At 39.9% G+C, this 130,655-nt stretch overlaps 2 protein-coding genes across 2 annotated transcripts; both read right to left on the bottom strand.

The window, feature by feature from the left end:
- Nucleotides 1-4,862: 4,862 nt before the first annotated feature.
- On the bottom strand, nt 4,863-37,723 carry CNGA3 (cyclic nucleotide gated channel subunit alpha 3). The gene is made up of 8 exons (XM_005151389.3): nt 37,646-37,723; nt 29,165-29,195; nt 27,947-28,078; nt 20,980-21,096; nt 20,018-20,197; nt 13,210-13,317; nt 12,232-12,338; nt 4,863-9,249 (listed from the first exon to the last, which is right to left on the bottom strand). The coding sequence occupies exons 3-8, from the start codon at nt 28,045-28,047 to the stop codon at nt 7,844-7,846; spliced, it is 2,019 nt and encodes a 672-aa protein (XP_005151446.2). The 5' UTR covers nt 28,048-28,078; nt 29,165-29,195; nt 37,646-37,723; the 3' UTR covers nt 4,863-7,843.
- A 30,282-nt stretch (nt 37,724-68,005) lies between these two features.
- On the bottom strand, nt 68,006-128,015 carry VWA3B (von Willebrand factor A domain containing 3B). Its single transcript, XM_034059951.1, has 26 exons — nt 127,976-128,015; nt 123,596-123,817; nt 121,694-121,788; nt 119,043-119,293; nt 116,842-117,001; nt 115,082-115,251; nt 113,064-113,188; nt 106,231-106,347; nt 103,185-103,381; nt 102,410-102,564; nt 100,261-100,399; nt 98,716-98,847; nt 95,301-95,410; nt 93,225-93,408; nt 91,691-91,818; nt 90,066-90,172; nt 89,370-89,525; nt 88,205-88,244; nt 87,919-88,075; nt 84,857-84,975; nt 81,979-82,029; nt 79,630-79,849; nt 70,821-70,941; nt 69,943-70,067; nt 68,642-68,779; nt 68,006-68,107 (listed from the first exon to the last, which is right to left on the bottom strand). The coding sequence occupies exons 1-26, from the start codon at nt 128,013-128,015 to the stop codon at nt 68,006-68,008; spliced, it is 3,561 nt and encodes a 1,186-aa protein (XP_033915842.1).
- Nucleotides 128,016-130,655: the final 2,640 nt, after the last annotated feature.

Raw genomic sequence — 130,655 nt, 5'->3', positions numbered from 1 at the left:
GCCTCACCAACAGGGATGCCCTCTTCTCAAAACACAGCACAGGCTTCTTTACAAACATCTGATAGGGGTTGCTCTTGGGCCAGGGTTTTTCAGCTTGACTCTCTCCAGGGAGGGTCTCACATTCCCAAACTAAAATCCCCAATGGATATAACTTCTAACAAAATGGCTGTCATCTGCCTTGAAGCAGGGCTGCAGCCACTGGGCTCTGCCCTTGCCAGGCTCCAGCTCAATGGCCATCAGCCAGCCCAGGTGCAAGCACTCCTGGGCTGGAGCTCACTCCCAGTGGCAGTGCTTGGGCCTCTCAGGGGCAAACCTGTTCCAAACCTGCAGCTTTTTGGCCAAGCAGTTGGACTCATCCAAGCCTGTTCCTTGCTGGCTTTGCTTTTGGAGAAGAGAGGCCTTGGTGTTCCAGCCCTAGGAAGGCTTTCCTGGGTTTGGGACTCTGTTTCTAGGCCCACACACTACTGCTGTTACCACCTTTGGAGGGTGGGTTTAGTCCCTTCTCTCTTCTGTGCTCCTGGCTTCTCTCAAAGCGACGGTGGGTGGCTTGGAGCCAGCACGCAGCTGTACAGACCAGTAGCCGCAAAGGGAGAAGCTGGAGCTGCAGAAGCAACAGGGATCTGCCCCTGAGCCTCAGCCACTGCTGCAGAGCTGCAGTGGTAAAACTGAGCTGTGTTGGCAGCATATGCAAGGTGGGAGCCTCCTGCAGCCATATCCTGCTGTTTTCATGCTTCCTCTAGGCATGTCCCAAGAGTGGTTGCAGCCTCTCCCAGTGGCAGCACTGCTTGGTCCCATCGCCACCTGAGTTCCTTCTGCCAGTTTGTTTTCTTCCCTGCACAAGTGAGAATGGAGCCCTGTTGGACTGAAACCCACACAGAGCAGGTAACTCCTGCCCTTAGCACTGGAGATGGCTGAGGAGCGGGGACCATGCTCCACTGGAGACATTCCTGTTGCCCGTCAGCCGGGCACAGCCTCTTCTGGCCACCAGAGTGTGAATCAGTTGCCTGGTCAATACACAGGGACTTCCCTGGCTGCTTTCTCCAGGTCTCTGCATCTCTTCTGTAGCAGCTGCTCTTCCCCAGGCAGTGAGCTGAGCTGAGCTGCTTGATGCTTCTCCTTTGCCTGGGATGGGTTTGTCACCCCTGCTCTTGGCTCCAGATTTGAGCTGCCTCTGGCTGCCCTGAGGTGCTGCATGGTTCCTTCCTCACTCCTTCCTCATTGTGCTCATGCTCCTTTGGAGCCAGTGCTTGCAGCTGATGCAGTTAGGTTATGGCAGGTGAAAGCCTTTCAAAGTAATTGAAACCCTGAATTGACAGTGTTCTGCTTGGGGCAGCTCCTGTCAATCTACCCGGTCTGAACCATGCACGGAGAATCCCAGCCACAGCTGACAGGACAAATGAGCTGTGGCAGCAAGTGATGTGTTTGGAAAGGTGTGAGGTGCTTCCCTAGAAAAGCTCTGCAGCATTTTGTGGCTGTACCTGAGCTTTTTTCCAGCCTTCACGCAAGCGTGGTCAGAGGCAGCGGTGTTATTGCAGGGAGATGAGGCATTGGGGTTCAATAGTCAGAATCCATTTAAAAAACTCACTTCTGGATCATTTCCTTCACCACAGAGTGCCCAAAGTCGCTGCCGTTAAGAGGCTTCCTTGTGCCAAGCACCTGTGAACAAGCAGCCCTGAGGCTTGCTTTAAACAGCCTAAATCTGCAACTAAATATTGAAGATAGCAGGAATCCCACGGAAGCTGCTTGCATGAATTGCCTGCACTGCAGCTCTGCAGGTGATGGATCTGTACTGCAGCAGGCAACTGGCATTGATTCTCCTAAAAAGCACAGATTTCTGCAGCATGGTCCCTTCCATTCCTGGCCCTGGAGGTGAGCTGAGCCAAACCCAGCAATCCTTCAGTGCTGTTTCAGCTGCTGCTCTGGGAAGGCAGGCAATGCCCGCTGTTCTCACTGTGATACCCACCTGGAGGGGTTGCTCAGGTGCAGTGGCTGCTGTGGGGTGACCCCTTCCAATGTGATGTGGGAAACAGCTGTTGGCAATAAGAACAGAAAGGGAGAGGGGTGTTGAGTTTGGGGGGATTTTGGGGGTTTTGTGTTTTCTTGTTTACCCTTGTCAGGAGACTAAAGAAAGGACATGTCAAAAGAGCTGCAAAGCCGATAAATCATGAGCTATTCCTAAAGCTGTCCATCAGTCTGTAATGCGGTAGTCCTTTCCTGGTTTTCCATGCTACTGGTCTTCAGTTGCCTTGTTACAGAAAGGTTGATACCAGCCACTGTAAATGTTAAGGAAAATAAAATAGAACAGTAAGCATTAGTAGATTCCTTTCCCATTTCTGCACTTCTGGTTTTAGAAACCTACCCCCAGCTTACAGGTAAGACAGATCCCTGTCAGAGCTCGACTGTGTTGTCCTTTGCCTCTTGGGAGAACAGGACAAGGAATGGCATGGGAACTGTGGCCACTGGCACTGTACCCTGTGCTCTCCCAGCAGGAGCCAAGCAGTAATGGTAGAGCTGGTGAAGATGACCTCTTTGTGAGAACTGCTGCTGCTTCTGGACTAAAGCTGATCTTTGTGCTCATCCTTGGAGCTGAGGCCACCCCGTGTCCTGCTCCTGAGGCTGCAGAAACCACTTTTGCTTAAATAATGTGGGTCTTCCCCTCCTTGCTCACTGTGCCCGGGGCGCAGCGGGGTTGGGCTGCAAACACAGAGCAGCAGAATTGTGTTCTGCAGTGAAGCTGTGAGGGGCATTCATTTGTGAGCTGCAAACGGCTGCACAATCTGAATTTCAGAAACAAGGCCTGACCATTTTTAGCCACAGAGGTTGCTCCTCAGGGCTTCCATGTGTGTCCCTCCCCATCTGCCCAAGGCCGAGCAGAAGGGAGCGGGGCTTCCCATCCTCCCTGTAAAGGAGCATCCTTCTTGAGCTCTGGGCTGGGGCTGGAGGGAGAGGGGTGTTCCTGGATTGATGGCTTCCCCCAAGAAAGCTGCCACAGCTGGAATCTTGTGCTTCAGCTGCCTGTTGACTTGCCAGCTCTACTTAGTGCATAATTCATTTTGCTCTCAGGGATAGGTAAAGGGTTTTCCTGAAACTGTAAACAAGAGTTTGATTCTTTCTATGTGTTTCAGGATGGAAACATCGATGGAAGCGCTGCAGGACTTTGAAGCCAAGTAAAACGCTGTCATCTTGCAGTCTTCAGGATGAAGAAGAGCTCTCCCTTAGTCAGCCTGACTGTATTATCCTCTTGGACAACCTGGACTAGGTTAGGCCTGTGCAACGCTCATCCTTGCTGTCAGCAGTGATACAGGAACATGTCTTCCAAACCAACAACCTACAGATGGTCACAGAGAAAGCACTAAGGCAGCACTAGTGCTTTCTTGGGGGAAAGGAAAATGGCCAGTTTGTTCCTTAATGTAAAGCAGAGCCGTGTCTGGTTGTAAACATTTGGCAGGAATAAAACTATAAAGTGAATGCCTTAAGGTAAAAGAAATAAATCAGGGTTGTTCCTTCCCTGGGCTCTTTCTGCAGAATGAGCTGCAGTTAAGCTAACCCCAACCCTTGCCTGTATGTAAGGGAGTCTGTACAAAGGCATGTGATGTTTTGCTGTCACCACCATTTCTGTTGTCCAGCTCATTGAATTTTCCAGAGCTGAGCTTTCTACTGTAAAATCTGTTAAAAGTAAAATAATAGTAGGGAAAAAGGATGGGGTGCTATGGAGAGCACTTTGAAGAGCAGCACAGCTTGAATCGTTTGCTGTTAGGGAGCAGGGTTTATAACTCAAGGCCCTTAGAGCATCACAGAATGCTTTGGGTTGGAAAGGACCTTAAAGATCATCTGGTTCTAACCCCACTGCCATGGGCAGGGACACCTTCCACTAGACCAGGTTGCTTGAAGCCCCATCCTACCTGGCCTTGAACACTGCCAGGGATGGGGCAGCCACAGCTTCTGTGGGCAACCTGTGCCAGTGTCTCATCACCCTCACAGTGAAGAATTTCTTCCCTGGAAAAGCTTGCTCCAAGCAGCACCTGGAGCAGTGGTGCTGCTTCACCAGCTTTGCCCTTCTTTTGCACCTGCAGTAGATGTTCAAACACCTCTGGCCTTCCCCATCAGGTGTTTCACTCAGCACAGGCAGTTTGTACCAAGACTCCCACCCCATGGCCACCACTTTGGCACAGGTTGGCTCCTGTACCTGGGTGAAGTGGACACTGTGCCCATGAGACCCGTTTGCAAATTCAGGGCATGTGTTCAAATGCTCTCTAAGAGCTGTCTCCTTCCTGGCTTTCTCTTGTGATGGGTTGAAAGACCAGACAAGCCCATGCCAGGTACTGCCCAATGCTTTGGTCTAGGGGAAGGTGACCCTGCCCATGGCAGGGGTTGGAACCGGATGCTTTAAGGTCCTTCCAACCCAAACCATTCTCTGTTTTCTGGTAGGTGATATGTGTGTGTGCAAGTAGCAGAGTGCTGCCAACACATTTATTTCTGCTGGACAAGGTGCCATCCCTGCTCTGTCACCCTGCACGGGGAAAGGGAAGGCAGGAGCCAGGTGGTTCTGCCACCCATGAGGCCTGGTGCCGCTGTGGAAGCAGGGTGGTGGTCAAGAGTCTCGTGCCTGTGTTGTATCTGCAAACACAGTGATGGTGTCAAAACCGGGCATGGGACCAAAGCCGTGTTGTGCCAGCTGCCCCATGCTGCGGGGAGACCAGCGCCATTCCCACTTGGTTTTCTGTCACTTCAGATCTCTGTTCCAGCTAAAGCCTTCTGGGCAATGTAATACTGGCATGATGAAAGTCTGTCATGAAACACTAAAATCCAGAGGGATATGGGTAACAGAAACCACAGAGTTGCTTGAATGTAATTCAGAATATTTTAATGTACATGCTGCCACATTAAAGAAGCGGAAAAAGCATCTTACAGAGATGATAGATGTCCAAGGATGCAATTTCATCATGCCAGAAGCTATACGTTTCCAAGTGACTGAAGCCAATAACATCAAAATAGCTCTTTTTCTGGCATGTGAAAACCAGACAAGTACAGAAAAGGGAAGAGCAAACACATATTTAATGGATAGATTAAGCTGTTCTGATCCATCAGATGACAAAGCGTTTCTGTGTTTGTGGGGGTTTTTAACAGGTATAAATTTGGTGTAAGTAATACTTTAAACAGTTCTATCTCTATATTCCTAGCAGGCCGGAACAGCTGTAGGATGTTGGGTAGGTAGATATTTACAGAGAATGATGACTGATGTAGAACATGACAGTGAGTAGGAAACCCTACCAGACATGGCATTTGAGTAGCAAGACAGTGAACATCAGCCACGGGCGCATGTGGTACCTGCCTGTTACAAGGGGAGAGCTGCAAGTTCAGCAGCCTGTGACTATCTGTGCTTACAGTACCAACCCTGCCTTCCTCAGTGTGGGGTGAGGAAGGCACACAAACCCCTGCCAAAAGCACCTCTCTTACCTCTCCTACTTGTCTCAAGCCCCTGTGTTGTGGTTTAAGCCCAGCTGGCAACTCAGAACCATGCAGCCGTGATGAAAATAAGGACAAGATTCAGCTGAAGGACTCCCAGACTCCACTGGCCAGAGGTAGGTCTCAGCTACTTTCCAAAGCCCTTGTTGCAATCAGCAGAAACTTTGATAACAGAGGTTAAGCCCAGCCTGCAGTAGATCCCTAAGTCTAGTTGGCTTCTAGGCTGATGATAACAGTTTAGATATGGGCTGTGCATGGACATCTACTACCTGGTGGTCCCTTTGGCAGTGTCCAGTGTTCCTCAGTCATGTCAGATTTGTCTCTCACCAGGCCCAAAAGTATCAACAGGAGAGGGACAGCTGCCTGCCCAGAGACGAGTGCCTACTCTGAGCACCTGTACTCACCAGAGCAAGGTCTCTCTTCATTTCACTATCACCTGTGTAACCCACCCTTTTCTCTGGGGGTTTCTCACCAGTTTTCTAACAGACCACCTATTCCCATTTGCTGTTAGGGCTCCTAAGCCACTGATGACAACTAAAAGGCAGAGCACTGCCCATGGTAATCATAAAATCACAGAATGGTTTGGGTTGGACCTTAAAGCCCATCCAGTTTCAACCCCCTATCATGGGCAGGGACACTTTGCACTAGACCAGGTTGCTCCAAGCCTTGTCCAACCTGGCCTTGAACACTGGCAGTGATGGGGCAGCCACAGCTTCTGTGGGTGACCTGTGCCAGGGCCTCAGCACCCTCACAGTGAAAAATTAAGTAATACCTAATGGTGCTGGAGGATGCAGCCTCCGAGGCATAGATGCTGAACAGCCTCTGCTACTCCATACGTCTCTGAAGTCAGTGAGGTACCAGAGGATGAAAGTAACGCAGAGAAAGCTACACGGCAGAAAAATACCATACAGAAAAATGACAGCCAGTATCTTCCATGGAGAGAGTATTGAGAGAAATCCTCTCAGTGGGAGGGAGAGAAGCCTGGAAAGAAACTGGAAGTAGCAAGGTAGGAGAGGCTAAGAGGGATGTGTACGAGGTAAATCCTGAGGTTGCAATGGGATAGAGCGAGAAACCTCAGTCCTGTTCTGCCCTGCATGTCGCAGCAGGCTGAGTGGACTGGACCTATGTATTCACCTCAGATCCAGACTGTTGGCTGCTCTGCAGTGAGCACAAAAGCAACCAGCACAACTAGGCTCCTGTCAGCAAATGTGCCCTTCGTTCTCCCTAATGGAAGCATGGCAGTTCAGAGTATAGCTGGCAGTAAGTAGTGAAGGGAGCTGGAATAGGCATCCTTAAATGAAATAAAGAGGAAGAAAACCTAGACCTAGAGGCAAAAATGATTTTGGAACAGTGCGTTTGTTCTCCCTGTTCACAGAAACACTCCGGGGGAGGAAACTGGCTGGAGGCCAGAGAGAGACAGCCTGTCCTGCCAGCCCATGCAGGTTCTCAGCAGCCTCCCTCTGGGACCAACCCCTAGCTGAGACGGAATTCACTCAAGACCCTCCATACAGGAGCTGCACACACGTGGGCCCTCTGTTCTCTGCCCAGGTTTAGTGAAGCCATATTGTTACAGATGCCTCCCACCAGTGAGCTTTTGAGGACTCCCTTCCATGTGAGTTTTACCAGTGGAGAGGGGGCTGTGCTGAAAAAGGTGGAGGGGGAATCTTCCACTCTCTCCCCTTAGTAAAGCAGTTGCAGAGCAGCAAAGGCTGTCACAGACCATGCCAGAAAGGACATGAATGAGCACTGCTTACTCTGTCAGCATGGCCCTTTGTGCGGAGTCCAGCTCATTAGAAAGAACCAGACTAAAGCATCTGGGTGCACGGGTGTTTCATACACATGCACAGGCCAGGTACATGCTGCTGCTTAGCTGTAGTCCAACCACTTCTGCAGATGCTTTAGTGTGAGAGGCCAACGATTTTGAGCAGCCCAGGTGAGCATCCATGCATTTGATCAGCTATTAAGATAGCAAGGTACAGCTATTTATGTACCCTTTAAATATTTTTGAAGCCTGTAACAAAACCCAATCCCTTCTTGCTTTAAGTACAACGCCTGCTTAACACAACAGAGATGGGAAGAGACAATGCATCAAGACCTACACACACCACACACAGTAAACATTCTGAGCATGACTTCTAAGAAACCCACTCCCAGTACAAAAAAGTACCCAAATACCAGACCCAGTGTCCCCCTAAGAAGATGGCAGTGTTCTATTTACAAGAAAATACTGCTTTGGTTAAAAATGCTGAAACCCACTCTCTTGAGTTCATATAAAAATAATCAGGTCTGTGTATGCACACACATATTTACATACATTTATGGCTTTCACAGGCTCCAACTTTCTCCACTGAATAAATGAGGAAGTACAAATACTCCGTTACTGCTTTTTCTCCTCAGGTTTTTCATCCCCCACTTCTCCAACCGATAAGGTGCCACTACCGTATTTTTTCACTCGGGTTTCTACCCTGGCCAGTCTCTGCTTCACCTTTTGCTGAGATGAGGTGTATTCTGCTAAGAGCCTTGCAAACCTGGTCTGCAGTGTATCCAGAGCTGTTTCAAGTTTTTCTACTTTTTCTTCCAAGTCTTTTGGGTCAGCTCCTGCTTTTGCTGCTTCTTCATCTATTAAATTGTCTTTCATCAGGATCTGTCGCCCTTTCTCTTCCAGAGCCTTTTTGGCTTCTGGATATTCTGTGAGGGCTTCCATTAAATCGTCTTTAGACAAGCAGAACAAATCAGAATAACCAATACTCCTTATGTTGGCTGTCCTCCTGTTGCCAGATTTGCTACCTTTGATGTTTAGGATGCTGATTTCACCGAAGTAGCTGCCATCACTTAGGACTACAAACTGAGTTATGCCATCATCTGCCACCACAGCCAATTTTCCCTCTTTAATAATGTACATTTCTCTCCCAATATCTCCCTTTTTGCAAATGTAGTCCCCAGGACTGAAGACTGTAGGTTTCAATTTCAGCACCAGCTCAATGAGAAGTCCAGCTTCACAATCCTGGAATATACGCACTTTCTTCAGTGTATCCAAATGGACATTGATGGCGATTTCAGCCTTCAACTTGTCAGGCAGATTTTTGAGAACTTCCTTCTCATCCACTGTTTTCTTGTTGGTCCAGAGGTAATCGAACCACTTAATAACTCTGGCTTCCAAATCCTTCGTCACTTTTCGGAAATGCATGTACTGTTTAATGGAATCCACTTTGGCCTGGAACTCTGCTCTGGAGGCATTCATGTTGGAAATCATGGAGCCCACGTTACCGACAATGGTAGCAAAGATCAGGACACCCACCAGGAAGTCAATGACCACAAAGAGATACTCTTCATCTTTGACCGGGGGAGGTGTTTCTCCGATGGTTGTCAGCGTGAGTGTTGACCAGTACAGACTGTAAATGTACTTTCTAGACAGGCGCCCGTACTCTGGGATGGACACATTGGGGTAGACCCAAGAGTCAGTTCCAAATCCGATGAGCTTTGAAATTGCAAAGTATATACATGCATTCCAGTGGATGATGATAAGAATGTATAAGACAAGGTTTCCAATACGGAACATATTGGGATAATTTGTCCTGGTTTCAGTACGGTCAAAAAACTCAAAGAGCCGAGAAATCCTCAGCAAGCGGTTAAATCGCAGCTCAGGGTAGTTCAAACCAACCTTCAGGTATGCCACGTCTGTTGGCACAACAGACAGCACATCCAGTTTGAACTGCAAAGTTTTGGTATAGTGATCTCGCAATTTCTTTTCATCCTGAACTAGCAAGCCTTGTTCAAGGAAGCCTTCAAAGAATAAAAGTACACATTTTACTTGTTAGAACAAAAATGCCATCAACAGTACTGACTGACTTACATTGCAGACACCTGACAGGATCAACACCTGTACTGATCTGCACACAGATGCTGATACACTATGAATTCATTTAATGGAAAATATTTCACTGCAAATGCAGATATTTCAATGAAGTTTCAAAGCTGATACATAATGATGCAGAGCAATGACTCAATGATTACTATGCTCCCTGCAGGTTTCCACTCTGTTCTGGGACAGCTGTTATCTTTTTCTTTAAGGTATGTTTGCAGAAAGAAAGGGGAGATTTGAATGTGTCATTTTTTTTTTGTGAATCATTGGCATGAGTCATAACTAAAATTAAGCAAGTGCAAAGCAATTGTGTGTAAAATCAGAGTGGAATATTTTTAAATACATACCAAGAACAAGTAGGCATAATGGATTGTTGGAAACTTTTTTCCAAGCAATATAGATACCCTTGAGATAAAGAAATGCAGTTTCTGCCTCCCTGAGCCATACTTTTCCTCTTGTGTCCAATGTTACTAAGCAGAGGAAAACCAAACTGCATGTCTTCATGGCCTACACACCACAGCTGTGTTTCTGGAATGTGTGCCTATCTCTACAGTTGCCTCGTATATGTGTGTATCTGTCTTTCGCTGTCTGCAAACTAATGGTAACTACAAATGGAAGTAGTTCCTATGCCATGAATGTATTACCTCCCAGAAAGCTGCTGGAAAAGCTGCTCAAATATGTCTTTATTAACAGAATTATGCAACTAAACAGAAAAGTTGGCCAGGCAGATGAATTTTGGCTCACAATTAAATTTGAAAACACCTCCCTCATGAAGGGAAATAAAAGCCCTTAACTCTTTTTTGTCCCCTCACAGAACTAAAGTCCTATATTAAAACCTTTTGAAAGCACCAAAATGTGGAGTATGCTAAACTCGATCAGCTGCTGAGACATGAATCTTTTCTGCTTCACAGTGCACAGTCACCAAATAGGTGAAATGCAGCAAAACTAGCCCTGCAGCTAGACGGGACTGCACCACAGAGAAGCTGCAGGGATCATAGTAGTTGCAGGGTTACCTAGATCGCAGTTCAAAGCCAATCTCTGCCTTTAGGCAGCAGGGAGTAGCACTCTTTCCTAAAGGCTTCCATGACCTCTGTCCCTAGAGCAGATGGACGCTGCAGACTTACAGGAAAAGGCAGCAGGCACAGGGCCAGGTGGGGTTGTTCGGAGAGCTGACAAAGATTTCAGCACCTAAAAGAAGTGACTTCCTTATCTGAGTGCCTGAAACTGCAGCAGACACCTGCACTGAAGTGTTCAGGAGATCTCTGTGGCAATTCTGCAGTTCTAATCCAGGCCTGCAAAGCTGACCTCCTAACCACACTTTAATAGCCAATCATTGTCAGGACAGACTGTGGAAATGTGTGATTCGCATTGCCTGGATATGCCCAATTTCTGCTCAATTTTTCCCCATTGCAATAACAAATGTAACCGCAGAAGAGAAATCTAGTTGGCAGAGCTGATATTTCAGCTACACAAAGAAGATGAAACCCCTCCACCCCGCCACAAATACAGCAGTCCTGTGATTTAGGCTGCTGTCTGAAATAGACTTTCCTATTGAACAAGTACTTGCTAAGTTTAAGAATCTGGCTTGCCATGAGTTGTGCACTTCCTAGAGTGACAGCATTTTTAGCTTCTGTCTTATGTTTACAACTTGTCACAAACCATAATTAATGTCAAGCTGTCAGCGTGATTAAAAAAAGAAAAAAAAAGAAAGAAAGAAAAATGTAAAAACGGGAGATTTAAAGAACTCACATTTTTGTAAAGATCAGTGTGGTTCTGGACCTCTACAAGGGACTTTTTTGGGGCTGAGTCCATACCAGAAAGTAGAACAAGCCAGAAAACGTTTTCTGGCCCTGAAACCAGCTACCATGACAGCTTCAATTCACATGCAAGCTCTCACAGCTTCCTCCAACAGTAACACCATGAACAACACCCAACCTCTGCTGACCTTCCAGCTATGTCCAGACACTGCCCTGAGGGAGCGCTAGCTGTCATGGACCAAACTGCATGCACCAAAGTATATCAAGGGCTATTGTAGCAATTTAATGATATGGATCACTGTATGGCATTGTTTAGGCCTACGTTATGACCTTATTTAGTTTAAAACAGATATCCTTTTAGGGCTAAAATCTGTACCAACTGGGCTCTAATATGAAATCTTCTCAGCCTGTCTGGTCTACAGAAACAGGAACAGGAAGCTGAAGAGAACCACTTCACACATGACATGGCACAGACCTCACAGATCCTTTAGGTTCTCACTTTCTTCAGGAAGGCAGGACCTAAGCACAGGTGCCAGGGTTAATCCCATACCAAAACCTTCCTGGGTTAACCCTGTAACACCACGAGGCAGTGAAAGCCCCAGCCAGGACCTCACAGAGGCTGCAGGAAATACAGCTGGTGGCAGAAGGGCAGCACTCCTGGTTGCAGGCAGAAGACTGCAGACCAGCGCTGAGATGGGTGCCAAGTCTTGTGCTCAACTGACTCAATAATCACTTCTGAGCAAGATGCTGCATAACTTGGCTAGGAAAGCAGCACTTGCAGGGTAGAATTGGTTTCTGGCTCCATCTAATGAACACAAGCAATATATCACACAGAGAATGACTGTGACATGAAAAGTGCCTTATTTTCCCTTCCCCCAGGCAGCCTGTTACAGTGGCTGTTCAGTTAGTGTTTGGCATGCCTATCAAGCACTGACAGAACTGAATTTAGAGAAGTGAAGTGCAGGTATTGGGATGTCCAGCCTTAAAATAATCCAAGCTGGAGAGACACTTCGTCTTCCCAAAGCCTCCACTACTGAGTTCTGCTGCAGACAGAATATTACACTTGTCAGATCCTACAAGGAATTTCTGTTTCCAGCCTTTATATCCATGTTGTATCTGAAAACACTGTAAAACCCCAGGACTCACCTGTTCTGAATCTCACAAATGTGTCAAAAATATAAATTATATCAGAGCCATAATCCAAGAACAGCCATAATTTAATATGGTCCTCTTGTAGCTCATCAAAGCAGGCTCTAAAGAAACAAAGACACACATGCACACAAAAATTACACCAACTGCATAAGCAAAGTACTTGCAATGTGTTATTGCATATTACTGGCACTGAAAAATTACAGGCAGCATATCTCCATGCCCAGACACCTGCACACTAAAGCTATGTCTAAACAGACAGTACGATCTTCTAGAATTCAAAGGTGTTCAGGCCAGCAACAAAACTTGAACACATACATGCCACACAATTAAACATGCATCAGATTTCATTTCAGATTACAATTAAACATGCATCAGATTTCATGGGATACATATCTCCATTAAGATAATACCCAAATACAAGGTTTGTTTCTGAGTGGCAAGACATCTTCATCTCTCCTAGTCATCTGACACAGCCTAAGTTAACCATTTCCACAGGACTCCACTACTTTGACTCACACTGTTTTCCACATTTTACAATGGAAAATAAATATTCGAGTAAAATCTTCCTGCCCCTCAAGCATCTATAGGTGCCTGGTGTTCTTAGATGACCCAACACTGCCCAGACCTCTCCTGTCCTCTACTGGGTGACTAGAAGACCTATCTCTCTATCAGTGGCTGCTGAGCCCACAGTGACCAAAGTCCATCTCTGCATCTAGCCAGCAGGTGGCACACAGAGGCCACAGCCAGCACTCATGAGGATGCTCATTGCAGGTTACTACGCATTGATTGCGAGAAATTGCCACCCATTCCTAGTGGCATATATAGCGTATATTTCTAAGGGTATATGGCCTGTAACTCTTCTAGTTAAGGCACTCAAAAAATACCGCAGGAAGATAAGAGGATGATTTACATAGGAAACATAATGAGACACTACATTTGAAACCTAAAATTATTATTAACTTCAATCCATACCTGCACACCAGCATACACCAGTTATAGAACACGGGTGCTGCAATTATGGTCAGCCAGTTGTAGTAAATATTGCTTGAAGGATCTATCACAAAGATTTCTTTTTTCTTCCTGGAAAGTAAAACATGCAGGTTTACACTGGATATGTGATGAAGTGACCCTGCTGGACCTCCCTCTTCTGGAGGCTGCTCATCTCACAGTGAACTCGTAGCTGCCAAAACAAGAGAAGGTGTCCAGGCAGGCAGCTCCAGATGAGATTCTAAATATTAGCTTCATCCCATCTGACATGCTATATTTATTTGCTTGACCCAACTTTGGAAAAAGTAAGCATGAGTGGAAAGAAAACCACAGATATTCACACTGCCACAGCTGGAAAACAGAGGTTTTCTGCATATGACCCCCCACTGAAAAAGAGTAAAATGTTAAATGATTCTTATTACTATTCCAGCTAGAGGGCTATGGCTCATCGTTAGAAAAAAAGCCTTCCTTTGCAGATTAATTTTTATGTTTTTGGCAAATTCTGTTCTGGAAATGACTGCATGAGCACACACTTAAACAAGTGAAACACCTATGTACTGAAATACATGTTTATACAAGTAAGACTCCATGTGTGCATACATGCACAAAGTGTGTGATCAGAACTAAGACATGTTATTACATAAAAGAAAATTTCACATATTCACAGTCCTGGCTCTCTAGGCCTCACAACAATGAAGAGATGCTAAATGAAGCATACAGGCCTGGAATGTAAAGATTTAAAGAACAGCATGGCTAATGGCATATGCAGAGTATGCTCAGAAGTGGCCTTCCCCAGCACAAGAGAAGTTGATATGGAACAGACAGCAATTAGGCATGTTGTATGTAATCAAAGGAAATAGGTATTAGTGGATTGTGAGGTCCACAGCTGCAGAAGTTATTCCAACAGTAACATGTGATATCATGATCTGTGAACTCTATACTAGTGTGGGGACTGGGCAATGCTTCATATGTATTTGTGTGACTTTTCCTAATCCCCAAAAATGTAAATACATTAAAATGTAATGATAATTTCATATTTGTTTATATTTCTGGCATTAACCTTGCTGAATGTCCAGATGACAATGCTAGCCAAGGAAGCAGCTTTAATCTAAAAAGTATTTACTTTGTCATTTTCACAACAGATTTTGAGCCATTCCCTCTAGAAAACTGCTCACTGCCTCAAAACCGGTGACCATGAAATACGGTCTTCACATGAGAGTACAGTACCTTCCAGACATCAAATGTTTCTTTTCTTTGCCAAAATGTTCTAAAACCCTTTTGGCTCCTGCAAAGCTCAGGCTCTCGCTGTATAGTAATTGAAGCCGAAAGAGAATCCTTAAAGCAAAGGCTTTCTAAGCAAATGAAGCTTTGATTAAGAAAGTCAAGATCTTGAGACCAAGCAGATTCCATCTGGGAGCGATTCCCAACTGCATGTCCCCACGCTTACATAGCACATGCTACCATATACATACACATAAACTTGCAGTATAGTACCTTAACATACCCCTTAACTGTAACGTCCATTCAAATGCATATTTTTATGTTATCACTGATATTTTTAATGACTGGTAAGAACTAAATTGTACTATGTTTGGGTGAACTTTGGGGAAAAACAAAAGCAGGATCAATTTCTGTCCAAAGCATTCAAATAATCTTGTTTGGTCACTGAAAACAGAGCAGTTGCAAAAACACAGCATCTCCTAATCGGCAGAAGCAAACTTTAGTGATCACCAGTAATGAACTGCACAAATTAAGTAATTAAATATCCTAGTCAGTGTAATAACTAAACTTAATAGTAAATCTGTAATTCTCTACAGGTAAGTCTTTTCCTCTTTGTCCAAACCAGATTTTGGTTCATCTTTGAATTATTACGGATATTTTGGAAGAATTAGAAGTCTGTGCAGATCTGCAAAGCAGGCAGCTAACTTTAAATGCCCTCATAGTAAAAAGTGATCTTCAACAGCAAATCAAAGTGAGTAGAAGTAGATTAATTCCTTTTTACTGGCCTAGGAAGCTATTGATGACATGCCTAAACACAGGTCTTTGAGATGCAACAAGCTGGTTAGGCAGCTGCACCTTTCCAAAGGGAAAAAATCATTAAAAATTTGACAGGCTAACATTCTGTGGCCTACAGAACAAGAATTGTTACGGAAGTGTTGTGATGAAACGCCATACTGTGCCTTGTGCTGCAGGTGTATTACAAGCACACATTCATTCTTTATACTTACTCTTCTTTTTTTTTATCATCTTTTTTGTCATCTTTCTTTTCCTCTTTCTTTTCCTCTTTTTTCTCCTCTTTCTTTTCCTCTTTTTTCTCCTCCTTCTTTTCCTCTTTTTTGTCCTCTTTAACCTCCTTCTTTTCTTCCTTTTTGCTGTACAACATAATGTAAGGCTTAGCAATATTACTGATATTCTAGCAGCTAAGGGAGAGGGTGGATGCTGAGGTACAGGAAACTAGACAAGACTCCAGACAGAGCAGGACAGGGATCCAACTGGTAAAAGTGGTTTACTGGCTGAGGCCTCTCAAGCTGACACCACCACACTATCACATCAGGTAACCAGCTGGCTGATTCGGTACATTAGTTATCTGTGCTTTCTTGATCTCTTCACAGACATCAGTGTACCAGGCTGATTTTACTTACATGTTTCTAGTTTATTTCATTTGTTAGAACTCAGGCATTTAAAAAGATATCAAATGATAAAAGAACTTGAAATGGCTGACCAAACTGTCAGCATTCTTTGCAGATCCAAAACCCCACAGAGACTGTCTGAAGCTTTAATGGCAATTAAATGAAGCTGAATTTCCTCTCACATGTCTTTTAAACTAACATGGAGCATAGGCAGAAGAGAAAAGAACCTTTGGGTTGACTGATCTTCTATTTATACGTGCACCTCAAGTCAAAGAAACAGTTTTCGCTTACTAAGGCTGATTTCTACATGGCAGTGAGAACTGCAACTCAAGTATTTAGTTCTCTGCCATAGACATCCCTGAACTTTATGACTTCTTTTTTAAATCTGCCCCCTAAACTAATTCCTATTTAAAAAACATCAGGATTTCATTGCACATTACTATGCATGGTGCCTGATCTGAAGCCAAGTCACGGTTGCTGTTGTTAGCATTAACATAGCTCCTCAAGACTTCGAAAGTCTGGCATTCCTACTAGAAAGGAAGAAATATGAGTAAACATAATTTTCAAAGGGTAGGGCCACTGTACATTTGTGGATGTTGACATGCAGGGAAAAGTAGGCTGAGACAGAGAACTGATCTGGAAGTCTTAGTGGTGGTGAACTTTGGAGGGAATATTTTGACAATTCCAACTTCCTCCTCTGTTTTGTTTTTAAAAAGAGAAAACACTTTCTCACACAGCATCTAAGGCCAACACTTTTTTTCTCTGAGATCTACAAACTCATCTGTCAACTACAGGTATCTTTCATAAGTGAGCTTCTCCCATTTCTGTGGCCCACTATCCATCTCTTTATTGTGGTAACTCCACATTTACCATACTCCCACCTACTTATAGGCAGAAGTCACTCAGAGGAACAGGATGGCCATAATCAAAGACTGTGATCTGCAGTTCCCCAAATGTAGCACTTCTTTGGTCTTTAATGTAATGAAAAACTTCAAAAAAAACCTGCGCTTTTTTATCAGTGCTCTTGAATCCAGTAACTAATAAGGCACCTGTTTTGTGACTGTTCTCTTTAACAGCGGTACAGTAGCATCCATCCTGTGTTTCCCACACATTAAAAGGAGCATGCGACTTCAGACTTCAAACATGTCTTTGTCAGCCCCTATGAAAACCCTGTCATAGTCTTTGAATGAATCCAACATTTGCATTTCCCATCTGTCAAGTACTTTGCAAATCAGGTATGTTTCAGATTGTCAGGCAGGTAGACAGACAGGTGTTGTCTGCATTTAAATATAATGAAGCATTGGAAGGATGAAAGTTTTGCCCAAGGTACACGAGTCATTGTCAGAAACAGAGTAAAAAAGTAGTATTTCCATCCCCATCGGCTTTTTGGGCCCTGACTAGCAGGCTTGGCTCCAGGCTTCTTGCACTTTTTTATACCAGTCTAAATAAAATTCTGAACATTCTGTCACTGTTCACTGCACATTGATTTTCTTTTTGAATAGAAGTTATGCAAACCAAACCAAAAAGTTGCTTCAGGAGCAAGAAGACCTCTTGTTCAGGTATACGCACAACCATTTTTTGGATTTGCAGCATCATTTCAATGCACAGTTCGAACTAGCCTGTGATGGAACTATCTGTAGAGAAAACCAAGAGTTTCCTTTAAGTTTTTCTGACATAATCAGAAACTATCATGATTATTTTTAATTTTTGTTTTCATCTGGAAAGCAATAAAAAAAGAAAAAAACTATCATGACTGAGAACAGATCTGCTGCTGGATGCTACAGAGCAGATGAGTCCTCAGACAGCTGTGGTATAAGACATGCAACAAACATTGGTGTTGAGTGATGTTAAATTAGAGTTCTTCATTCAAGAGATTTCTCTTTGGTGTAACACAGTGAAATATCTTGTCAAATATATAAAATAAACTCCAAAGGATAGCAAGCTTCTGTCAGAGCTTCTGTTGCAATGCAAGCCTGGTTATGTTGCCTGTCAATCTCTTTACATCTACACCAACAACATCTGTTGAACTGAAACACACATTTTAAAAAGATGCTTAGTTTCCATTTAGACTGTACACATTGAGTGTTTTCTTGGTACCCCGATCAGTATCCACTTCTCATTTGACAACCTGAAATTTTTGGGGCACTTGATTTGCAAGAAGGGACTAGTATGTTAAAAGAGAAAATCCACTATTAGAAAACTAATACACGCATCTCATTTAAAAACTGAATAATTAATAAACCAATTGGCAATGCAGTAAAATCAGCCAGCTGAACTAGAGGAGGTAGGGACTAAATGCTTAATCAAATTCACTCCTTGAGAGGTAAGGGTAACTTCAGACAAAAAGAAGTTCACAGGGACACAAAGGATGCTTTTCATTCAAAGAAAACTAGGTCTTTCTTCATAATCAAACTATATTCTTAGGAAAGACTTAGGAAGAGATAAGGAATTTATACTACAAATGTTACTAGGCTGGAAAGGGAAAAAGAGAAGGAGCTAGTAGTCTAAAGGGGTTTGGAAGTTATCAGTACTTACTCTTCATTAGTGTTGTTGCTATAGTTGACATTAAACCTGGCCAAGGGCCAGCGGCTGCAGCAAGTTAAATAAAACACATTAAAGAGTGTAAAGACTATTGGTATTTCATACACGTGTTTCCTGACATGAGAGACTGACTTACTAGCTTCTCACATCTGCACTGATGAGATTAGAAAGGTCAACTTTGCCACGATAAGCCCCTTTGCATAAGTATTTCAAGGCACCAGTTTCTTTTTACCATGTGCTTGGCATACACATTTGTGACCACAAATGATGTCTGAAGCTTGTTCTCAGGCATACAAGTACATGGCAACATGTATTCTCACAATTTTTAGCCCTGTACTCATTTGGCCATTATTTTAAGCTTTCTTCAATCCTTTCAAGTCTTCCCCACAGATGCACTTTCAAGGCTCATGGATAAGTAACAAGCATACCTACCACTGCTGTGAAGTTACTGTCACTTGGCGACAGTGTAAAATGCAGAAGGCAAGGATGGATACTCTCAAATTCATTCCTCCTAACAGCCTTATGCAGAGGTTTGTTGGTCCATGATCAATGCTGTCATTTCTAACTACTCTGAATCTGCAGTTGCTACTGACCCAGACAACTGAAAAAATAAGACAACAATCTGGCTAATTCAATAAAATGTGCCTTTGGGCTAATTTTCTAAGGAGTAGATAAGTGAAGATAGTAAGGCTAAGCTGGGTGACAACAGATTAAGGTAACGTGTATCACGCAAAGCCCTTCAAAGGTTCTTGCTTTAATCTGAATTACTAGCTGAGATTTTGAAACAAATAAACTTATTACTTGCTTGCCTACCAATCTTCAGCTGTGCAAAAAAATATGGGAGTCTATGCCTCAAAGCATAATGCCAAACAGAAAGTCAGCTCTTGTCTTGGGACTTCATTTTCCCCTTTTAGTTGGAGTTAAATTTAAAACATATATTTATAAAGTAATGAGAATTCATCAAATCAGAAGATGGCAAACACAAAATTTTCTCTTCCAAGCCTCAGCTGCTTTACTGGAGAAATTTTAAGATTAAGACTGAACCTGCCTTCTATTCCAAGGACTATGTAAGTGCCAATGTGCTAATGAGTGTGTGCTAATTAGCACATACTAATGAGTATGTGCCACTATATTAAGTCGGCAGCCAGAAGATTTTCTCATTTCTGCATCAGAAGCCTTCTATAATGTTAACAGCTGAACTCCTGAGTAGGTGTTACAAAGCAATGGCACATTTTGCCAGCTGCTGGTTTGGAGCTTCCTAACACTTGAAGATAATGTCCTAAAAAGCCACAATTAGCATTCTTCAATTAGATTTATCAAATAGAAATGCATTCATCCTTAGTGGAGAGGAGTTTAGCAACATCAAGTTGCATAGATAGCATATCATTAAATTCCAGTTCTGAGAACCCATTCTTGCTACAGTGCATTTGAGGGGGGAAGAGAAAGTGTGCTGAAAGCCTTTATACTTGAGTTATGTGAAGATTCCTGGGCAGCATTAGATACTCTGTTAGCTCCCGTGCTAAGCTTCTTATCCTCTTCTTAAAATAAAACTTACATCCTAATCACCAAGAAAATACCATAACCTTGGATGTCTTTGTTTAAAGTATAAACCATCTTCTTACCCGTTTACTCCCCCAGGCTGTTCACGGATGCCCAGAAAGGCACGGATATTACTTTGCCGAGTGGACACCTCTATGAACTCTGGCCCTCGGATACGTTCTAAGAAAGCATCAGGTCTTTGGTCTTCATGGTGCATATGTCTTGTAGCCCATGACCTCACAGATACAACAAATCGTGATAGCCTGCATGGAACAGACATACAACATTGACTGAACCAGACAAGATCATCAGATGGCTTAAATTGTCCCCACAAAGAGTAGCACTGGAGGATTTTTCTCCAGTTCTCCACCTGCCACAAAATTAAACTTGGGGGATTAACTGCATGAAACCAGTCACTTCCAGCAATTTCACACATCACCTTTTCCAGTGGATCAGGAAAGTACCTCACACATCAGTGAGAAGCAGAAGCAACAGAATATTCTTTCCAAGTGGGGGCAAACAAAGTAGTTGGAGTAAGGTAGTTGACTTCTGACAAGCTTCTGACATTATGTGATAATAGGGGAATCCTAGACTGACAGAATTAGATTATATAACATAATTAATTTATCACTGTATCTTTATATAATCTTTTTCTCTAGCCACAAATTCACATTACATATCCCAACAATGTTTTCTGTCCAAGTTCAAAGGAAACCATACAGACCAGCCTCACATCATTCATTTCCTCAGCATTCAGTATATTTTAGATCTGATAATGTAAAAAATGCTTTACTTCTTTGCATTCAGACTCACCTGTGTGAGCTCATTCAGCATCTCAAGGATTCTAAGGTTTTTATTAGGAATGAGTAAGTGATGAGCTCAGAATCAAGGTCAAAAGCAGCTTCTGTTACTTTTTAGTCTTTCTTCAGATGGATTGCATCCACTTTCTTTGGAAAGTGATGGTTCTTCTTACTTTGCCTCCAAATTGTGATCAATCTCTTTCAACAAGTTACATTTAATGCTAGAAACTATATTAGCATATTACCTTGCCATTGCTCCCCTGCCTGCGAATGAGCTCGTCCGGGACTCAGATGCATGTCTTCCCCCCACAGAAATGACTCTCTGCAGTTCTGAAGACACATCCTCACACAGTGAATGGGTTCTGCAAAAGCAGATTATTATTTTTTTTATAATTTCAGCATAATAATACAGCAGACTGCCCCCCACCTGATTCTTTCCACCTCTACATCAGGAAGCAATGCAACAAAATATCCTCTTCCTAGTAATACAGCATACCTTTGACAAACATAGAGCTAAGCCTGTATTTCTACTTCCCTGGAGCCATCCAACATGAAATGAAGTCAGTGGAGGCTCTACCATCCATTCCAGCAAACTCATGGAGTTTATCCCTGGGGGCTTTAAAGTGACTGCCCACTGCTTTTTTTCAGTGTCGTTCTCCTAGACATTTTTGGGGATTAACATTCTGGAATTTGTACCAGTCCAGTTCCTATTTGTGAGTCAAAGCAAATGCACATCTCCTTTTGCTTTCACTCCAGCTTGGACTGTAAGGCAACATGGTGATTTTACAGTAGTTAGTCCTGAGCACCGCCACTGCTGTCCTTACCAGCCAGCTGCACAGCTGCAGGCCTAATGCTGCTCACTTCATTAACAGACACCTCACTTATGACATAGCAAAACAGGCTACAGAACCTCAGAGCAGCAATGACATGAGGCCATTTGCCACACATGAAAAACACTGTAAACAGCCCAGTTGCACTCAACTGCACAGTGATTTTAAAGTTAAGCTACTTGCAGTGTCATGCCACATGCAGTGTCATGCCAACTCCTGTGAGTTCCCATCATTGTAAGACTACTTATTGGCACCAAAATAATTAACATTTGAGAAAAGGACATTAGATTTTAGCCTTATCTTTCAATAACGGAGTTTTGAAATTTACTTCAATGGAACCTGGACATTACCAGGTATTTTTGTATAAGACCCTTGGGGTTTTCTCTGCCTTTTTAATTCTTCGGTATTTACTTTTATGAAACTTCATCACATCCATTAAGGATCACTTTTTCTGCCTTTGTAATGCAAACAAGAACTCTCACATGAGCCTGTTAATCTGTATGGCCAGGAAAACACTGACTATAATGATACTTTGCAGTATCTTCATAAGAACTGGCAACAACATTTTGAAGGCCCACAAAAGGATAATTAACAGCTGAGTTTTGTATGTACTCATGGCTGAGAAACTGACAGAGAATTAAAACTTTATTATTTCTACACAAAGAACCATGCTACAGGAGGTATATCATTGGAGTCTCAGAATTCTCAACTTGCCAACTGTTATCTTCTTCTATTCTAATAAGAAAACACAAATAGATACTGCTTAGTACTGACAATTTTATAACCTAGTTTATTTTGTGGGTGCTGAGAATATTGTGAATGTCAAAGTTAACATGGCTTCTAGGGGAGAATGAACAAACTGATGGAACAGAAATCCATTTGGATTACCAGATACACAGAGTCTGCATTCAGCTCAAGAAATCTCCTGAGCTGGATGCTGGAACAGTATTAGAGGGAAGCATGCTCCAGATACTTGCATTTTGCCCACTTGTTTTTTTCTTTTTCCTAAAGCATCTGCCTACAGCCCTGCTGAAGCAAGGATACTGAACTAGTCATTCTTGTAGACTGCACTGTTACAGCTGGTTTTAAGTGCTTCTATTCCTTTTTACAGAAAAATACACATTTTGTGTGATCTTAGCAGTAAATTCTAATATTGCTACTTCTGTGCTCACTTACCAATTATTACTGCTTTTGAGTCCTGAAAATATATTTTTAAAAGAAGATAGTTCAAGTTCTTTGAAAATAATTTTGAGTGTCACACTTCAGATGTGAAAAAAAAGAAAGTATTTTGCAGAAACAGACAGGCTTTCTTGGATACTTAAGCCAGAATTTTTTATTTCATATTTGAATGGATTCAAAGTCTGTGTTCAATCAGTGACTCCAATAATGAGGAGCACCTCAGATGCAGTAATTCAACTGCTTTTAGTGACTGTACATTAAATAGTTATAATTTACCCTAAATATAAGTTGTTAATTATAAGGGTCAGAAAATAAATAAGTGAACAATAATACTGAAAACAAAGTAAATATGCATTAAAGTACTCTAGTATTTTATTCAAGTATTCAAGTAGAACCTAAAATACAAAAAAAGATTATCAGAATGCATTCTTTATCAGTCTAAGAAAACTCTACACAGGAAATTAGTCCAATCTAAAGTCTCAGAGGGAGATTTATTTCATTTTTATTAGCCCGTATAGGCATATCGTAATAAAACGTACACCATGTGATGTTCTATTTTGATATGACTGTGCTGGTTACCCTCCAAGAAGCAGCTGAAAATTGCTATCCAAAATGCACTGTTAAATATCCTCATATTTCTTTCTGTAAACTTTTGTAAAAGAAAGCAGTGCCTGTCTCCTTTCTTACTGACTGTGCTGGGGCACCTGCTGACAATAAATAAAAGGCTAACAATTAAAAGCTCAGCTCATTTTGGGTAAATGCGCAGGAAGGCAATGCAGAATCATGCAGATAGCTGCGTGAGTTCTAAACAAGCTAGATCAGGTACCAAAAGTAATACTGTTCTACTAGCTCCACTTATCAGCACAGTCATACTTGCTAAGTACATCATCTGTTAAGAGCTTTGTGTGCATGATCATCAACTCTATAATCCTCAGCTGTGCTCCACTGTACCTACACAGGCTTATCATACTTTTTATGTCTGTAACCTTGAAAGTTTACCAACTCTCTGTCCTCCTGCTAGCTGTAACTACAAAGTTATACTACCATCTAAAACCCAATGTTTTCCATCCAGGGCATGGCCTTCGGTGTCCAGAGCTAGAAGTAAGTTGAAGAAATGTTTTCATCTAGGTGAAAGAAAACTGCATGCTTAATGTGACCTGATATGAACATCTTCCAATCTGATCTAGACTCCTATGAAACCAATTAAAAATTTCAAATTACTTAAATTACTCTCTGGTCACACACACTCACTGAAAAATTTATATTCTGTAGGAATTCTGTAGTGAAATCTTTATATTTTTATTTTGGTTGCTTGACTGTTTTTGAAAAGAATCTTCTGATTATTCTATATGTGCGCCAAGAATTTCTACAACTAGGCTTATGTTATAACTAAATATAACCATTTGTAATTAAATTCAGGTTTATCTCATAAAAAAAGTATATGAATAACATGCATATACCACTTGGTAAAACCAAAATCATTTTGTGGAAACAGTACTAAAGTGCTTGTATTTCACTTCTGCAAATACAGCTTATGTATATTTGCAACAGGACCAGAAAAAAATGCACACAGGACTCTGACAGGCAAGTCTTATGAAAGCTCCTGTTCAATATTATACAGCAGTTACGAACCCATTCCACTTCATTTCACACAAATGCAAATCAAAAAGTAAATCTAAAATGAACTCTTCCTTCCATTATAACTCCCTATTATAAAAGTCACACAGTCATGACTTTCCTGCACCCTGTTCAGATAATACAAGTGACTTTATTTGTCAGTTGGCTTTATATTGATGCAGAGGTACAGTTACAGATGGGGCTTTGAATGTAACACCCTCAGTGCATGTGGCATAGTGTTTACTTTATTTTCACAAAGACAGATGCATTCCCCTCTGGATTCCATTAGCATGTTTGCCAAACAGTAACCATTGCCATTACTACCCAAGGTTGTTACACAGTCTGAAATCAACATGAGAAGAGGAAATACAGTATGCCACAAAATAGAGAGCAGGTTACAAAGCAGAAACATGAGCAGACGATTGTGCTTCCTCCACTTATGCTGAAAAATATTTTAGTTCCCTGGGGGTAGCAACACCACCGTATCTTAGAGAAAACTCCCTAACACTGAGGTTCCTACTCTATGCCTCTTCAGCTCTCTAACGCCCAATTTATTCCTAGCTTTTGTAGCACTGAGAAGTAAGCTCTGGGAAGGATATTTAAACCAGCATCTATTCTGTACCCATCCCTTGCCTTGCCTTATTTACCTCTAGAAACACTAGAAGACTATTTTCACCTAAAATGCACTCAAATAATCCAGACTTTTCATTCAGTAGCAATTGCTTTGAAGTTCTGATCAGTTAAACAGGAAATGCTGAAGCCCTTTTGAATAACAACTATGAGCCAGAAGTGCAGGATTTGACTCCATTTGGCAGTGACGTTTATTAGGGTGTCTAATATAAGCTGAGCATCTAAGTTCCTATTATAGTCAATTGCCATCTTAGAGCTTGATTCAGTTGCCTCAATATAGGAGTCTAGTACCATTTGGAATACCTCAAAATACTTTATCTGACCCCTCCAGAACACACTGGTCTCACATCAAATCCACTAGCCCTAGCAAAATGCTTCAGGTACTCTATCATGTATCAAACAGTTTTAGATGCCTATTTTAGGCAACCAAATACTTCTCATAATCAACAGAGCCAAAAAGCCTGAAGAGCTATTGAGCTTCAGGGTAAGCTGAACAGTTCTCCAAGTGCCACTATTAGTACTGACTACATCTCCACTGATGACAGTAGGAACTTAAAACATCTGCTCACATTCAATTCATTCACACTGAAATACAGATGTCAACAAGGTACAGCTGAATCCTTCTTCTGATTTTTAGATAGATAACCTGTGTCTACAAGCTAATGGGCTGCCGGTCCTATTTGAGGTGTTGCTATACAAAGGCTGGATTTTAAAAACAAAGACTCACGAGATACCTTTTGTTATGCTGGGTTTTGTTTTAACAAAATGGACTAATTTTATAGCACACTGCACTGTAAAAATGTGGGCTAATGAATCACCTACTTCAGCCTAGTTGAGAATGACAGTTTAAAGAGCACTAGTAGTTTTATGTTAACTGTTGCAGTGAATGTTTTTCCTTGATAATACTTCATTCCGCAGATAATACTTAAGCATATACTTAGCATTAAGCATAAATTTAACATCCACTGACTTTAATGAGAACTAAGTAGTGTGCTTAATTGCTTTGTTGAACTATAGCCAACAAGAAGTTGGAGGAAGATAAAGGTAAAGGAGAAATGCTGCTACTCTAGAAAACTGGTTTGGTTTTTTTTTTCCCAATGTCTATATTTGTATCTCGTTACAAGTCAAAAAATAGCTAAAATTCTGGCTTTGATCTGTCTTTTGATACAGACATATTCTAAAACAAACCCAAATTAAAAAGATGTGTATCAAAATTCTTTGAGTGGTATTAAAAAGGTATTGTATACACTTACTAGAAACCACTTCAGCAATACAAAAAACTTTAAATATATCTCTTGCAGAGTAAGACTGTAGCTTTTTACTCATCTATGAACTGTAGTTAATACTGCTAACAGCAAACTTCCTTTTAAATAAATTACTCTTCAAGACCATCATCATGATGATAAAGTGTGATTCATATTTCATTCCCTCTATCTGTCATAAGCAAATCATTGCCTCTGAAACTGCAGATGACTGCAGTGATTTAATTCTACATTTAAACCTTTATTACCACACTCTCAGATCCCTGACAGTAATGCCATTCTGTGAGCTGCCGATCACTTATATCCTCTACAAAAAAAGACATTTAAAAAAGGATACAAAGAGGCTGTATTAACATTTTGATCTGCTTTTTCTGGTTCCTGAGATATGACTGTAAACAGAGACAAAGGGACACAAAGGGACACAGCTCTTACAAATCTCCCTAAGGAGACCATGGGGTGGTATAGCTAATTCAAGCAAGCCATACTGTGCAAGATAAAACCATTTTCACTAGTGTAGGTACACCTACATGACAGAAGCTATCTTGTAAGCAAAGTAGAAAGGAAAAAAAGGACCTTAAACAAGGACCTTTGAACTTACACAGGGAAATTTCAGGTTAGATATAAGGATGAATTTCTTCCCTGTGAGGGTGGTGAGGCGCTGGAACAGGTTGCCCAAAAAACTGGTAAATGCTCCATCCCTGGCAGTGTTCAAGGCCAGGCTGGACAGAGACTTGGGCAACATGATCTAGTGTGAGATGTCCCTGCTCATGGCAAGGAGTTGGAACTAGATGATCTTAAGGTCCTTTCCAACCCTAACTATTCTATGATTCCATGTCCAAACAAGACACGGATCCCACCTATATTATATGCTAGAGGCATGCAATACAAAATTATAATAACACAGGAACCGAGGCACTCCTATCAGTCCAGTGGGATTCTGAGTGCTCTAGTCTGGGTACACATTTGAACAGCAAGAGTCTGACAAGGTCCACACAGCAGAAGTGGTTGACCGTAACAAGCCAAAAGCAGAACACTTTTTCCAGTCTGTATAGGTGCTGTACACTTCCCTGCAGGCCCAACAAGGTTTGCTTAGACTAGACAAATGACTAGTACTACATAAAATCTAAGTGCAAGCTCAGTGGCATATTTTAAACAGCCACATTAAAACTATCAAAATAGAGGAAGATGAAGGTAAAAGAACTGTTACAGGTCCACCACACAGAGATACTCTGAAAATCCAGTAAGAAAATGTTATTCTTTATACACCACAGATGGTCCCTATCACAGGAATTAGGCAAACTGTAGAAGCTACCTTTAAAAAACAATTGAAGGCTTTTCACTGCATGGCACTGGGAGAATCCTTTTTTCTCCAAATTCCGGAGTCTCTGTGGGGAAGCACAGACCCTGCTTATCGGCATGGTGACTTCAGAAAGTTTTCTCCTTAATGAGTTGGTGTAATTTCCAATGCTGTAAAAATGGTCTTTATTCCTGAGGTAATACAGATTCCAAAACTGGAAGTCATGACAACCTTCCCATTGCTGTATCTTCTCTACTTTGGATATACACTGGTAAGTCAGTTAAGTGCACTGGGTCAACAATACCATGATGTAACACTCCCACAATGCAGAGCTAGTGCAACACCACAAACTATGCAGCAATCTGTCCTCTTGACTTTGATGAAAGGAATATATTACCTGATGCAGCCATTTTCAATCCTGGCAACATCCTCATCAGTAGTTCTGACAGACAGCCTGTGCATACCAGGGTAGGAGTGCTGGGTGTTGATTTTTGCCATTTTGCTTTACATATCAACATCCAAACGACAGCTGAAACAGGGAAGAAAAAAACATTTTGTGAAGTTTGCAAAAGAGATGTGCTCAGTACTTTAAAAGAGTGATTTATTAAAACAGTGGAACAGCAAAAAGCAATTTCAAGCATTTGAAGACTAGACAGTGATATTTACACACACAGTATGATACCTGCTCCTTGATGTATTTGCACTAGTAAGAAAAATGTGCTAGTAAAAGTATAACAAAATTCATCATGAACAAAGAAAAGGGTTGCATGACACTATTATTTTTAGTTTCTTGGCTTTCTGAATACCTGCACTATCATACCTATTATCCACAGTGCAATTGCATTTAAAATCTCATTAAAAGAAGGTTTCCATTAGAAAGCCAACTGAAAAAAAGTCAGGTAATACATGTGCTAGGACAACCAATTCCACTTTAAGTTGATCCCTTTGTGCTAATTTTACCTATTTTATGATTCCTTTTTTATTCAAAAAATACATATTAACTAAGCAGATAATTAATGAAATGTATCCGTCAGCTTAACATATGCCACTGATTAATTCTGTATTATCTAAGCTCTGCACAAAACACATACTAGGGTTTTTTTTCCCATTTATTTCCATATGTCATTTTTATTATGCTGCTTAAAGACAAGCTCTGTTAAGGTATTTAGTAGCCCATCTCCTATAAGATTTAGGAAGTTGACCCAAATTCCTTTCCAGATTTGGTCTGCAGTGGCTTACCAAATTCATTTCACATCTATCATCTGCAAAACAGGTTCTAAGACTCAAGACAAGCGTCTTAAAAACGAGAGACTGAAAGACTCAGTGAAAGCTTTGAATTTTGAAAAATGTTTTTAGGTTTTGAAACTCCATTCAGAAATCATTTTTGTTTGAGATACGACTAGAGTGAAATTCTCTTGGATCACTCAGTGACCTCACACCATCTGCTGTCCTGTTTTCACCTGTAATCCTCTGTCTCACTGACCATACAATATGTCTCGTTCAGCAAATGAAATGCAAACCTTACAGAAGTTAACATTCTGCTCTGAATTATTTCTGAAGCAAAGTTCATAATCCATGACTACGTTATGCATCCAGTTTCTTAAAAAACACATACCTGAATTACCCTCCATGCATTTCCCAGAGAACTAAAAGGAAGCATACACAACTTTTAAAATAATTTAACATATATCAAAATAGAAAATACATTAATTCATTTTTTCTTATCCTGAACAAATGAAATTAGTGTAGGAACAGCCCTTAGACATTTAACACCCAAATATCTGATTAGTATTTCCCATTATTATTTCCCATTTTGCCTTAGTGTAGGTCAACTGGTGTAGAATTATGTCTCACCTTAAGCTGCGCCCTGTACATACTGGTTAACTTATGTATTACTGGGGAAAAAGTGGGCATTTCTATTACACATTGACATAAAAAACCAAAGAGAGATCTTTCAAACAGCTCTCAGATTTGAGTGCTTACTCAGAACAATTAATTCTTAAAGTGCAGATGACATGCTAAAAACATAACTGAAAACATATGTATAAAATGTTAACAGTAGAACTTTGTTCAAAAAACATCTGCCAAATTATTTATATGTATCTTAATGTATATCCATTATAAATCAATGAGCATGTCTTTTAAAATTATTCAGCCTTTAAGAGACAAACGTTGCTATTAATAAACAGTCAAATGAATAGGTTTCAAAATAGGTATGTGCCAAAGGTATCTCATCTCTAGGAAAAATTGTCATCTTTTTTTTGTTATATTTAGTTATTATTTAGTTCTATTTAGTAATATTAGTTTTTATTACTGCTTCTGCTACATAGAGAGTTGTGCTTCTATACATACCGTAACACAGAATTAGATAGATGACATGCAATAGTGCTTTGGTGATTAGGACATTTATTTTGTTGTAATAGACAGTATTAAGGTAACTCCTGTTTCTCATATGGTAATTTGAACATAACTCAAGGTAAAAAGAAAACATGTTTTTCCTTCTGTTGTTACTGATTTCTTCAAAGTTCAGCTTACCAAAATCTGCAAAAGTAGCCTACAATTTACACTCTGTCTCTCTGCCCAGGTTCCAAGACGTGAACTGATAACAGAACTACAAGTAGCCCTGCTGTCACAGACACTTGAGTTAAAAACAGTGCAGCATGCTTCTTGGGGACAAACCGCTATGCATATACAGAAAGTAAGGCACAGCAGCAAATTGTTCCTTCCTACTGATTGTTGCTCTTGCTGCCTATTTAATTTCCACTGCTTTGAGCTATACCAAGTATCACAAAAGATAACTTTCAAGAGTATGGCATAAGCTGCTTGGATTTTACTGCTCTGTATAGAACCTGCTCTCCTTTAAAGCTCAACAAAATAATTTCATTGAGTTTTTCATAATCACAATACAATTCTCTACCACACTGCAGGAAGGTGAGAGGAGTTGCCATGTATTCCCCATGTATCCCTATTAAACTTCCACTTTATTCTAGTTCAAGGTTTCAAAAACTCGATGGTGGACAAAGAAGAATGATTCATAATAAGTTTTCCTAAATATGTATTTCCAGCACAGAGTTAGTACTGAGTTAAGATCTTGAGTAGTTCCACCATCTAACACAACAATAACCCTGTCATCAGTTCTGGTGATCCATAATCAGATTGATGTCTGTCTACTGCAGTTCTTAGACAAGGGTCACCTGGTTTATAACCTCCAAGAAAATCAAACACTGTTTAAACAATGAAAGCTTGAGATAATAAAAACCTTCTAAAACCTAGGGATGATGTAGATAACTAGCTACTAACAACATGTATTATCTCCCTGAAAAGACACATTGCTTCTGAACATGGAGAGTAATGAACGATGCCTGTCTATATTTCAAACACTGTAGGTGTGACATGAATTTCCAGGCCTGACAGTTCTCCAACCATTTCTGAAAGTTTGGTTAAAAAACGTGAAGTACAGTATTTCTTTAAACTTCAAAATGAAATAGGTTTTTTTTCACTGTTACTGACTTCCTGAAATTATACTAGTTTGGAATTAGACACTACTAATAGATACTAGAATTAGATAGCCCAAATCTCCTGGAATGGTTCAAGTATGCCACTGGAGCACTGAATACAGGAAACACTTGTATAACTTAAGTAGACTTCCAAAAGCTATGCCACTAAACAAATGAAACAAGTCATAGGATATGATACATAAAACCAAACACTATTTTGGATAAAAAAAAACTAGCTTCTTAGAAGGCAGAAAGCAAGAATGGAATTAAACCTTTACCGCTACAGAAGTTTAAGAACAATATTCCTCAGGGTTCCATAGAAAAACTTCTCATTAATGATGATGACAAAAAGAAAGAGCAGTGAAACAAGATCTCAGGATGGCAAAAGTACTATGGGCAGGACAAATAAAATGAGTGCAAGGAACTTTAGGGTGACCCACATCAACTAGATCAATCTCTCAGTTTGACGGCAAGCAACATGCAATGTAAGCAAATGGAAATCAGTGAATACAGGTGAAAAATATGTAACCTACTGCCTCATGTGCTTCCAAATTAACCATCTGAAGCTCTCAGAAAGGAAACCTGAACACTACATATGTATAGCTAAGTGAAATGCCCTGCTCAGTGCAGGGCAGGCTTGCTGACATAATAGCTAGCAACATATACATGGAAAGTGGTAATGACACAGCAAATTCTAAAACTGCTCCATGAAACAACAGTGAAAATTATCTGGAACACTATTAGTCCCTCTCTTAAGCAGAAAGATACTGCAGAATAAATGCATAAAAAGAATGATTAAGGACATAGAAAATGGGGCTTGCCCACCCTAGAAAGGCAAAGAATAAGAAGCTATACAGTAAGAATATGGAGGCAAAATTTGTGCTCATTTTAGAGCCCTTGCAATTATTTCAGCTCAAAATCAAAATTCAATCCACAGTGTGGTCTGAACTCTTGCTCTGCAGTAAACTGGAGGAAAGGAGGCTGTAAAAATCTCACAGAAATACAACTATACTATTAGCAATAAAATATACTAATATATGTTTGGAAAGAGGTAGGGAGAGTGGATGAAGGTTCACTGTTAAATTGTGCTGTGCATGCCCACCTGTGGTAGAAAGAGACAGAACACAGGACTGGTAGAAATAAATAAAGAGGTAATTTGGGTAACAGTGAAGGTGGTGAAACATTCTGAACACGGTTTGGCCCAGCATGAAGCACACAGAATTCTGACAAATTACTGGCTGATACAGAAGAAACACTTGTTCGTCCTAAGCCTCCAAGATTCCTAATGATAAATGTGTTTCCTGATCTAGTGAGGAGATCAGCATTTCAAAGCCTGATCCAAAATCTGGCAAGTGACTGACTATGGAGCAGCATTAAAAGAGCATGGGGCTGGCTATCAGGAGTCAACCAGCAGGAAAGTGCTGCAGTGGCACAGGTCTCCCAAAAAGTCTTTACAGGGCCACAAAGAAACAGCCCCAACTAGCTGGGATCTAGAATTCTAAAACTGCTATGGAGAGATGATGTTCAGAAAACAGTTTTAGGAACTGGGTATAGGCTCAGCTTTGTATTTAAACAGTTCTTACAGTAGTGTGGTGGGTTAGCCTTGGTTGGCTCCTTAGAAACCCACCTGGCTATTCTCTCACTCTCCCTCCTTAGCTGTCCAGCAGAGAAAGTAAGATGAGAAAGCTCATGGGTCAGATAAAGACATAAAGATCACTTACCAATTATCAACACAGGCAAAGCACATTCAAACTGGGGAAAATTAATTACATTTATCACCAATTAAAATAGAGTTGGAAGGTGAGAAACAAAGACAAAACACCTCCCTCCCTCTTTTTTTCCCTGGATCCAACTTCACTCCTACATTCCCAACTCCCCCACCCCACCCAGGATATCGAGGGTTGCAGTCAGTCCACAATGTTTCCTCTCTGCTGTTCCTTCCTCCCCACACCATTCCCCGGCTACAGTGCGGGTCCTTTGCACAAATTGCACTCTGTCACAAACTGCTTCAGTGTAAGTCCATTCCACGGGCTGAAGTCCTTCAGGATAAATCTGCTCCAGCGTGAGTCCTCCATGGGCCACAGTTCCTGTCAGGAAAACCTCTTTCTGCATGGTTTCTCTCCACTGTCTTGCAGTTTCCTTCAGAAAACAGCTACTTGCTGTACTGTGGGGTCCTCCACATTGGATATCTGCTCCAGCATGGTCCTCCCCATGGGTTACCCATTAGTCACTGCTCTGGCAGATGGTCCTCTGAGCCTGAATCCAGTTACCTGGTTTTAGGCAACCAAACTGGATCACTGAGGTATCCTTATAATTTTTTGTTTTCCAGAACTAAGCGACTTGTCTTTAAGTACAATAAGTTTGGTAACTTGCAACTATGGAAAACAAAAACTGCCTCAGGCTGAAGAATCTTCCAGTGCCAGACAGCAAAACAGAACTTATCTGAAACAATCCTAGCTCTTGAAAGACTGGCATCTTTACCAACGACTTAAGCAGAATTTTAACGTATTTTCTCACTGTTTATTTCCTGGCCACCAATGAAAGAGATGAATAATAATTCCACTCACAAGAAAATTGCCTTTCAGCGATTCTTTCAGAGACTGAAACTAGAGCTGAATGAGGGAGACGTAGTATCCTACCAAAAATATTACAAATTGTACATTAGTGATAGCTCTCCCTGCTCCAAATGCAAATAGTTTATGTCCTCTTTCATCTTCTTCTTTTTGGATTCAGTAGCAACTGACATTTTGTGCCATTATTTTATATGCACTGTATGGTATAAAAGACCTGTGTTACCAAGAGAGACAGTTGTTTGACAACAAATAAGAGTTCAAGTAACATACAAAAACATCAGTCTCACATAAGCATTTCTCAATTTTGAAAATCAGGTTCTACTTATCTCTTTGTAACTGTAATGTTAAAGACTGAGAACCAGACTTAACAAAGGCTCTAAATTTTAGGAGGCTGTAGCATCCAGTGGGTTTCCTGTAGAAAGCAGGCAGAAAACCAGGTATCTAGGAATAAGACACTGAGAAGGAAGCTACATACTCTAGCCAATATGAAATTACTGAAGCTAAAACCAGAGACTGAAAATAACCCAGTTATTTTCACAGGCATTAACTTGGTTTCTCAAGTCTATTTACCCATTTGCAGCAAACTGCATTGTGCTTTTGAGTTCCACCTCAAAAATGAGACACTTTTCAAGTCTGCTTCAAATTAAACATGCTAAAAACATTTTTTCCCCTTTCTCCAGAACCTCTTACCAACAGACCTGCTTTCTCATGGGTTTGCAGGGTTCTGGGAACATACACCTTCAGCAGCAGGAATAACTGTTTTCAGCACCCACTGCAGTCAAGGCCCCTCTGAGCAGCTTCCTTGGGCTGGCTTTCAGATGATCTGGCATGTGCTTGGTAGCAAAAAACTATGGTCTCCCTCTCAAGAGCATTGAGAGTTCACATTTGGGCTGCTCTAGCAATGTTGGGTAGAATGTGTTAACTCACCCTAACTTAATTCAAAATTGCTAACCAAACAAATATTAATATTTCTGATATGAAGTAAACATAGTTGTTGTCAAGTAATGATGGCAGAGCAAGCTCTTTATACCACCATTTAACAGTCTTAAAGCTTACTTATTTAGAATAAAAGGACTACAGACAGAAACTGTGACAGAATTCACAAAACAGCTTTTCAAGGTGAAATATGTATCACTGTCACAAAGTAAAATGTGACCTTACATATGATTTCATCATGGATCTTCTGTATTTGTGCGGTGGGTAATACACTGTTACTCTTGAGGCTTTCAACATCTTGCTACTTGCTGTGGAAGCAGTGATAAGCTGCATAGGATCATTTACATCATTTTAGTTAATACACATTCCAAATCCTCACAGAGCCTCTCAGGTTCAACCCTGGTAAGTCTCTGGGATTTATTTTAGGATTTGACCTCCACCTACATGATCCTTGTTACATCACCTCGTAAGAGTTGTGGTTCAGCTGCACCACTGCGTATGTTATGTGTTTCAGTCTACAGTTTCAATATATCAAGCAGTACAGGCAACAAACATACATCAAAGGTGGGATACTGGATCTTTAGGCAACTATGTGATTTGAAGATGAGGTACAACTTTCTTCTGCAGTGATCTGGAGGTTTATCAACTAACTTACAGAATTAACTCCAGCACATTCTCATGGGAATCAGCTTTGTATAAAAGCTACTGGATCGAGCCCAAGGGGTTGAAAACATAATAAGCAGGCTGCACCACCTTACCCTTCTGCATCATTACGCATAATAGTTTAAATCAACAACTCTTACATCCTATGACCACTTTTATAAGTAAACTTCTCAAATTTCATTTCTCACTGCTACATCTCTGCCCCATAGTCTGTGGGCATTGGTATCTCCTGAAAATGCACATAATTTACATGCATAGCTTAGTAAACACAGTACTAAAGATCTGTCAAAGAAATACACAAGGTGCCAGCTGGCGTTAATAACTGCTGCATATTCATATAGGTATCATTGATAGTTTTATAATGAAATGTGTATGATTATCTTTCATCCATTTGATGGTTGAGTCCCTGGCATTGTATAGCAGCAAAAGAAACTTTTAAATAAGTTGAATCATTTGTATTGAGTTTCCTTTCTGTATCTATGAACTATTGCTAACACAGTTCAAGGTTCTAAGTTTTTTTGTTTTCAGACCATTTTCTATGAATGTATCATTTTTAGACTGGAAACTTCAGGAGAATCTAGCTGTGTATACTGAACATAACATCGTAAATTAAAACACAGTAAAACTACAGATTACAGTTGAGTGCACAACCAAGTCACATCCGTAGTTTCTGTTGCTAGTATGGGTTAACATCATGCAGGTATCCATGTTTCTACACAGCAAATAAACACTGTGCAAGACTTCTGTCACCACTGTCTAAAATGATGTGCCACCCCTGGAGACATTCAAGGTCAGGCTGGATGTGGTTCTGCGCAACCTGATATAGTTGAAGATGTCTCTGCTCATCACATGGGGGTTGGACTAGATGACCTTTGAAGATCCCTTCCAACCCAAACTATTCTATGATTTTATAATTTGTCAGTGCATTCATGTGCCAGGAAAAATCTTAAAAATGAACATAACAAGGACATGAACACAGCTAAGAGACAGAAGGTTTACATTTCTGAATTACTATCTATAAAATATTCAGTATGTTTACATATATGCATGTGCATACATGTGAATGTTACCCATTTAAATTCACTCCCTACCCACTTAATGTAAACTATTATAGCCATCCCACGTGACTAGGGAAGGAACACATGAGAAGTAATTTATATCACATTTCACATGCAGTAACAAGGCATTCAATCAAAGAGGATTTAAGAGATGCTAATGAAAAGAGACGGCAACACTGTAGAAGACAGCAGGATAACGTGCTGAACTGAAATTGACAGAGCCTGGGCACAAATTGGATGACAACGGTTGGGATGCACAGAGATACAGAAGGCAAAGCTGAGAGATGCTGACATGGAACGATGGTGTATAATTTCTTTAAAGCTGATGTGCTCTTCCCTCAAGTTGCTCACTGCTTGTTTTCTGTGATTACCCTTGCTGATTAGACATCCTGACACTCCCATTATCATCTGCAGCATGTCTTTTTCTAACCAGCTGGTTTCAGCATGCGTATTCAAAGAAAACGACATAAAAATATCAGAGACAAAAAAACACAAATGTGCCAACTGAAGGCTAAGTCCTGATATTTCAAAGCCTGCAACATCGGAAACTACAATCTACTCACTTGTAACAATGAAAACTGCAGATTTAAATACAATATCCCCTTTACTACTTGCTTTGAATGTAACAACTCTGAATCTGGGAAACAAATTATAGTAAAAGTTGTCCACTACTAATAAGTACCAGCATTTACATTTACCATCATTTCTCCAGAGGCTTAAAGTAATATTCATGTCAATTTTCCTAGTCTTCTCTTGGCCTCTTAGCAAGTGAGTGGAGTGTGCATTAGAAAGAAACACTGATTATTATCATTATCGTATCTTGCACATTCTTAGGCACACCATGGCCTGGTTTCCACTACACTAGTTTTACAAAAGATGTCATATTGATACAAACAAGGTCAATTCAGCAGGAGCACCAGGAATCTCAGGAAAATTATTTCCTTTCACTGAGCTTGTACCATTTGCTAGCATTTTCTTTATGTAGGGTTTGACAACCTGATGCTCGTACAATGGACAGCAGAGAAGTTAAAGACAGGCAGATCAAACTGGTAAAGCTAAGCCTCAGTCAACAGGAGTGGGGTAACTCCCCTAGGCCCTGCTTCTGGACAGATTTGTGTCCTGATCCAACTTAACTGTGGATACACGGATGTCTGTGTCAATTAATCAAATTAACACTCTTAAAACACTAATAATGAAAAAACAAAAACAGAACTAAAAAAACAACGAAACCCCAAAACACAGAGCTCATAAGTTACGTTCCCATTTCAATCTTTTGAGTTAAGAACTTAAGTTTGATGCAGGACATGATCCCACTCTCACGGGAATAAGAGAAACAACGGCTTACTACTGCCTACTCCTTCAGACTCACCTTACCACGCTTTCCTCTTCAGCATCCCAGCTGACAAACTGCCTGTCTGTCCGGCGCTTCGGGGCCTTTATCCTCAAGCAACATAAAGAAGCAGCTCTGCCTTTCCCTGACGCTGCTCCGGCCCGGACGCTGCTCCCGGCCTGCGGCGGCCCTCACCGGCGTGGTGGCCCGGCCCGGCGTGGTCGGCGGGGCAGGGCCCGCAGGGCCGCCCCTCCGCGGGCGGATCCCGGCCGCGGCCCGCGCCCTAAGCCCGGCTCATCGGCGAAATCAGCTCGGAGGGCTTTGCGATCCTGTTAAGTTCTCTGGGAGGATCAAGACGTCAAAGCAGCTCGGCGGCGCCTCGGCACATTTCTTGCCACGCCGAGGAAAGTTGGGCAGGGCAGGGCCGGGCCGGGGCCGCTGCCGGAGCCGCTGCCGGAGCCAGGACCCGCCGCTCCGGGCGGCGACACCAAAAGAGATGTGACCCCCCCCCTCTGTCACACACGGCCCGGCCTCCGAGGCACTGGCTACCTGCTGGGCGGAGCTGCGCCCGCCCAGACGCTCATCCCTTCCTCGCAGCCGGGCTGGCGGGCCCGCTGCCTCAGTCCTGCTCGTCCGGCCGAGGTCCAACAGCGGCGGACATCCAGCTCCCGGCCGCACTCATCGCTCCCATTGGTGCCTGCGCCGCTCCGCGGTCCATGCCGCGGGGAGAGGCCGGCCGGAGGAGGGAGGAGAGCTCCGTGCCGCCGCTGACAGCCGGCTCCCCGCAGCCCACCGCTGCCGCCAGGTTCCCGGGCACGCCGCTCCCTGTGCCTTCGTGTGGCCGTTGGGGCTGAGGGAGCGGCTCTGGGCCGGCGGCGAGCGGCGAGCGGCGCCTCGTCAGGAGGGGAAGGCGGGCGGGGGACGTGCCGCTGGCAGCTGGGAGCGTGCCCCCTCCGGCAGCCCTCGGGCAGCAAGCCCTGCCTTACTTGAGGGGTACGGTCAGGAGATAGCCAGCAGCCGGTCACCGCACTAGTGCTGGGACCGACGGCTTCTCCTTCGTGAGGAGGCGTTTCCCGTCGGTGTACCGCTGAATAGGGTTCTTCTTGAGTACTCCGTCCCTGTCTCGCTGAGCTCCTGGAGAAGGCTCACCTTCATGCTGACGCTCAGCCTGGGCCGCGCAGCATGCTGCCCGCATCTTGTAATGAAGCTCCCCGCAGGCTTTAACTCTCCCCTGAACTTCACCTGCTCAATTCTGATTCTGCTTTTCAAAGGGTGCTGAAAAGCTGGGGGAAAAAGGACAGCAAATGAACGCGCCATAAAGTGATTCTTCAGATGGAAAAAGAGTCAGTAAAAGCTATGTTACCCCTAACTGAGAGGCCACTGCACTTTGCTGTACAGCATCAGTTCAGCTAGACTGAACACAACGTGATAGCAGAAATGCATTTAAGTGCCTGGGGTTATGGAGAGACAGAGCTACTTCTCTTCCCTTGCTAAGACCTATTTTACATAAGAAAGACGAACCAAATCACACAACAAGCACTAAGGAGAGGAAAAGAACACCTCTAAAACTTAAAATCCCATCAGAAACTCGAGGTCTGTTTCTCACATCAGTCATCATCATATCACATCATCATCACAGTCATCACCACATCGTATCACATCAGTCTTCAGAGTAAGAGGGTTTTGGGCAATCAGAACCGAAAAACCTGGGAAGGCAGAAAGCATTCAAAGAGCATGCTTTGTTACTTCCTAATCCTGCTGGATTGCTTCCCCGGGAGACTTCCTACTATGACAAGATCTAGTTCTACACCTTGCCCCCATGTTCTGATTACTGTATGAAGGAAGCTTTGGAAGAGAACCCAGGAAAAAGCTGTGGGTGTTTCCAAAGGTCAGCAACAAGGAATGTCCACATCTAGAATGCATTACTTTCCAAAGTCTGTCATAGTGTTCAGCGATACTGGTGAAAGAACATTTAGAGGAAAAACTATGTTAAAGTTACAGTATGTTTCACAGTACCTTAGTTTACCTCCCTTAACCAGGGGATCAACTCTCTTCAAATCTTTTATATTACAGAAGTAAATCTCTGGGGAAAAAAAAAAAGCTGTTTCATAAAGGAAAACAATGTTAAATAAATGTATCTAAGCATTTATCATAACACAATGTTTGTTTAAAAAGACTGTTTTCTATTCAAGGAAGTAACACATTGTCAATATGAAAACTTTTTACAAAATATAGGATTATTTTTCAAATTAGATTAATTTGAATTGCATACATTTTAGAAGAAGTAGTTGGTTTCTCAGTGTATAAATATATAGCCTGCACTGATTGTTTTTCCTTCCTCTCCCTTGGCTTCTTCCCAGAGTCGTCATTCTCTGTTAAGCTCCTTACAGCAAGAAATTGAAACACTTACAAAGCATCATTCAGGCATTGAAACCCCCTGAAATGGGCCACAGAAGGTTTAAACTTGCTGCAGTTTTAAGAAGGCTAATTATACATATGCCTGTTACATATGAAGTCAATCAAAAGAGCCTTTTTCCACTATACATACAAAGTGTGTGCCGGAGACACACATAGGGTGAGAGTGGACCAAACTGACTCCAGCGCTCTCTGTGCTCTGGCATGGTATAGCCAGTGGGCAGCAGGGACCTGCTGAACCAGTGGCCCCTCCTTCTGGTCCTCTTTCATCTTTTTCTTCTGCTGAGGGCTTTGTACAACTCCCGAGCACCACAACATTCAGCTTATTCACTAAAGATGTTGGATCAAAAACAAGTCTGATTTGCTACCTATGCTGCTTTTCTAACTATTGTTAACAGTTCCAAACATTGGTATCAGGACTATAACTCTTCAAAGGCAGCCTTAGTGATGTGGCTAATATTATATTCAATATAATATGTAATTATATTGAAATTGTATCCAAAATTAAATGTAACTAGTTGCAAAGCTCACAGATTTAATTCTGCTCAATAATCCCCCAAAGGGATTGAATAAATACATTCAAAATGTAGAGCTACACCAGTGAAATGAGCTGTTGAAACAGAACCACTCTGAACATACTTGCCTAATAGCATGAAGTACACACAGCAAACTGACAAAAAGGTTTGATTGCTGTTTAGTGTCATCAGTCACTGTCAAAGTAGTAAGCACTAAGAGGCAGAAGACCATCCTGAGTCCTAGTTAAATTTGGCAATATTTTTCCAGTTCTCATATCTATTCCTGTATGCTAATTATGTTCTTATTCAAACCTATTTCCTCTCAGCTTTCAATCTGCTGGTGGCAGAGTTTGGCCAGTTGCTTAAGTATTGAAGATGACAGAAAAAAAAGAAATACCTTTTTGCTTGTTCCATTTTGTGAATTGTTAGATATAACTGAAAACATGCTTATTCAGAAACAAACATTCCTTCTTTCCAACACTTGCATTTAGCTCTTGCTTTATTTGTACAATCATTAAACCAATCCTTTGAGAGCTATCAACAAGGAAGTTCAACATACTGACAGCTGCAAGACATCATCCATCAAAATAGTTACGTTCAGCGAGGCACTACTGATGATTTAACTTAGTGACCTCAAATTACTGGTCTCTGATAGATACCCCTTGAAACACAGCCATGAATTAACATGTCTGATTTTGACAGAGTATTTTGTAGTTTTGAATGTGAATTAAATATCAGTTTTGTTCTAATCTGTCTGCAATTAAGCAAAGCATCAGTGATAGTTTGCAGCTGGAAATTATAATTAATAACAAAGGGAAAAAATGGAGTTCCAGCACCTCAAAATAGAAAAGAGAAGGGGAAAAGAGAAAGAAAAAGCAACCGGTTACATTAGTCTTTCACACCTTGGTCCTCAGCTACCTAGTTATCAAACACAGTCTTCCCTCTCATAGCTTGCTTTCTCATTTTATTCTTTTTCCAGCCTACTTACAGCCACTTCCTGGGAAGCTGAGCTTCAGTATGGGTAGTGGCTGCTCTGGAAGGCAAATATCCTAATACAAAATTCTCTTACCTTTTCTTTGTGATCAGCCGTCATATGGTACAGAATATTCCTTTGACCAGTTTGGGTCAGCTGTCCTGGCTGGTGAGGGGGAATGTTATAGAGACAGCCTTGATGCTATGTGAGCACTGCTCAGCAGAAGCCAAAACAACCTTTTAGCTACCAGTATAAAAGCACAGCACTAGGATGGGCTGCTATGACAAAAATTATCTTCATCTCAGCCAGACCAAACACACAGTCTCTGGTCAAAAGACCTTGCTGAGATTTTTATCCTCTAATCAATCAGCAAAACAGACCCTGCAGGAACTTTCTGCACCAAGCCAAGAAATCTGATGAAGGATACACATTCCCTTGGCTTCCCCTGAAAAGTTTTGCTTCTTAGAGCTCTCCCATTCTGCTTTTGCAGTATCCCTTTCTTCCTTCAGAGCATAATATAAAAACTACAACATGTCTAACACCAATTAAGACTGAATGACTGTGCTTTAAAAATCCCATAGCTGCTAGAAAATAGCTGGTGAGGTGAGGTGATACATCTCAAAATATTTCCTGTTAATCCTTTTTTTCAAAGAAGACTTTTTAGGAGATCATTGTCTGCAGTAAGTTAGTTGCAGTGCATGGCTTAGACTATTTTCAGGGTAGAAAAGGGGAAAACAGACTTTTTCTGTGTTTTGTGACACTGCCTGTCGGGTTATTTGCCTGTCTTGTTATTAGTATTAGAGAAATACTGCCAATAACAAAATGGCTAAATGTCCATAAAGTTATACATAATAATATACATAAACAAAGAAACAAAATTGGGGGAGGGGGGAAAGTCACAATTATTGAGTCCATAAATAAATTGCACTTTTTTATAACATGCACTTTTGACAACCATCTTCTGAGAAAGAAAGATTTTCATACAGTTCTCCTTCTGAAGCTGCTTTCCATTTCTCCAGAGTTAGTCTGCCAAGTTGAAGCTCCCTTTAACTGCATGACCAGCTGGCTTGTGAGCTTTCAGATTAATCATCAGTAGTCTCTGAGAAATTAAGGAAAAAAATAAAGTCAGATAATGCATCAGTAACTTCTCCCAGATGCACCAGAAAAAAAATTAGTTAATTGCAACAGGAGTTTTTGGAGCCTTGACTTAGTATATCATAGAATTAAATCCTAAGCCCACGACAGCCTGGATGCATTTGAAACTCATCACTTGCTGGAAGATACACTGCAGTGTCTCTCTGCATCAGCAGCAATACAGCATTTTGAAGCATGTCTAATCTTGTGAGGCAGAGTAGATCTGAGGAGAGGATTAAGACAGCTGAGATTTGTGACCTTAGTTCTGTATATCTATCTGCTGTGCTCTCTGCCAGCTTGGGCTCCAAGCATTGATGTGGAGTTCAGTTTCACTGATTTCATGGAGTTGAATCAGGCCCCAAGCTGGAAGCAGACATTATATCAGAGCCATCCTTCAACATCTTGAGGCCAATTCCTGGCGTTAGCCATCTGATCATAAACCCCAGTTGTTCAGTCACCTGAGGCAGTACAGCTCACAGACCATGTGTTGTTATAATGCATAAACAAAACACTGAGAGTCAGGCCCTACAGGGAAGACAGTCAATAGCCAAAGCAGAATTCTGGTACATAATCATTCTTTGTTGTGAAAAAGGAGTAAGTGTTTAGTGGCACTGCTAGAAGTCCCTTTCTGAATCTGTTAGGTGATTCAAAAAGTGGTACCTCAACCTTTCACTCCAGTGAACTTCAAGTTCTCAGTTTCTCTAAACTGGTGGTGGTCCAGGGCAACTAACAGAGCTGAGCTGATTTACAGTATCTGAGGCTTTGACTATGTGGCTCTGTTGTGAGAGGCATTGACATTCTTGTAATAGTTCTCCAACACTGCTATGCTCTGCAGTAAAGTACCACCAGGATGCATTACAGAAGAATAAGGTTGTAAAAATGAATGAATGAATAAATGACTGACTGAATGAACGAATGACTGTGGTTTAAAATCTCATTTTCTTCAGGTTGAGAAGTCATCATTTCCTGTTTTGCACTGTAGGTCTGACCCATTTCTTGTGATTGTTCCAGTTCAGAGGAATTAAATGAACAAAGATCTGTACAGTAATTGGACTGAATTGCAAACCTGATGAAAGCTCATTTGATTTCGCTCCCAAGAGAAACACTGATTAGATATGTCTTAAAAAGCCATTTGTATTTTAGCGTTTTGAGTTATGACTTGGAGACAATATATAGAGTGGGAGCTCAGTTGAACAAACCCCTGCAATGCATATGTGCAAATTAAAAAAAAAAAATTAAAATACAGACGAAAAAGAAACAAGGAATAGAATCATTCAAATAGGGAATGTGAAATCCACATCACAAGTATTTTCACAGTCCTGAAACAGCCTAATTCTGTGAGGAACTGACTACTGCAGAAAATTGAACATGACCAAGTCAAACTCAGAAACTAGCCCCACTAAAGAGGGACATCTCTTGATAAACAAAAGCAAAAAAGCATACATACCTGTTTAATGTTCTCCCTGTAAGAACCATTTTACCCTAGTTATAAGTGAATAAACTCCATTTATTTTACCTTAACCTTCACCACTGGAGGGGAAGGTATAGTAAGGGAGAAGGATGTGACTGTACAATTCTTTTTTTAACCAAAATAAATGATTTTTTTTCTGGGTTTGAATAAAAACAAATGCTGAATACATAGCAGCTGCTGTGTTCCACTGAAATAAATGGAAAATATCCCACATATTTTGGTGTAACAGGATTGGATCCTTTATATATCTATGAAAGCCTTAGCATCCGCTTAAACCCAGTCGTTTTTTTATAAGCAAAATCACAACACGAGACATTAAAGGCTAAACTTCCCAAAGAAGAATCAGTAAACCTTTAATATTGTTTGGTGTTCCTTCAACAGCAAATAGATACATTTGCATGAGAATAGACCAGGGCACACGCAGATAAGGAACCTTCCTGCCCATTGCCCAAGCAAGCACTCAGCTGGATCCCTTATGTAGCACTGCCAGTTTGTAGAGCATTTCACAGAAGAGCAAGTACATGGAAGGAATTCCATTCAGAGGGACCTTGACACACTTGTGAGGTGGGCTGATGCCAACCTCATGAAGTTTAACCATGACAAGTGCAAGGTCCTACACCTGGGTCAGAGCAATCCCAGGCACAGCTACAGGTTGGGCAGAGAAGAGATTCAGAGCAGCCCTGCAGAGAAGGACTTGGGGGTGGTGGTCAATGAAAAAATGAACATGAGCCAGCTTCAGTGTGCACTCACAGCCCAGAAAGCCAACCGTATCCTGGGCTGCATCAAAAGGAGCGTGACCAGCAGGTTGAAGGAGGTGATCCTGCCCCTCTACTCTGCTCTCATGACACCTCACTTGGAGTATTGTGTGCAGTTCTGGTGTCCTCAACATAAAAAGGACATGGAACTGTTGCAACAAGTCCAGAGGAAGGCCATGAGGATGATCAGGGGACTGGAGCACCTCCTGTATGAAGACAGGCTGAGAAAGTTGGGGCTGTTCAGCCTGGAGAAGAAAAGGCTGTGTGGAGACCTCATAGCAGCCTTCCAGTATCTGAAGGGGGCCTATAGGGATGCTGGAGAGGGACTATTCATTAGGGACTGTAGTGACAGGACAAGGGGTAATGGGTTGAAACTTAAACAGCAGAGGTTTAGACTTGATATAAGGAATAAATTCTTTACTGTGAGGGTGGTGAGGTACTGGAATGGGTTTCCCAGGGAGGTTGTGAATGCTCCATCCCTGGCAGTGTTCAAGGCCAGGTTGGATGAAGCCTTGGGTGATATGGTTTAGTGTGAGGTGTCCCTGCCCATGGCAGGGGGGTTGGAACTAGATGATCTTAAGGTCCTTTCTATCCCTAACTATTCTATGATTCTATGATTCTGTGCCTCTGCCTGGCGGTTCTCTGCCAGAAAAGAGCCCAGAGGGATGGGGAGAAAATGGTCACTGATCAGCAGGGATCATCCTGAGAGAGGTGCGAAAATTCCTGCTGCATGTGAGCCTACCTGTGTCAAACCGCCTGAAGATACAGGCTCAATGAGCTGTGCAGGAGCACTACAGATGCTCAGGATATTTTTCATGCTGCTGCATTGAAACAAACGTAATTGCACATGCAGCCTTGTGAATGTTTCCCCAGGTGACTAGCTTGGGACAGTAAGTATACACAAGAATACTTATTTCTTAGATTGCTTCTCAGGACAATCCTATCTCTTGGTGAAAATAAAACTATCCTGCTGTCTCCAGCAGAATTTCAGCAAAATGCTAGTCAGGTCTGATACAGGCACAGCCAATAGGGATACAGCCCAACTCTTCCAGACAGTAAATTGCATTTTCAGTCACATAATGGTGGTTCATTAGAAGCAAGGACAAGGAAAGAGAGACACTTACATGAACTATAAAGTATGGCTTAAAACCTTTTCTCATTGTGCTCTATGAAGGCAGTTGCTGTCATTGCTGAGCCTCATGGATGCGTCTGAGCAAACAGCTGATGGTCTGCAGCCAAATGTTGGTAGTCACAGATTAAAGGTGTCTCTTTCATGAAGTCATAAATATCTCTACTTGGATTAGCAGCAGTCTGCCCAGACTCCAAGATGGACTGTGTCCTGAGATACATGAGACAGGTGATGAGTGGTAGGTCTCTAACTGCCTACTGTAACTCTCTAACTACTCTTTCCATAACCACTGTGCCAAGTTGTAAACTGAGAACTAAAGAAACTAAAGAAATTGTATGGGAAAGATACCACAGTAGCCTGTTAGCACAGCTCCAAATGTCCATGTGCTGACCGTCATTTCAGCAGCACTTTGAGCAGTTTGCTGCCTCCCATCAGAAAGCAATGACTTACCTCAACCACTGAGCAAAGAGGGGAATAAAAAAATCCTATCCTCTTTATTTTGCTTTGGAGTTATTTTAGCCAACACTATTGATTTCCATGTACTGTCTACAAGGCTCAAGGTGCAAAGTATGCCTTGCAAATACAGGTGTTAATAGCCATTAAAAGTAAACATTTGAAAATGCACCGGAAGTTCAGTATTTCATCAGAATGCTGAGTCCTGCTGAACCTTCATTGATCTGGCACTGCCAAATATCTTTCTGCTTACCAGAGAGTAAATCAGGACAGCAGCACTCCAACACGGTTCCGTACAAACTACCTGCAGCTATGGGCAGTTCCAGGTCACACAAATTAGATGAGGCAAAGGTGAAATGCTGAAGTAGGTGAAATGCTTTTAAGGAGAAAATATCACTGTTTGAGGTGGTGAAAACTGCTGTCTTATGGTATCAAGATTATCTACAGACAACAAAAGCAAAGACACCAGAAATCTTTGCAAGAGAGAACATATCGTATTCAAGCTTTGCATAAACAAACAAGGTCTGAGATCTTGGGTCAGTGATTAATGCACTCTCTCAGTGACTTACCTCAACAGAGCATTTTGCTGGCTCTCACTGCTCTCTTGGTGGGAGAGACAGGTTCTTGTTAGGTGGCTCTTCTGTCTCTCTCTGGCCAGGTTGGATGGGGTTTTGAGCAACCTGGTCTAGTGGAAGGGGGTTGGAACTAGATTATCTTAAGGTCCCTTCCAATCCAAATCATTCCATGATTTTATGATTACTATGAAATATCTTTTGTAGTGTGAGTATACTACACTAGGAGCAGTAGGTTACCTATGCCCTAACTCCCTTTAACTTAAACCCACGATTAAGGTATGCTAACTTACCACAGATTGGCATAGCCTATCAGAGTGCATATATTCATCAAGACAGTGAAATCATCCTAGCTTCCGGCCAGCTTGTCCTAGTTCCATAGCAGCAGGAGGTTTATTCCAGCAAACTAATAATATAATTACAAATCCTGAACAATGATCATAGACTTTCCAGAGCAATAACTATCAGCAAAACATAAATTTGCAAGTTTATGATGCCCATGAGCAAGGAATGAGGAAGGCCATGCCTCATCCTGTGCCCCTTGGCGTGAGTTAGACCTGTGGGTGACCTTGGGGGTTACAGCTATTTCAGCAGGATTCAAGGAAGGAGTATCAATATAATTTTGCTAATGTCACTGTAGCAACTGTGAACACTATTCTGCTTATTGTCTACCTAATACCATATTCAGAGGGCAGCAAGGCACTGTAGTACAGTGCTCTGGATTAGCCACCTGCAAAGAGATTGCAGCTAATCTTCTGATGCCTCTTGGAAAGTCAAATGAAAAATGGCAGCACAGCTGCTATGGGGAGAAGAGAATTCCCAGGATGGTGCCCCCCCCCCCTTTTTTTTTTCAGCAGAGGGGAAGCTCAGGGAAAACTTGTCAGGTCAGCAAACCTGAGGGCTGGAGACAGACCCAGGGATTTTTTTGAAACAGCTTCAGTGGCTGGCAGTAAGACAGAAGAACTCCTGAGATTAATCCTGCTAAAATCCTGTGGCTGATAAGAATTAACCATGCTTGCACCTGCTTACACACAGAACCACAAATACTGGCTGCTTTGATGCTGGTAATGGTGAGAGGGAATGTTTTGCTATATTCCTATTTATTGCCCCACGTATGGAGAGCAGCACTAAAGGATAAGTTTCATGCCACTTGAGAACAGCTTTCCTAAAGTTAGGTTATCCATAAAACACTTTTCTTGCCAAGGGAGATGGGCTTACTAGAAAGCATGATGAGCTAAGCGTCTTTATGCAGAAATAAAGAGACCAAAAATTAGCTTCAGAGATTTTTCTTACTACTGATAGACTGGGCAGGAGAGCTCAGCAGTTTCTTCTGCTTTTTCCATTGCCATGTAGCTGACTTTCACAGAGAAAATCTACAGGTTCCTTTTGGTTTTAGCAAGATACATTCACAAATAAATCCCCAAACTACAGAAAAGTGGCACTGCTGCATGTTACTTTGTCTGAAAACCATACAAGGTAGGTCGGGTGACTGAATCACTGCTGTGCTAGTTTCAAAGAATAATGTAAATGAAATTAGGACAGTACTCTAGAAATCACTGTACCACACAGAAGTGAGTAGTCACTCTAATTGTGGCTACGTTTTGTTTCTATATAGTATTCAGGAGTGAACAGTAGAGGGTGTTATTTTAAAGGAAAACTCGAGCTCACTTTCTGGAATATCTCCTGTTTGCTACAATTTTCAGCAAAAAAATCAGGTGCTGGGAAGCACAGCTGTGGCTCAGTGTAAATGGCACTGGGGAACCTGTCCACCACCTCATCTTAACAACCAAAGCAAATAAAAGAATTACAAACAAATCAATTTTTCCACCTCAAATATTACCTCACAAATTGTTTGTGTCCAAAGAGAATCCAACTGGGGATAGGTAGGGTGGGTGCTTTTTTGTCCCCTCATATTATAATGATTCAGCAGGCAAGCTCAGGCTTCAGCTGGGCTCAGGCAGACAGTGTGGTCCTGACTGGATCTCAGGGCTAAATCCTGTCAGGTGCTAGGTACTGTGTAAACATCATCAGCACCTTCAAGCCACACAACCCTGGAGTGAGCCCTGGGCCAGAGATTTAGTATTATTTACACATTTTGTGGGGTTTTTACCAGCAGCAGCCACTTAAATCAGCAATAAATAAGTATTTTTGAATGTCTCTGTCAGTTCCTGTCTCTTTTGGCACCTTGATGCACCCCAGGGCATGCAACTGCAGGCAAACAGCGCTCTCATATAAAAGACAAGCTCCCTTTTTCATTTTTTTTTTTTGGCAGCTCAAAGGAGAAAAGAGCCATGAGGGCTTCTTTCTTCCACTAGTGAAGTACTGTTTGAACAAACACAAGGAGCAAATGTGTCAACTACAAAAGCAGTCCAGGAAGGAAGAATGGCACTGACAGAGCTGAACACTCCATGCACAGCTAAACCCACCTGTAGGTTGCAACAGATTGTCGTGGTTTAAACCCAACCACAGAGCTTGTTCACTGACTCCCCCCCTTTCTCCCCCAACTCCCGGAGAGTTGGGGAGGAGAATCCAAAGAATGTAGCTACCACGGGTTGAGATAAGAACAGTTTAATAGCTAAGGTATAACACAAATCATTACTGCTGCTACTACTACTAATGATAAAACAAATAACAAGTGAAGAGAATACAACACCTCACCAGCCACCGACCCATAACTCACCCCACCCTGCCCGACCGAGCACTGACCGTTACCTCCTCCATCCCCCCCAGAGCTCCAGCCTTTCCGGGTCTCTCCCGGTTACCTCCTGGGCATGACGTGCTATGGTATGGAATACCTCTTTGGCTAGCCTGGGTCAGATGTCCTGTCTCTCCTTCCTCCCAGCCTCCCCTCCTCCCTGGCAGAGCATGAGCTCAGAAAGTCCTTGGCCAGAGTAAACATTTGAGCAGTAACTCAAAACATACTTGCTATCAGCACCGTTCCCAGCCTGAAAGTCAAAACACAGCACTGCACCAGCTACCAAGAAGGAGAAAAATGACTGCTACTGCTGAACCCAGGACACAGATTTAAAAAGGTGCTGTTTCCTCAGCCAGGAAGCCTTTCTCTTTGCTGTCTAGCTGACAGATCTGGCTTTGCAGTCAGCACGTTTCAGGATGGTAGTTCTGTTAATGTTTTTATGTCATTGTGACTATTTTTTAGACTTGAATGACTTTTCAATGTACTTTGCAGAACATATAAATGTCCTCTTGATGACTTGCTGGGCAGCAGCTCAGAAAATGTGTTTAATGAATTTTTTTTTCCCTGGCATGCCCTGGTATCAGTAGGTGTGCCTTTGTTTTCTAAAACTTTCTAAGGGAAAATGGTTCCTTTCACTCTTAACATAATCAAGCAGATATAAATAGTAATGGATATAAATGGACAAACCTAAGCCTCTCCTGCAGTATTCACCAGATGGAATGACTTTGCTGGCAGGGCTCAGTGCTATTTTAAGTGCTGCAGATTATCTCACTCAGCATCTAGTAATAGACCAAATGAGTCTTCCGTAAGTCTTATGTCATATATGCCAGGCTGAACCAGATGTCTTGGAGGCCCTCAGGAATGTCAGATAGCACTGGACAGATGTGTCTAGGTAGCTGAACTCCAACCTGTTTCTTTCAATTCTATGTGTCTAAAGAGATAAAACAAAAGAGAGATTTAAAGTTCCTTCAGTTATTTAGACTTCCTCAGGAAGCATATTTGTGGCTACAGTATTCATGAGCATCACATCTACATCCTGAATCACGGGATTTTCCTCCCACTCAAGTCAGTTAGATGCTAAATTTGTATTCTGGATGCACATGCGCTCTTCACCAAGTGCTTGCATTTAGATTTCATCTCTCAGATGAAAATCGTCAAGTGTGGGACTTACCACTGACTTGGCTAACATTCTTTTGTACATTTTAGCTAATAAAGCCCCATATAGACCACAAATGAGACACGTTTGAGAAGCGTTACATAGCCATGAGTACCGGGTGAATATTATAGGAATTAACTGAAGTCACGTACATTTGTATCTGGAGCACAACAATCCCACAAAGTGATCTGTAAAGATCAAAACTGCAGCGCCATTGAGCTTAGTATTACACAGCTGGTAAGAAGACCCAAGCCCTTGTAGAAGTACTCATAATCTAAGTCAAGGTGTCGTGGTATCCCCCCCTCCTCGTGCCCCATGTTGACCAGATATACTTGGTGAGTAATGCGGGAAGATGGGGAAGTCCGATGTATACGTCAAGGGGATTTGATTTTAGGGGAAAACAGACAATGAACTTAATTGTATGCTGTTGCCTGCTGTGTAATACTTTTATAGCCCATAAATTAGATGTCTTCAGGTCACCAGCGACTGGCGCTGACTTCCCTCCAACCATCATCCCAACAGAGAATGAACTTTGATAGAACCGGACAAGTTCTGCAGTAAAGGAATGATCAGCATCAGCAGGCAATGATCCAGCACTGCACACAGCCTCTCCTGCCCTGAAAGACTGTTACAAGGGATGGAACCTGACATCATGGACTGAACGGACTCAGCAGCGTTATAGGGATTGGTCCATGTACTAAGAAATGATCTTTCTCTCTTTCTGTGTGTATGCAGATGTATATATGTAATATATATATATATGTAAGATTGATGGTATATTGAAAATGTGGGATCTGAGCATGACGTGAATGATATGGAATAAGGGGTGGATACTGTCCTGGGTTTAGCAGTAACAGTCAGTTTTTCTCCTTCTTAGTAGCTGGTGCAGCACTATGTTTTGACTTTCAGTCTGGGAGTAGCTCTGATAACACCAATGTTTTTCAGTTGCTGCTCAGTAATGTTTACTCTGACCAAGGACTTTGTGAGTCTCATGCTCTGCCAGGGAGGAGGGGAGGCTGGGAGGAAGCACAGACAGGACACCTGACCCAAACTAGCCAAAGAGCTATTCCATACCACAGCATGTCATGCCCAGGGAGGTAACTGGGAGTTCCCCGGAAGGGCTCGCTCTCTTCCGAGTCAGGTTTGTTTCAGTGGGTGGTATTGTATTCTCTTCCCTTGTTATTTCCCTCATCATTATTACTGTTGGTGGTAGCAGCAGTGGTTTGTGTTATACCTTAGTTACTGCACTGTTCTTATCTCAACCCGTGGGAGTTACATTCTTCTGATTCTCCTCCCCATCGCTCTGGTAGCAGGGGGGCAGGGGGAGAAGGAAAGAAAAACTGGGGGGGGGGGGTGAGAGAGAGACTGTGGTTGGGTTTTAAACCATGACACAAGGCAAAAAAAAAAAAAAAGGCAAAACAACAACAGGTGTGCATGTAGGTAAAATGTACATTAAAATAAAACTACCTACTTCACCAGAGCCAGCTACGTAAGTATTCCCACATCTTTTTGCCAGTTTCTGCAAAGAAATGGACCTCACCTCTCACCTGCTCCCTGACTTTTTAAAGTTAAAAAGTGCTTGCCAAAGCACATATAAACCCCATGCACACATGGACACATGCATACACAAACAAAAGTTTCAATGGCAGACACAGTCAATGGTGGCATGTAAGGGGTAGTGTGTTCAGTGCTTTGGCATGCTGTAAGCTTCAACAGCTTTGCACTCAGATTGTACGGGTTATGGTTAAAAGTGGTAAGACTGGTCATTTGAATGTATTAATATCTTTTTAAGCCATGCAGGCTTGGAAAAGAAAGAAAAATCGACCACAAGTTACTAATCAGATGCCAGCTTGTCACTAGGAAAGTTCCTCTGGGTGAACCAGATTCCATCCTGCACAAAGTGTCACAAATTTATAGAAGAAAGGATGCCTCAAATGCCCACCAACTACAGAACATTGTGGGTCTTTGCTCTTTTGTGCCATTTAAAAAGCGCATCCTCTTAAGCTTTTCCCTTGTGTGTAACCCATTTCTTTGTGGCATTAAAATATGCAATCTCCTGCTGCTCTCACAACCAGAATGAAGCTAAAAGATTCCCTGCTAAAAAAAATGAGAAAAAAAGAGTCAAGGAATATCAATTTTGTCAGGAAGACATGAAGGAAGTCTATGTGCAGCTTTCGTTCTCAGGATGAAAGCACAAAACAACAGCAGGTAGCTGCTCTTTGACCATAAGGGCTGGCAGAGCTGCATGGAACTAGCAAGCACAGCCCCACTTGTCCCAGCCAATACTGATGTGGCTAAATGTATTTAGCCATTTATTTAACTAAGAGAACGAACAGACCAACTCTGAGCTACCAGCACTGCAGGCATGCTTACAGTGTAATTGTCTGAACTCATATTTTTAAATTCATGTGCCAAAAATATTTAAGCACTCATTACCACTGTTAAGTTGAAGTAATGCCTCTTGTTTGGCAAGGAAGGGTCTGAGTTTCCTTCATCTGTAAAGCAGCTGGAATGAAAAACTTTTCAGTAAGCACCCAAATGTACTTCTGCTCAGGAAGAAATGGATCCCAGAATAAAGGTATAACAGCCCCTGCCTTGGTGTTTAAGTGTGCCATCATTCTATGGGTTATTTATCCAATCCAACAGCATCTTGACTATTAATGGACAGCTCAGATTCAGTATCCATGGCCTACAACAGCAATCCCTACAAAAACTTTCCTAGACCCTGTTATTTTGTATGTTTATATTTATATATTTTAATACTTTGCATGCCTAGCAAGTGCAAAGCTTTTTCAGTTCAAGGTGACTTTCATGTTGGAGAAATGAAAACAAAAGGAAAGAATAAAGTGCAGCATCTGGGTGGTGAATGAATGCATTATATGAAAAGACTTTCAGAACAAAGCCAGGCTCTGCAAACAGGCAGAGAAGATGAAAGACATGAGGAATATATTACCCATCTGTATTCATCACAGTGCCTGAGTTAACTCTCCACACACATTTCTTGCTAAAAGGTTTGGTTTTCCATTTTTGCTATGAAAAGTGAGTAGATTCACATTATGTTGTATTGGAGCATGAAGAGATGGTAATTCTACAAACTGCTGGGATGTAAGAAGATTATTCCCCACGTGCCCAGAAATTATACTTCATGTTCTTAGCACACACAGTACCACGCCATCTCAGCAAGCAGGGAGACTAATGTCCCAAAGACCAAAGAGCTCCATACTGCAGAGCTGGACCCTACAATATCTCCAGCCAGCACAGTACCTTGAGCACAGGCACTGTAGTGGCACTGTTGCACCACGTACTGCACCAGCTATAACTTAACATAGATGCTAACAGGGCAACCCAAGGAAGTAATGTTAGTGATCTAATCTGTGGAGAATGCTGAGCTTGAAAAGGCAGTGTCCACAAGTATTTATTACTTACTGCTGACCCAGATTTTCTTTTTGAGCACAAGCAACCAAGCTCTGCTTTAATTCTGAGCCTACTAGCAGCTCTACTAGCTAGCTCTAGTAGTGCAGGGTAGATCTTAAACTGATGCAGGCTGCTTATCACCAGGACTGATCAGTGCAGGCTCAGTACTACAATAGCCATGTGGCTTCATGTTGCTTCCGGTTGACTTAGGGTCCTGACAAAGCTATTTGCAGAAGAAATCTGGTTGAGAAGTTAAAAAGAAGAAGAGGTCAAAACCAGTGGTATGTGAACCCAAATACGTCATGCCATGAACTCAAGATAGATTCCATGATTAGGAAGAGCTTGGGTTGGGCTTATGAGCTCCTGGGAACAAAGCTGGTGTAGGTTTGAATAAGTCTGGTCTGGTTGGTATCTTTATAGCAAAACTAGGGAAGTTCTGCAGGAATGTTCAGGTTAGCTGTGAGTTTTAGAGTTCAGCTGAGCCTGAAACTCACAGCTCACCTCAGGGGAACTAAAGGTGCTGGAATTAGCCACAGTCCTAAAATCAAAAGCTTTCCATGTAATCCTGCCTTAACCACTCCTGTCAAATTCAGTGACAATAATTATTTTTTTAAACTACTGAAACTGAGCACTGCAGTGCCAACACAATGTCACAGAGGAACTGCTCGGATACTGAGGAATAAATGAGATTAAAGGCAAGCACTAAGAAATAAAATAAGAGACCATCCTGGCTGTTGAGGCCCTGAAATAACACCACTGTACTTTTTATGCTGAGCCATACAATGGGTTTCTGGAAAATGTTTTATACCTGTCAATAACCATAATTTTTTTCCAGATGAAAGGCTATTTCCAGAGGAGGAAGACATGAGCAGTGTGGGGAAAAGTTCTAAAACATCCCCATCTTATCAGCTACCCTGAAAACTCCTGTCCTGTCCTCCTAGCATCTCCTGTCCTAAATCTCCATCTCTCTTTGGCCTGCTTTCCTCTTTGCTGGAGACATACAACATAAACCAAGGACAAGGTGTGCAGGGATCTCCAGTCTCCTCATCACATCTGACAGAGAGAAAAGTCAGCTTACAGTTACAAAACTGGGTTTAAGACCAGTGCATGCAGGTAACTGTGACTACGTGTTGCAGCCTGTCCCCTGAATTTTCCAACAACCTTTCTACAAAATCCTCACGCAGCTAAAGATCATGTGGAAAACAGAGGCAAAATGTCAGCTGCACAGATGCCTCAATGTTCAGATCCAATTACCCATGGAGAAGAATGTCTGGAGCAGGGAATGCCACTGGAGATGGATGATTACCTCTTCTAAACCTTCTAAAGACTGAGATGTGGAGCAACTATTAGAGGGAGGGATAGCACCGTCAATGCTGAGGCCCCAACCTTAAGTGGCCTCAAGTGGTTGGAGTGGAAGAGCTGGCAAAAAGAGCTGATGTTCAATTTAGGCCACAGATATGTTTGTATTTGTTTGCTTCTAACTCTTTCTTTACAGTCTTGTAATTAGAAGACTGAGCTTACAATGTGCTGAAATCAGCCCTCACACAGTTTTGCCCTTCAGCATGTTTTCTATGAAACTGGAACCTCGGCACTAATGACCCACTTTGAGGTGTGTCTCTCCAGAAGCAGCAAGGCTTCACCAGCAAACCTCATCTCATGTGCTGGTTAGGGACAGCAGTGGCTTAGTGCTGTTGGCCTGGCTCCAGGGGCAGTGTATGGAGAACTGGCATTGCTAACTGCTTTGTGTTCAAGAGCATTAGGCATAAGCCTGCATCCTTTCCTGCCAATCATCCTCTCCTTCCAGAAGCACATCACAGCTGAGGGAAAACCTCAGTTTTTATGCTAACACCCTCATTTTATCAACAGGAGGTGGTTACAGGCAGCTCCAGATCCACTGGTAGCAGTGAGGATGTGTGGTGAAGAGCAGCCATGTGATCTCTCTGTTGTCTGCCAAAGGACTGACCCCTTAGGAGCTCAACAGTATTTATGCAGCAGTCAAGCCAGCAGTGTTCTCACAAGGCAAGAAAGGTGTCATGGTTTGAGCATGTTTTGAGGGTGTTTTTGTTCAAGGTTTTTTCCAGCCAGGTGGAGGAGGGGAGGCCAGAAGGAAGGAGAGACAGGACACCTGACCCAGGCTAGTCAATGAGGTATTCCATACCATAGCACGTGATGCCCAGGATGCATACTGGGAAAGAGAAGGCTGGAGGGGGAGAGCTGGAGGAAAATGGAGGAGGGAGCACGCGGTGCTCGGCCAGGCAGGGTGGAGTGAGTTATGGGTCGGTGGCTGGTGGGGTGTTGTATTCTTTTCACTTGCTGTTTGCTGTATCATTATTATTTGTAGTAGTAAATGGCAGTAGGGGTTCTGTGTTATGCCTTAGCAATTAAACTGTTCTTATCTCAATCCGTGGGGGCTACATTCTTTGGATTCTCCTTCCTAACTCTCCGGGAGTTGGGGGACTTGGTTTAAACCACGACAAAAGGAAATAGCCATGGAGGAAAAGGTCCTGTGCAAATTGAGTCAAAATTTTCTATACAAACTTCTTCCATGAAGCTGCCTTTTTTCTTGGAAGATAGGACATTGATCTGATTTCATGGTTTCACAACTCGTAAGATGTTACTGGTGACTTTCTGAAGGAATTCAATCTCAAACGCTTTTCTGCTTACTCTAGTTCTATCAGCTGGTCTCATAAAAGCCTTCAGACTCATAGCCTTTTTGATCCTCACTTCCCTTGGACCTCAGGAGTTTCACAGCTACACTACCAATATGACAGCTAACACTGGCAGGTGTTCTCTTCCTATCTATGCCTTTCTCTTGCACAGCCAAGCAGTCCAGTATGAAGTATTTCCTTTTTACCTTCTTGTGCAGCACCAATGAATGCATGTAATGTTGAATGTCGGGGGCTGAGTCCCAATCCTCCATCCAGAGTATGATCCAGAATGACAAATGCAGGTGAGGGATGACTTCTTTTTTGTTGTTGTTGGTTTTGGGGGTTTTTTGTGCGGGGGGGGGGGGTGTTTGTCTGGTTTTTGTTTTGTTTGTTTTTCAGCCTATCTTACTTCATCAAAAAGAAACAGAAGGGAGGGGGAGAGAGAACAGGAAAAGTACCCCCTTAGTAGCTGTAAAAGAATCACAAAGAAGAAGTCTGAGCATAGTCTTGGCCAGTCCCAAAGCCAGACAGGCAACCTAAACCCCACCACTGCCAGCTTTGTGCAAGGCAGCATGAGGAACCAGCAACTCAGATTTTCAGCAATCTGGTTATGCTCTATTGACAGAACCTGAAATTAGGCAGTCCTGGTCAAGCTCAGCCATCTGGCAAACCTAACTGGAAAATTCATCTTGCTGACAGACCACCATAATACTACTTGCCTCCTTAAAATTGATCACTGGAAGGAAGCAAGCATATGAAAATGTAACCTGTACATCTGCACCGTGGTGTGGAACTCAGGACAGAGCTCGCTTTGTGCAAACGGGCCACCGGAATGCTTGGATGGAAGAATAAATCATCCTGACAATTCCCAGGCTTAAGACAAAGGAATGCAATGAAACATTTAACCAAACTTAGGCAGCAAAAAAGACCTGTGGGCCACAGCAGGGAGAATGTTATCCCATGTCAGGCGCTTCTTGAGGTCAGACTGCACATCCAGAAAGGAACAGTAAAATGGATCCTTAATAACAAATGAAAAGGGAACTCATCCATCACCATGTATATTTCTGTAATATATTACTTTTTAAATGTAGCTTATTTAAAGAACCAGCAGTTATTAATGATCAGCCTTTATGCAAAAGAAAAATTCACCATTCAGACTATCTGTGCTGCTAGTTTTGAATCTGCATTTGATTAACATTCCCATTTGTATTATTCACAAATTTGTATTGCACCCAGTGGAACACTAAGGTAAGTTTTCTTCAGCCAGTTTTTCAAGGGGATCCCAGTCTTTGTCACTGCGGCATGGCACACAGTCCAGCTGCACATACTTAATATCTTGTACATGCAAAATTGGACCAAATTGGACCACACTCCATGTTATTCATGTTACCAGAATTGCACATGTTGAGCCTCAAATACACAATAATGACAAGAGACACAGGTAAAATGATCATGTCAATGCTGAGTATGTCTAACTGGACCACAACTTCTGCTGTTAAAATGTGAGCAGGTAGACGTCCAAAGTCCATGTCATTGAAAGCCATTCTTGGGGGCAAAAGCAGATTTTCAGTTCAACAAAGTTTTCATTTAAGTATCTTTTGTATCAAAATGTACAGGGCTTTTCCATCCATCAGTAGTGCCATTTCCTCCAGAAAACCGAAGTGATCATGTCCACAGTAAAAATATTTCTTTCCAGCTATCCTGTCCTAAAATTTCATGGATGCTGTGGTATAGTGATAACATTTTTTCCTCTGGGTAGAACAGATCCCAAGTGATCCCCTCTAATCAGGACCCTGTGTGTGTGTGCTAGCTCCATTCTCCAAAAGAAAACTCCAGGACATCATGGAGTAAGTGAGTAGCCTGACCTGCAGAACGAAAGGTAACATAAACTATCAAAACTAAAACTTCCAGAACAGACCATTTCAGAACTAATTTTCCCCAGGTTTGAGTCTTCCCTGAACCAGGCTTGGCAGAGATTTTGACACTCTCTCACACATTCAACTGAAGTATCCTGGCTGCAAGGTCATTCTGGCTACACAAAATCCATCAGTCTCCTTTAATAAATATAAACATCTTTTATAGCTCAATGTTTTCCTGGGAAATGCTTATCTGCACAGACACTGTACAGGACTTTCCTGGCCAAGTGTACACCTGAAGTAGTTGCCTAGAGTAGGTACTTGTAATATGCCTAAAGGAAGTGCCTGAGAGATGTCTAAAATATATCCTCAAAGATTCTATTTGCCTCGATTGACTATAGAAATGTGGGGTTTTTTTTAATACTCTCTTCTAAATGTTGGACTTAGGCTATTCTCGTTTCATATTAATGGCTGTTAAAAATGTGAAGCACAGACAGAGTGGGGCTTGAGATATTCGATGTGCTTGTATATAAAAACACAGCCAGTAAATTGAGCCCAAGGGAAGCAGGGTAATAAGTATTAAGTATTTGTTCTCCTAGAGCAGGGGACACCCATCATCTGCAAATAATATGGTGCCTTCTCCTTCTCTGAATGGCTCCTTGAGATTTGGTAATACGCACCACAAGCAGCTCCAGGTGTTGCTCCACACTGGCCTAAAGGAAGTCTCTACCAGCACTGCCATAAACTAAACAGGACTGTCCTGCATCTGTAAAATCAAAAGATAATATTTCACCCGCTCCATTGTACTGGGAATGACCTTACAAAAGCAATGTACTAGCAACATGGAAAGACCTTTGGTGGGAGCTGAGCATTTTGTGATGTTTGGGATGTCTTCTGTTCATTGATCTGTTTCTTTTATATTTCAGGGCCAAAACACCATGGTTCTCACCATGCTACCATGGTTACATTGTGCTAAGTGAGATATTTAGTGCTTAGAAGAAATGGGCTGCATGAAATAAATCCCGCACTCAAAGAAGGTGCTTACTCACTATTATTCTAAACAGAGACAAACACATAGAAAGACCACAAGAGAAGCCATATGGTAAAATGCCTGGGCTCTCGCCAATCCTAACTTAGAATATCTTGAGCAGAGGAGATGTCTCCTGTAGTTCTGTCCCACTCATTTTTCCACTGTTGGAAATTATTTTCTCACATATTTTTGCCAAAGCCTCTGTAACAACATGCAGAAATCTATGCTCAGCTGCAGAAATGTCCTTGATTTACTGCATCACTGACTCTGTCAGGGCCCTGAAGTCCCTGGGTACAGCTAGCACAGCAGCCCTATTGCTGCCGTTTCCAAATCTGCAGTAATTATGCTCCGGATATTCAGAAGGTTGTGGACAGCCAGAACCTGTCTTGTAAGGTGAAATTGTCCCTATTACCCCTTTGTTTAATCATGCAGCAATCTTTAAAATTTGCTAATTCACTAAGGAGATACATGGAATGTAATAATAATGTAATACTGATCTAAGAACATCTAAAAAGAGAAGAATCAAAGTGTAGAGGAGGTAATAAAGGAAAAGACCTGAGATATTACTGCTACGTGAAAGCTGAAAAATATCCTAGCAGTCAGACTCAGTTATGAATATGTCATGTATCTGGCACACAAAAAAGGTCTGTGATAAAGTTGGCTATCATAAAAGCTGGAATTCACCAAATATAAATGTACCACTGGGTTACAATACATACATGTATATATTTTAATTGGCCACCTTGTGTTTCTACTTGGTTAAGTGTGCCTTTTCAACTCCACTTTACCTCAAATCTAAACATGAAAACATACATCTGCCTGGAAATTGTGTAGTTACCTACAGTCAAGCTTGTGAGAATCTTTAATGTGCATGCACCCTGATATGCCAAAAATATTTAGAATCAGTCTTCACCTTCTTGACAGAAAGCCCTAGACAGCCATTCAATTGTGTTACTATATCCACAAGTCATATTTTGGTTGAGGTGAGAATTTTCAGTGCTAAACGCACTACATCCCTCGGACTATGTGCCATTTCAAATGTTGTATCTTGGATAGAAAATATCATGTCACATTTGTGAGACAGAGAAAATTACTATTTATTTTGATTTTTTTTTTAACTGGGTTCAATCACCTATCCTTTATTTAGGAGCTGAAAGTTGAAATGCTCCTAAATGTGTCTAGGTGAAATTTCTGTTTTCATTTATAATGCCATAACACTGAAGCAATTCCTCTGCCTTCAAGTGTAGCCAGAGCAGCACTGGCTTTATACTGTACATCATAGAGAAGAATTCAGCCCTTGTTCTAAGCCTATGTTACCAAGAGGTAAGTCTTCAAGGGGAAAACACCTTGTCTGTGTTCTCATGGGACAGTTTGTGTGAGTGGAAAAGCTTTAGAACAAACACATGTGTAAGTCAGCAACAGGGGAAACTGAGTAACCTCCCTACAGTAGGTCTTCCCAGAAACCTTGTCAACCAAGTCTGTGAAAAAGGAGTTTTGGAAGAAAGCGTTTTGTACAAAAGACCCATAGTTAATAAATCAAACATGTCTACTGCAAACAAACAATACTCTGACAAATAAAATTCACCATTCTCTCTTCTCATATTGATAATATTCAGCAGCACAGCTGAAGTAGTGACAGTGTTTCTCTTCCATACCTCTGAAATAAGTCTGCAAAATCATAAATAATTTAACTAGACAATTTATTTTCGATACGAGTAATAAAATTTCACAGTTATAGGTGCTAAAAATCTCTCCTATCTGCAATCTCATCCATTCGTCGAAAGCTCCTTCATAATGTACCCTTAACAGGGCCTTGTTTGCTCTGTGCAGTGGTTATGAGGCTGTCTTGCCAATCCTTTCTGCTCCATGTTGACTCTAATAACTTCAGTGATGTTGGTTTTACCAGGTTCCAGAGAATTTTCTCTGTCAGGACTGTGTAAGCAACAGGGACGCATTGGTGAGCTGAGAGTTGAAGCACTCTGTGACTGCTGAGTTTGACACCTTGATGAAATCCAGGATGATGAAGTGGAGAGTAAAGATGCTACAAGAGAGCAGGTACTCGAGTGAGAGAAAATATTGACCTCCCATGAGCTTGGATATAAGAGTTCAACAGCCCCCCCAAAACACACTCTGAAATTCATCATGCAACAAATGACTTCATGCCTATGGTAACAGCAATAGTCATGTGTAGAGGCTTTTCACTGCTTTTCTTTATGCTTTCATCCTCACAAGTTCAACCCAGTTCGCTTTTCAAGTATTCTTGCTTGTAGCTTTTGTTATTTGCATGCCAACTTTTGTTCTTAATCTTCCTCAGGAACCATCTTCCAGCCACTGCTGGGGAGAGGGTCTGGGCCACATGGACCTTTGTCTGACACTGTAGAACCATACTTATCTTCTGGTTTGCTATTAACAATACTGTGTCACTGAAAAGTCAGTTTTTACAATCATATCAAATGAGACCACCAAGTACTAGGCACCTTTCTGGCACAAAAGGATGACAATCATAATGAATGAATGGCAAAAGATGGGAAGGTGGAGGAAAAATGAAAGAGACTAAAATAAGAAGAAAGAAAGCAAACAAAATCACATACTCTATTTTGCTTCAAATATCTCTTGGGTGGGTGGGGGGGCTGGTTTTAAATGATTATGTAAGAAACACTCGTGTAGTAGAAAACAAAACTGGGGGGGGGCATCTGAAAGCTAAAGATGAGATATGCAGGGTAGAGAAGGAACAACAGCACAGACTGAGTACATAGAGAGTATGAGATTTGAATATGGTTAGTGTTAGGAATGGTGATCATCCACTGAAAACTCTGAAGCTGAGAGTTTAAAAATTAAAAATGTGCCTTTAAAAATTGTCTTATAAGTGCACATCTTTGAACTTAGATACTCGAAATTAATGTCCTGATTCTCCTTGGGCCCCCAGAGAGACAGGAATCCAGAGTTTATCTGTGTGAGGGTCAGGAAATCTTTTGGCTGTATCCTACAAGCTGACAGTATCTGCAATACAAAACCATCACTGGACTAAACCACTGAAAGGTATTGTGGCCGTACTGCTGTCTTCCATAAAATGAAAGATGCATTGTTAAGTGAGTGCTCCCCACACACACAATTCATACTGTTTATTTTCTTTAGACAGTGCACGCGCTCTCTGTGTACCTTCCCAGGATGTTGAAAGAAACCACTCTGGTCTTGCTCCCTAAATCTGGAGAGGATTTTGCTTCCTCTCCACCTCCAGATACCTCAACACATGCCTCCTACACTACCAGAACAGCACTTTCTCTGCTTGCACATCTCCATGTTTCATTCTTTATGGGGAAAGAGAGGGAAAGTTTAACATATTTTCCTTTTTTGATGAGCAAACAACCCTGACAAAAGAGTCACTTTGGCCAAGTTGTAACATGGTATCAATAGACAAAAGCTAAATCTGGAGGCTGTTGGGGAGCCCTCAACAACACACAGCTGCAGTAAGTAACAGATGCAAGCATTGCTGAATTGCCATCAACTGCTTATTAAACAAGCCATGACCAACAGATGGGAACACTGCTTCATTATGTTAGCCTTCACCAAATGCTGAATGAACTATCTGGAAAATGAGAATGGAAAACAAGTGGGTGCTAAAAATGTGAAATCCAGCTGTGAGAAATCCAGCCAATCCATTAGAGTGCCAGGTGCCACAGCTGCTACACTCCTGAACCCAACTCAGAGGGACTAGATTTTCCACAGAAAAGGGTAAAAAAATGATAATTTATAAAGGTCTTCCACTGACCCCATATTGGCAGTTACAGTAATTATCAGTGTAATTGCTTCAAGTCACATCTCATTATAAATTTAAAAGGAGACTGGGGCTCCATTTGCTAATGCATCAGGCAACACAATCAATTGCTGTGTATTGCCTGTACTTCACTCTGAACTGTTTTCTGATTTAGGTTTTCATTAGATCACCATTTTGGAAAATCGACAAGGAAATCATGTGAAATGAACATTGATTTTAGGCATCACAGAACAGAGAAGACTAGGAAGACAGGAAAAATAATTTTTCTATAGAAACAAATACACGTTTTTTACATTATCTATAAAAGCAATTATTGCAATAAACAATGATTGAGTCAAGTATTTGTTTACTCAAATAGTATTATTTGAGCTACCTAGACAAAGAATCATTTAGCTCAGTAACAGTCAGGGGGAATTTGCCAGGACTTCATTCACTCTTTTATAAAAATACAGAGCTGGCAAATAAAATAAGAGCAACAAACATGACAGGGGGTTGGAACTAGATGATATTAAGGTCTTTTCCAACCCTAACTGTTCTATGATTCTATGATAATAGTTCTGGAATAAATAAGACAAAATTACACATCAACACAATAATGAAGCTAATATACACTAAATAACTAACACAATTGTTTAATCTTTATTCACTTCTGTTGTTTCCCTGAGTGAGAACAATAGAAATGAGTGGCTGATTCTTCCTAACAATCAGGAATATTTTAGCTGAGCACAAACCAAACTACAAACACTCCAAATGCTCCATTAATTTAATACAGAGCCCACAACTCCATGGAAATATAAGGCTTCATGGAAATACAAGGCTGCATCAACCACCCATGTAAGAGCCATGTATCTGAATCCACGTTATCTTGGAGAACACAAAAATCTATATCTTGAACAACGCTCATTCAAGTTAGTGAACTTACTTCCTCATATAACAGATGAATATACACATGAAGTCAATGAAACCATAGGGGGAAATATTGATTAACACATGGAGTAGCTACAAAACACAACCCAATCAGATAATTAACCCAATCAGACCTGAACCTTGGGCAGAAGGAAAAACAATGCCAGGCAAACTTGTTTTCACTATTCATTTCACTCTTCAAAATGAAATCCAGTATTAATACAGTTAAAATAGGTGTGCATGTCAGGGCCAAGTAACACATTTTATATGATTTATAAAATTATATACACAAAATACTATGAAATCATTAGCATTGTTTGAAAATGGGACAAATATCTATACCCAAAGAGAGTGAATACACCACCACAGACAGAGATTGGATAAAGGTATATCTGATGAAATCCTAACCATATACTCTTATTTATCTTCAGCAGCAGTCTTTCTCCTTTCTTATAAAAACCAGAAAGATACATAAATAAACATATAGTTAAGCAAAACAAAAAAGCCATGAGAAGAGGACAGGGCACCCTTTTTAGAAAGTTTGACCTGCATACCACCTTAAAGTCTTTAACAAGAGTCTTGATGGAGTACTATGAGATTATTTGGTAAGCCTAGGCATAATTTAAGTACATAGCTGCTTTTCTCATTTAATCTTTCCTTCAGCATGCATGGAATCAGTAAAAGGATTTGCTGATCGCATTAGCATTATTTCCCATTCACTCAGCATTTGCATCTCAGATATCCAAGATATCCAAGAAGGAGGAGTCTGGAATAACTGAGCATTTCCATTGAAGTAGCCCTGCCTGCAGGAAGCCATGGTCTCTCACACAGCTACAGGACAAACTCAGCACCTCTGCTCTCACATAATTCTGACTAGGACACTCCTAAAATGTAGCGGCATCATAATTCTCACTATAAGAGATGTAAATGGAATTTGCATACAATGTTTAAAATCATAGAATCATAGAATGGTTAGAATTGGATTTCTCGTTGCCCCCCCCCTCAGGTATAAAACATGAGTGAGCATACAGAACAAAGTTCAAGTTGACTAAAAATATGATGATAGAGTGAATCTATAGTCCACTACTTCTTGAAGTAAGTAATTAATGAGGATGTTGAAAACATCTAAAATTATACAAGAGGTATAAATAGAACATACAGATAAAAATCCTCTTATCTTTCCACAGACTGAGAATAGGATCTCTAAAATGAAGAGCTGACTGTGGCATGTAATGTCATACCTGCGCTAGCCCAGGTCTCTACTGCAGAGGAAGTATACAGGAAGTATAGATACTGATGTCAGCCTCATTTGAGCTAGCTCAGATTCTAAAATCAATTTACCCTGTGAAGCATTGAGCTCCATACACAATAATTTAATGGCTGCAATATAGATACACCTTTATTCTAACAAGTATCAAACAGTAGAAGTGCTGGAATATATACTCTGCTTATAAGCAGATACTAAGGTTGGTGTTATTGCATATTCACTGCTACTACATATGTTAGGAAAATTAAGATAGTATCTTCTGGAACATGCTTTATTCGTTTCTTCCCTTGCTGTGAGAATACATACTGAGAATCATCAGTGTGAAGAATGATTTCCAAAAGAGATAAAAAAACCTCATCACATAGGACATGGCAAAGCAGACTGGTCTAATACCCAGAAAAGCAGAAACCAGGTTTCTTGTGTGGGGATTAACTAAAGGACCATCAGATCTGTTTAATCCCTAATATTTATTATTTTCCATAGCTACTTCTTTACCTCCAAATTCTTCTTCATTGCTAGGCAGTGAATTTCTTTCCTCTCTGCTTTACTTCCCTTCTGGAGACAAACAAAAGATCATCAGAGTCTGACATCTTCTCCCTGGGATCTCTTTTGTCTACTGGTCTCCTCTTCTTTTTCTTTTTTTCCCTGTCTTCTTTCACAACACTTTTCTTTTCTTCTTTTCCTCCTTCATCTTCCACAGATGAGTGAGGATAGGGCTGTGTGGTCTCTCTGTCCAGGCTAGAAAATCAGACAAGTAAATTCACTAAGGTAAAAGCGCACATATCTTACACTATTTAAAATTCTTCTTTACATGAGATAGATTTCACCTTTTCCCATATCTCACAGTACTGAAAAGTGAAGGACTTATCACACTCTTGACTATTTGACATGGCTATAAATACTTTGAAATTCAGTTTCCCTTTTATTTATAAAATAACTATTCTATGATTCTATAACAGAGCTCTGAACCTGAGTTCTGCCTACCTCTTATGACTACAAAAATAATTTGGGGAATAATTGTCTTTTATAGTATAGGCCAAGAGCACATAATGTTTTACTTTGCATATTTAATTTGTCAGTTACATTTGCAGAATGCTTGTTCTGCCATAATTATTTCTTCCACTGTGATTGCAGGAAAACCTCCCCAAGCAGATGCTAGCAAAAAAGCAAAAGACAAATATTCTAGATTAGTAAGCACATTGTCAGGGACTGTGTTCTCAAGTGTTACACAATAATTTACTGTAAAGAGTTATAGATCCAAGAAGTAGGAAACTTCAAATATTTTAAACTATAAAAGCTCAACAGTACCAGGTTTCTACCATTAGTTCTTGGAAGAGACTAAAAATTCAGCAGCACCAGACATGACATATGATGTAGAAAAAGATGGAAAGAAATATATTGAAGTAGATGATAAAGTTGCAAATGTGCAAAAGAAGGTGCTGTGATTCTGGCAGCAAATTGTGGAATGTTGTGGATCAGTAGTGGTTATCAAGGTTTTTATTGGCACAACAATGCACTTCATCTGAATACCTGTGGATAGGGTCTATGTTGCCTATACACTAAAAATTATCATTTATGTAGGTTACCCAATGTCAACAGAGGACCCTGGAAATCCCAAAACCCTGGAAATCTCAAATATGTCCAGTCTAGGGATGTAAGTGGGTATCTTAATTAAAAGAGGCTGCGTTTCAGATGCTCAGCTCTCTTCATCATTAGCCGCTTTACATATTTCACTGCACTCTGCACTGTAGATCTTGACATAGAGTATACATCCATGGAGCTAAAGCACCTAAATTCTACTCTCAGAACTGTCAAATGCTCAAAGGATTACTGCTCTGGGTCCCACAATGTCCCTCTATGTATCTGGGCCTTGGTGTCTTCAAAACTAGTAATCAGATGTAAGCAGTCTACAACAAATAGATAATCCATTTCACCTTTCAACAATCCTCTAACAGCTTCCTGAGGCTAAACTTCAAACCCTCTCATCCCACCAATGTTTCCAAAATAAAAATAGGGCAATAAATTTACAGATAATAAAATGGTATGATGGACAGTTACTGCTCTTCTGCTTCACACACTTGTGGGTCAAATCACTTGGCTGCATGCGTAGAGCAAACCTGTTCACAACTATTGTTAGAGTACTACATATGGAAATCTTGACACCATAGTTGAACCCAAAGTACAACATTTAGGATTCATGCAAAATAATTTTTATATTTTTAAGTTCAAACATACTCACATCATATAATCCACCATCTGTACCATTCTGATATACCGACAGGAAAAAGCATACTTCATTTGGCTGATTTTAATAAGCCTGCTTCTTACACAGTGTTCCTGCAATAATACAATCAACATTCACCTAATTTAAATCAAAATCTCAGAAACAATGAAGAGACATACATATAAAAAGTCAACTGTTTTAGTTTAACTGTAATCAGCCTCTAAATAAAAAAAAGTTTCAAGTACAAATGTACATTTTCTACACTACGAAAACCACAGTGAAATTATCATGATGGCTTGCAAGCAAACAAATAAACATAATTAAATGAATCAAAGACTATAGTGACCGTAATAAAACTCCATATGTTTCTCATTTTAGCAGCATGGAGCTTGTGAAAGCCACCAAATAGATCATAGCTGAAAGAAGAGTACGATTTAAGAAGAAATTATTCGACAGAATTTCTTGGTTCATGTCTATTACATGAGCTCTTTATCAATTGAGCTCTAAAATCTAATTTGCTTTGGTGAAATAGAGATAGGGATTGGAACAGTGAATTCATTAGCCTGGAAAATTTTATCTGCCTTATCAAAAAATCAAGCAATGGTAATACTATTGTTAAATTGATATAATCTTTTAGGTTTGCTTACTTTCCTGTTGTTGAACATCAGAACTGTGTACAGTTTGTCACCCATTTCCAAGTTCTTTGGTGTTGCTATGACAATGGCAGGCACATAATATTCATTTCCTGTCTGTGTCCCAGTTCTGGCAAACACGTAGTCTCCAACCTGCACATCAGGAAAGCATCAGTTTGCAAGAACTTTGTAACTTACGAGTTTTACAAGACAGAAAAAGTAAATATGAAAATATTTTTATGCAAATCATCATTCTAACATGTTCCCATGCTTTAATATAGATCTTTAAAAGGCAAGAACTTGGTCCTTGCATGTACCAATCGCTCATAATTTCCACTGAATCAGGGAGAGAACATAAAACAAAAATGAATGACAGAGTCCTACTAAATGTACTAGGGCTCAACAAGCAAGTCAAACTGAACGAGGAAACTCTTACAATTCCTAATTCTCTTAGACTTTATGCAAATTTATATGTATTTAATGAGCAAAATTTTAAACCAACCTTGGGAGTTTTAGAGAATTCCGTATATAATTAACCTATAAAAATTATTTTAAAAAATAACATAGAAGTCACAACTTTCTATCAATTTCTGCAGATCTTCTTTGTAGTTGGATGTTCCCTATGGAATGCCAGGAACCTCTAGATCAGGATTTGACTTGATACCAAACAGAAAAGAAAAGCATGTCTCTAGTTTCAAGTGTAAGGAAGAAGTCACAAAAATGCTTCTTGTATTCAAAACAACTGAATCCATTCTGTGTTCTTTTTGTATCTATCATCTCCTGTGTAAAACAAGAATCACCTGAAAAAACAACTGTGATTACAATAGTCAGGTGATACATTTTAAACAAAACCAGAAATGGAATACATTTTTTCCATTACTGTTATTTGCCTTAATATGAGGTTGTTTGCTGGATTTAAAATAAGCTGTGAAAAACAAATGGTTATAACCTGCTGTTCATCACACTGTATATAAAAGGCTCTACTTGATTTGCAATCCCGGTGCTAGGAAACAATCATTCTCCTGCAAAAAGCTCACCTTTCTTCCATAGATAGGCAAATACTCATTTTTTAGAAAGAAATAATAGAGAATTCTAATAAACAAAGAAATAGGATTGCAATGAAAACAAGCTCCAAACAAATTAAAAAGTAACATGTTAAAAATAGCATGATATTACTATCACTAAAAACTCTTCTTTAGAATAAAAATTTTATATAAAAGTGGAGTTTTTTTAATCTATCCTTTATTCTATGTGTGACCAAATGAACAAAATTAAAAAAGCATATTTGCTGTCTTAAAAAAAATACGATTTTTCACCTGCAGATACGGGCATGGCATAGCACCTCCCACAGGTATAATGAACTTCACAGGTACAATACAGGTCTCCCCATTGCTTAAGTCAACAAGTGCACAGGTAGAACTGATATTCTTTATCACAGTTCCTAAAAAAATAACATAATAAAATATTAAAATGATTTTTCTTTTATCACTGAGGTCAAATGCATCTATACTATACACTCTTCATTTTCATTTAGCTAAAATAAGCTGTGCCAGGGCAATAGAGACATATGTACCTAAGAAAAAAATAAAGTCTTAGTAACCATTCTTAATAATGCCATAAAAGTAAAACAAAGGATAATTTTCAAGACCAGGTCTGAAATGCGTAAGTTGGTCTGGGTGGGTGATAGCTGACATAATGAAGCTATTTCCACAGTTAAAAATGCATAATTAAAAAAAACCCAAGTAAACAAGTAAAGGTAACACAAAAGCAAACACATACACACGTGGGGTTTTTTTATGAAAAAAAAAGAACATGATTTTACCTACTGATCTTTCTGATTCAAAACTCAGTAAAAAGGCAGAAGCATTTAGCGAATTATTTGAACATATTCAAAAGCTTGTTTTTCCGAAACACTTAAGGGAAACATCAAAGGGGTATAGGTGGATACTCTTGGATACTCATTTAAAAGGATTTCCTTCTGCACTTATATAAATGCATCTAACTTTACAAAAGGTATGTCTTTTTATAAATGTATATATGTACATATACAAGTTATATATTCTTTTTTTCATGCAGATGCACATGTAATATTAAATCTGATTAAGGTAGAAGTAGCTAATTATGAGCAAAACTAATGTTTTATCAGGCTTAAGAAACTCTAAATGGTATTTAAAATGTGGACACAAATATATACCTGGATAATAAAATCCTGTGATGTCTGATCTTGCAATCACCTTTTGGCTTTTGTGAGTTGCAAATACTTGGCCTTTTTTGGGTTTTTTAGATTTTGACTTCACAGTTCCTTCTTCAAGTCTCTGTAATTTGAGACAGTTATATTTTTCACAACAGCTAAGCCAGTCAGCCTCAATCTATCCCTTGGGACTGACTAAAACTTTAGGCAATGTAACGTTATGACCCCTGCAGACAATCCACAGTAAACTTGAATTATTTTAAACAGTCAGGATTGTTGTAAGCAGAAGAAACAATGCTACAGAAAGTACTCACAGATAAGATCATCTAAGAGTTCTCACTATAAAATCCTGTTCTACATGGTCATAACAATACCCGTATTTTCAGGTGTTCAGGAAGAAATTTACCTTGATGAATTATTGCTCTGGCTGTCATTTTCCTAGAAAAAAAAATCTATCCTTTTTCAAGGATGAGGTAACAAAAAATCAACTGATTTTGTAGAATAAGTGAAGGTGCTATACACATTTAATTTTATCCAGATAGGTGAGTCTTCACAGTAATTTATTTTCACTGAAAGTACCTCACTGTACAGAATGACTGATTAAAAATCAAATATGGAATCAAAATTTAAAAGAAAATGAATCTTGAAGTGTATGAAAAAATGGTTACAAACTATAAAGTACAAATTAAAATTTTCAGCACTTTTAAAACACTCCAGCTTAGCAAAATATTACACCACATTTTCCAGAGCTGCCTCTGTCCATCATTCAGCCCTGCTAGTTTGGGCTCTTCATAGACTAATTGTCCTTCTTGTGGTGCAGCTTCACAGACTACAGCTCCTGGTATGTACTACACACATACAGAACACTGGAACTTACTTCTGAATTGCTCATAAATAGGTCTGGGGGACCACACACTGGATGGTAAGCATAGAAATACCAATGCAGCTGGCTTCCTCTGGACTGACTCAACTCCTAGTTGAAGTCAGTGACTGCAATTAGTAGTAACTGAATGAAGAATGCAAAATGTATGATGGATCCCACACCACAACAGAGGCAGGGGGCTGTATTTTTCACAGTATGTGAAAAATAGTCAAAGACTCACAAATAACAAGTGAAACTGTGTAAAAATATACTGCTGGGCTGTCTGAGTTTCTGCATACCTGACTTTACAGTCACCATATGCTTTCACATTAAAACCTTTTATATCTCACATTAAAATACATAGAGTCTCAGCGTTATTTGCCTTTAAAGTAAATTATATTCCTGAATCCCTTTTTTTCTAGAGTAAAGAATTTCTTCCCATTAAGGACATCTCTTTTACAGGAAGTTTTGAGAGGAGTGAACTATTACATGGATATGTCAGAATGTGAAAGAACACTTCACATATTACTTTCCTGAAAAGATTTCATTAAAACTGATGACATAGCAATGTTTTCTTTGTTGTTGAAAAGTTTGTAATTTCAGTATTTTTGTAATCCCAGTATTATCATAAGTATATTTCAATAATCCTTAAGGATGACACTGTAATTTATATTTACTGCAACAACTGCAAATTAGTTCTTGAAAAAGTCTATTCTATTCTTCATACTGTTCACAATAATGTTTCTCAATATAAATAATAAGCAAGGGCAATGTTAAATAAATTAATTCTCCCATTAACTTTTAAAACCATTTGCAAACATCCATCTTATATCTGGTTTCTTTCACTCACAAAAACACACAGCTTGAAATCTTGAACTTTTCCACAGATCTAAACACTGTTCTGAAAAACAGCCATAACTCAGCCTCCTAAACACCCCTGCTTGCCAGGTTGTGTACGATCTGCTTCATTGTTTATGTTATTTTTCTTCCTGATAAGATATATTTTGTTTGAGACTTGATTTTTGGTAATAATGATGGGAAAGATGGGAATGGGAATAATTAAATTGTTCGCTCTCAGTTTCACTATAACTGTCACAAACTTTTTTTTCAATCTTTCAGGCAAAAGTCATAAACAGACCTAAAAAAAGTCCTAAAAATAAGCAAGACAAACATAAAAAAGGCAAAGAGATATTTTAAATGGGAGATATGTGGGGGTTTTCTAGTTTATTCTTTACCCCTACAGAATATAAATTATATCAACAGCTCTGTTTTTCAGAATCAGTCTGAACTAGAGACTCCTCACAGCGGTTAACTGCCTGCTTGAAGTACAACCTAACAAAGGCTGATTTTAGTGGAGATGTACAGATCCACAGACACAAAAAGGCATTTGGGTAAACCATTTACTTAATTCCTCAGGCTCCAAAGGGACAGCTGCTGATGAATATTTATTATCAACTAATTTGTAATGCTTGACTAATAACTTGGGCAACTTCCAGCACTCTGCATTAATCCAAACACTAAAGACTGCACTATTTCCTGAAAAATTCACAATGAAGGCACCAAGTCCTTCAGAATTCAGGTAGCTCAGAAATACTGTCTAAATTCAAACAGAATCACAGAATCACAGAATAGTTAGGGTTGGAAAGGACCTTAAGATCATCTAGTTCCAACCCCCCTGCCATGGGCAGGGACACCTCACACTAAACCACGTCACCCAAGGCTTCATCCAGCCTGGCCTTGAACACAGCCAAGGATGGATGGAGCATTCACAACTTTCCTGGGCAACCCATTCCAGTGCTTCACCACCCTAACAGTAAAGAATTTCTTCCTTATATCCAATCTAAACCTCCCCTGTTTAAGTTTCAACCCGTTACTCCTGGTCCTATCACTACAGTCCCTAATGAAGAGTTCCTCTCCAGCATCCCTGTAGGCCCCCTTCAGATACTGGAAGGCTGCTATGAGGTCTCCACTCAGCCTTCTCTTCTCCAGGCTGAACAGCCCCGACTTTCTCAGCCTGTCTTCTTATGGGAGGTGCTCCAGTCCCCTGATCATCCTCGTGGCCTCCTCTGGACTTGTTCCAATAGTTCCATGTCCTTTTTATGTTGAGGTCGCCAGAACTGCACATAATACTCCAAGTGAGATCTCACGAGAGCAGAGTAGAGGGGCAGGATCACCTCCTTGGACCTGCTGGTCAAGCTCCTTTTGATGCAGCCCAGGATACGATTGGCTTTCTGGGCTGTGAGTGCACACTGAAGCTGGCTCATGTTCATTTTTTCATTGACCAACACCCCCAAGTCCTTCTCCGCAGGGCTGCTCTGAATCTCATCTCTGCCCAACCTGTAGCTGTGCCTGGGATTGCTCCGCGAATCCATCTCTGGCAATTCCATCTCTTTCTTCTCACACAGCCCTCAGGTGTTCAGCACAATTGACCCAGACACTGTCAGAGTGCCCATTTCTGAGATATCATTCTCCAGTACTTTTATTACTATAAAATATATATTACTATATAAATATAATAAATATATAAATAAATATAAAAATATTAAAAAGTTATAAATATATAAATAAATATTTATATATAGTAATATAAATATATAAATATTTATATTACTATAAAAATATAACTGTTATTTTCACCCTGATTAGCTCTGCTTCTGTTGAAGGCAATATATTAAACCACAGGAGGTAAAGGACACTTTGACTACCTTTGCCTTACCTGATGCATTTTTAAATTCTTTTTCAAAAAGATTAGGTTTTGCTGTACTTTTCTACTTTTCTATAAGTAAGAATGGATAGGCAGACTACCCACAGATCTCCATGTGTCTTGGTTCTAACTTTGGCTTTTCACAATCCTGACACCTCCAGAGCCAAGCAACCACTGCTCTTTCCTGGCTTTCAGTGGCAACAAACTTGTTTCATGTAGACAAATGTCCAATTTTATGAAAGTGCTTAACTTGTAGATACACAATGGCTGTCCAGCAGGTTACTTCACTGCTGACAATGGAAAATTTGACAAAACATTTCTAGGAAGTTATAATTTTTTTCTTGTTGCACTATTTGAGATACTTCTTTTCCCTTTTCTCACTAAAGAGATACAAGAACAACTGCAGGCAATGCCAAGCTGTTTAGGAAACATGAATGCAAAAACTGTATCAACAGGCAGTGATTAGTGATCCTTAAACAGTAAGGAAGAATGAGAAGTGTAAGAAATAGAACACCAGGAAATAGAAGAAACTGCCAAGGGAGATCTAGAATTTCCAATCTTGTAAAGAATCAAGTCCCAGTTATACATGTTAAATTTGGAATAATTAAATCAATTACACATGAAATATTTTTTTTTTCAGAGAGAACAGAGTCAGTGAGCCCTTTCTACCCAAAGAAACACATTATGTTTATTAACTATTTTAAGGGGGGGGGGGGGGGGGTCACCTAATGGGTTATACCCATGGTGACCATTCAGTACAGTCACGAAGAAAACTAAGCCTTGCTCATTTGAGCTCATCCTAAGGGAAATACAGTACTTTAAAAAGTATATTCATAAGGAGAATTAATCCTTAGCAATGAATGCAGCTTTATTTCTCTGCAGGTTCTGAATTCCATTCATATGCAGAAACAGAAATATTTAGTATGAGAAGAAATGTTCTCTATCATTCACAAAGGCCAGATTATAATACAGGTGAAATAAATACTCTATGTGAAAATGTCAGTCCTGAACAGAATACACCAAACTCTTCTGGAAATTATCATGCTTGGAGAACAGTAATGCCATGACCCCAGTAGACCTGAGATTGTCTAACGAGAAGTGGGTAAGGCATTCTGGACAATTCCTTTTACTAGGTAACATCATGTTGCAAGCAGCTTCATAATTCAGTGAAAAAAGACATAATAAGAAATGATGTCTGACTGTTAAGGAACTGAGTAAACTGAATATAATACAGTCTACTATAACCCCCCAATTAGGTAATCATAAATGTTCAGTGGTTTATATTTTGCTTTATAAAAACCACATGTGTTTCCTCATTTCCCAAAGCGTTTACTTCTTGCATCACTAAAGGTCTTCAGTCATCTCACAGTCCTGTGCAGACAGATGTCTACTTCATCCTCCTCCAATAAGACAGACACTGGCATACCTTGCCTTTCACAGATATATGCAAACCTATCAGCCTGAACACAATACCAGGGAAGGTCACAGAGGGAGGATAACCAGGTCATTAATTCAACTGTAGGCTTAAACAGAAAGCTCTCATAGCAAGGACATCCAAAAAGGATTACTAATTCTTTTAAGAAGTTGTGTAGGTAATTAAGAAACCTTAAAGGCTACAAAACTAAGTGGGTGTATTTTTAGTTTAGTGAAAAAAAAATAGCTGGAAATGTAAGACTGTTTTGTTGAGTAGACTTCCAGGGTAATTGCGATTTTTCTACCATCTCACAATCGCAATTTTCATTCAGTGCAGTATCAGCTATTTCCTTGCTGTAACGCATTTCAGCTGGCAGTTTATTTTCTTATACTCATTTTGTAGATAGACATCACAGTTGGAAAAACCTTTGACAGCATTTTTAAAAGCCTCCTTTTTTATGTTTCTTCACCACATAAACAGAACTCTAATTACATCTGCATTTCTGCCTCTCACTCCTAATGCCTTTCAGTTGCAGATTAGCAGTTACTGAAGATGGTACTCTGATTAGGCTCCTAAAGCAGGTTGACTCAGGATAAGTGATTGCACAGTGTTAATCACATCATGTCTGAGAGCACACAGTGGTTGTTTCAAGGCAACAGTAAAATTACAGTCAACAAATGAAATGTGAACATGCTTCTGCTGCTCTTATACTGGGACATTGTATGGCAGAGGCAAAATAATAATCAAAATAGCCACATTAGCAATGTAATATTTTCAGACTAACACAAAATAAATAAAGATCATCTGGTTTTTGAAGACATTAAAATGTTTTCAAATGTACAGACTCACAGGAAAAAAATCTCAAAAACTAGAGAAAACTGAATGTGATACTTCCATAGTCACTTATTTTCATGGCCCGTGCTGTCATAATACTTCCTATTCAATTTAACAACGTTTTATAACTTAAGTCATAGAATGTAAAAGGCCACAGCTCATTGTGAAAATTATTGTTGATCGTGGTGAAAACAGAGGTATATCTCAGTCAAGAAGCGTCAAAACAAAAGATTTTTGTTATACTCTGGTAAGCAGAGGATATGGATATTTGTCATAATTTACAGTTATAATTTCAATTGTACATTCTCATTCATTACTGAGTATGTCTGTACTGTGCTCATTTGAGTTTCACTTAGCTGACCTCTTCAAATTAACATGTGTGTGTATACACACATATTTGCAAACACAGACATGTATACATCAGGGCAAAAAAGAACCACTATCTGGGCTGCATCAAAAGAAGCGTGACCAGCAGGTAGAAAGAGGTGATCCTGCCCCTCTACTCTGCTCTCATGAGACCTCACTTGGAGTATTGTGTGCAGTTCTGGTGTCCTCAACATAAAAAGGATACGGAACTGTTGGAACAAGTCCAGAGGAGGCCACGAGGATGATCAGGGGACTGGAGCACCTCCCATACAAAGATAGGCTGAGAAAGTTGGGGCTGTTCAGCCTGGAGAAGAGAAGGCTGAGTGGAGACCTCATAGCAGCCTTCCAGTATCTGAAGGGGGCCTACAGGGGTGCTGGGGAGGGACTATTCATTAGGGACTGTAGTGATAGGATGAGGGGTAATGGGTTGAAACTTAAACAGGGGAAGTTTAGACTGGATCTAAGGAAGAAATTCTTTACTGTTAGGGTGGTGAGGCACTGGAATGGGTTGCCCAGGGATTTTGTGAATGCTCCATCCCTGGCAGTGTTCGAGGCCAGGTTGGATGAAGCCTTGGGTGATATGGTTTATTGTGAGGTGTCCCTGCCCATGGAAGGGGGATTGGAACTAGATGATCTTAAGGTTCTTTCAAACCCTAACTATTCTGTGATTCTATGACCATTTGTGTATGATTCCTACATAATACAGCACTCAGAACAAGTCCAGAGGAGGGCCATGAGGATGATCAGGGGACTGGAGCACCTCCCGTATGAAGACAGGCTGAGAAAGTTGGGGCTGTTCAGCCTGGAGAAGAGAAGGCTGCGTGGAGACCTCAGAGCAGCCTTCCAGTATCTGAAGGGGGCATATAGGAAGGCTGGGGAGGGACTATTCATTAGGGACTGTAGTGATAAGACAAGGGGTAATGGGTTGAAACTTAAACAGCAGAGGTTTAGACTGGATATAAGGAAGAAATTCTTTACTGTTAGGGTGGTGAGGTACTGGAATGGGTTGCCCAGGGAGGTTGTGAATGCTCCATCCCTGGCAGTGTTCAAGACCAGCTTGGATGAAGCCTTGGGTGACATGGTTTAGTGTGAGGTGTCCCTGCCCATGGCAGGGGGTTTGGAACTAGATGATCTTAAGGTCCTTTCTATCCCTAACTATTCTGTGATTCTATGATTCTATGATTCTGTGATTCTATGATTCACTGAAACTAGACCAACCTTCAAGTTCAGTCAGAGTAGTTTACCTCACTCAATGATATGAAGCAATGAACAAGAAAAGCAATATGTTAATATATGAGCTTTTTGATTAAATCTCTATTTTTTTACATATCCTCCATCAGAATTTATAAGTCTGAGAAAATATTTTCTTTCTTGTTAATTTCCTAGAGAGCTTGTTTTGATATTATTCTAACACTACCTAGACAGCAGTCCTGCAGAGGCACAGCAGCACTCCCAGTGAAGCACTGTTTGGTGAAGCTTTTAACTGAAAAAATTTGAAACTAAATGAGAGAACTTGTTAAGGTTTTTTTTTTCAAAAGTAACTACTTTGAATTTCAAAGCATCAGTAGTGTTTACAAAAATCTTTCCATCAGGGAAGATTAAATCAATTTTAAAAGCTTATGTCTTTTCTTCATTTCCCAGAGAATTCATACCACTAAGGTGTTATCAATTGATTTTCAAGATGTTCTGAAAGAGTTAAAATAATAACAGGAGTATACAACATTGTAACCAACAATATGTTTTCTGACAGTGTATATCCCAACAGAAAAAGCAAGGACAAAGAAGTATACTCTCCCAATAGGGTAATCTAAAATAACCTACTAGCATTATTTTTATACTTACTGCTTCATGTATTTCTATATGCATTTCATTAAACTACTCAATAGCACTCCAAGTAAAATCAGAGGCTCGTCTGGGAGACATATATATATATATATATGTATATATATATATAAAATCACAAACTTCAATCACAGTTTCAGAGGAGGTAGACTACTTTCTCCTAATATATTAATGGAATGGAGAAAGCACTCTGGCTCACCAAAAGTCAGTGTCCATGATAAACTCCAGATGCCACTTTCTCCATTCACAATACTGAGATCAGCCATCAGTTCATACAAGCCTATATTTTATGGACAACTAAAATTTAGTGTCCAAATATGAAGCTGAATCCAATCTCTTGTCTCCATCTTTTCTCTTCCGAGAAAGATACCATAGAAGCTTACAGCAAATTACTCCAACATAACAAGATTTTTTTAGTTCCGTTTATCAGATATTAACCCAACCACAAATCTTATATCATAATTGCCTTTACTATATCTCTTCTTTCTCTTCTTTCATATATACCTCTACTGTCTTTGGAGAGAAGAAACTTCGTTCTGATTTGTTTCTAAGAGGCTTGATTTGTGTGGTTCTCCCACCTTCAGAACTTTCACTTCCTCCATACTTAGAAAAAAACATGGAATGCTTGCTCTCTTTTTAACTACCTTCATTCCTTGGTCCATTTGTATACTAACTGCCTGTTTTACCAGCTATAATCATGGAATAAAATTATTCCAGAAGCACATATTGATACCTTGGAGGGGGGAAGGAGGGAGAGAGAGGGGAGGGGAAACAATTGCCAATATTTTACCTTTTTATTGTTGCTTAAGCATGATTCTGAGCTTTTCTCAGTTTCCTTTTTGGCAGCTTCCTGAAGATCAGAGGCTTGTTGTTTATATGTTAATGCTGTCAGTACCTCATCTTCTAACAATATTACATCTTCATAGGAAATTGGCCATCCCAAATTCTCTAAAGATTCCAGCAAAGCTTCTTTATGTTGCATATATTGGACTGGCCCATCCTCTTTAAATCTTAAATATAAGTTTAAAAAATTAATAATCAAAGCAGAAAAAAATGACAATACTTTACAAATAGAATCACAAAGGGTAAAGGCAGAATAAAACATCAAATTAATTTAATCTTCTGCATACCACAAGTTCTTGTGTTTCATTCAGCTACTGTTGTGTTTGTCAAACAATCACATCTGCTTTAACCATATGTCAAAAAATGTCATCTACAGAGCAATTCAAGTAGCTGAGCATAGATATCATCCAGTGCCATTTTAGATATCCTAGAGTATGTGGTTCTATATAGAATAAGTAGATCAATAAAAAGCTTGCAGTTACAACTGAGAAATCAGAGAAATCCCTGACCCTTCTGGAGCAGCAGCTATGGTGAACTGGAAGCATCTAGGCAATCTAAAATGGCAAAAGACATCTATTAAGTTTTGATTTGCCACATCACTCTTGACTGATCACATAAAAAAGAGACAAACTCCTTTTGTTTGGTATTCTGCCAGTCTTGCACTGCTCAGTAGTACTCAGTGATCAGGAGTGTGCTTCTATCCATGGTTCAGATTATGTCAATATCCACTTGATTAAAGAGCCAGTTTTAAGATACACCCTGAAGGTACTTATAAACCAAAATGCCAATTAGATACAGTCATCTTGATAAAAATCAAACTCCAAAATCCAGAGGAGGTAGAATTCTTTACATCTCCAACTGGAAGTAACAGACTTCTTTTTAGTACTCAAAAAGTAGCTCTTTTGAGGCTCTTCTCCACAGGTTTGCCAACATTTTTAAAAATGTGAAACCTAGAACTGGGCAGAGTATTTAAGTGTCTGTCTTATCAACACATATAGCCATGGTGATGCCTACCACATTGCCCTACTCTTTGTCACTGCTTATCTTTCTACTCTAGGAACTGCTTTGTATTGAAATTAACCTGACCAGTATAGTTATTTACCTAGATCTTGTTCTCTATTACCTGAATCCATTATTAATTTATAATCAATGTCAAGTAAATTTATCTCCTGAATTGTATTTCCCAACCATTTTGAACACAAGCACAAAATTACCACTTCTCTAGTAAATGCACACTAGCAAACCAGAAAGCTCCTCAATCAATTATTTCAGAACTACTGTAATCGAGTTAGTAGCCTTTATTACTCTTTCTTTCCTGATTACTGATTTGGAAGTATATTGTCACCCTTTTCTAGTACATGAAAATGATCATTCAGATTGTAAGTTTGGAAGAGAAATACATCAAATATTTCAATTGTATGCACTACTATTAAAGATTTAAATATGCCTCTCTAGCAACAGACTGTACAATTGATAGTTCTTTTTTTTTTCTTATGTCCATAATTGGCCATATATTACCAATAATAAAATGTTTTGGATACCACCCTGTCAAATTCTTATACTTTACAACTCATTGTCTATTAACAGACAGCTACTTCCTTTTTTCTTTAATTCTGTGATGTTCTTTTGTTTAACAGTGTTCACTTTCTCCCTGCACCAGAACGGGGTTTTAGCTCTTCTTAGTTCTCTGTGTATTTTTTGCTCAATAGCTTAAGTATTCTTAAAAACATTCTCATTTTCATTACTATTTTTCTACCTAGGAATATCTCATACTAATTCACTTTATTCTCTGAAGTAAAGAGAATCTAACTTCACTGATGTCAGTCTTATTTATACAGTCACTAGTTTTCTAAATCAATATACAGAAATAAGCTTGTTAAAATAGTAAAAAATTCCAGTGTGACATACAGTTCCAGAGCATGCTGTAAAGGTGTTTATTATTCCTTTACAAACCGGTCACTGAAATGTTTTTTACAGGATGAGAGATTTAACTTGATGCCAAAGGCAATGATATGCTGCCCTCCCAAGGCCCTGCCACTTGACATTGATTAAGAGCAGACCAGCACATTCAAGTAGAATGCAAGACTTTTCCTTTAAAAATAATTAGCAATGCAAGAGAATGTCCAGAGTTTAATATTGCTCCATATCACATATTCATTGGTGAAAGTAAAGTATACATATATGTGATATATTCGAAAATAAAACCAGTTGGTTACAGAAATATTGATAAAAAGTATCAAATATTTAGGATCAGCCTTTCAGAGGTAGGTTAGAAAACAGAAAGGTGGTAACTTACTTGTCTCTTTCCTCCTGAGGGAGTGCTCTCCAAATAACTAGATTTAGGCGCCTATTAAAGAAAACAAAGTTGTTTTTGAGAGAATATAGTTCCCTGCGCATCCGATCATCTCAAAGCTAGCTAATAAACAGTTTCTTATGATATCTGCATTGATTTGTATTCCAAGAGCACTGCATCATCAGACTGTATCCTCATCATTCAGCTATGAAATTATCAACTGCAAGAGAAGATGGGAAAACAGCATCTTCCATCAAGTAGCAGCATGACTATTTCAGGGTCATAGAAGGATTAATGGCAATCACTGCTGCTTCTTGCCAGATTTTCTGTGGATGGTTCTCAACAGCACCAGCATGTTAAATCAAATAACAAAACTGATTAAATGCCAGTTAACTTAAACACAGTTCCTTCAATTAAACAGTTTTAGAAAACTGTACCCTGGAGACACACAGAGAGAAATGCTATTTATTTATTTGGTTGTTTTTTTTCTGCTAAGATAACCTCTCAGTTGTGCCATTCAAGTTTCTATTTTGTTAAACTCTGGCTATGAACAAAAACTACAGACAGGAAAACAGAAGGGATTATCCCAAAACAGTGAAGTTCTGAGATCTTTTAAAAACACCACTAAACTTTCTGCTTTTGCTTTTTAGACATAAATTATAATCTCTCATTGGGTCATTTAGCTTACAGTTTTCACTGTTGACATCTCAAACAATTAAGCCACCACACAATTACATCATTTCATACTATAGAAATAAACCTCTACCGAGATTGCTGTAACTGTAGAAAAAATTCCAAACTTCCTCTCATTGTTAAGAAAAATTCGGATTATAACCATCAAACTTTTAACAGTCCTGCCAGATTTACTGGTGCATGTACAAAAAAGCTCATTAACACCAGATTTCTAATATTAATTTCCAATGATTGATTTTATCTACTATAAACAAAACCCCAGCTGTTTTAGAATGTAAATCACTTAATTCATTCACAATCTGCAGTCTCAGCATGCACTAATTAAGCTTATTAAATTAAGCTTATTTCAAACTTCTTACTGTGCACACTTGTAACTAACCCATTTGTAAAAGCTTTTGGCTATACAAGATGATAGACATTTTGAAGCTTTCAGTGGTTTTCTCCTTAAGTACTGGATATTCACTTTGTTATAGTACAGAATTTCTGCTTTTGACACTTTTCTCCAACTAAATCTGATGTTATGGTCCATCTACATATAGGATAGATTCTGTTATGCTTGCTTCTGTTCTTGAAACATATATGGCCTGCTATATTGTTTCATCTATAGACGTCAGAATAAATTTGTGACCAATCACTATTCACAAAGCTGAACTGCAGCCTCTACAAATTCAGTTACTGGAAAAGTACTGTGCATTTAGAGCAAAACATATTTGACTGAGTTGCTGTTCCACATGCAGAAGAAAAGCCATGAGAACTCTTTCTTACATTGTCAATTATAAGGACCTTCAGGCAGACCTCTCTTCTATCCATCTTTTTCACAGTAGTGAACTCAACTTACTATTATAAATGCACTGATTCATTGACCTGTATGGGTAAATGTAAGTAAACAGTTCTTCAAATCACTAAAATTTTAGGGAGACTGTGAAATGCTGTCAATAGAAGATCATCAAAGTTTTACCAGAAAACACTTTTCTTTCCCTCAGAATTGAAGTCAGTTAATGTAAAATATAGAATCATAGAATAGTTAGGGTTGGAAAGGACCTTAAGATCATCTAGTTCCAACCCCCCTGCCATGGGCAGGGACAACTCACACTAAAGCATGCCACTCAAGGCTTCATCCAACCTGGCCTCGAACACTGCCAGGGATGGAGCATTCACAACCTCCCTGGGCAACCCATTCCAGTACCTCACCACCCTCACAGTAAAGAATTTCTTCCTTAGATCCAGCCTAAACTTACCCTAAGTTTTAACCCATTACCCCTTGTCCTATCACTACAGTCCCTAATGAATAGTCCCTCCCCAGCATCCCTGTAGGCCCCCTTCAGATACTGGAAGGCTGCTATGAGGTCTCCACGCAGCCTTCTCTTCTCCAGGCTGAACAGCCTCAACTTTCTCAGCCTGTCTTCATACGGGAGGTGCTCCAGTCCCCTGATCATCCTCGTGGCCTCCTCTGGACTTGTTCCAACAGTTCCGTGTCCTTTTTATGTTGAGGACAGCAGAACTGCACACAATACTCCAAGTGAGGTCTGGCAAGAGCAGAGTAGAGGGGCAGGATCACCTCCTTTGACCTGCTGGTCATGCTCCTTTTGATGCAGCCCAGGATACAGTTGGCTTTCTGGGCTGTGAGCGCACACTGAAGCTGGCTCATGTTCATTTTTTCATTGACCAACACCCCCAAGTCCTTCTCTGCAGGGCTGCTCTGAATCTCTTCTCTGCCCAACCTGTAGCTGTGCCTGGGATTGCTCTGACCCAGGTGTAGGACCTTGCATTTGGCATGGTTAAACTTCATAAGGTTGGCATCAGCCTACCTCACAAGTGTGTTGAGGTTCCTCTGGACGGCATTCCTTCCCTCCAGCATAAATTAAAAGCCTGGCTACCATTGCATGCTTGGGGGATATTCCTCCTTAGGGGTCAAGTTTATTCCCAGAAAGTAAAAGAATGATTTAATTTTTTTAGTACTGAACAAACAGTTATTATTTCCTAGCCTATTACCTGGGTCTCTTAATCCTACTTCTTTTTTTTTTTTTAAGAAAATAAACATTTCTTCTATAGGTAAATGGTGGATTAAAGTATGTCAGTGTGCAGAATCACCAGTATTAAACAAAGCATGTGTGAGTGAATATCCAGTACATAAGAAAAATCTGAAATTAGACCTCAAACTTGATAAATTTCTAATGAGTAGACTTGCCTTTCATAGGATTTAATTGCTTGTTCCAGCTTCTCTTTATAGGCATCAAGATTCACTGCCTGAGGATTAACTAGTGTGATCCACTTCTTGTTGTTGCCAACGTGGGCCAATGGTAGGATCTGTTATACAATAAAAGACAAAAACTTCATTTATTGTACAACTTTTCCTACACCAGTATAACTTAATGCCTATGAGTCCATGTCCAAGGATCAGAACAGCTAGAGGGACCACTGGAAGGCTGCAGAAAGATCTGAGCACCCCAAAGAAATGTCAGAATTAAGACATAGATTCCAGCCCGCTAATAAAATCTTCTGAAATTACACAATCTCTTTATCTAGAAGTTGCAAATTAAGATTCCTAAGTACTAATTAAGTCTAACTAAATCAGTACTGTCAAACAATTCACTTTAGTAATGGAAAGGTTGGTCAGAACGGAGACAAGAATGTCTGAAGCACGACTATATTCCAGGTTGTACTGCTTTAAAACAAGACTCTACCAGCATCTAATTCTAGCATACTGGTGTGTTAGTTACTTTTTTAATGTATTTAATACTCTTATTCAGGAGGATCATATTTTCTAAGGAACTGGAGTACTAAAAATTAAGAGAGACATTTTTAAACATTGAGCTGATGATCAAAGAATGAACAAGGTGGATATTGCTCACTGAAACTAGTCTTACTTAACCACAATAAGACATAGGAACCTAACCAGCTTGAGCAGAATCAGGAAGTTCAATACCTTTCAAACCTCAAAATACAGCATTGACATAAGTCAACTTCTTTACAAAATAAGAAGTCATACACTTACAAGTAGACCTTCAAAAGGCAGAGAAAAAGGTAGAAAAGGATGACAGAGAGGAGTAAAGATGCTTTCTCGGTCTGTCAGTCCAAAGTGTTGCCATCATTCAGCCTCTTAAATTACTCCGCAGTTCATGTAAGAAAAGTATTCTGGTTTTGGCTGGGATAGAGTTGTTTTGCTCAGATTGGTTTTTTTTTCTCAATAGCCAATGCAGTGTTGTGTTTTGGATTTAGTATGAGAACAATGTTTATAACACACTGATGTTATTGCTAAGTAGTACTTACTTTAAGCCAAAGACTTTCCAGTCTCTCTCATGCTATGCCAGGGAGGAAGTGCACAAGAAGCCAAGCGAGAGCAAAGATAGGACAGCTAACCCAAACTAGCCAAAGGGATATTCCATACCACAGAATGTCATGTTCAGTATAATGACTGGGGGAGTTGGCCAGAAGCCACTGATCACTGCTTGGGGATGAGCTGGGCATTAGTCAGGAGATGATGAGCAATTGCATTGAGCATCACCTGTGTTTCTTGAATTTTACTCCTCTTTCTCTTTTTCCTAATATTATTTATTATTGTTATTGTTATTATTGTGACTGTACTTTATTTCAATTATGTAACTGTTCTTAACTCTATCTGCAGGTTTTGTGGTTTTCCAGTTCTTCCCCCCATCCCACAAGGCAGTGGAGAGGACTAGGGGAAGTGAGTGAGCAGTTGTGTGGTACTTAGTTGGTGGCCGGTGTTAAACCATGACAAAAAAACCCTATTTTATACATCAATGTCCTGATAATGATTACAATCAGAAAAAAATCCAAGAAATAAATGGAGAAGATGGGGAATGTTACTCTCCCCAGAAATGTCGCCAACACATACGGTTAAGTGGGAAGCTTCTCCAAGTGCCTGTCTGAGATCAGTATATAGATGACAAAAAGATGGATGAGGTTCAGTTTAAATAAATCTAAAATCCCTGTTCGGGGAATAAGGGAAGAAATCAGAAAATAAAATACTAAAAAAACTTCTTTAATGGGAACATTTTTCAGTTATGTTTTACTTGTGTTTGAATCATTACAGCCTAGCTGGATTCCAAATTACTGTAGCATGACCATTTTTTCAGAAGCACTTTATATTTATTGTATATATATATATAACTACCCATGAGATTCATATGACTTTAAATTCCCTTCTCTTTCTGAGGACATCTTTTCTCTTATTAATAAATCTATGTCACATCAGTGCCAGACCACATCTAAGCTCCTAATACTGAATTAATCTTGAGATCTCTTAGAAGATAAAGTTAATGGGAACATATTAGTTTGAAGTATCTTGCCAGAGACAGATGAGGTAAACCTCTGCCCAGAAATGTGAGCCATGAAATCTCACTACTTGTCATTTTGAGGAGGATCTTGAAAGCTGAAGGGCAAGAAACAGAGTACCTCTCTTCCAGTTTCATATTGCCATGGTTGTTGTCTGTTGTGTTACTCAAACCAAGTTAATAAAAATTCAGCAGGGCTTTACCATGCAGGAGCCCGCTGTTACATTTCCTAACAGATTTCTAGAGTGACCTCAAGTACAAACAGCATCACCTGCAAAATTAACATTTCATACAGTTTATAAAACACTTTGAATAGAATATGAGGGGCAGACAGACAAAATCATGTTATTATGGTATTGAAGAGTAAAAGAAGAATTTAATGTGTTCTTAGCAAATACTAAACTTGAAATACTGCGTGGAATGGCAATTAGAGCTTCATGATACACAATTTATTGTAAATTTTACAGTCTCACAATTGCCTACACCTATCAGATTTCAATTTTAGTTATTGAATTCAAATATTTTTCAAAAGGTCTTAGCAGACCCATGTAAACCTTGAGAATGTACAAATCCATGAACTGTGCACCTGCAAAGTTTTCCAAATGAATTTATGGACCTAAAATAAATACTTCAGTGAATTAATATGTCTCAGTAGAGGCTATGGTGCTTGAGAAATTGCTGAATACCTGATGGCTGCACACTGCCATCAACTGGTAACTGTGAAAGAAAAAAAATATAGCTCTAAAACTTAATGAGAAAGTCTGCAAGAAATACTATTAACTATCAGTTTTATCTTCTTACTGATGCATGAATAAACATTCAGATTTAGTGGATATCAACCATCTACAATAAACACTAGGGAATGAAATTATGACATTTATATAAATGAATAAAAACTTTCTAAAAACAGTATCAAGCTTTTTTTGTTTGCTTTGAAGCAGTGTGTGAGCATTACCTTATCAAATACTTTAGAAACTACGTGTTTGTCCAGAACTGGGATGTATTTGGCACCATGAGGAACAGCAGTAGGAGCTAAGGCATCCACGATGGTGAGTCGCCTAGCAACCAAGCCATGGGTCTTTAACCAAAGAGCTGAAGAGATATCTAAAGAACTAGGAAAAAAAAAAACCAAAAACCTGTTAGATGTAGCACAAGGTAGAAGTACATTTGAGAAGTTTGAAATGACAGAAGAAAAATATAAACCATTTGTGCAATGTATGTATATATGAGCCCAGACATACCTTTTAGATGCCCTTTTCACAGATTTCTGCACCTTCAGATCTAAGATGAAACATTTGCATTTCATTAGCTCACAAGTTTTGTGCACACGAAAATACACAAATATAAACTGACATATAATAGCATAATTTTTTTTAATTTTAGCTTACTAGCAGTGTCACAAAGACTACACAGTAATCACAGTAATGTCTAATTAGAATGTTAAATTAATCAATATGAATTATGTTTCCTGTGTTTCTTGGTGCTTGATCAATAATAACAATGCTACTAAATGACTCATGAGCCCTAATTAATCAATGAGAAAATTTATAAAATAGTTGGGGAATAATTTAATTTAAAAGAAAAATAAACTTGGTATGTACGTATTTCTTATAACAACAACAAGAAAAAGACTATCTGGTTTATTTCCCATTTCAAGATGTGATACCAATACTAGTGATATCAATAGTGAGATGGCTGGGAGTGGCCAATCTAAGGTATACTGCTATGAAAATCTGTGTAAAATGTATATAAAGAACTAAAAATAAGGCACTGAAATGTAAAAAAGTCAAACATCTTTAAGTATGTAGGTGACTTTTTAGAACAACTTAGAGGACCTAGTATAAAGTCCAGAGTTGCACAAATTCCTGAGAGACCAGAAAACTATTTGGATGTATATCCAAGCCCCACTGGAAATACTTTTGTCTGTATATACGTGTCTATCCCAGAGAGTATGTTTTTTTTCATGTCTAAGCATACTAATAAAGTGCAACCTCCTTTTACATTGGTACCAAAGAATTAGAGCCACCATTCAGCTTTAACCTCAGCATTGAAGGTAACTACAAATTACTGTATCTCAACAAGCTGTTAGTGTATAACAAGATTCCCAAGATGTATTTACTCTGTTGATAAGAAGCATCTGTGATATCCTTCCAGCAGTGTAAGGCATAGTTGTATCACTGTTGCCTCATACTGTGGAAATGACTAAGCTGCTGTAAACTTAATAGCTTGGGCACAGGCAGAAGTCTGGCTGCACATGTAAGGGCCCTGTTACAATATCCTTCTGCAGGTCCCAGCTCTCTGCATCTGATCTTCCAACCCTTTGTGCTCCATTTCTGCACACTTTTGCCTCAAAGGAGGTACCTTTAGTTACAAATACAGCAGGAGAAATGTTATTGTCGGCCCCACCCAGAGACTCCTGTTCTGGCAACTTGCCTTCACAAGTGGTTGTACATTTCACACTCTTTTTGACAGAAAACCTCTTTTTTTCAGGAAATATTCCTTCCTCTGGGCTTTCTTCCCTAGATTTCCTGAGTATCCGTAGCAGACTCGTCTTAGTTTGCTCTGTAGGTGTTGGAAAGAAAGAAAGAGCTAACTTACTGCTCAAATATCTGTCTGGGATTTTTGAGATCTCCTTTGGTATTCAGTCTCAATTTTTAAGGGAGTGTCTACACAAGACTTCAAACACAATCAGTCCTAATTTGTACTTTGTACTTTCCCAAGGATGAAAAGTACTTTTACATCAGCTGAGTAAACTTGGTTTCAGACTGCATACAAAGCATGCTTCAAAGAGAAGCTTAGTGTTACAGGTGTAATAAGCAGAAATATTAGTGTAAGCAATGCTGTAACTAATGAAACATAGAGCAGGTCTTCATTCGTGACAATTATGTACTTATTTAGAATAAAAAGAGATAAGGGTTTAATAATTACTGTTAAAAAAACTTACCAAAAAAAATTACAAAATTAGAATTTCAGAAGGACAATTGTTTAAATCAGTAAAGGATTTGTTTGTTCCTACAAGAGTGCTTTTTTAATATTCTTAACTGAATCTTTCCAAATTAGTGAATAAATTCTGCTAGTAACTACAGTTCATTTTAGTCTTACCTGCATATAATGCTTTTTTCCTTTGGGCTGGACTGTCAGCAGTGGTTTGCCAGGTTTGCTGATGTGGCGTCAGTGTTGGCTCTTCTGAAGCACAGCATGGCCTACTGCTAAGAGCAGAAGTACTCAGCTCCTCAACATGTTTGCTTACAGATGACACAGTGTTTATCTGCTTGTGATTTCTGCTTGTGACAAAAAGAAGAAACAAACAGGAAAAAACTCCAAGCATATGACACTGGTTGAAAAAAATGCTAAGTTGTAGTCTTCTGGAAATTTGAATACTAATTTCACATGCTTCAAACAGTATAAAATATTTTCTCTATTACCCAAGTCTGCATTTCAAAGGGGAGTTCAAATGTTAAAATATTCTTATTTTTTTAAACTATTTAAAAGTAATTTCTTAGTCTGTTTAAAAGATGTTCATTACTTTTAAGGCAATACCCTCATATATTTTTAATATTCCATATTTTTATATATTCCATATATTTTTAATATTCAGAATATTCCATAATAGCCACTTAGAGTCCTGGGGGAAAGAGTAAACCTGCCATCAGCTAAGAAAATAACTAACACACAAATATATATATATATGCTCATATGTGTGTGTATATATATATACACACACACATTTATACCTATGATGCAGCATGAATAAAATATAAAATATGCAAATTCTGAAATAAACATCTACATTTTCACACTGGACAACCCAGCCGACCTTCTACATGGAATCTTTCCACAGCACTTTCCACTTTCAATATATTTTACTTTCTTTTTAATAAATTTAACTTGTTTTTTTTTTTAATAGATTTCTGTCTTACAAATCTGGACATTATTAAATATACTTTTTGGGGGGGAAAACTATTTTTTTATTAAGGCTATTCTGTTGAGATTACAAGTAACTTCATATTTAAAGCTAGGTCTGTGTTTGTTCTGCAAACAGAAACTCAGTGTAATCAGACATGCAGAAAGCTTTTCCACAGTAGCTCAAGAGTCTGTCTTAGGTATGCTGTAGGAGGACCCATTTTTTACTTGTTGCTCTTGGCATCCTGAGTTTTTCAGCATGTTTTTCAACTGATGCTGAACATTAAACTAGTTTTAATGATGACAAAGCAAGGATAAATATGGCATGGACATTCAGACTCACATGGTAAAATCACAAATGTGAAAAGAAATAAGCTGAATTTTATTCATAGTCTTTGGCATCTTTTAAACAAATATATGTAATTTATGTTTAAATCAGCGTGTCCCAATGAGTGGCAATTTACTCATGAAGTACCAGGCCAGATCTACCTATAGGACAATAGTTTTCTGTGAATCTTCTCAGAGGGGGGAATTTTAACATATGCTGGAGACAGAAATATATTTTCACCTTTTTGCTTTAATTATTCCTAATAATTTAAAACTATTCAGATATCTGAGATAATTTTGGCTCAGACATCACAGTACCAATGTATTTTTCTTTTTCTGTCTTTTTCTGTAACTGTTGAAAACAGACAAATAAACAGAGAACCTTTTTTTTTCAAAGAGGAGAATGTCAGAGGTTAAAAATGCACGGCAATGAGAAAGGAGAAATGTGACAGATAGCTCCTATCTCTTATTAACATAATAGCAGTATGAGAACATACTTATTCTCTAAATCATTTTCTCCATTACAACAATCCATCATCAGACATTCGTCATGAAAGGTCTTCACTTTCTCCAGGTCTCTTTCTCCTTGCTCAATCTCTCTTTTCAAAAGATGTATGTCTTCATTCTAACAAAAAGAAAATCACAGAATCATAGAATCCCAGAATCAGAGAAACGTACAATAGTTTGTGTTGGATGGGACCTTCAAAGGTCATGTAGTCCAATCAAATGTTCTACTACAATTACTATTAAACATGCTTCATTTTTTAACTGAAACCATGCAAGCTGTCATCATAATTCTGAATAATGTCTCAGGACTGATGTAAAATTTTGTATACTTTTTCAGGTAGTTTCTTGTACTTGGCAATACAGACTTACAAATTACTCTGCATTTTTAGGAAAAGGAAAAACATTCCCCAACAAGCCAGTTACCCTTGAGACGCAAACATCATCAAGATACGAACGTAGCTCCCCTCATTCCCAGCAAGCAAGTACATAATTAAAATATAATACAAGATATGTACATTACAGATGTTGTCCTGTCATTCTACAAGTCACACAGTATCACATACTGTTCCTGATAAATGAGAATTAAAAAACATATTCTTCAAGTAGACAATGGAACTAAATAGGAATCATTTGGACTACAGGAGGAAACAAGAAGGAAATTCCAACAATGATCCCTTTGCAATTCCCACAGGGCCAGAAGTCTGGAGTTGGAGAACACAGACTGCCCCTCATCTTTCCAACATGCTCAATTTCACATAGTCCGCCAGCAGAACCATGGAAATTGCCCAGTACACAGTCTGATACCATTCAAGAGCTGGAGTATTTTCACTACATCTCCTGCTACTGTCTTGTTCCTGATTGCTCTCATTGTTCCACAACCCCCATTTCTAAAAGTTGTAGAACTAATTAACTCTAACCTTAATTAAAAACAAGAATATGCTTTAAATGGGTGTTTCTGATAGTCTATTCAGAAATTTTCTATAGGGATTTGCTAGATTGAGCTGCTTAGTCACACATAATAGATCACTGCTATTACAGTCATTTTACTCATTATAGATCTCTCCCCAGTGGCTACTGTAGAGCAAACTTTAGGCAAAATTCATAGAATCATTCCTTCATCATCATTCAAATTCAGCTCTGATATCTTTCATTTACTGGTATGATACAAACCACAGCTTTATTTTAAAAAGTAACTTATTTTTGAGACCACAGAGATCATCTGTGTTTCTTCCAGAGCTTAATTTGGTCTATATGTATTTTGGGTTTTGGTCTCCAGGGGTTTTTTTTTGCAACAGTAACACTACAAATGTACTTTACAGGATATTTGGGCTTTTTTTTTGTTGTGATCTAGTATAAGTTCATGAGAAAAAATGTCAGACCTTGCTTTCACATCACTTCAAATCTGACTAGCATAAATCCTCTTTTTCAAGAATCTCTTACATGAAATCACAATGATGTGAGTCACCGTTACTTCAATAGAATGATATGATATGAAGAAACAAACACTTATTTTCAGATACTCACAACAATAAACTCCGCAGCATCAGGATCAGTCAAATAAATGTTGTAATAATGGAACCGGCCCTCTGTTTCAGTAGATAGTTCATGTAAAAATTTATTAGCTTCTATATCATCACAGTTGAAGGATACAGTATGGATGGGAACTTTACAGTGAATCTGGACATGAGCCAAAATTATTGGGGGGGGGCTGTAAATCAAAAATGTATATTAAACATGTGGCATCTAGAAATGTATTTATGGAAACATGGAGAATTTGTAAGTATTTTATCAGTCATACTGTTGCTTAGAGACAGATGTAGAGCAGTTAAAAGCATACATTTTGTATGGATAGCAATTTCACATTAAATAAAATGAGCTAATTGAAAACTGAATTTGAAACACTGATACTGCATTAGGACACAGGATACTCTAATAAAATAAAGTGCTAGTTGTAATAAAATCAGTACACTTTGTTTCTGAAATCTTAAAGCAAATGACTAAAGCATAGGAAATTAAACTACTACATTGGTGCTCAGTACGACTAGATGTATATTACAATATTTTTTGACATACATAACTGTTGATATAATTATATTAAGCTAAATTAGTCCAATGAAAAGTTGATTCAATACCAGCAAACAAAATAGAGGTGGAGAAAATAGGAAACCTAGTGTTCCTCCTCCAAGAAAGAAATCAAAATTAGGTGAGAATATACAAGATGTACCATGTCTAAAAATGCTGAAGAATACAGTAGAAAAAGATTATTGTCTCACTTCTCCAACTTTTGGAGATTGTTTTTTTTCTTAAAGTATTCATGCAATTTATGATACTTTTTGAATCTTAGATATATTTAATATTCCTCAGTAATTAATTTCATGTGGTCTTCAGCCCAGCTATTTGCCTAAGTCAGGATTTTGTTGCATATTTGCTATTACAACCAAGCTGAATTTTCAAGGGCAGATAAAGTATTTTTTAAATGCCATTCTCAGCATACAGGCTAGTTTTCACCAGGCATTACAGCTTGAAATTGTTTTTTTACAGCTTTTAATTGTTGTTGCATAGGATGATATAACATGAAATAGCATTATTTAAAGTTATGGTAGCAACATATTAAAAAATAAAAGCATACTTTTGATTTCATTATCCACTTAAAATTAGACTTAAAGCATTTCCAGACTGCTGCTACTCCAGAATTGCACCTACATGAGATCAAATTTGACTCAGTAGGTTAAAAACTGGAATCATACAGAGACCTAATGGAACAATAGAATAGATTGGATATTAGGAAAAACTTCTTCACAGAGAGGGTGATCAGGCATTGGAACAGGCTGCCCAGGGAAGTGGTGGAATCATTGTCCCTAAAAATGTTCAAAACCCATGTTGATGGGGCCCTCAGTGACATGGTTTAGTGGTGGTCTTGGAAGGCCTGGGGTAAGAGTTGGACTTGATGATCTTAGAGGTCTTTTCCAACCTAGTTGATTCTATGATAATATTAATGGTAACACCTTTATATGAGAAAAAAAAATAGGTCCTTCTCAAAAATGACAGCCTTTGTGCAAGTTCTACAGCACAACGTAAGAAGGTGCTTACTCACATATTTAATGTGTTCTTTGAGGGAAAATGTTGAAAATAAACTATTGGGGGCGGGGGGGGTTGATAGCAATAATCTTCTGTTTAAGATTTCAAGCCATTATGCAAGATTGCAGGTTTTTAATATGTAAATCCAGCCATCTCATTGGACCATCATTATTTTTTTTATTTTTAATTCATTATATATTTGTACTAAGTTACAGAGACATTTTATTTAACACAAATTCTAACCCTGATAGTAACATATCCATTTCATTTAATCAATTTATTTAATCTATTACCAGATCCTTAACACAACTCATGAGAAATGTCATGTGTTATCATGCACCGAAGACTGGACTGTGCACGGAGAGTTCTAATCAAAATCCCTTCACAAATAGTACATTTCTCAGATAACATTTTTCAATATTATGACAACATCTGACAGATTCCAAGAGACTCAGCTCTGCAGGTATGATACTCATACTTCAGCCTTCTGACACCACAATACTGCATTTTCTCTTTTCCAACTTCAGAAATACCTGATCAGGTCTCCCATCAGTCAAGAGATAAATTGCCTGTGTGTCAGTATCAGCCAGAGCAATCTGGAGAGCTTTGAGTGTATTTGTGGAACCTCCAACCTAAGAAACCAAAAAGAAAAAAATAAAGAGACAGCTATAAATACTAAGAGTTCTTTGTTCTTAAATTCATAATGACAGTGTGCTGATTTAAAGGATATTACAGAAACAAAATCAGTAATAAAATGGTGAAAATATTTGTCATATAGCTAGAAAAATCAAAACTAGTATCAAAGTAGCATAAATTGGTATCAAATTGGTATTCAGTGCTTATGCAAAGATACAAGCAAAATTCTGGCAACAGAAATATGAGCTGTAAAAGCAGAAGCAATCACTAAAAGACTATAAACAGGTAGGAAGATTTAAAATGAAAGATACCTTCTATTATATTTTCCCACTACAGCTCCTGATTGCCAGCTCAACACACTCCCTTGGAAATACATATTTTACTTAACCAAATAATTCAAAAGCTCCACAAAAGAGGTGCACAGGTTTATTTCTCAAAAATAGGCAAAAGACTTGCTGGTTTTCTGGGCAACGTATTTTCCAAACTGTCTCCCATCTACCCCCTTGGCACATCAATGTAGACATCATTTATTATTTATCACAGAAGTTAGCTATAACCACAAAACATATCCAGTAAAGCAATACTGTGCCCCTTAAATATTCCAATTTGAGCAATACTTGCACTTTCCTTGTGTCATTCGCATATGTAGTAATCGTGATTTGTCTTTTTTTCTTTTATACTAAATGCAACTCTAAACTCACAGAAATTCATTTATGGCTTACAGGAACCTAAAACTACAGTGTGTGTCTTCAGATTTAGTGTACAAAACCTTCCATATTTAAGGGAAATGTAAGGTTTTATCAGTATGGAAAAGTGTTTCATCGTGTGTTAGTCTATCTTTTAATGTAGCCAAAGTAAAAATCCCTGAAAAGATATAAGCGAGTATAACACCTGAGTACCACTCTGGAGGGCAGTGAGGACTGTAAGTGAGGAGAGACTCGGGATCTGCTTATATAATCCATTATGGAAGATAAATGCAAATCCTTAACATTGATCCATACATGCAAAAACATGTTAATAGATATCATTCTTTACTGTGAGAGTGGTGAGGCACTGGAACAGGTTACCCAGAGAAGGTGTGGCTGCCCCACCCCTTGGCAGTGTTCAATGCCAGATTAGACAGGGCTTTGAGCAACCTGGCTTTGAGCAATCTGGTCTAAGTTGAAGGTGTCCCTGCCCGTGGCAGGGGGGTTGGAACTAGATGATCTTTAAGGTCTCTTCCAACCCAAACCATTATATGATTCTATGATTGTTTCTTCAGTCTTATTTGCTGTGTTAAAACTTTTTCCAATCCTTCCCTCCAGCAAAAAGTTATATTAGAAAGGGCAAAGTAAGTAAATCAGGTGAAATGTAATAGGAAATACACTCTGAGAGTGACTCTGTATGGCTGTGTAAGAGTGTATGGGCCAGGCAACAAGATAGCACAGATACTTTTTAACCCTATCTTGTAATTCACAAACAACCCTTACCAGTACCCACTCATAAAAAACAACTAGCCTGAGCCACTTTCTCTGTGTTAAATATATCTACTATTCCCAATATTTTTGTAAGCATTATAAAGTTTTAGATACACTTCACTCATTATTACGTGTAAAATAGCCATCCTGTCTTTTCTCAATAATGGCACATGATTTTGATGATTTGAAACAAAACAACTTCTTCCACTATATTATGGGAATGTACTGCGGATGATAATCTAAAGGAAATAACTATGTATCTTGTGGTAAAAGCTGCTAATTTTAATTTCTCAGTTGCTACTACTACATATGAACACTGTTTTTATCAGTGTTTAAACAAAGTTGACATGCTTCAACTAGGTGGCATAATCACCCCCAGAATTTTAAATGTTGTCACCTCTGAAGGATTTATAAGGAACAGTTTGTTACTGTTTACAGCTCAGCTTCTTTATTCAACAGCCTGGGACCAAAGTGTATAAAATGAGATCAAAGGATCTACTCTGATTAATATTCCAGAGCAATCTTCTGTTCATTTCAGCTTCACTGTAAAGGCAGCTTTCTGATCTCAGACTTATGCTTGCACTCCTTTAAACAGACTAAAAGGTCAGCAGCAGATGTCAGGCTTGAAAAAAGAGACTGTTCTTGTACCATGCCTTGTACCATTTCAGATATCTGGATCTGAGCTTAGAAGGAAACTTATAATCAACAATTCACAACTTCATGAATAATGATGAAAAAGGCCATTCACAAATACATATACAAGATGGTATCAAATTATAGTAGTTCAAAGTATTATTGAATTTGCATGATGCTGAATCACATATATGGTTTAAACAGAGCCAACATTTTAACTCTCAAGGAAGACAGTAAAATTAAGTTTAGTAACCTCAGTTATAAGTAGTCACCCACTACTCAGTGAGGCCACACTAATAATTTCTTTTCTCCATGTATTTGTCTATTTTCTGAGAAAATCAAGTTATTTATCTTGCTTTGTAGTCTCAGAGGTACTATGTAGCTTCCCCAATTCCCTCATCCCCAGGAATTTCATTAAGTCTAAGGAAGAGCTGTCATAATGTTCTTTTATTATACAAATAATAAATTTATTATTATATTTTTATTATATAAACTTTTTTTTGTGTTAGAAAACACAGTATAGGGTATATCTGCATTGTTATATTACTGGTTTTCAGCCCTGTACTCATAATATTGCTGTCCACATTTGACACATTAAGTGGTCCTAAAGCTGCGGATGATTACAATCTGGTAGCTGTCTGTGGCTGACCACAAGCATTTCTGTTTCAGGGAAAAATCCTCAGATTTTGGCCACTGGCAGAGAAAGAGTATTGGGTAGGTAGACAGATATTTGGTCTGAGTATGGTTGCTTTCATGTTCCTATGAAGGCTGATGTCAGCTATCTATGCACCAAATAAGAGCAAAAATGCTCCTCCAGCTTACTGGAACCAATTTCCTGTATCATCTCTGAGCTGCAGGTCTGCCAGCCACAGCCCTCATCTGTGCAGCAGCCCTGCAGAAGGAGTGACAAATTCAGACACAGGGTCTGAGCACTGTCATGGTTCCTACCATGACATATAGGCCAATGTTTGCATTGTGCCTACTAAACATAGCAGGCTGCAAGTTGAATTAGTATGATCTTATAAACAAGTGCACTGTTAAAGGATTTTTATACCTGACAGTACTCAGATATACTGAAGTCATCATCACCTATATTTTCAGCTTACTCAAGTCAAATACTTAGTCCAAAAATACCCCCGCCATACTGAAAGAGAAGACACAACTATAACTCTGTACAAACATGCTTTGTGATAATTAAGTTGCCATGTTACCTTAAGCCCTTTTATCCAAAGCCAGGCATCTTGCAAATTTTCCTCATTAACTTCAGCAAGTTTCTCTTGCCATGCCAATGCTTGGGCACTAAATTTCACGAAGTTAAATCTCTTTTTGTGTCTCAGCTGTTCCTGCAAAATACAGCACCTGAACTTTATTCAGTCTTAAAAGAAAGAATACTTATATCCTGAAACACTGCCTAATATGAGTTATTTTAATTAATATACAGTTGATTATATGGTTACAATATATTATGATAATATTCAGTTATGGTGTACAGAGAGACATACAAAGACAGAGACAATTATTGCCTGGAATTATTAAGATTACTTGAGCTTCCCAATATAAACCTCCATTGACTCATACTTGTCAAACCACTTGAACAGCAAATGTCTAGGAGGGCAAGAAAGAGAGACACGAAACTGGGTGTGAGAAATTATTAAGAAAGTGGTGTATAAAAGAGATTGCTACTGCTTACCAAAGGAAACTCAAATCAGAAACAAAGATCATTTAGAGAGGGAGAATGAGAATCAAAAGTAGAGCACTGGCAAGGGGAACTAGGACAGCAGGAGAGAATTAAGTTAAGAATTTGCTGAAGTTGCTTTTGGACCAAAGTTATAAGGAGGGGAAGATTTATGCAAGCTAATACAAACTTTCAGAGCCTGAAATCTTTGTCTCACTTTCATCTCCATTTTTGTGCAGCTGCCTGTGAAACTTCCTGGCACAGTATCTAATAATTTTCTAGTGCTAGTGATCTGCCTTTAGGACCACATTGTACTATGTCCTAGTAGTTGTGCACTTAGCTCAAAAACGTCTCTGTTATAGTTATAAATTTTCTAGTCCTACTAATGATTCCCATGAATGCCAGACTGAGAGAATTTTTGTCAGTTACTCCCCTGAAGTAAAAAAAAAAAAAGTTAAAAAAAGTTAAGATTAAACAGTGCCTGCTTCTTTCAAATATTAATGTAAGCTTAGGTGACATCATTGTAGATTTCTAAAACTAGGTGAAACAAACTATCTCTTAGGTGTGTCTCCCAGTACTCACTGCTTTTGAGGTACTTGTGCACTTTGTAATGTTCTGAGTCACTGTAAGATGCAAGCAAGTTCAAAATGTTCTACACCCTTTATTGTAGAAGTATGAAGGTGAATCTAGAATACATGTCACAAATCACAACATGCCAGTGGAATCAGATGATACTGCTTAAAAATACAAATAAAAATGCCAGAAGGTGTTTCATTGCATAGCATTTTTTTGGGGAGAGGGGGTGAAGTGGTGGTTGGTTTGGGGTTTTTTTAAGAGGGAAGTGACTCGAGGTAAATAAGAACTACTTAAAACTTCTTTTCTCCAGATTTTTTTCAAATGTTTGTACAAATTAAGGAAAAATATAAATTTTTAACTAATCACACCACGAAAGCTAAAAATATTTTTACAAAGCTGTTATTTTTAAATTATGGTTTTTTAAATATTAGAGTAACAACCACCCAAGAAAGATCAGCCTACTGTAAAATGCTCCTCAGTCTTCAGAATCATCACTTTATCATACCTGTATGAGCTGAAATATTTTCTCCTTCACCAGTGGCAACTTGTCTTTCATAGACTGGGATGTATCAATGAGAATATAGACATCATCTTCAAACACATTCCCAAAGAGACCTCTGCTTCCTTGTTGAAGCCACTTAATCCTCGGGAAGAAAAAAATCAAAACCTGGTCTGTAAAATTTTTAGTGCTTTGCTCATTAGAATCTAACAGGAAGGATCTTTTTACCATTCCTTTACTTCTTACTTTCTTTCCCTAAGCACCTTATACTAGTCACTGTCAGAAGCTGTATATTAGGCTTGATGAACCAATCCTACATCACTACATAACAACACAAGGCATTTTTTTTTCTAATTTCTGTAGGACTCTAGAGACAGACAAAACAGACAAAGCAATAAAAGATCTTTATGAAGCCAACTATTGGGTACTTTGAGCTGGGAAATTCCATGTGGAAGTAACTGTTAACTATTGCCCCTGTAACTGTTCTCCAGCATGAACTCAAGAAATCATTTAAGCATAGACTAATCTACCTCCCTTTTCAGGAAACCACTTGAGAATCTATTCTGCAAGGAACTTAAGCACTTTGAAGTGTCTTAACATAATACAGATGCTTCAATGTTTTGCTGACCTTGAGCCTTAAATACAGACTTCGTTTTACATTTTAAACAGGATTGAAGCATACCTGCCAGTTAAATATGTGCATACATACTGCTGCATACAAGAACATTTCCTTAGTAACGGCTGCATCAGGTCCAAATCTGATTTCCCTTGGGAGTCATAAACTACTTGTCTACTCTGAAACAGAGACATTTAACAGACGGAATAAAATGGGCCTAGGAAAAAAAATGATGTCATGGAAACTTAGAAGATCCTGTTACATTTGCTACTGAGAGCTATTTTGTCATCAGTTATTTTCCCCAAAGTGTTTGATGAGGTCAACCAACACTTTTTAACAATTAGATGAACCATTCAAAACAGCAAATCCATAAACTTGGCTTGGACTTCAAAACTACATACTCATCAAAATCCCTCACCTCAAATTTTTCTGTCACAGTATGTAAATACTATCCTAAATACAGCAAGATGAAGATAAACTGAAAGGAATAACACAACTCTCTCTGACCTTGATAAATGTAATCAAGCTGTTATACTTTTGGTAGAGAAGCAGCAATAAAATAAAAATTCTCATCCTGCTTTTTTCAGCAAGACTTTTCACTGTCCTAATGTGAGACATTAGGACAATGACTCATTGATTTCAGTGATACATCTTATTAGCCACAGGAGTCGTGGCTGCCCTATCCCTGGTAGTGTTCAAGACCAGGCTGGATAGACTTTGAGCAACCTGGTCTATGGGAAGGTGTTCCTACCGATGGCAGGGGAGTTGGAACTAAATGGTCTTTAAGGTCCCTTCCAAACCAAACCATTCTATGATTCTAATATACAAAAGAGAGGACAACATTTATTCTTTCTTTTGGTTCTACAGTATCCATTTTTGAAGTTTCCTTCTTCTCCTAATGTAGGTATAAAAGCCAATTTACTTGAGAGCATCTTTAGACCAGATGCATCACATCCTCAGATTGCTTATTTTTTGGTAGATGTCCTGCAAAATCTAAGAGTGTATCTATATGGCTGCAGAAAAGTAAACTAGGGAGATAGCTTGGGCACTGAACTTCTGATCTTATGCCTGATTAGCTCATGCCTTGACTATGATCAAGACTGTTTAAACTTGTCTTCAACACAAAATTGCAAAAAAGACAGGTAACCACTATCGGTATCAGCACAAGCCAAACCGTGCTACTTGGTGTCAGAGGTATCACAAGGATGTACACAGGATGAATCTTTACAAAGCTTTATTGATGATTCCAGAAGTTCTCTGTCACCTTATGTCCTGATGCTTTTTGGCAGTATTTTAGCAGTATTTTAGTAATGTGCAAACTGACTCACATTTGTGTTCCAGAACAAAAGATAAAACTGTTCATCAGTTTTCTCACATGGCTACTAAGAAATTCTACACACAAGATTCTAATCTAAAATGGATTTCTGGCTTAATACTGGCAGTTTACCAACAACTTAAGCTTCTTATGACAGTAAATGTCAAACATTTCAACACCAACATAAAATAATATAAACTGATTTTACATGACAGAACACTAACCTTCCTTCCACTAGTCTGAGAGCTGTCCTCATTTTCTCTTCATACTGCTTATACTTTTCTGTACTAACATATAGGTGAACGATAGATCCATCCTTCCAGAAGGTATGTACAAATCTGTTGCAGTATTTTGCATGAATTACCTTCCTTTTTGTCTCCTACAGCCAAGAAAAACATGGTTTATGTTCCAAAACACATTATTTTGCAGTAATAACCAGTGAACAAACTTCAAAGGTACATGCTTGTTGTACATGAACAGGTGAAGATAGGGACAGGGTGGCAAAAGCCAGTAGAAACCAGTTTTATTCCTGTAGCTAGCAAGAACAGAAGCTTACCAAATAGTGTAATGATAAATCTTGAGAAAAACAAACAGAGCGCAAATTAATCCAAATTTGTTTAAAGACTTGTTTAAAGACTTGCAAATACTGGAGCAGCTGAGACCAACACTTCTAAGGAAAAATAAAGATGACAAGCTTTGACCTACCCCACACAAAGGCATAGCAAAACAAGGCATTGCTTAAGCCAGTTCTGCTTCTTCTTTGCAAACTATACATGGACCAGGAAAGACTGCTTGAAACAGCAATTTTCAAACAGCCCTTTGATACAATCTTATTTATGAACACTTTTGTCCCAGCTCACTAATACGCTGATTTTAACAAAACCTGCAAAATAACAGACCATACACTTAATTATAAATTCATCTATTAGCCAAATTTCCAAGCTTTAAAAGAAAAACCAAGGAACTCATAGGACATGAGGGAAAATTAACAATACCCACAGCATCAGTTTGTGAAGATTCATCTTCTGGTTTAGTTTTTATGTCAACAATCCCATCCACATGGCGAAAAGTACAATCAGCAAGTGCATCATACAGTGTGAGCTTCTGAGCTTTCAAGCCATACTTCTCCAACCACTTCTCAGAAGTCAAATACTTGTCAGATGTATGTTTTCGTAATGAATGATCACCTTTGGTTGCTAATAAAGAAAATAAACCAAAAAAAAAAATCTCCTGTAGAACACAGTTCATTTTGGATAACCTATTTTCAAAAACAGGCTATGATACCAGAGTCAAAATTTCCCAAATTGTCCCGCTTGCACTGACAGTATAGGAGTGAGTGGACATTTCTGACTGCTTTTTGATATTCTCTATTTTGGTAGCTGGCCTTTTCCTTATCAGACAATTCTTTGCAACAAATTCCTTTGTAACTGGAACAAACCCATCAGAAGAGAGAGAATAAAGAAGATAAATAGCTACAAGATCAACATATAAAAGGAATATTCTTAGTAGTATGAAGGTTGGCTTAACCTTCATACTAGTTGAATTACAAAATGCCAGAAAGGATTCCTTTATAACATATCTAACTTCAAGGAGAATAATTTGAGAAAATGAAGCAACAGCAGATAAAATTGAAAATGCAGCTGAGAATATTGTTTAACATTGCAATTGGTCTTTTTTCAGAGTAGACCATTTAATGTAAAAAGCAAACTACAATGTCTTTGGAAGAGATTTTATTGTGTTTCTCTGCAAGATTGCGTTTTTATAGGCTGAGTGTTGCACCATGTATCCCAAGCCACAAATCACTTGTGTGCCATCCTAACTCATTTTCGGTAGCTCTACACCCTCCTTCTAGCTTTTTTAATTGATACTGAAAGAAACAGGGTGTTCTTTTTTGTCTGATCTGGTATGACAGTTCTTATGTTACTCTTTTATATCATTTATGTCTTAGAAATTTTCTAGGGACCATCTTAAGGTTGGGCACTGCATATCTCTAGATACTGGCAATAGGGTAGAGGGCTCTACAGTCACTTGTCACTAGTTCAATAAACCACACCTAAACCAAATGTCCCAGCAGTGGATCCCATAGCAGGGTGAATTTATTTTGTCACACTCCAACTTTGGTGAACCTAGGTGGTGTAAACATCTACTTTACTAAGATACAGCTACAGTGACAACAGTATTGAGATCCTAAGCCTGTAAACAAACCTATGGAGACATCTACTGCCTTAACACACACACAGATGAGCCAGCATCAGGGCAGGTGTAGAGTTAGACCTGTTCATGTGGAAACATGTTTGATTGCTTATGGTCCTTAGAAAAGCCAGTGTGGCAAGTGTCACAAATACACTCACATAATTTAAAAAATAAAATTGTTGTTTTCCTTCTTCCACGTGCTTTATGTAAAAACCACATCTCATTTCAGTTAACTAGTGCATTTTCTGGAGAGTCAACAGAAAAAAGTACCTATTTTTTTCTGTTTCTTCTCCTGTAGGACATTGCAATCTTCAGAACAAACTACATTTTGAAGCAGAGCATTTCAAACAGCTCAGGAAGGCAAAACCAGGAAGAAATGCAGACAGACAGAAAGACTGCAGCTATTTGGATCAATGGGAAACAGTCAAACAATGCTGAAGAGCTGACAAAATAAATCACACTGTAAGTTCATTTATTTTAATTTATTTATGATTGTGTAGGAAGACAAACACTAAAAGAACATTAAAGCTGCATGGTCAGGAATACATAAATAAACACTGAAATTAGGGCTGCCCTTGCAGATTTATTGTGGCCTTTTTGTTCATATGCATTACGGTATAGCTGTTTAACGTCATATGGGAAGTCCTGTTCATTCAGAAGATGCTATTATCAGTATAAAGAACTGTATTATGCCTTCACAGTAGACAAAAATCAAGCTTAAGTCCTGCAGAGTTATGTTACTGACAGATGTTCAAACCCAGTGCAGACAAAGTTCCCAACTACAAATCTTAAACATTACTACCCCAGTCACAGAACTCAACACACTGATGAGAGTTCAAGTGACTGACAAACTGACTGTACAAAGCATTCCTCAGCAGGTGACCCAGAAAAGGGTGTCTGGCCTCAGCCTCCACCTAGCTAAAGCAAAAGCAATTGCACTGCACAAACAATACCGGAGCTACACAAAATCACTGATGCCTTGTGCTAATTCAACCCAAATCTTGTAACAACGTATGAAAAAAATATCACCAGACAGCATGTAAATATGTTAAAAACAGGGACTAATGCAGAATACAGGTACTAACAATCACAGCTATAATCCTGAAGATCCACCCCCTGAGTTGCAGTCCTGCACTTGAAGCTGCCTAGAATCTACAGGTTCCTGAGTTTTCAGTATTTAAGTCTTGTCAGTGTGATAGTTCTGCTCCAGAGCATGCCCAGAGCACCTCCATCTTAGGTTGAGCTTCTTACCATCCCCTGTTTAAGCCTTCAAGCTCACCATCAAGGCTGAGCTTCTCACCATCCCCTGTTTAAGCCTTCCAGAGATTCAGAAACCAGATATGTTGCTTCTGTCTCCAGCAGGGCTCAATCCAATCAGTATGCATAGAACAAATGGATCATGTTCTAGGCCAAACATAATGGGAACTATTAGTTTAATGAACAAATGTGGGTGTTTCTCCATGTTTCTTAAAACAAAAGCTGTCAGAACACTCATCCAGAATCTGTTTCAGTCCTCTACCTTTGACTATAAGAATTCAAATCCACACTTCTTCACTTTTAGGGAGTTTCAATATCTTGAAATCTAGACAATTTCTAAACCTAATCACTGGTGAACTAAAAATGGTGTGTTTAGGTTGAGCTGTTAAAGTTCAGCAGGTTTAAGCAGTAGTAAACAGATTTGCAATGGAAAGATTTCAGCAACCCTAAGTTTAGATGCCCGGTGTAAGTGCTACTTGTACATAGGTATTCCTGAGCAAATCATCCCCAAATTGATATGTAATAAAACTGTTCACAAATAAAATACCAATCATTAATATAATGGCAACTGTCTTGAAAGAAACGTAAATTATACCATCTTGAGAAGCAGATTGGTCAGATTCTGATAAAATTTTCTGAATTTGTCTTGCTGTACTCTTGGCTTCCTCTAATTCCTTCCAGATCAAAAAGACATCTTCACGGACACCAGCTACTACAAAAGAAATCATAAATAGAACTTGATATTTTGACACAATTTTTGCTTTTTATAACTCCTCAGTTACCACAAAGTCATTGGTCAGATGTTCCCATATGACCTTGTTTTCTCAGTCACTGCTGGGCCTCAAATGCTGTTCTCTGACATACTTCAAAAGGGGGCTCAAAGCTGACAACAGGATATGAGAGGTGCTTAGCCTGGTTGAAGTAACCTCCAGAGCTGGCAACAGATTGTTCCCACAATGGAAGCAAATCATTTTTAACGCTTTCAGATAATAATAAGCAAACTCCCCAAAGGAATTCACACATTGCCCCCTGGGCCTCATTGAAAAACCTCCCTCCAAATGTTAGACCCAACTCTAAAACTTTAAAGAGAAGACATTTTCCACTCAAATTTCAATTCTCTTAAAGTACATAAATACCTTTACTTAAAATTAAATCTTCTTTTCCTGAAGAGTCTGTGATGAAATTTTGCTAATATAAGTTGATTTTTACCTTAACAATTCTCAACAGTCATAAATAAATGCTACAAAATAAAGTGTTTTACTATGAGGATATAATCTCAAAAAACTTGGGAAAATCCAAAGATGGAGTTGATAAAAGGTTTTATTAATCTCAAAAGATATGTTTGTCTTGATTTTTAAAGTATATATTTATTTAGGAGAATACAATTATTAAAATTGAGGCAACATGTATACCTAAGTAGTATGGACACTATTAAAAGATGTGTTAAATTAGGTTAGCCTTAGAGTTTAATTTGCAGTATAGCAGAATACACAAAACCTGTTTGTAGTATTGCAGTAAAAATATAAAATAAACTGAATAACGAGCTATCCTAACAACAAACACAGACTACAACCCATTGCAGATTACAATACATTATGAATTGTGCACAAAGATACTGAACAAGGCAACTATATCTTATCGTGTAGTGGTTTGATGAATATAGAGTGGTGGTTCACTGTATAAAAGATAAGACACGCAAACTTGTCTACTAAAATAGGCTATCAGTAAACAAACAAACCTGATAACTCTGTTCTTTGGTAAACTTCCCTGAAAGAATGATATGAAAGTTTTACAAAATAACAACTCAGTTTTAATTCTGAAATGCTTTTAGTTTCCAAGAAATATTCTTAAATGTGTTATTGTACACTGCCATCTCCTGGGACTTTCCTGCATTTCAAAAACATCTGTTTCAGCCGTTGGGACAAAGAACAGCTCTTAATCAAGAAAAAAAAAAAAAAAGCTTTAGTAAAGCAGATCATTCCACAACATAAAACACAAAAGGGAGAAAAAGCCTCAGTCTGTTCTCATTACTTTTAAAGTTCAAGAAAAGTATTCTGTTCAAATACTTCAGAAGGAAGTCAACTTTTCTTCTATAAATGAGCTTTCCCAGAAATACAAAACATACAAAATCTGAGCATTGGCAAAATTCCAGCAAGTAGGGAGCTAGAGAATTTCTGATGAGTAGTCAGCCATTGAATATACGTATATATATATATACATACACCTGTTGTCACAGTTAAAACCACCAAAGATATGCATTCACACCACACATGCACATATTTCCAAATTTAAGATTGCTAAGGATGCAATTCCAGCGAAGCCATCTCTCACTAAATCCAGATATCTTCCATAAGCTATCAAATGCTAGGTTCCAGATTTAATTCTATTAATGTTTTTAATGTTACATTTGAAAATATTGAAAGAACTATGCATATTTCAACTACCCTTAGAACAATACTGATGTTATCATTGTGTTGCTTCATTTCCCCTTAAATTGATGTTATGGACTCATCAAATTTACACAATTACTATTGCAAGGTATGTGTATTTAATTGGTGTCATGAAAAAAGGGGTTTTTCCCTCATTTATGCTGCAGCACTACAAAGTAAACGTGCATGCACTTTCAAAGCAAATATGTTTGATGACACTTAATATAGAGGACAAATGCAGGCATCAACAACTGCACATTGTGAAGTTCAAGCTGCTTAGAAAACCTTTTAGCTGGCAACAGTTCTCCCTGGATTCAACAGGGAGAGCAGGTTGCAAACAGTGACATCTGTAGTGACAACTTTCTTCACACAGGAGGCTCACCTCAACCACCACCTCAGCATCTTTTCTTCTCCAGCAAAGGAGGAGTGGGAAGGAAAAGATACACATTTTGAAACCTAGCTCCAAACTCAAAATATACATACACCATACCACACAGAGTATCTTCCAGGTGTGGTTCTCAACCTGCAGCCTGTCCCTCAAAGCTCATCAGTGAAAAATGACCAAGAAAACACTAACCTCTCTTCAGTTTAAATCCCCTGTGCTCACACTTCAGCTGTGCCATTTTCGGGGGCCACCAACTGAAAAGCAGCTGAATGTCACCCCCCTGGGGGATGCAGTCCTCAACTGCCCCAGGCCCACGGGCTCTTGCACACCTTCAGACACCCGTTCCTCTGGAAAGACCTTGTCTTAAAATAGTCGCTTTATCCTGAGGGGCAAACGGCCCTCCCTGACACCCTGCCCTGCAGGGCCACCCCCCTCAACCGCCCAACCGCCCTGGCTGGCAGTTTAACGGCCAGACCCCTGGGGATCCCCTCGTTCTGATTCAAACAGCACCAGACGGCAACGGCAAGAGGGCGGCCCCCAGGCATGCATGAAGGAGCCGGCAGTAACGCCTCGCTGCCTGCACCGGCCTGCGCTGAGGAGCGCAGTCGGTTACTTTCAGCCTTCACGGCGGCCGTGGTGACCCTGGAAAGCAGCTCACACTGGGTAACGTTTCAGATATGGCCTGTCCTGGGTTAAATGGCTTTTCTGCTCTGGAGGAGGGAAGCCCTGAAAAAGAGGAAGAGGATGGAGAGGGGTGCAGGGAGAGCTTGAGGCATGGAGCAGAGGTATTTTGCTGGCATCAGGGAATTGAGAAGGAAGATGGTGGGTCTAAGCAAAAACCACAGATGCACTTGCACGTGTACACAGAAGCTCATAACCACCCTCATTTCCATTTCCCACTTATTTAACAATCAGGCGATCTTGAAAGAAGCAGCTTTCCCACACTTACTTCCCAGCAGACAAAGTCATCCAGTTTGACAAGTCACTGTAACCCATTTCATTTCATACTCAAGACACAAAACCCACTAAGAAAAAAAAAAAAAAAAAGTTCATGCAAAAAAAAAAAAGAAAAAAACCAAAAAACCCTGCAAAACCTACAATATCTTCAAAACATCAAGCAAATACCAATGCAAAAGCAGCTCATGGAAAACAGAAGCATTTCTTACACTTATGGTTGCCTGACTTAGACCGTGAAGGTAAGCAAATCCAAATATAATGGAATAAGATCTATGTTAAACTTCATTTGCCTGCAAGGCAAATGGGCAGTCATCTTTTCACTGCTGGTCCCTGCCTCAGCCTCTACGTGGCAGCAGAACACAGCAATATTCCCTCAAGCATGGCTCTGTACAATCCGCAGCTAAAGGGGAACGAACGGAGGTTAAAAAGTAGCATTGAAGGAGAGTACACAGCTTTACCTGCGTACCTGCAAGGTCAAGCAGCACTGAAACTCACCGCCGCCTGATCCTGCCCCTTTCCCACTGGGTAAATGGACAAAGTGAATGAACTTTGTATCCCATGTGGTATGGTATATCTGCATTGCTCACTACACATTAGCAAAAAGAGTTGCCAGGCCAGGGTTAAGCTCCTAACACCAGACAAAGCACATGGAAGGAAAAAGCAGAGGCAATGATCTTTGTTACAGCTACTCTTAAGTCATTATCCTGGCTCTCCAAAGGGAGGGTTCAGTCTCTCCCATGTCTGTGTACATAAACAGTACAGAGTTCATTGACTTCAATGTCATACAGGCGGCTGGATCTCTTGTACTTCCATTTTATACACAGTAACCTTCAGGTAAATGTGGAAAATCAAACACACCTAAGAATACAGTCTTACACTATTCATGCAGAGATCAGACACATCCCTCTGGATTTGTCAGATCAGTCAAATCCTGATTTCATCCCATTTGCACTTTCTTTACACATACCAGCTCATCTATACCACCACTGCATGAAGACTTACTATTGTTTCTATTTCAGCCAACAAGCACTCACTCTTCATTTTAGGATCTAGTGCAAAATGCCAATGCTTTTCAAGCCCTGTTTAGCACTTATCTCCCTGTCACTCCAAGTAGATGACACAACTGTACCTCATTTTGGCAAGAACCTCCACAGCTTCCTTCATCTCTTGCTCTCTATGTCTTTGAGTTCCACTCTGTTTCACCTCCCTTCCACTTATAATTTTAACTACATAACAGGATTACTTATTTCTGCAGCTTTTGCAGATGAAGAAGCTACAGGAAAAAATGTAGGCAAAAGTGATAACAGGAAAATCAGTGCTGGATGAGGAGATAGCACCACAAGGATGAAATTAGGCTGTATGTAAAAGCATTTCTCTGCCTTAAGTAAATCTTAGTCTGTCAACACAAGGACTTTAATTCTTCACTGACTTACACCTATTTTGATCTCAATCACCCACTCAAAATGAGTGTTAAAAAAAATCAAATTTGGCAGTTTCTCATGCTTGCTTTCTAAATGACTGCTCAAGATGCAAAACAGGGGAGAATGGAGCTCTTATCTGAAGTTTTAAACAGCTCACTTCCAACTTGTTTTGGTTACACAGATGAAAGAGCGAACACAAAGTTATCCTGTATTTGCAAAATGCTGTTACTCAGTGGATACCCAGAAAACTATCAGATGTCCTTAAAACAGCTTTTCCAGCCTATAAAACATAATGATGAGTTTAAGTTTCCAGCTGTTGCATTTGTGGTACAAAAAGAAACACAATCAAAATATTCCTGTGCCGCCTCTTATTTTCAAGAAATACCACATTTGGAAGATTAAATCTCTGGTTCATTCTCTATTTATTTCCTTGTATAGTTTATGCCACACATCCAAGAACCAGTTTCAGAGCCCATTAGTGAGTAATCATCACGTTTATTATTATTGCCTTCTACACCCTTGAAGGAGTCTCTGAAACAAGAGACATCAGACACAGACCATAATAATGTCTCCAAAAGTGTTTTCTTTTCTGAAAGGACTTTAGATTCTGCATACAACTGACACAGTCTGATTGGCTGCCAGTGATGTCACAACTGTGCTTATAATAGCCAGTAAATGCAGAAAGCTAATTGTGTTCCTTTTTAATGTGTAAATTCTACTCCATAATACCAATAAGACACAACAGACAATGCCCTTCAAGGAGATTACTGCCCTTTTGAGCAATTAAAGCTATTCAGCTTTCAGCTTTAGAAACAGTGGTGAGGAAGTAATTTCAGTCATACAGGAGCTCTAGCCCATCTATTGAAATAGGCGGACTGCCCGGGGCAAGAGGAAGCCAGTTCCCCTTCCACAGACCCCCATATGGGGTCCAGCAAGGAAGCACTCAGAGCAAACTGAAGGCAATTATTACACTGCTCTGAATCAGTATAAAACAAGAAATAAGGGTTTGCAACATACTCTGCTGTTGCTTTCTAAATCCTGCATGGGTGAGGCTTGAGCATCCCTTCACCAAGTGAAAAAACGGGTGACATCTCACCCTCCTTATTTCTGCCCCCCCCCACTATGGCTCTCTTATGCTGTTACAATCATAGTCCTATTGAAGAATAGGCTAGTCCACAAGGAACTAGAGTATAACCTAGGGAGTAAGGGCCAGTTAGTCCAAGACTGACAATCTTAGGTGAATCACTAAATGTCATACATTCCATAGCAGTAAGAGGACAACACCATTCTACATTTGAGCAACACTAATTCCCCCCAGCATAATGGGGTAGTAAGCCATTAGAATAAAGAGGTCTTATGCCTCCTGATACTTTAAATATTTTTTTAATCATTATTTAATGTCCTGATGATAAGGAAAACAGACTTGACATACACTGCCCCACTTCACATCACAAGCTGGTCTCCTCCCAGTTTAGCTGAAACCCCAGTCCAGTCTCACTGAACGATAGGGCTGACTTGACTTACCCAGAGGAAGTTGTGCTGTGACTAGTAAGAAACACAGTGAGCATTTTCTGCCCTGTTTTGCCTCCCAGTTTTCTTTCTGGTTTGTTTCCTCCTGCTGTTTATTTCTGGGTTTTTTTTTTGGGGGGGGTGCGTTTTTTTTTGTGGGGGGGTGTGATTGGTTTGGTTTTGGTTTTTGGGGGGGGGGGTTTATCAATTCCCCCCCCCCTTCTTTGCACCTTCTTTTCTATGGTTCTTTTACTATGCTTCTTGCCTTTCTTTATGACAAATTCACATCTTGAGAGCTGTAAATCAACCTCATGTGGATTTCATCCCATTATATTACATATGAACTTGGTCTGTTTTGATTTGCTGTTGTATGACACAGTCTTCCACACTATTTCTCATTCCTTCTGCCATTTCTGTATACATTTCCACAAGGTCACTGGCATAAGCACACTAGTACTATTCTTCATCTCCCTAAATAAAAGTTCTTTTACCATTTTTCACTTCTCTTTCATTCTCACATGCACATCCTCTACTCTCTTCACTTTTGTCTTTTCCTTTCCCTCTCTTTCCCATACACAGAATTTGAATTTGACCAGTCTTGTTCTCACCCCACCCATGCCTGCAGAAGGCTTATTTTGATTTTACACTTAGCAAGTTCCTGTATGACATTTCTATTCTGAAATCTCACTGAGAAAATCAGTATCATCTTGGTTCATATATTATCTACCTAGGGGCATTCGCCCTTTCACTTTTCTGGAATTCAGGGCAATTAGACCTTTGCCATCCTTTTCACATTTTATTTCAGGTCCAGCAGCATCTCTAGAGTCATTCTTCTCAACAAAAGCATGGAATCTGTAAGACAAAATGAGTTTTCATCAGTATGTAAATATACAAATACCTAATTTTAACGAGATGCATGTCACACATGCAAGATCATAGTGGTGTACAACTTTGGAATTATTTGCTATCTATTCAAGATACCTAAACCTTCAACTATGACACTATTAATGTTATCAAACCTTTCATACACATTTATGTACATCCTGAAGTCTTCTCATGAAGAGCATCCTTTTATTTTGGTATCGTTTACTGTAAGGCACCTTCCTTTTCAGTCTCCTGGAAATCTGTTTTTAATAATGCTTTTAACATGATAAGCAAACATGTCACTTGAGATGTCTAAGATGATGCTAACACATTTTTATCATATTATACTCCCAGCTGAAAGCCCAGCAGGAACATTTATTTCATTATTGACATACAAATCAGGAAGTCAAGCAGACTTCATTTACCCTCATTGTCAAAACAGAAAAGTTCTCAGAACAAGAAAAAGGTGCCTTTCTAAAGCAGAACTACACTAGAAACAGGCTCAAGCCATGAAAAGTGCATGAACTTGGCCATTCCTGTGGGAAAATTGACTTAAACTTATTGACAATTATTGGGCAAATACCTACCAACAAGATATTAATTTGCCTAATAAGTCTCTGCACCAAGGCTAGACCCGTGTAAAAACAAGATTATGAGAATCATATCAAACAAAATGATTCCTCTCAGCTCCCTGCCACAACCCTTCTTGCCTTTCTCTACCAGTCAAGAAACATTCACTTCCGTTTCATAAAGGAGATAAAAACATTGCCAAAATAAAATGAAGGTTGGTGACTGACAATGTACCTGGTATCATGGAGGTACCACTGTTCTAAATGGCCACCATCATTTTAGACACGCATCAGATCAGAGCAAACAACACTTTCCGACAGTTCTGTTTTTTGGCAGATGCTCCATCTCTTAAAAGCTACTTCAAAACACAGATAGCTATAAAAGAGCTAAGCGGCTGCCATCTTACCAATTGCTCTGCTGTCATTTGGGAGATTTCTACTGTTGCAGGTCTTCCCACTCTTGCACAAACAACAGTGAAATAGAAAGAGCTAGCAGCCGTTTCACAGCTCTCCAACTGTACTGTGATTTCTTTTAAGCAAACACCTCCTGAATTATACTGCCCACCTGCTATTCAACATGAGTTTGGTATTGCAGGTTTTTTGTCTGTTCATTTGTTTTGCTTATTTTGATATCAGAATCAAGACTAAAATTTTATTATCTCTTTCTACTTGAAGGCTTTTTCTCACCACACAGCTGATTCCCAGGACAAAGTAGCCAACAAGCCATGTGGAGTATATCAGTTTCCACAATCACACTGAATAGATGCTAGAGCATGGTACAGAACAATATTTCTGCGCAACCAGGCATGATGGATAACACCACATCAGTTTTCTGTTGTTCCAGGAGCTGCCCATTCAAGGACAGGCATCACCTTTTCAGTACACATCTGTATGGCACTTGATCCAACAAAACTCTAGAACTTTTTCTGGTGCCTGTGGATATTGGCAGAGTACAAAGCAATACAATTGAAAATTGTTTCAGTTTATGTTGTGAGCCTTTCTGTGAACAATTTTTCAGACTTCAGAAGAGGACTAGATGACAGACTATTTAGGGTATAAGAAAGGAATGGCCTTTCTGCAAGCCAGTTAGCCCATACATGGAGAGAAGCTGGTCTGTTCAAGTAGGTCCTGCATTTTAACCATATCTCTTGGACTATTTCCCCAGTTTACTCAGATTGCTTATAAAACTACTTTGTCTCATTTTCCTCATAAGTAAATCAGGGATTATATTCAGATGCCTTCCAATACTATTCCTAGCAGCAAAGCACTTTACAAGTACGGAAATCATTACTGTGATTCTTCTTTGTCATACCTGCCAGAGGCCAAGTTGCTCAACTCCTTCAGAAAAAAAATAGTTTCATCTTCCCTTGCATTGAAAGACACAGCGTGGACTGGACAGGGGCCATCAGAAACCTTCTCAAGGAGTAGCTCCTTTGTGTCCACTGGCACATCACCCACAACAAAGTAATAAACAGATTCAGCCTGTCATTAAACAAAAAAAAATAAAAATGGGAATTGGAAGACATTGTTTTACATAGATGCTTGGTACTTACTCAAGCACTGTCCTGTGCTGAGTACGGGTAAGAAATTTTGGTAGAACCGAAGCATTGGGCTATAAGCTAAAGGAATGACAGGAAAAGACATGTCTAGAGAAAAAAGAGCTATTATTATGGAGCAACTTCTGCTGATTAAACCAGTTCTGAGCAATGTTCTGTGAGTATGCAGTTTTTGCCTAGGACTGAACCGGGTCTTCCACAGCCTCTACCCCCAGTACAGTGAAGCTTGCACTCAAGTGAACTGCGAGTTATGAATGATAATGACTGTATTCAGAAATAACTGAAGTTTGTTTCATGTTGAGCTATTGCCACAATTGACTCCTCCAGGTTTCCCATTAGCCTACCAATATCCAGAAAAAGATAGGTATCTCACTGTTGGACAGATTTTAAATTTTATTTATTCATATGTAGATCCACCAGGTACAACAAGCCTCTTTTTTTTCATCCAGACAATACTGAAATCTAAATACAATCTTTTTTTGTTTCCTAACAAGAAATCAGTAATACATTGCAAATGGAAAATGTTAATAAAATTTATGAAAGAGATACTTAAAAAAGCAGTCATATAAAATATCTCTTGCACAATCTGTGCCCCACTCAGTTCCTTTTTAATATCAGTTTCCAGATATCAAGGTTCATATGGATGAGATTCCACCATCATAGGGAACCAGAAGGAAACTCAGGACAAATTTACTTTCTCTTTTGAACAATGTCTCAGAATGAGATTTGCAAAGGAGTTAGGATTGGATCTGTTCACATGAACAGATCTTAATGGCAGCAAAAATCAGTGATTCTAGTCCACACACAATAGGCCAAATTTTCCATAAATTTTTTTTTTGCTGCTAAGGAACTGAAACAATGTGCACTGTAAGCAAATTTCATAAAATATCTTTTTATAACAAAAGTTTCAAGTGACTAGCTCAAGTGATGGCATATATGCTTTATGTCTTGTGACTCTGCTATAACAAATAAACTTTCAGAAACAGAATTTAATTGTAGCAATTTCTGAACATCCTTTGTGTTTCTGTCCTGGAAGAAACTCTGTCTATAACCTGGTTGATAAAAAAGGACTTGCATACCCCTACCATGGGTTAATGCTTAAATAAATCTCTACCTACTATTTTGGATTTGGATACATAATCAAATGAAAATTGTTTCCCTGTCTTCAATAATGTTGCTACTAGCAATTTTCTCATAAACTTGAAGCCCTGAAAAACATATATGGCAAAGAAAGTGGAAGGGAATATGTTTTCTCTTTCCCCTCATGAATGACTATGTTGTTCTGTGTACTGTAGAAAATAGAATAAGCAAGTTTCTGCACTCAAAATGCAGCACATTTACATAAACAGAACGTCAGTAAACACAGTACGCAGCTACAGTTGGGGAAAAAGAAACTTTCCAAATGCTGTCATTAATATTTATCTTTGCAATATTCATCAGGGCAAATCACAGTAGCCAGTCTGGCATGAATATTCTTGGATTTACTTGAGCCTTCTGAAAAGATGTATGAGCTTACCGCCTCATCACTCATGGCTTCCAGCAGAGCTTCAGCAGAGTTGGTATGGCTGGCAGCTGTCGTATGGTCCAGCCTCCAGAGCCATGTAACAGCAGACTTTACAGTATGCTTAGACACAGGAGTAGATTTCTGTTGCCACTTCATAAGATCCCGAGCAGCCCTGAAAATAACATTAACTATAAATCAGAAATGGTGAGAATAATTCTGACAGAGCAAAAGAGTGGAGCTCTGATACTGCTACTATTATTTTATATTGCAAGTAATAATTATAGTAAACCACAGATATTAAATCTAGACCTGCAATAAAAGCAGTAGAGGAAAAATACTGTAATTTAAATTAGAATTTTTTTTGAGACAACTGTTTTCAAAGTAAGGTTAAGAGAGAACTTAAAAGTACTTTAGAAACATTTCCAAATTCATACCTCCCCTTCAAATAAAAACACAGTTTTTTCAAGTATCTATGAAAAAAACCCTTGGCTTCCAGAGGTCTCATTCAACAACTTCCTGCATGATCTTTGTGCTAGACCATTTTAACTGAAACACTTTTTTTGCAGTAGGGCTGATACTTACCTACACACCAACATAAAACTTGTGATGCCAAGCTTTTTTACATTTTAATTGATCAAGGGCCGTAGTCTTACTGGCAGTACAGAAGTATAAAATATATGACTATGCACAATTCTGCATTTGCACATAAAAAGACAGCAAATTAAAAAACAGCTGGTTTCAGTAGCTGTAACATTCCATCCACTATTTTGAAGTTTCCTGCAAATCTAAAGGACAAGTATGTTTTCCAAGATTATTTTAAATTAATAACTGATATGCTCCATTATCCTTTGTCTCCCTCCTGCAAAAGCAGACAAATCAATGAACACAGTTACTGTGCCTCAAATTTGACTTGGCTTTGCAGATTATTTTTAAAGAAAATGGTTTATGTGCTTCTCAAACGCTATAGAAGTTATCTTCTACTTTCAAATCTCAGCTGTATCACAAGTTAGAGGATTAAGATAGGGCACCAGAATCAAATCTGTAGGACAAAGCTTGGGTAAAACGTCTTTAAGAATCACACTGTAGCTGCAAGTTATGATTGTGGAGCCAATTTAAAAATTATATGACCTAATTTGTGCATCTTTTTCTCATAGTTACAAATTTCTATTCATCTATCCAAATCCAAGCTTATGTGTTCAAACCTTTATGCATATATGAGAATTTCTGCAGGGATACATAAATTTTAATAGCTGCTTCTATTCTTCTATTTTAACTAAACCCAAATTCATTTACTCATGTTAGGGAACAAGCACTTGTCTTTTATTATGGAAATCTAGTATTGTTTCCTAGTTCTGCTGCTGAGTTTGGTGACCATGGAAATCTATAGAAATACAAATGACTATGCCTGTGCCCATGGCACTTGCAGGAGTGTACATTTAGCTGTAAGGCAGAAACATGTAATGCCTGTAGACACAAGAATGCCTGGGCAGTCAGTAGGACCTCACTGTTTCACTCTGTAACACTTAGAACCCTGTAGAGTGCTACTGCTATTGCAAAGTCCCCCTTATCATTCTGTTTTTTTGTGCTACATTTGTAGAAGGCATATATCAGTATTTAGGTTCTGTTAGTCTTTGCTTTTCAGATAACAACAGTCTTCTGTTAAATGCAAGTAGCAAGCTTAGCATGACTATTGGGTGAACCTTAGTGGAAAATCTACAGATACATCATGACTACAGAAAGTGTATTATACAAACACATGTCGATATGATATGCTACTCCTTTTTGTTCTACAGCAAAGGACAGATATGGACTCCTTTGTTCAGCCTAGAGAAGAGAGAGCTCTGGGAAGACCTTATTGCAGCCTTTCAGTACCTAAAGGGTGCTTATAAGAAAGATGGGAACAGACTTTTTAGCAGGGCCTGTTGTAATGTTGGTGATGGTTTTAAACAAAAAGAGAGGAGATTTAGATTAGAGATAAGGAAATATATTTTTTACAATGAGTGTGGTGAAACACTAGAAAAGGTTGTCCAGGAAGGTGGTAGATGCCCCATCCCTGGAAACATTCAAGGTCAGGTTGGATGGGGCTCTGAGCAACCTGATCTAGTTGAAGATGTCCCTGCTGATTGCAGGGTGGTTGGACTAGATGGCATTAAAGGTTCCTCCCAACCCAAACTGTTCTATGATTCTTTAATTCTCTGATTCTTTCTGCTTACCGAATGAGGTTGAATTTGGCAATTTGGGTCACCTGTTCCATGAGTACCATAGAAAGTGCATCCCGACATAGATCAAATTCAGCTGGAGCTACAGTGCCAAAATCCAAAACAATGACAATGGACCGTTCTTGAATCACTCCAAATATCTGTCGGCTCTCACTGGTTAACCATTCCATTCGCTGCTTATATAGCTCAATAGCTCCCATTAGACAATCCACAAAATGAAGAATCAGTTCTTTTTTGGCTGTCAGCTTTATTTAAATAAAGGAGAGAAGGAAATTGAACATCAAAACAAATAATACAAATGCAGCCCCAAGCTTAGCACAGCTGCAATGGCTGGTTTGCAAGTGCCAGATATGCCAGCCAAGGTAGCATTGAAAACAGCCCATTTTTCTTCCACTATTTCAAGAGCAAATACTTGACAAATGCATCTAAGCTATAAAGAAAAGACCCAGCATTTTGTCCTAATTGCTTTTCATAATCTTTTTATATGAGCATGGGACAGTGCCAGTGGGTTGTCTGACTTGTCTGTCTCAAGACTGGAGTAATTAGAATGAGCTGAAAACAGGCTAGGATGTAAAAAGGATTGCAGAGCAGATGGGTGAACAAACAAGGACACAGAAACTTTGTACCTTCTTAGACTACATTTTTGACTGGCTCTTGAAATTTTGTACAGATAAAAGGGAGTGTATGGTTTTATTCTGGGGCACTTCAATCTCCATCTTTTCTTTAGCATTTGAAAGGAAAATGTAAAATATTTCCTGTTTGTACTGTTATTTCACTAACAATAGCCAGCATTAACAGATTAACTGTTTGTGGGTAAGTGCTTAGGCAAATTTAGTTCAGACAACTGCAATCAACAACTAAAGCTTCCCATACCATATCAGTAAAATGAGAAAAACATAGATTCAGTATTAAAATTAAAACCAGCAGATCCTCCCTATGTATATATGTAGACACGTTCCTGATGCAAAAGGATCTGTGGGTTTAAAAATTCACCACTGGTGCCGGTAAAAACCTACCCCCAATATATCTGACCCATGTAAGTTCATTTATCAGTTACCTTCAACCTCTAATCACCTTTCCGAGACTCAGTGCAAAACCTTTGAGATACAAATGTTTTTAAACAAGAACATTTCTCTGGGAGAAGATATTTTGTGTGTCAGTCTGCACATGTCTTTCTTTCATTTGTATTTTTCTCTGTTCTTTAATGTCAGCTAGGGCCCTGTAATGTGCCTCCCAGATACAGTCTCAGGCTGTCTGCCAAAAGAATGTAGTAGGCCTGGGAAGGAGCACTTAGAAAATCCAGTTTCCTTCTATGACAGCCAGATTCATACAAAGAAGCTTATTACAGTACACAGATTAAACTCCATCTTAAATTAAAGCCGTTTTCTTACACCACCCCTTCACTTTTAGTTGACCAGTCCAGATTCCAATTTCTCTGAGGGCTGGAAAACTTCTGGTACTGTCCAGCCTAAATTTACTCCTGGCAGTTCATACTCATCTATTCTTGGACTAGCATGCCTTTTAGCGGAAAACTATAGCTTTCCCCTATCCCTGTAATTTGCCTTTCTGTAGGCATTCAAAAGCGATAATGCTACCCTTTGTCAGTCTTCTTCAGTCTTACATAAGTCAACAACAAATAAGCACTCTTACAAGATCAGCACTCCACTGCAGTTCATCCCACTTGCTCTTTCCAGTACCTGTTCTGGCTTGAACTGCTTCTTCTCAGCTTGTGGTAACTGTATAAAATATTGCACACAACATCCTAAATGAAATCTCACCAGATCTTGTATAGTGGCATTGTTAACTTAATGCTACCAGAAATGTCTTTCCTACTGCTCGCAACTAGATGATGTTAAGGTCCTTTCCAACCCTAACTATTCTATGATTCTATGATTTTATGTAGATATTTCATGTGGAATTAATGGAGAAAAATGAGGGGGAAGGGCCCCTGAAATAGCTCTTTTCCCCTTTTTAATATCTGTGCCTCAGAAGTTACTAAAGTGATCAGAAAAAAATGTGAACACATTTGCTTTTATAAAATCCTTTATGAATTAACTCTCTCCCCTCCTGGTTCACATGCTATCTCTTCAATCAGAATCCATCCTCTTAACAATAGGGCAGCCGGCAGCTGTTGCTAAGACATTCCTTAGAACATGAGCCTGGGCAGAGATCCAGCTAGCTGTCTCTATAGAGTAGGCTGAGCCTTTTGTGACCCACTGGCACTAAGCAAAGCAGCACTTTGCATCAGCAATGACAGCACATTATGTCTTCTTATTTCAGCAACCCATTTGTTTTATTGACTACGATTTTATTTTTTTAACTCAGACGAGCATCTTAAGTGTTCCCTCTTTCAAGACAAGGTAAATGTTGCTTAGAAACTGCAGTTTTGTCTGGAAAGATATACTGCAATGCTGCACTAAGGCAAGGGCATAGATTTTGCAAGGAAAAAAATGAAAAGATAACTAGCTTCTGTACCACTGATTGTTATCACTAACAGCTTGACAAAACAGAAAAAATGAACAAAAGATAAAGTTCTCACAAAGAATATTTCATGCCATAGGGAGACATTTTAGCCACATCATTCTGCTGCAGTGATAATAACTTCTAAGTGTACAGGGAAGTTACCGCAAGTAAGTCACACTTACATTATACACACTGCCATCTTGTGCTTCCTTGTACTGAGGAAACAGACCATCTGCATACCGAGAAGCCACAGATTTCCCCAGGATGGTCACATAATCTACAGTAAAGGTTACAAAAGATCAAGTTGCTAATCTTAAGGATTACTTCAAACAGATATTTTTCAGGTTAATGTGCATACCATTCATGTCTGAGGCACATGCATCTGTACTGAACTCTTGACATTAAGAAACTTGAGAGAAATTCTAATTATATCCTTGTTTTACAATTTTTTCTGGCTATGTCTATGACAGCCTGGGCACCCAGTCTTTGCTTTAGCTCTGCTGTAAGTACACCTATGTCAAGTTCTGATAGTGGACCTCTCTCATGGATAGACCTCTCAGTCCTACATATTAACCCTGTCTCCAGTTCTGTCTCCCAGATGTGCCTGTAAGACCTATACTATGGCCTTGTCTCCAGTCTTGTCTCTGGCTCCATCTTCTGCTGCTCCGGGCTGCTCTCCTTGACTGACCTGACATGGTTCATCATCTCACCCCATCTGTAACTGTCTGTGAACACTGTTAGCAGCACCCTGCTCTGCCTGCATTGCTTAGATGGTCAGTGAAGGCACTGCCTGGGCTGCAATCCCCTTTGGCTTGTGTCTCAGTTTCCCCCCATGGAGCAGTCCCGCTCTTGCTGTTCCCTGCCAGTTTAGTCAGAAGTGGGGAAAAAAAACGTATTTAATTATTTATAGGCCAGAAAGCTACATGGAAATGCAATAAATGAAACATCTAGGCAATTACACTTCTGTATTATCCATTTACCTCACAACGGGACTTGCAAATATTTGTCCATCAAACAAAATACAAAATCTGGTACAGATAATGCTGTTCTCTTACACAACTAAATGGGTGCAGAAGTGAGTGTAACTAAGGAAAAGGTTGCACTCTGCTCTTTCAGTAGCTAGAAATCTTCTACAGGATCTCCACTGATAGGAAAACATTAGGGGTGGGAATATTTAACGTCACAAAGCAACTCTTCTGTACAGCATGCTGCCCTGCTAAGCTGGTACATTCTGCTCCTAAAATTATGCTGTAACTACATTAACCCTCCTCAACAGTTTATTCTTCATCTATAGCATACAGGATTTCAGGATCTGCACTGTTGATCTTCGAATGCCCCACGAACGTAAGCCAGATAAAATCTTAAATTATGCAACCTAGAACAATTACAATACATTACAATCCCTTCTTCTCAGATGGCAAGCTGTTCAAATAAAAGAGTATCTTACTATGCTCTGCAAAGCACTATTATGGCAATGGTTAATAATTATTAGCAAACTCTTCCTCTCTGGCTGTCAGTAACTGCAAAGGAACATTTTTCCATAGCCTGACTCTGCATGAAAAGCAGCCTGAATTCTAATGAAATTTAACTTCTTCCTCAATGCCGGATCCCTGGAAATAATATACTGTTCCCAAGCAGGTTGGCTGGCCCTTTTGATCATCTAGCTGATCACAGATTATGGCACAGCATGCATTATATTTGCTCTCTAAAAATAGACAGATGTTATGGTGCATTATTTGCAGAAAAAAGACTAACAGCCTCAGCAGCACGAGTTATTTCCCAGCAACAGCTAAATTGGAGATGATCTGAACTGGAGCCTAGGGTAAAGCAACAGTATGGTTGAGTAAGAAAAGCTCTTCTCAGATCCTAAATCCTTCTCAGATCAAAAGGAGATGCAGTTCCTCAGTTCTATGAAGTGGCAATGTCAGCAATGGTGGATGCAGCTTCCATTTCTGCCATTTTCATAAGAGAAGAGACAAAGTGAAAATCTCTGCTATGTATAATGGAATGCAAAAGACCATGACGCTACAAACTGTTCAAAGTCGGGGGGGTTATTATTATTCTGTTACTGACTTGTCCTATACCTTTCCTGTGCTGAAATCCAATCTGTGACAAGATCTGGGATAGGGACAGTTTATTTCTTTTGAGCCCATGAAGTTGAAGCCATTTAGAAGATGAAACAAGGGGTTGTACATCCACGTCCCACTGACTCACAGCCAGTCCTCTTTCCTTCTCTTTTGTTTTCTGCTTGTGGGCCTCACGGGAATCTTCAGGATCTTGTCTGTGCCTTGAATCAAAACCATCTGCTATAAAGAGAAACAAGGGAAATACAACATTTATACTTCAACCAAACAATTCACTTGAATTACCTCCTTTATCTGTATTCTGTGGTACAAGTACATACATACACACATACACACATGCAAGTACATACATACATGTAGTTCACTTCCTTTCTCCTTTTGTTATACTGAACAATGTTATTATCTGTAACGTTGCTCTCAGTCCTACATATCTACTTGCTATTATGTCTTTACTATCCATTTATTCAAGCAAATGTCTCTTCTATGCTGATATCCAAGCCCTAAATCTAAGTCCAGTTTGTCAAATGGCAATTCTTCCAGCTCCTAAGACATCTCTCCTAAGTCTTAGGAATCAGAACTCATAATAGGCATTCAAAGATTGCCAGACCATCACTACACACACATTAGAAGCATTATGCAATAAACAAGGGTTTCTTAACAATTACATGTTGAACTACCATAAGCAATAGCAGCACCCACAGCAGATCCTGACTTTGTTGCAAGGTTGGTGAACTCTCTCTCCTCACATTATAGAATCAAAGTCATAGAATAGTTAGGGTTGGAAAGGACCTTAAGATCATCTAGTTCCAACCCCCTGCCACGGGCAGGGACACCTCACACTAGACCATGCCACTCAAGGCTTCATCCAACCTGGCCTCAAACACTGCCAGGTATGGAGCATTCACAACTTCCTTGAACAATCCATTCCAGTGCCTCACCACCCTCACAGTAAAGACCTTCCTCCTTATATCCAATCTAAATTTCCCCTGTTTAAGTTTGAACCTGTTACCCTTTGTCCTGTTACTACAGTCTCTAATGAAGAGTCCCTCCCCAGCACCCTTATAGGCCCCCTTCTGGTACTGGAAGGCTGCTATCACAGAATCACAGAATCCCGAGGGTTGGCAGGGACCTCGAAAGATCATCTACTCCAACCCCCCTGCAAGAGCAGGGTAATGTAGAGTACATCACACAGAAACTTGTCCAGGCGGGCCTTGAATATCTCCAACGTAGGAGACTCCACAACCTCCCTGGGCAACCTGTTCCAGTGCTCTGTCACTCTTCCAGTAAAGAAGTTCTTCCTGATGTTAACGTGGAACCTCCTATGCTCCAGTTTACACCCACTGCCCCTTGTCCTGTCACTGGATATCACTGAAAAAAAACTAGCTCCATCATCCTGACACCCACCCTGTACATATTTGTAAACACTGATGAGGTCACCCCTCAGTCTCCTCCAAGCTAAAGAGACTCGGCGCCCTCAGTCTCTCCTCATAAGGGAGGTGTTCCACTCCCTTTATCATCTTTGTGGCTCTGCGATGGACTCTTTCAAGCAATTCCCTGTCCTTCTTGAACTGAGGGGCCCAGAACTGGACACAATATTCCAGATGCAGCCTCACCAAGGCAGAGTAGAGGGGGAGGAGAACCTCTCTTGCCCTACTAACCACACCCTTTCTAATGCACCCTAGGATGCCATTTGTCTTCTTGGCCACAAGGGCACATTGCTGGCTCATGGTCACCCTCCTATCCACCAGGACCCCCAGGTCCCTTTCCCCTTCACTCCTTTCCAGTAGGTCAACCCCCAACCTGTACTGGTACATGGGGTTGTTCTTCCCCAGATGCAAGACTCTACACTTGCCCTTGTTGAATTTCATCAAGTTTCTCCCCGCCCAACTCTCCAGCCTGTCCAGGTCTCACTGAATGGCAACACAGCCTTCTAGTGTGTCAGCCACTCCTCCCAATTTAGTGTCATCAGCGAACTTGCTGAGGGTACACTCAGTTCCCTCATCCAGGTCGTTGATGAAGATACTAAACAGCACTGGTCCCAGCACCAACCTCTGAGGGACTCCACTAGTTACAGACCTCCAGCTAGATTCTGTGCCATTGACCACAACTCTCTGCCTTCTTCCTTTCAACCAGTTCTTGATCCACCTCACTACCTGACCGTCAAGCCCACACTTCCTTAGCTTATCTATGAGAATGCTGTGGGAGACAGTATCAAATGCCTTACTGAAATCAAATAAAAACACATCTACCGCTCTACCATCATCCCTCCACCCAGTTACTACCTCATAGAAGGCTATAAGGTTGGTCAAACATGACTTCCCCCTGGTAAAAACATGTTGGCTGTTCTTAATGACCCCCTCATCCTTGATATGTCTAGAGATGGTGTCAAGAATAAGTTGTTCCATCACCTTTCCAGGGACAGAGGTAAGACTGACCAGTCTATAATTACCCGGGTCCTCCTTCTTGCCCTTCTTATAGACTGGCATGACATTTGCCATCTTCCAATCCTCAGGCACCTCTCCCGTTTCCCACGACTTACCAAAGATGATGGAGAGTGGCCTAGCAATGACCTCCGCCAGCTCCCTCAGCACCTGTGGGTGTATCTTCCCCAGGCTGAACAGCACCAACTTTCTCAGCCTATTTTCATATGGGAGGTGCTCCAGCCCTCTGATCATCCTCATGGCCCTCCTCTGGACTTGTTCCAACAGTTCCATGTCCTTTTTATGTTGAGGACACCAGAACTGCACACAATACTCCAAGTGAGGTCTCACGAGAGCAGAGTAGAGGGGCAGGATCACCTCCTTTGACCTGCTGGTCAAGCTCCTTTTGATGCAGCTGAGGATACGGTTGGCTTTCTGGGCTGTAAGCACACACTGCTGGCTCATTTTCTTTTTCCCGTCAGCCACCACCCCCAAGTCCGTCTCTGCAGGGCTGCTCTGAATCTCTTCTCTGCCCAACCTGTAGCTGTGCCTGGGATTGCTCTGACCCAGGTGTAGGACCTTGCAGTTGGCACAGTTAAACTTCATGAGGTTGGCATCAGCCCACCTCACAAGCGTGTCAAGGTCCCTCTGAATGGCATTCCTTCCCTCCAGCGTATCAACCGAACCACACAGCTTGGTGTCATCAGCAAACTTGCTGAGGGCGCACTCAATCCCACTGTCCATGTCACTGACAAAGATGTTGAGCAAGACCAGTCCCAACACTGATCCCTGAGGGACAACACTCATTACTGGTCTCCAGCTGGACACTGAGCTGTTGACTACAACTGTTTGCATGCACTCATCCAGTGTAAATGCAACCTCAGGTGTAAATGATGGTTCTGGCAGTATCTGCTCCGGGCTGTGATGGATCATGTACATGCACAGGAGATCATGGACATGAATGTCCAGTTTCATCTAAAGTTCTAGAGAACAAGAAAGATACTTCAGCACTGATGTATAGTTGGCTGGGCTAGCTCCACTTGCAACTGGCAGCAGTGGCAGCCCAGAGCCCAGAGTGGCTGAGGCAGAAATGGGAGCAATGACAACAGTAATGCCTCTGTTCTTCAGCACAGAGGTTCTAGAAGGTCTTTGGTATTTCCTGTTCATTCTCAAAATACTCTTCATGAGCTAAGCTGGCTCTTGTTGATTAAATACCCTTGCTGTATCTTAGTTTACTTTCTGTGGACTTTTTAAATTTCTGTCTATTTTCCTCAGCATCAGCATTATCTGGAGTATACCAGTTCTCTGTTGCTGTAAATGTACTGCATGGATCAAACTGGTCAAAATACAAAGAACGGTACTTCTACCTTTAATGACTGAAAAGTAACCTTCAGTCTAGACTGAAATATGATCAGAACTCTCTGCTAAGATCAAATATTACAACAACTGACCTGGTTACAAAGTTTCATTAGGTAGACTGTTCCTCAGTTAATAATACATAAAGGAAATGAGTCTATATCTTCAAAAATCATCTTTCAGTGACAGCAGGCTTCTATATGATGCAGTCTGGCACCAGCTCTTTCACAGTTATCAGTCCTGCAAGCAGAGTGCGGGGCTGGCATGCCTGTTGAGGTTGGCATTCTACCAGCCTTCCTCCTCTGCTCAATACAGAAGCGGTAGTGACAGATGTTAACTCTAGAGAGACAGGTGAAGGTTTGCAGCTTTTTGAGTTTTGTGCATAGTCAGACACTGTTTATAGTCACTTGGACAGTCATCCCCAGTTTCCTCTTCTGAAAAGGCAGAAAGGCCTGCACAGCACCCCATATACAGCCCAGGTGTGTCACGGCTTCAGACTGGCTTATATACAGCCAGCAGCTTGCACACCACAGTGCTGCAAACAAAACTGAAAGTTATCCAGGAAAACATGGCATCTGTGTAGAAATAGTCCTGAAATACTCACAGTCACTCCAAACAAATCTCTTACATGGATTGCCAGTCATGATAGATCTCTTGATTGGCAGATTCTCTTTTCTTTCTTCTTAAAAACCTGAGGAATTATCATGTTTTAAAAAAATTAAAATATTGCCATGCACAGGTCAATGTAAGAACTGGAGACCAGCTCCACAGGCCCAGCCAACAGTAAACTGCAGAAGGCTGAGGTCGAGATTTTCCTGAAGGAAAATAATATTATAAATGAAAAAGGATAGCTACTCCACACGTTGAGAAAGGCTGAAGTTAGATTTGACAGGGAGCCCCATACTCAGAAAATGGGAAAGTGGTAAATGGTTTCCCTTAGTTCACTCTAAATTATCATAAGAAAGAGCCAATGTAGAAGTTTACATACATATATGCTAGAAAAATGACTGTGGTGTTTTGGCCTGCTGTCAGCCAGTTGTATTATATTCCATTATTGCTTTGCATTATACCTTACCTTTGCTATAATCCAATTTATGACTAAACCTGGGAGTATCTGAGACACAATTTGGTGAAGAGATTCATAACTTTGCCTATAAGACTACAAGATGATTCACAAAGAAAGAGAATTATGTGCGTATACATGTTTGTGTATGTGGTGTAAGGCCCAACTGTGAATAAGACACAATATATGAACAGAAAACAAAACACCGGAGGAAGCAAGGTAGCATAGCTAGATTGGCTGAGGGTATAGCTTTGAGACATGGTGTTTTGCCATCTAGTTGGTTCTTCTTTTAACAAACAAGATGAATGAATAAGGGATATTAATGAATCGCTAGCAGGCCAGCTGCTAGCTGTTGTCATCACACAGTTTTTCATACAGGAAAAGCAAAACTGGGATAAAATAATAACCCAAAGACTTAGCCTCCTCCCTCTTCATTGCAGAACTGAACATGCTATTTATTTCTCTTATATGGGTTTGAATACCCATACAGACACATACAAACCATTCCAGTCTTTGCCCTGCTCATGCAGAAAGGAATGAACAATGTGAAAGGCAGGGTGTTGAGCACAAGATGCCTGCCAGCAGCACAAGCCCTGACTAGCCTGAGCTTGGTTGGTGTCAGTAGAGGCAAAAGGAGCCCTTGCCACAGAGAAGCCATGGCAGACAGTGCCCATAGCAAACGGCCATAGCGAGCCACCAGACTTGTGCCATTTCTCCCTCAGGCTGCAGAAACAGTGCCACAGCACTCTCAGGGTACTCGCCAAGACATGTTTCAAGCAGCAGCCTGCATCAGAGAACAAATCCTGAGTGCCATCTCATTTTCCAGATGTGCAAGGGTGTGGCAACAAATTTTCCCATGCATTAGCCTCCAGCACCTCCATGTGAAATGCTGGTGCCGCCGTATGAAAAGTAGCATTTGGAAGGAGACGAAGAGACTTCCAATAGAAAGAGTGAGTTTACCTCAAGCCTTGGAGAGGCAAGTTCAAAACCGATGACAGCCGGGATAACCTTCAGCATGAAGTCTGTATCAAAACAGGTTATTTTCAAAAGGAGAACAACAGTTCATCTGGGCACCTCTACCCTTCTGCTCTGGCTAAAACCTTCACTCATCACACGCTCTGAGTTTTTAACAGATGCAGCAGTGTTTGCTAAGGTGATGTGGCCTAGCTGTCCTTCACACACCAGAACGCCTCAGGAAAGCACACGTGCCTTACAGGTCGAGAAAACACCACGTCACCCAGAGCGCTGAACCCCAGACAAAAGGTGTGTGGAGGCCTGGGGTGAGCAGAGCATGTCACAGCAGAACAGGACTAGAGCTAAAGGCCTCCAGCTGCATTAGGGAAGGTTTAGGTTGGATATTAGGAAAAATTTCTTCACCAAAATGGTCATGATGTATTGGAACAAGCTGCCCAGGGAAGTGGTGGAATCTCTGTCCCTGGAAGTGCTCAAAAACCATGTAGGTGAGTCCCTTAGTGACACATGGTTTAGTGGTGGTCTTTGGCAGTGCTGGGGTTTGAACTTGATAATCCTAAAGGTCTTTCCAAGCCAGCTGATTCTATGATTCTATTAAAACTACAGTGGGGCCTAAGGAAGAGGGGGAGCACAGGGCAAGGCCTAACTGCCCACCATGGCCACTCATGCTGAGGCACGGCCACACCACTTGCCCACGGGCAGGCGGTAGCTGCACTGCACCCTCACAGCCGCCACCTGAGATACCTGACCGCGTCCCCAGATACAATGCATGGAAACGGGAGGGGTGCGGAACGGAAGCCCAGCCCTCTGCGGTGCAGGACGACGGGTCGGGGTCACACCCCCGGAGCCTGCCTGCCAGCACCGGGGCTGGGCAGCCCACAGACTTGGGGAACCGCCGCTCTGGGGGCTCCGCCGCTGCTTCCCACCGCCCCGCAGCCAGCCCCAGCGCTGCGGCCTTCGCCCGCCCTCACCTGCCTCCGGCCGCGCCGCTGCCGCCTCCCTCCCCGCCTGCCCTGAGCCGGCGACGCTGCCGTCCGCGGTTGACCTGGAGACCGGCCGGTTGCTACAGCACGGCGTCATCCCGCCGCCCCGGGCTGAAAGCGGGGGGGCATTGCTGCCCAGGGGTGGCAAATAGGCAGGGCACGGGGACGGGCAAGGGCTTCTGACGGGCAGCGAGATACATGCGGAATAAATTCTTGGTCAACAGACGCCACAGCAACGACCAGCCGTCGTGTCTGTGGAGACAAAA

Source organism: Melopsittacus undulatus, chromosome 2 (assembly GCF_012275295.1).
Source record: "Melopsittacus undulatus isolate bMelUnd1 chromosome 2, bMelUnd1.mat.Z, whole genome shotgun sequence".
Classification (NCBI taxonomy): Eukaryota; Metazoa; Chordata; class Aves; order Psittaciformes; family Psittaculidae; genus Melopsittacus; species Melopsittacus undulatus.
Note: the sequence above shows the minus strand (reverse complement) of the source record. Positions and strands in the feature narration are given on the sequence as shown.

Coding starts and splice junctions, on each gene's coding strand:
- CNGA3 (XM_005151389.3), bottom strand. CDS start 28,047: ATGGCAAAAATCAACACCCAGCACTCCTACCCTGGTATGCACAGGCTG. Junction 21,097..27,946: donor ATTGAAAATGGCTGCATCAG/GTAATATATTCC, acceptor CTGCTTTTGCAG/AACCCATTCACTGTGTGAGG. Junction 13,318..20,017: donor CAGCCTGGGGGAGTAAACGG/GTAAGAAGATGG, acceptor TTTACTTTCCAG/GAAGAAAAAAGAAATCTTTG.
- VWA3B (XM_034059951.1), bottom strand. CDS start 128,015: ATGACTGGCAATCCATGTAAGAGATTTGTTTGGAGTGACT. Junction 115,252..116,841: donor AAGCCATGAGTGATGAGGCG/GTAAGCTCATAC, acceptor GTTTAATGACAG/GCTGAATCTGTTTATTACTT. Junction 70,942..79,629: donor GCTTAAGCAACAATAAAAAG/GTAAAATATTGG, acceptor CTCAAATTACAG/AGACTTGAAGAAGGAACTGT.